Source organism: Thermobia domestica, chromosome 1, assembly GCF_964235325.1.
Source record: "Thermobia domestica chromosome 1, izTheDome1.hap1.1, whole genome shotgun sequence".
NCBI classification, from domain to species: Eukaryota; Metazoa; Arthropoda; class Insecta; order Zygentoma; family Lepismatidae; genus Thermobia; species Thermobia domestica.
In genome coordinates this window covers 102045380-102189558 of record NC_137454.1, presented here as the reverse complement: position 1 = coordinate 102189558, position 144179 = coordinate 102045380, and positions in this window count along the sequence as shown.

Below are 144179 nucleotides of genomic sequence, written 5' to 3'. Positions count from 1 at the left end.
TGAACACCATATATCACTGACATTATAATTAACTGTGTGTGTAATCTATTTGCTTATTATATACTGCATGCAAGAAGAAAGAAAACACTGATCATACATGAATTAGAAACTCCAACCGGAAGTAGGCTCAAATCTTCAAACGGTACGAGTATATGGAAAAAGTAATCGAAAAAATCTCCCCTTTATAGTATCTCTTGCTAGTTTTTATCAAGACGTCTTGCACTTGTGTCTGTAAAGGGACATGTACAGATGTGAGGAATAACAAGGAGATTCATGCTCGTATGTGAATGATGCGCTGTGTGGAGAGCGCAGGTTCAGCTAGTTTAATCTAAAATAGTAAGGTGTGTTTCAGTTTAACTGGAGCCTACTTGTAAACGATAAGATGTTGATAATAGTTGTGTGAAGTAGAAAAAAATATATTTGGATCTCTGCTAAAGAGAAGGCGTAACTTTTTACTGGCTAGGATTAGATAATCTTCATAATAAATAAGAATCTAATTCGATTTTGAATAAATAATAGACGCTAATACGAAAATATTATGCAATCACATAACTCATAGTATCTAAATAATTTTATGGAATTTTTAATAGTTCACTATAACATTATTCTTTTGGATTTTATTTAAAAGTTTATTTTAAGCAAATAAAGACGCCACAAAAGAAACCACGAATTGTGGTGCAGAAAAAGATTAAATTTCAAAATTAATGAGAAGTCATCTCTTATCCACGACGTAAATCCAAAATGAAAAAAGGGAGATGCACAATATAAAAGCTGTTATATTTAGACGGGGAATTTAATTAATGAAAAAAAAAAAAACTTTTCTTTAAAAATAAAACCATCGCCTACGTATATTACATTCATGACTTGTTTTTCATTTCTTGAATGGCGACTCCACTGCACTATCGATCCTTGTGTACATTCTCTCCTGCCATTCTCCGAGGTATTCCTTTTACCAATATAATAGGATTATATCCAAAGCGGCACGAAGCGAACAAGAAAAGATTTATGAAAAGCAAAAGAAAATAGGAAATGCACAAATAAATACAGGGTGTTCAGAAATAAGATCATATTTTTTTGTTCACTGTGAATATGGCGACAAATTTGACGTAGTAAGAGGAACCAGGAGGAAATGAATAAATAACGAAATACATAATATTAACGTTTAAAAGACATGCATATGATTAAAAAATACTATTATTATTGAGTCTTCTATAGGTTAGTTAAAAGTACCAGATACGTCGGCTTAGTGGTAGTGCCTATCTCTGTCGCGAGAGATTCCTAGTTCGACCTCTGACCAGGTGAGCAGTAGTTCTTTCAGAAAAAATGTTCCGAGTGGCACACGTAGTATTCCGGGGGCACTTCTGGTACTATTTTATTTATTATTATATTATAGACGTATTATTTTGGTCTCGTCCGGGGACATTCTCAGAGCTCCCGGGGGGACAGTGCTTCCCCAAAAACATGTCTGAAAGAAACACTGCATGTATGTGGTGGACAACACCGTGTCCATAGGTTCTTTTGTGATCTCCCACATACTCATTCCACCAATTCCACCATAATTATTCATTTTCAATAATCATCCTTTACTTAAGCCAACAAAAAGCATAATCGTGGAACGTTAAAATAGAAATAATCATTTAGTATCATATTCCAGCTTATAGTATACCCTATTTGGCAACAGCATACTGACAGAGAGTTGTAGTATTGATTCTTGTTCTTTTATGGCTTAAAAAAAAAACTTCACGATATTAGTGATTGGTAATATTTGAGTTTCGAATTTTTATGTTGTTTTTCCTGATGCAACACAAAAAGGATTGGAGGTTAGGAGCAACAATTAACGTGGGGTCCGATGCACAAGATTGTATCAGGCGCTACCCAGAAATTTTTGTTTGTGGGGACATGCTTTGGTGGGGTCCAATACTATGCGACACTAAGTCTATTTGGTATTGAACGGTTGTTATTCTGCCCATGAAAAGACGGTAAGTAATTGTAAAATACTTTCACCTATATTTTCAGAAAAAAAAATATAGAACTAGATTGTTTTTACAAGAGAAAGGATACAGATGAAGGGTAAGAAAAAATTTTAATGTAACGTCAATCATTTTCCTGTTAAACAAGTACAGTTTAATTTAAAAAGTGTGCAAATGTATGTTGAGTTACGAAGTTTAGGGGGAGGTCCGGACCCGGTAAACCTTCCCTCCCCCGTGGGTGCTCCTTGTCCGATGACGAATGCATAGACCATCATATGCAAGACCAACCACCACAATACATTTCTTTACACCACAATGTTTCGCCTTCAAGAAACCAGAAAGGCAGAACTTCTCTGTAGGCTCAGGCCTTGTTATCATTTATAATTATACTGCAGGGATGTACACAAGGGGAGGGTTCTGGGGATCCGGACACCTCCGAAATTCCGACTTTTCTCTACATTTAGTATGGTTTTAGGAATAATTTTAGAAATTTTATCATAATTTATCCTCATATTGAATTTGAGGCCCCCAAAACGCTTTGAACTCCCCAAAACAAATTTCTGCGTACGTCTGTTACACTAGGTACTCAGAACCTTACGTACGGTACTAGGTACGCGTACGTCTGTTACACAGCGTACGCAGGTACTTAGAAGTTATGAGTCAAGATTAGTATAACTTTATTACAGCCTCTTCTGACACTATTTAAGATAAATTGATCCTTTGATATAACGGATTGAATTGCTACATTTTGACGTAAAATTGAAGCGTAGTATGTACTGTACAATTCCGAAATTCAAAATAGCAGTCTTTCTCTCTATCCTTCTAAAGCCTAAAACATTTAACTTTACTGTAAAACGTATTTTAATCTGGTAAAGAGAGATTAAAGATCGGTAAACAGGGACCACATTAGGAAAACATTTATCCTCGCTGCACTTTGAAATGCAAAATTAATGGAAATTTAAGCCTACGTACATCCCTCCTCCTCCGTTTGCTCTTTGTAATATGTTCTTTTTTTAAAAGATAAACGAGAGGAATTTATCTACTTTTATCTCCTTTCCTGCGACCAATTTCAATTCCAAAAGTGAACTCTTCTTGTTTTCAATGTGGCTAACTGATAAGTCCACCTTTTAATTGAACATAATATTTCCAATGAGAAAACGAGGTAAATTAGAAAACTTCTACTTTGATCTTCTAGTTCCATCTGGCACTAGTGGTTCCACCCCTTTCTCCTCTTCTTCCTTTTTCTCTCCTCCGAGTAAACTCGCTTTTCAGTTTCTACCAGAATAGAATATTAAACGAAAGGATCCTTATCCTCCGACAAACTAATAGGGTATATCAAGAACTAATGATACTCCCATTCCACCAATTTAAATATTCCTTTTCAATGTATTTTAGTTAGTTAGAATGCGATTATATGAAGCCGAGGTTTGTCGATTGGTCTACCTAATATCTTTAGGAACAATTCTTAACGAAAAAGAATATAGCTAGTAATGAAATATTTAGATAGAGATTTATATGATACTTGTGGTATTTTCATCCCTAAGAGAAGAAATAAATAAGTTGCTTAATGCATACCGGATGAATATTCGTTTCGATTCTCAGTGGAAGAGCCTTGAAAACACCGAACGCATTATGGTGGATTGGATTCCACCTTAAACTGTAGGCCCACATTTCATATGGCCTCAGTACTGAAAATAGACGCTAAACTTCAACAAACATACAAATACTATGGATTCTTCCTTATAAATTTCTTTCAATGTAACCCCTTTGTGGAAATGTGGCTATGACGCGTGGCTTCTGAACATGTGATTTCGTGTTCGATTTTCGGTGAGGGACGTAGGGTTGTCAACCGTACGCATTATGGTGGATTGGATTCCACCTTAAACTGTAGGCCCACATTTCATATGGCCTCAGTACTGAAAATAGACGCTAAACTTCAACAAACATACAAATACTATGGATTCTTCCTTATAAATTTCTTTCAATGTAACCCCTTTGTGGAAATGTGGCTATGACGCGTGGCTTCTGAACATGTGATTTCGTGTTCGATTTTCGGTGAGGGACGTAGGGTTGTCAACCGTTCGGTATTTTACCAAACAGTTGGGTTTTTGACCTCCTTGTCTGGTTCGACCTCAAAGCCGAACATTGAATGCCCAGTAAGTTTTCTTCTTACTAGTCCTACTCTCTGTTCTATTTAAATCATTTTGAAGTGACGAAAGGAATATTTTTGTCGATAAATTAAAGCAGAGCTTATAATTCGCTTTGATATCGATCTGTTGTGCGCGGAATTTGCTGAAGAGTTGAAGGCAGGAAAATTTACTGAACCTACCAAACCAGTTAAAGGTCAACAAAAGTACATTTTCAAGAGCGCACCTAGCATTGCTTTATCGTCAGCTACATATTCCAATTAATTAATACATCCAGATCCAGTAAAAGTGTGTAGACACTATAAGACATTACTGTGTTTTGCAAAAAAATTCTCTTTCATTCATAAGTCATAATGTACAGTAACTGGTGGACAGGCTTCTAATATTACAATAGTGCTAGTGTAATTCCACAATCCTAATAAGTCAACCAAAACGCACAGAAACTGTTTTGTTGCCGTTTTGTGATAAAAAAGGCTAAACTACATGACTTCTGAGAGCGTGATATTCTATTCGAACTATGGTGAGAGTCTAGCCAGAAATATAGGGGGTATGGTGGCTCAGTGGTAGAGTGTTCACATCTGATGCTTGGGGTCAGTGGTTCGATACCAGCTCGCGCCAAATGAACTTTGTAGTGGCAAACACCGTATTCGTGGGTTTTCGCCTAATATTTATTCTTTCTTCTCACTTTATTCATTTCATTCCGTTGCATTCATATCTCATCATCACCACTTCCTTTAGCCTAGTCGGCATAACCGTGGGACTTAAAACTGAAAAATTTCATTTCAATTAAATTTTTAGCCTTAAATAAGAAGGTAAGAAGTAATTTAGAACTCTTGCACATTCGTCGGAGCCAGGCCAGCCAATTCGAGGCAGAGAGAAGCAGAAGATGATGTGCAGACAGAGGCCTGAGTGTAGTGACTATATCTTAATCAATAGGATGGAGATAGGCCGTTGTGTAGTACGTGCTCGAGTGAATATGCGGCACGAAACTTTGTTGCTATTGCTCACTAAGTCGTACCTCACCAATAGATGTATGGCCGGCCTCACCAATAGATCGTGACCAAGAATTTCCCAAGCATTTTCAAGGTGAGAGGCATTGATTGGACTCTGTAGGGGGCATTCCTGGAAGGCACTCTAACGTGTCACCAGAAGTTTATCCTTGTAGCTCTCCCTTATTGTTATTATTGTTATTATTATTTGTAATAGTAGAAGTAGTAGTAATAGTTTTAACAGCCTTCTAAAAAGCAGACGGTTCTCAACTCGATCCAAGGAACTTGAAGATAATAGTAAAAATAAAATCATTCGGGACATGTATAAGGGAATCAACGAATTTATGAAAGGCTATCAACCAAGCTATATACGTATATTAAAGAAAGCTGACGGAACAATTCTCACTGATACAGATAGCATCTTAAATAGACAGAAAGACTTCTTTGACGAATTGCTTAACACGTAGTCAAAAGCTATTGTGCGTGGAGAAAGGTTAAGTACACACCGCAGAAGCGTATATTCCAGAACCTAATCGAATAGAAGTAGAAATCGCTATGAAGAAATTTTAGACACACAAATCTCCGGGTGACATTTCGACAAAGTTAATTTTAGCTGGAGGCGAAAAATTCTAGAACAAGATACACAAACTCATTTTCCTTATCTGGAACAAGGAAGAATTGCCACAAGAGTGGAAAGAATTAATCATTGTTCCAATTCACAAGAAAGGTGACAAAACTGACTAATAATTTCTCTTCTGTCAACATCCTATAAAATCCTTTCAAACATTCTATTAGCAAGATTGATCCCATACGCAGATGAAATTATTGGAGATTATCAGTGCGAATTTAGACGAAATCGATCAATTATCGACCAAATATTTACCCTTCGACAAATACTCGAAAAGAAGTGGGAATACAATACCCCGGTACATCAACTATTTATTGATTTTAGAAAGGCTTACGACTCGGTTAGGAGAGAAACATTATGCTCGGTTAAGTTAGTATATGCAACATTATTACAGAATTTGGAATACCGAAAAAGCTAATTATATTAATTAAGATTTGTTTAAATGAATCCCAAAGTAAAGTCCGAGTAGGAAAATTATTGTCCACGAGGTTTTACGTCGAGATTGGTCTGAAAGAAGGACATGCGTTGTCGCCATTGTTATTCAACTTTGTCCTGGAATACGCTATAAGGAAAATCAAATATAGCAACCAGTACCTAGAATTGAATGGTATTCACCAGGTTATGGCGTATGCTGATGATGTTAACTTAATAGGGGTGATAGGAGAAAAGTAGAAAGAATGCAGAGATCTTATTAAACGCTTGCAGGGACATGGGTTTAGAAACAAAATGCAGAGAAAACCAAATACATGGAAGTTCGTCGAGATCGTAATACGGCAAATTATAGATGCGTTAAAATATCAAATAATACTTTTGATAAAATGGATACTTTCAAAATCTAGGATAAATATTAAAAGACGAAAAAGATATTCATGAAGAAATTAAATGTCGACTAAAAGCAGGGAATTCGTGTTATTATTCAGTTCAAAATCTCTTGTCGTCGCGAATTCTGTCAAGGAATTCGAAGCTTAAAGTATACAAAACTATAATCATGCCTGTTGTTCTATGTGGTTGCGAAACATGGTCACTTACTCTGAGGGAAGAACATAGATTGAAAGTATTTGAGAACAAGATTCTGAGATGAATATTCGGACCAAAGAGGAACGGGAATGGAGAATGGCGGAAACTTCATAACGAAGAAGTACATAATTTATACGGTTTACCAAACATTGTTAGGGTCATCAAGTCTAGGAGGCTCAGCTGGGCAGGTCATATAGCCAGGATGGAAGAAAGTAGAAACGCTTTCAAATTCTTGACTGGAAGACCAATCGGAAAACGACCATTAGGAAGACTAGGCGCAGATGGGAGGACAATATTTAGATGGATCTCGCAGAGGTTGGAATACAAAGTAGAAACTGGATCCAGTTGGCTATAAATGTACCGCATTGACTTGACACCTAGTCTTCCGTTCCGAGCGCTGCTATCGGTTAAAGGAATTCCACTCCCTTTCGCTGAGGCTCTCTCGCTTAGCAACAGCTGAAACCTTATTGGCTCAACGCGTGGGTGTGTCGAGGGTGAGTTTTAATTCGCATTTTTGCCACGGCTCAAGACATTTTGGCAGCACTTTAATAATAGAAGTCAGCGGAGAGCTTTTGTGAATGCGGCGTTGAACCTGTGTGTGTGTGTGTGTGTGTGTGTTCCTGTGTTCAAGCGTAACTTCGGCATAGGTGCACGGATTTTGACGACATCAAAACATATAAAATTAGTTTCGATGATAAGTTTATGAGCTAATTGGCGATAGGATAAGCTAATAATATGTTTGGCTTGGCAACTTCACTTTTTAAAGGTAATAGTTTTTAAACCTTTGAAGAGCTTTATTATTATTATTATTACTATTATTATTATTATTATTATTATTATTATTATTATTATTATTATTATTATTTCCTGCTTTTAGCACTTTGTTGAATTGGGTTTAACAACAAAAGTGCTAAAAGCATAATATAATAATAATAATAATAATAATAATAATAATAATAATAATAATAATAATAATAATAATAGATCTAATAATAATAATAATAAGTGCTAAAGCATAGCCATCGAGACTAGTGGTGCTTGAGGATCTACAAGCCTTGATTTTATTAGAGAAGTAGGAAGATACATTTCTATCGTTACTTGAGATGTTCCTTCAACATCTTTCCTAATTCAACGCATTGCTTTTACTGTCCAACATGGCAACGTGTTGTTGGTTTGTGGCACCTTACCACATGGAAGATCTAGATGAGGTGTTTCTTCTCTTATACAAAGGACAAGACTGAACATTTATACAACTGGACGAAATACTGTACAAATAAGGTCAATATGATAATTGGAAAGTAAATGATTGTAACATAATGAAACACATATGTTTGTGTCGGTGAGGGACTGAAGACGGTTAATTTAATGGAAATGGACTGTTCTATTGTCTGATTGAATATATATATATATATATATATATATATATATATATATATATATATATACAGGGTGGTGCATTTAAAATTTGCCACCTTCTGTATCTTCGAAACGAATGCGGATATGAGAAAACGCAAAAACACGTCTGTCATTATTATTATTATTATTATTATTATTTTTACTGTTTTCCGCAGACGATAACGTCGTCTCTTCGGGAGGGTCTTAAGTTTAATTTTAGTGAGAAGTGGAACACATGTATGGGCTATGAGGTTTTCTTTAAGTTGCTTGAATTTTGAGCTATAAAAGGTTCACTCCACACACCTCCACATAGAGGTACGTGGGATCAACTTGAAAATTTTAAATGACAAAGGGGATCGAGTGATATATCGTTGGAAAGGTCTTGACAAGAAAAATATTTTGCCAAAAGTTTTAAGTCCCTATGTTGACTTCATCCTAAATGACGGGGTTCACATTTCGTGTCCATAACGTCCGTTGTCACCCAGTGTATCTGCGAAACGACTGCGAATATGAGAAAACGAAAAAACTCATTCATCCGGGATACAATACATTAAATCCTCTAGTGGTCGCACGATACTTCCGCCCACATTCTCCGAAAAGTTCAAATATATCTTCAGCAGAACGTGCTCCTTTGATACGTTTCATTATGAATGTCGTAAGAAAATCTTCAGCAAAACTTGAACATTCATACACAAGCTCAACCAAACTATCCTCAATAAAATGTCTTAGAACAACAGAGCGTTCACTACTTTATTTCAGTACTGATTGGAAGACTACACCCCAATTACATTCACTTGTATGAATATTGGATTCGACTCGAAGACAGGCAGAACTACAACAATATTAAAATTTATGAGCACTGTAACACATGATTTACCATTGTATGTGAGAAGTGTAGAAGTTTCTAAACAAAATAACATCCAAATGTCAAAATAAGGTAGGCAATATTGTACTTTTAATTGCTTGCATGAGCCTAATTTCTCTTGGTCTTAAGTCTGTCTCTGTCAAATAGATGCGCGCCTTTTTGCGTGGGATTCTCGGCGGAAGCTCAAGTGGTTCGGATTCCACGTTTATCAGTAGGTCTTGTCTTATGTAGTCACGCTGCTGAAAGGGACGCTAACCTCAAAATCAACTCAACTCAACTCTGTCAAATGGATAACTTTCTTGTCCGAAAACTCAACCGGTGTAGTCAACTGTGCTTCGACTGGTGCGCCTAGAGGCAAACCTCAAGACGAACAAGTGACACAGTAAGATGTGTAGGCAAAGGTTGATTCTCGCCAATGTAACTAATTGCAAGGTAATTTGGGACTGTGTATGCACGTTGTTTAATTTTCAATCAGTGAAACTACGTAGTCTTACACCTGTCGTACGTGTGAAACGTGTCGTACGTGTGTCGTACGTGAAACTACGTAGTCTAAGACCTGTAGTGATTACCACTTCTGTACACTCTGGTTGTACTGATCCCTCTTTCTAATGTCCATATTTTCGCAACTATTTTTATTTCTATTTTTGAAATAACCATTTCTTAAAAAAACTTACTCTAATGACAATACAATATAACACCAACATGCGCCTCTGTTAACAAAACCTGGGACAAGGTAAACAGAAACAAAGTCTCAACCCAATAAATTATCATTTTCTCGTTTTACAAAAAAACACTGCCTAAAAAAAAAAAAAAAAAATAAAGTCAAAACGTAGAAGTACCACATTCACATCCGCCTTTAATCCGAAATTTGATTTCATCGATATTTTAGATTTCGGCAAACCAGCAAGTTCAGAACTTACACCAAAAGGTTCATTTGTCGAGCTTGTTCAAACTACTCAACCCCCCTTTGCCATTTTAAATCTTCAAGTTTACTTCCGTACCACTATTTGGGAGTTCTGGAGTGGACCTTTTGTAGCACATATTTCAATTAATTAAAATAATTACGAATGTGTTTTTTTCGTTTTCTTATATTCGCAGTCGCTTCGCAGACACACGGGGTGGCAACGGACTTTATGGGCACGAAATGTTAACCCTCGTCATTTTAGATAGGGCCAACATTGGGACAAAATATTTCTCTTATCGAGACCATTCCAACGATATATCACTCGATCCCATTTGTCATTTAAAACTTTCAAATTGACCCCACGTACCTCTATATGGGGGTGCCAGTACTGGAACTTTTATAGCTCAAAATTCAAGCCCCTTATAATAATGATGGACGTGTTTTTCCGTTTTGCATTTTAAAAATTATTTTCATTTTCGTTTTTAAGTGTTCGATACGTTTTTATTGTTGACTATTTTTTTCGTGAACTACCTATACAATTAAAGAATTATTGAAGAGGAGAAGAGAGGGAGACACAGTAAATTCTTTTTCTTTTCTTTCGTATTTCTCTTTAATAATGGGTGTCACTTGGAAATTTTTCCTCAGCGACTGCCCGTCAGGAGGGCTATTGTTCCATGAGAACAAAAGGGAGACTAAGTTTATAATCATGAAATTGCGAACCATCTGACAGGATGAAAGAGGTAGAAATAGAGATAGCAATAGCGATAAACAGCAGAGAGAGAAAGCAGACGGATGAAGAGAAACAAAGAGAGAGAGAGAGAGAAATAGAGAGAGAAAGAAGAATGCACGCAATATGATAATAGTGGAATAGCATTAGCCAGTATGCTCTTTTTTCTATCAGTTGTCGAGAATCAACGACCTCACACGCGGGAAGTTGACACAATTCTCCATCTCTGTTTTTTCTGTGTGCGCTTTTGTCTGTGCACATCTATCTATGAATACAGTTTAACACACACGAAAAAAGGAAGGTGCAAACTCATCCAATTACATTTTATGAAAACCATATGTTTCCCCCATACCTATTCCCCCCTTTTTTTAAAAAAAATCTATTTTAATGATGTTGATGTTGATGAGGCGAACACAAAACAAAACATAACAATGTTTTGTATACTTCATTTCTTTTTTTTTTTTTTTTTTTAAAAAGAGAAACTGAATTTTTGGTCATCCTCTGTGACGCATTTTTAATTAGATAGCAAAAACAATTTTTTAATTAAAAGAAAAAGAAGAAATATGACGCAGAATAACAGGGTAAAACAGGTGTTCATTATATATGTGTGTGTATATTTATCATGTTGTGTTTAATAATACATATTCATAATAGGTAACCTTTCATTATACATCGAGGAGTACGTAGAGCTAAATTATTCGGAAAGGAAAGAGTTCAAATATAGTTATTTATTTAATTGTGTTTATAATAAAAGTAATAATGATAATGGTAATAATAACAAGCTAGATTTTTTATATGGAAATAGGGAATCAAATTAACAAAAGCATGAGTTTGCTGGTGTAAACAAAATTATATACACATCTTTCTTGAGATGGAAATATAAATATTGTGAAAACAGTTATTATTTTTTTTGTTCTTGTCTGTAGAAATTAGTCTCGTCTAACGTATTATAACAGAAGTAAAGTATGATTAATGAGCTTTCACATAGAGAAGAAATACACCTGATAATTGCCTTTGTTAATCATAGCAGTTTTTTTTTCAGTAAAATAATGTTCCGGGGGACGCACACTTAGTATTCGGAGAGACAAATATTATTTTCACACGGTACTATTCTATTTATTATTATATTATAGACGTATTATTTTAGTCTCCTCCGGGGGGCAATCTCAGAGTTCAAAGGAGCAGTGCCCCCCCTTAAACATATCTATAAGAAACAATGAGTTGTTGAGTTTGAATTCTAACGTTGTAATTTTCAACAACAAGGCAATATGCAAAGTTGTCACCCTTCAATTTCCATGAGGTAACCAAGAAAGTTCTGTCGCTTTTTCTGCAGGTCTGTTTTCAATTGGCCCTCACACCGTGAGTTGAATGCGAAATGAGATAAGGTGGTCAGTTATTGGTGTAGACATATCCAAGATACTACCTGATTGAGACAGTTCTGTTGCACCGTGAACTTGCGTAAGGACAGAGAGAACTTGTGACCTCCACAGAGCGACATAAGAGCTTGTATGCTGTACTTATTCAAACTGGGGTCAAACGCCGCTGCAGCGGACGGAAAATATGCCAGGACTTTGGTGTGGTTGTCGTGACTACGCGGACAGTGGAGCGGTGGTTTACCAAGTTTAAGGACGGTGACGAAACACTCGAAGACGTACCACCTACCGGAAGACCAACTCATGTACAAAATGAAGATCTTCAGGCAGCAATTGAGGCGAACAGTTGCCAGACATGTGAGGAACTGGGACTACAATTCCGTGTCATTGGAGAAACCATTCGGTAGTACCTCTATCTACTTCTCAAGTACTATAAGTTGGGTCGATGAGTCCTACATGATTTGACTCTGGGCCAGAAGACAACGCGAACAGACACCTGTGTTTTTTTGCTGTCTTCTCTGAGGAAGGAGCCATTTCTGGACAAGGTGTTGAAGTGTGATGAGAAGTGGATCCTGTACGAAGCTCCACGCCGCGTCACCATTGATTAGCATCCTATGTACCGGTTGGAAAACAGCCGAAACCAGCACTGCACCAAAAGAAGGTCCTCTTGTATGTTTGGTGGACTGCTCGCGGCATCGTGCATCGGGAACTGCTATGTGCTGGTCAGAGCACCAATTCAACTGTGTACTGTCAGCAATTGAGCTGTTAATATAAAAGTTCCCATACATCCCGTTTTGATTTGGACAGTCCATGTTTGAAGGCTCTTGTTCTGGTAATCCTCTGGTTCACATTTTGACCTATTTGTAAGTCCTGTCCATCTTTTCACCCTTCTTTGTGTTGTTTTCTTACTTCTTTTTAACCTTCTAATTCTAAACCAATCACAAGCATGACCTAACTTATCTGTATGTATTAGTTATAATAAGGAAAATAATTTAAATCATATGCTAATAATTAGTAATATGTAGTACAATATCTTAATCTTCAAATTTTCTAATTAATATCAAATTCCCGCTCTGCTGAAAGATAGCTTATTTCACAGCTTTCCAGCTGCGCTTGAAGAGTTGATAAATGAATGGCCTTAATACTTTAATTGAGCTGCTAGTTCCTTCCTTTTATGAATGGAACCAGCTGTAAGAAGCCATCCTTCATTTGTCTTTGATTTAGAGATGAAAATATTTTCATACTTAAAATTATTACCCACTAATATTTATGTTTGTTCACTAACTATTCACTTTGATATTTTATTATTTATTCTTGTTGTTTTCTTAATTTGGAAAGAGTATCGTGATGTCCGTGGTATATTTACGGCAAAATCTCGGTACAGTGGTGGAAATTTGGAGTAAAGGTAAATTTATTTATTACAAACACAACAAACTTATTTTTTCAACTCTGCCTCTGTAAAATTTTACAAATAACATATACAAACCAATGAAACATGATATGGAAATGGCCATCCCGTATTTTATGTCATGAATATTCCAAGAAAACAACAAATCAGATAATAAAAAGATTGAAATCAGTATAAAGGAAGGAAATGTTATTTGCCCTTAGGACGTGCAATGTTCCTCTACTGTATTTGCCAGTCACTCTGACAACAATAGGTAACAGAATATTACAATTCACTAGGAAAGACAACGTATGTATGATCTTCACATATGAGTTTTGTGATTATGTCTAGTGGGGCAAAGTCATGGAGAGAAGGAAAAACAAGAATCAGTGGTTAGAGGTAAACGAGCGGGGTATTACTAACAACCCAAATATATGAAAGAACCCTGTGCGGCTCTACCTGCTCTCGAATTCCTTCGTTTATTCACCTAGTTAATTAAAACTGACATGATGTTATTTTCATACCGCTTAATTTGGGCTTTGTAAATTTGGGCCTGTGTTAACCGCAACACCAGAGATTTGTTTTTGTTTAGTTTAACATCCTACAAATATGCACCAAGGCTAAGAAAAACAGTGGTAATGAGATGGATGATGATGGTAGAATGAAGAAAATGGGAGGAAACGGGAGATCTTCGGAAAAATCCACGTGTAAATACTCTTAGAAAATATACACACAACTATTACTGAATTCTATACCTTTATTCTTAATCGGCACCAACCGCAATTCAGTTAATTATCCCCACAATTACACTAATATGGGTATACATCTCAATATTGCTCTAATCAACAAACCATACTATATCTTCAGTGCATAATCTTTTGTGATCAATCTATGTTCAATCATTATCTAGTATTTAATATTCCTAATCTTTATGGCCATCTTGTATAAACAAATCGATTCAATATCTGTTACAAATCGTGATTCCATATATATTTCACATTCATCTAGATTTCACTCAATCCATTTTAATCTATATCCATTTCATGAACAACTGTTTACACAGTGTATCCCCTAGCAACATACTAATATGGGTATGTGTCACTATATCAAAACCTTGCAAGGCCCTAGCCTCATTCCATACCGACCAACCCCACGCATATGGTGTTTGTCCAGCACAAAGTTCACTGGGATGGATCCAGTAACCCCGCACACCAGGAGTGAACGCTATACCATTGAGACACCGCGGAATGCACGAGAAATGAAACGATAAGTGATGGTCATGCTGGGACCATTGGCCTTTGTTAAAATTGAGATGTATTAACATATATATATATATATATATATTTTTTTTTTGCAATGCACATTAACTCCACTAATCTGCCTAACCACTACATAGATCATCACCCCAAAAGTTCACTTAACTTAAATCATCAGCGAATAAGTAATGTCTTTTTCATTATGATTTTCCTTATGTCATATCTTTCATTGTACTTACGGAATAATAACGCCAAAATCTTTACCTTCTGTAAGTGCATCAAGCGAGCAGTAACAACTATCAAATTACTTTCTTATTTGTTTGAAAAGCGACTTCTTTCTTGTTTTTGTAATAAATTCAAATTTTGAAACTGATATTTGAAATATTTACTGCTAGAACTTACTAGTTAGAAATACTGATATTAGAATACAAACTTTTTAAAATTAAATTGTTGGTTACAAATTATTAGATTGATTGTTAGAAAAGCCAGAAATTTTATTTTAATTTCAAATATTTAATCCTAAAGTTAAAACAAATCAGGTTATTAAAGTTTAAAATGATTTATTAACTTTGTCTTAGAAGTACAGAGTGCTCTTACGTGCCATACACTTTGTCTAAGTTACAGGATAATAAATACAAGATAAAATATAACTCTAGAAAAATACAACTTGTATATTGCTTTCATATTGCGATGAGGCTTAATTACTGACCTGCCCCGATACTTCTGTCTACTACATACAAATGTCAAACACAGCACACCTATCGGTGTAAAACAATCGCGATAGATAAAAAAAATGAGTTCAGATTCTTGTTTGTGGGAAGATTCAAGTCTAAATAAATGTGTCAATCATATTTGTTTCTATTTAAAAAAATATTTTGTGATTTCAAATATCCAAAATGGCTGCCGTGATGTTCACACCCTCACTCAATGCACTTGCAACCCTTTCCTTTCCTCCGTTCACGTGTGTCGTTATTAATTGACTATCCAGATATTTTTGTCTACTAGATACATATGTCCAACGTAGCACACTCTTCTCGTAAACCAATAAAGATAGGTAAAAATGAATTCACGTTCTCATTTGTGGGAAGATTCTAGTGTAAATTGATGTGTCAAACATATCCCTTTCCATTAAAAAAAATATAGTTTGATATCCAATATGGCGGAATCCAAGGTATCTACCATGTGGTTCACACCCCATTTAAAGCAGTCATTTTATCAATACGCACTTGTTACTTTTATTTCACTCCATCCATGCGTATCATTATTACAAGACTGTAGTAATATGTTTGATTAACCGTTTATATAGATCCACCTATATGTTCTATCAACACAAATAAATCAGGTACTGTCCACAGAATATTTGTAATCTAATAAGCATTTTTATACATTTCAGGCAATATCTTAGACTTTTATGACGTGGGACCCTTTCACTCGGACTGTTTTTGACGTGGGGTCATTTTGACCCAGAGCTCTTTTGTCACGGGACTCTTTTGATACGGAGCCGTTTTGACTCGTTCCTCTCTGTCCTCACTGTTCTGTTCGGGTCCTTCTGACATGACACCATTGCAAGCATCCGAAGATAATATCGTCAATTACAAACCTCAGAATTTACAAGATAAAAGCATATTTGAGTGATAGATTTTGAACCCAATGTTCAAAAGAATGTAATCGAAAACAGTAAAGAAATCTGCAGCAAATGACAATAAACAATGAGCCATTAACTTCAGCAATTTTGTCCAGTAATTATGAGATCAATAGACCTTATCGGTGGCTTCAGCTAATGCAGATATATTGTGAAAAAAAACTATTCATTGTCTAGCAATGCAAAGCCTCTACACACTCCTGGCAGAGTCCTACTGACACATACTTCCCTGATTCACAATTCTCATCAAACCACATCTTGCATCCCTTATCTTTTGGAACCGCGGTGGCTCAGTGGTAGAGCGTTCACCTCTGGTGCTTGGGGTCCCGGGTTCGATCCCAGCTCCCGCCAAGTGAACTTTCTGGTGGACAAACACCGTGTGCGTGGGTTTTCTCGGGGTTCCCCGTTTCCTCCCACTTTATTCATTCCACCATTTCACTCATCTCTCATCATCACCGTCTCCTTTAGCCTAACCGGCATAACCGTGGGACGTAAAACTCAGAGACTTCATTTCATTTTTTCATCTTTCTGATTTTCTTTTAAGTTCGTGATTTATCTTTGTGAAGAATGAAGATAGAATGAAGTATCGAATAAATGTTTTTTTTTTTTCCTCAGACAACATGGCTAGTTCCACAACTACGTGTTGTGCTTGGACAATCCAGTCTCAACATTCAGAAAATCTCTGACGGTAGTATTATATTAACAAATGGGGGGAACAACCGATTTTTAACACACGAACTCTTCTATAGGTGCGAATTGAAAGTTACATATAAAGTAAAACAAATGCAGGACTGGATTGAGACTCGAACTTGGGATCTTTGGGAAACTAAGCAAAATAAATGAAGATGGAATAAAGTATCAAATGTTAATTCAAATACTTTCTACAACATTTAGGACAATTGCTAGACTTATACAAACATCTTAGGCTTCTAATATTTTGGAAAGGACCTTCAAATTCTACAAATAATTAAGGTTTCAGAATAGCTGCTTTGCTGTTAAATTACTTTCTGAAAACCATTGGACAATTAATATTTGGCGTTAACAAAATCTCAATGACTCTCGCTAGTGAGAAATTACTCTCCGGTGTTTATAATAATCGCTGATGTACATTGATGTATAAGATTCTGGGTTGTGACTAATCTGTTGGAATTGGACGTTTATCTTTCTGTGAAGTGGATCTATGTTCTTTATCAGCTACAGGCTTGTGGACGTCTTCTGATCTCTCGGAAATTTTACTAGAAACAAACACAGTTTCTGGGAACAAAACTGGATCATACGGACTGTGTCCTGTTGGATTAAATCATAAGGTAGTGTTTCGAAGAGCTGGGACCCTGTGTCATGTTTGAGCAGAAGGTCTTGGAAACTGCTGTTTATTTAAAGATTTCTCAGGCTAGATTTGTCAAAATATCTGAACAACTTCATTTCAGGATACTATGAGAGATGCGAAGCAACTCACGTGACGTGACTCCAGTTTATACCTGCAATAAGAGGATAGCGATTTGCTAATGAGCATATATGGAGGTATTGTCTGCATTACACTATCTTAGCTATTCATTACTGTACTCACTACTAATGAAAGGACACTCATTTATTTATCACTTGCAATGACTAAAGTCTTATGTAATGACAACATATATTGGAGAATTGTGTGTATAAAACAAAGAGAACAGGGGAGCTTACCAAAATGTTTCTTCAAAGCACATAGCGTGTTTTCTTCCACGATGCCTCAGAGGAACTGACGGTAAAAAGAAGTTTTCCGAAAATGAGTCAATATACTGGCAGACAACCAACAAATATGTCCACAAAGAAACAGCTGTTAATGTTGGTAGCTTCCCAAATAAATTATACTCGATATTGTGTGGGGATATTGTCGGCATGGCGATATTCGCCTCAATCAAGCATTATGTTATCTAAAAATTTACCATTAATTTAATCTATTTAATTACGAAGTAACTTTAAGCTAATAGGTTATCATTATTTATTTTGTATGTTGCCAAAGAAACAACAATTAAAATTCTATTAAGTATCAGTAAAGAACTAATCACTTCACAAGCATCTACACAGAAAACTGAACTAATTATCATATTATAAAGGACCTTAGATCATAAGTGGAACCAGAAATGTTTTAACTGAAAAGAAAGAATAGAAATGGAATACAAGTCCGTGAACGTGGCCCCACCCACATCGGCATTAATTTTAAAACATATTCCAAAAATTAGTGCCAAATTAGTGCTGACGACCTGTAATGTTAAAAAAATATGTGCCGTTACACAGACGTCAAAACACAAAAAAGATTCTGGGTGGGACTAGCGTGAATGTCTCTTTTTCTTTCTTTGAACATAGCCCCACCCATTTTTTTTTTTTTGTTTCTTTTGACGTTTGGGTAACAGCACTAATTTTGCAAACTATGCTAAAAATTAGTGCTAAATTAGTGCTGACGATACCGCATAGAAAAAAATTTAGTGCTATGTATAGTACCACAAAATTGAGGATCGATTGTTTTCTTTGATGATGCCGCCATATTAGATTTTCGAATATATTCGGCCTTCTGATAATAGCACTAATTTTCTTTTTATGTGGTATCGGCAGTTCTAATTTAACACTAACTTTGTGTATAGATTTTATCTCGATCGATTGAATGGGTGGGACTAGCGTGAAGCAAGCCCCACCCAGTATCTTTTCTGTTTTTCGACGTCTGTGTAACGGTACAATGCTTTTAACCTTACAGGTCGTCAGCACTAATTGGGCACTAATTTTTGGAATGTTTTACAATTAGTGCCGGTGTGGGTGTGGCCAGGTTCACGGACATGAGTACAGCACCAGCAAAGTAACAGATAATAATTTCTATTCGAATGTGACATTTAATAATGTAACAGTTAATAATTTCGTAATTTCACTTACGATGGTGGAACTTTTGAGACATGTTTCCGATTTCAAGCTTAATTTATCCTATTTTTATTCTGACACTTAATATGCTAGGTAATCTTATTGGATGTTTAGTAGTAACATAATAGTCTTGCTCTTCAGGTTCTAAAAAGCGAGAAAAAAAAGAAAAACTTATTTATGTAACTCATACCATCTCGTAACAATATTTTTGAACTGCCGGTTAATCTATCTCAAATCTGTTCGAGCTCTGTCCTATCACAAAACGATAATTTTACGGTAAAAATGAGTGATTGCACATGGAAGAGGATTGTCTAGGATACTAATTTCCACGGGCAGATCATTTCTGCACAACGTAGGAAACCAATATTTTTTATTTACAAATGCAAAGTTAAATAAGTGTCAAACCATTATAAGTGCTATACTATGGTTAAAAGTAGTGAGTGCATACGAAAAACGACTTGTAACATGTGGCGGAGAGTTTTTTGCACAATGTAGGTAACATGCACTTTTATGTTCACAAGTTTAGAGTTACTAGTGAGAAACCACAAGTGCTCTAACCTATGCAAGTGGGCTTTACCGGAAAACGATTAAATCCTTTAGATTTCGGGAGACAGACGATTAATGAAAATGAATGTGTTATATTATTTTTTTTTTTGTCTGAAAATAAATTTTTGTCCTTTCCTACCGTGAATCGAACCCAAGACCACGTGCACAATATGTGTACACGCTATCTTCTAGACCACTTGGAACACTGCTAAATTACATATATTACCTATACTAGGGTGACCAAATCATCAACTGGAAAAAATGGGACACCTTTTATTTTTTATATATGTTGTTCCTCTAAATATATTTTTTACCTTCTCCATTCTCTCTCTGTCTTTGAATCTCTTAAAAAGGGCAAATTTGGATTTTTCGTTTTAACTCTTTGAGGGACAGAAAAAGGAAACTGACATTTTGAGTTGGACATATGAACTATTTTATTTATGATGTTTTTCGAAAGACAAGTATTCTGCTATTTCGAATTAATGCTTATACCATCTATTGAAAAATATAGAAAAACTTAAGTTGTTTGCGTTTCTAACCATCATCACCAAAGCTTACGAGAAAAATGAGGAAAGGTGATTACTGTAAATGACCACCGCCAATGGAATTAATTAAATAACAAATAACTCAGCAGCTAACAAAAAATGAAAATATAAAATAATGAAATATTTGAAAACATTACTAAAATATATGAAACATTTATCACTTATTAAAATGAAAAACATGAAGTATATTCATGAGAATAATGTAATGCAAAACATGAGTTCATTTCATGAGGTAGATTCATGAGGATACTTAGCTCTTATCCCAGCCATCTTTAAAACTTCCTTCTTTTTTAATACAAAGTTATAAAAGTTATAACAGTCCATTTTGAAATTGTATAATGCTCGAAGAATTGCAGAAAGGGTCTCCACTCCCATTCTGTTTGTTTCGTCTGTCCATTGAATGTTCATGAGCGAAAATATTCTTTCAATATTGCCATTATGGACAGGGATCGCAAACTGGCATATCTTTAAAAATTCAGAATGCTGTTAAGACCTATTATGGGTTTTGAAAAACAAATCCACTTCTCGTGGTAGTGGAGTATTTTTTGTCTTCCTCGCTCCACTCCTTTATATTATCAGTAACAAAAGCCTTCAAAAAATTTATCAAAAAGCAAAGAATAATTTATTTCAATATCTTTCTCGTTGAAGTAAACAACAGTATCATCAACCTGTCCCTAACTGGGGATGTCCTTCAACAGCATCCACTTAAATATTGAAAAAGTAGAGAACGATACACTCCATTTCCTTAGATATTCAATACAGGTTTTAGAAAACTCATTAACTTCATTTTTGAAGTTGATTTAGTCTTGTTGCGTAATTTCATTTCTTTTAAAAATGAATTTTGCATTAAATGGTAAAAATTGTCCCTCTTTTCTTTTAGACATAACTTTAAGCATGCGTTCCAATACATCATTGACCTCCGTAACACTTCTTGCACTCCTCTCAATTTTCTTAATTTCGTGGTGGAAAGTGCAAAGCTGGCCATAGGTGTGCTTCACTTAAAGGATTATTAAAAAACGTAAGCAAAATCTTCGGAGTTTTCTCCTTGCTTAACAAGAAATCCTTGTAAACATCAAACAGGAGTCCTTTAAAATTCATTCTACTGCAGGCATCAAAGACAAGCAACGAGTTTTGGAATGTGACAAATTCAATGCCAACCATTTCACAAAATTCTTTTAGTCTGTCTGTTCGTACCGTCTATACAGAGAAATAAGAGAAGAGCCTGACAACAATACTTTCTATGTCACAACTTAATCTATCAGCAGCTGTACTTTCGCAGTTAGCCTAGGTAAGACATGTGCTGGACAACCCAGACCTTTAATATTTCCACGTAAATTAGCTTTAAATTTTGTTAACACATCACAATTTCCCTGTCTGTTCAAACCACCAAAATTTGTCTTTGTATTGTCACCACAAAACTCAACGCAACTTCTTTTGTTTAATATAAGGACAAGGAAGCAATTTTAAGTAACTTTGATTTTACCCTCTCGTTTATGTCAAAAAACTGAATTACAAAAGGTAAGATTTTGATAGCTCTATGATAGCTTGACTCGTATCTGTTGAAAGTGCCATAAAAAGAGGATTTATTTTCTCTTCAATGCTAGGCTTCAAACGAAATGGAGCTAAAACACCAGATAATCAGGGCTGATTGCTTTGTACTGGCAGAACTGAAATTCGATGCGATTGACGAGTCACTAAACATAAAACTGTTTAATTTATTATTACAATAATTTGACCGAAAACTGTGATCATATTCTATTGCATGGTAGGCCTGACAAGTAGACCTCACCACTTCGCCGTTGCGTTAGCAAAAGGAAACAACTACTGTCCTAGAGTAGGGTTGAATATAAGATATTGACAAAAATTTTAGCTGCTAATGAGCACTAGAAATATGGGAAAACGAAATAGAAACATGAATGTGGGAAAGCCATCTACAATATAATTTGATAGTTGCAAGACCGATATTTTTTCGAAATAGATATAGGAACAATAGTTATGACTTTAAAAATGTAAACCGAGTTAGGAGGGATGTTTTTGTGGCATTCCAGACTAGCAGCGTTCACCCCGCTTCGCTGCGGTCACCCCGGAACGCAATAAACTTTGTTACTTAGATAATTTTTACTTTTTCGCTTTCAAGTGATATGATAAAAACCATAGTAGATTGCAGTAAATGTTAACATTATATCGCCTGTCATTTATGTTAACCCGCCCCGCTTCGCTGCGGTCACCCCGGAACGCAATAAACTTTATTACTTAGATAATTTTTACTTTTTCGCTTTCAAGTGATATGATAAAAACCATAGTAGATTGCAGTAAATGTTAACATTATATCGCCTGTCATTTATGTTAACCCGCCGAGTGACACGGTCATGCGGGTTGCATATAAATACGTTTATTTTTACCTATGATGAACTAACAAAGGATTTGTACGTTATGGACACTTGAATGGTCAATTATCTCAAGACACTGGTAATTAAAAATTAAAGTGATATGATAAAAACCATCTAGGGTCCAAATCCTAATAACCCCCCAAAAATGAAAGAAATTGGTTCAGCCGTATTAGCGTGATGAGGGAACAAAGGATTTGTGCGTTCTCTTTTATATATAAGATCATGGCCGCCATCTTAAAATCCGCCATATTGGATCAACGTCAATTTTTTCAAATAAAAGGAGGGCCATGTGAGGTATCAAACAACAATGATTTTTTCCACCCAATCTTATACACTAATTAGTTTGTCAATATCTAGAACGGTTTACAACTTACAGTTCTTTCAATGTTGAAAAATTCGTTGTTTGTAGCAGATAACAGATAACTATAGTGACAATGAATATAGCTCCAGAGATAGCATTCGTACTGGACAAAATTACGGCAATTCAAGAAATGCAAGTCCTCAGCATTCATAAAACGGTCAAAACAGAATTTTGCAGAGTACCATGAGCACCTAATAAAAAATGAAGCGTCACAAATATCACAAAAGTTAATGCCGGAAATATTGAAAGCGTGCTTCTTCGGCACTTCGAACCATTCGATCGGCTCATCAATATATACTGATTTACAAAATGCTTATTGAATCATTCCTATGAAGCGAGGAGACTGAAATTGATTCAAGGGAATGCAGAGTGACAATAGTATCTCTGTCATGCAGTTTTGAATGGAAATGTTCGTCCTTTATTGGATAATCACATATAGTACGCCAATGTTTTGTATTGACTAAAAAAAAAATACATTGAAAGGTTGAAATATGCCGGTGGTACCTTTTAGGAATTTGTCACACTTCCACTGATTTCCCAGGTGGAGCTATTGTACTTTGCACCTCTTCATTATTAAATAATTCTCAGGTATCCAGCATAAGTGAATTCCTGCTCCCTGTATTCGACCAATAGCAATTCACATATCATTCCGCTTCCACACTAGCTTCTTGATTGTTTTTCTCATGATGTGCCTCCTCTAGAATATCCAGAGTGTATTCTATTTCGAATTCCAATTCTTCATCCGCTAGGAATCTAATTATGTCATCTGCGATTACTCTTTCCTGTTCTGATATATTTGTTTCATTGTGCTTGAACCGTAATGTCTGTAACTGCTGCAGGAGGTACATAGCAATGTTTGCCTTATTTAACGCCATGGTGTGTCGTTTCTTAGTCTAGAATTGTTGCCTGCACACACTCTCCCTAACACACACACACCCACACGCACGCACCTCACAGAATTACAGGCTTAATGCAATAAACGAAATAACTATTTCTCAAACACTTCCAAATTCACGGGCAGATTAACTATCCCGTACCTAGCCTGCTTGCCACACGGCATTTGGTTAGGTCGAACTTGGCACGAAACTGTTCTGACGGTCAATACTGACTAAAGTTTGTCTTGGTTTTCGTCAGCCTCCCGGGTGAATGTTGGTATTGTGTTGGTTCACAAGAATTATTAAGTAGTTATGTGTTGATTCACAGATAAAAGATATAAAAGTAGTTATATTTCGACTAAATAATCATAATTTTAATAGTAAATAGTCCCTTCTCTCACGCCAGGGCAGGTTCCTTTTCGAGTCCTAAACTCGCCTAAAGGGCCGATGTGACCTTAGAGTAGAGGCTAAATCTCTCTTTGTGTCATTTCCTTGAGCAAATAAATAGATTTTTTGGCATGTGAGCATCATTATTAATTTACAGATCTCGCCTCGGCTCGTAAACTTGTTGTCTCATCTCATTTCGTTGAATGATTGGCAAGTGTCGTGTATGGGTTTTCGGAACAAGACGAGACACGAGAATGTTCTGTTCTCGTGAGGAATACTATACGTATGTCATTGGAAAGGGATTTTAAAAATGTAGAAGCCAGCTATTTGAGATGTACTTCCGCAGCATTCTTCTCGTGCGTGACAATGGCATATCATCCTTCTTCCTTTAACAAATGAATGACATCAAGAGATGGCAAGATATGCTAGGGATACCAGTGCTCGTCATATACGGTACTTGTTAAATAAATGAAAGAACATAAAAAGGGTTTTGGCTTAAAAATCACTGTTACGCAATTTAATCGGAGGCTGAATTCACCTCAGTGTCACCAGACACGAGAGCGGTTAAAAATGAAAAAAATGTCCTGACTGAGGTTTGAATATCTTGAATGAATAGCCCACATGAATAGCCTGTATCGTAGCTGGACGCTTTACCAACTGAACTACTGCGAACAGCAAGAACTGGGAAATAGTCAAAATGAAATAAATGAAGAAGGGAAAAGTAAAAGCCTGAATTGGGATACAGTAACTGTTCGAGTGTGCGTTATTTGATGGAAAATTCCTTTGAAGGTACAAGGTGCATACTGAAAGTCTTGAGCAACATTTTCCACAGCCGTAGTCTTTATTTGTAAGTGAAACTAAATATATCATTTTAATCTACAGACCTTTTCCCTATCGTCCTGGTGAAAATACTCTTGCTATAGAATTCCGTCCCAGCTGCCCGTAGACACTTACGCACTGCTTGCCGAATATCTTCCAGTGTCGTGTAGGGATAGCCACGCATCTGTTCCTTCACAAAACCGAAAAGATGGTAGTCCGAGCGTGCCATGTCGGGGCTGTAGGGAGGATGTGGAAGTGTTTTCCACCCAAATCTCCTGATCCGCTCCATAGTGACACGTGCAATATGCAAACGCGCATTATTCTGTTGAAGGGTGATTTTCTTTCCACAACGTTTATCATGCAAGGCACGACGGAACTTCAAAAGTGTCTGGATGTAGCGGACAGAATTTATGGTTTGTCCAGGCTCAAGAAAGTCAACCAGAATGCAACCCTGTTCATCCCAGTAGACGCTCCTCATAACTTTCTCTACTTATTGCACTGTCTTCGCTTTCTTCTTCGTTGTCGAATTCAAGTGGTGCCATTCCATACTCTGTCGTTTTGTTTCAGGTTCATAATGATGGAACCAACTTTTATCTCCAGTCACAATACAAGGTCAAAAAGTCATCACCTTCATGTCGAAATCTCTGAAAAAAGGTTTGGGCAATGGTTAGTCGCTGACGTTTATGGTCCTCGGTTAATAAACGTGGGACCAACAGGCACAAACGTTCCGATAACCTAAGCTGTGAATCATTACTTGAACCCCACTATGTCCAGCACCAAGTTTTTCAGCGATTTCATTCACAGTGATAAGTCTATCTTATCTAATCAGCTCATCAATCCTTACCATGTTGCGTTCCGTGGAGGCAGTTCGAGGGCGCCTGCTGCGAGGCTCATCTTCGATAGTCACGTTTCCATCCTTATAAAGTTTCACCCATCTCCTAACACTACTGGCCCCCATGCACACATCTCTATAGGCAACCTGCAGTCTGCGGTGAATTTCAGAAGCCGATTGGTCCTCTTTAGCCAGGAATTCAATCACAGCACTCTGTCGAAACGAAACTCGCTGCCTGCCATTTTGGAAATCCTGCCTGTGGTTACTTGCTATCAACAAACAGCGCCAACTTTTGGAAAGAAAGAAAGAAGGATCAGTAGATTGAGATGATTTACTTGGTTTCACTTACAACTAAAGATTATGGTTATGAAAACACGTTGCTCACGACTTTCAGTATGCCAGTCGTAGACAGAAGCAGGAGGTGAGGAAATACGTCAAATACTGCATAATGCGCCGCTGAGAGATTTTCTTAAATAAACATAGTGACATGATACGCCTATTTTGCCCGAGCGGCATTGTCGCACGTTATCAGGCACGAGCAACACACCACTCATCTTTCACTCCCCGTATAGTTTGGTTTATTCCACTTCTGTTGAATTGTGTGTTGCATTCAAGTAGTGTGTTGAATTGGCGTAAGTATGTTTCCGTGTGTATGAAGAATAGTGACTCTGTATTCACCTGAAAAGAAAGCGAAAATGTCCTTTCCCGCGTCCGTTTTGAGTATACGTGCAGGTGAAGAACAGTTTCACCGTCATCCACAGCTCCCATTTTCATCACATAAAATGGTTGACAAGTTACTGACATGCTTCAAGGATACTAGCAGTGTCCGACCTCGCTCTGGCAGACCGTAATCCATAACCGACAATGGTACAATCCTTGACATTCTGGCTAAAGTTACGTGCAGTCCAACGCGATCGACACGAAAGGTGGTCCAAGAAAGTAATACTAGCCTAATGTCTGTCCAAAGGATTGTGTGCAAGCATCAATTTCATCCCTTCAAGATATATTTCGTACAGGAGTTGCATGGAGATGATGGCGACCGACGGCGTGAATTCTGTGAATGGTTTACATGCACACTATATAAACAACTCAACATTGCGGCTAACATAATATTTTCCAACGAGGCCTCTTTTCATCTTAATGGAACTGTTAATTATATGTGTTGTGCAGACAGCAACCCTCATTTTCCAGATATTTCCCATAATCAAGTTGATTCCCGTATAAATGTGTGGTGCGCAATTCACGGTAATTTTCTGGTGGGTCCCGTGTTCCTAGTGGGGAGTTAACAGGTGAAACCTATCGAAACCTGCTACAATCAATACTGGAACCTTATCTGGAAAACTTGCCTCTCGCATACCGCCAGTACTTTTACTGTCAGCATAATGGTGCACCACCGCACTTCAGTGTCAATGTTTGACTATGGTTGGATGCAGCAGTTCGAGAACATCGGATCGGACGTCGAGATCTGGTGGAATGGCCATCGAGAACACTGCTTGATTTTTTTCTGTGGGGCCACTTAAAATCCGTTGTTTAGAGGGATAGCAAGCGTACAATTGCTGCTCTACAACAGAATATTCTCGAAGCCTTCGCTGATTTACCACTTAGACTCTGCAACGAGTTAGGGCCAGTTTGCGACATTGTATGACAATTTGTGTACAACAAGATGGACGTCACTTCTAATATCTTCTACGCTGAGCACAGTTGCAGCATTGTTTTACCTGTTTCAGAACCTTCGAACAGGTAGGTGAGTGGAAGTGAATGGGTTAGGTTAAGTATGATATCCCTTATGTAAGTTTAACAGTCTTTTCTCCTCATATTATTCATTTCTTAAAGGACTAAGGATGATATGCCATTGTCGCCCATCAACGAATAATGGGATGGTACCTCTCAAAGAGCTGGCTTCTACATTTTTAAATCCCTTTCCAATAACATAATTATTATTCCTCACGAGAACAGAACATTCTCGTGTCTCGTCTCGATTCGAAAACTCATACAACACTAGACAATCATTCAACGAAATGAGATGACGCAAGTTTACGAGCCGCTACGAGATCTGCAAATCAATACTGACGCTCAACAGCCGAGAAAATTTATTTATTTATTTCTTCAAGGAAATAACAAGAGGAGAGATTGGGCCTCCACTCCGAGATCACATCGGCCCTTTATGCGAGTCTAGAACTAGAGAAGAAACCGACCCTGGACTGAGAGAAGGGACCACACTAGCATACACCCGGGGGGACTGGCGAAAACCAGGAGAAACGTTAGTCAGGATGTCCCGTTGAATCAGGGTTCGTGTTCATATTTGACCTACCCAAATGATGTGGCAGGCAGGCACGCTACAACTACCCCAGCGGCAAGGTACAAGATAATTAAACTGTCTCGTTTGAACTTGTCTGAAAACTGGGGCTTCTCTTTTTAGACGAGACAGCAATTGAATAATGAGACAGGATCTAAGTACCGCAATAAATAGAAGTGAATTGTCGTTCAAAGTTTTCTCAGTACCGAGCAGAATACGTTTGTAAGCAGTTTATAGGTTAAAAGTTGTTGCTTCTGTTGTAAAGCATTCACATGTTCAGTACCCGTTTAACTTGTATTGCGATAACTCATGTTTATAGATTATCCTCTGGTTTTTAAGTTTTTGCACTTAGGCCCTTTCTAATTTTATTCATTTGTACTCTTGTCTCATCTCGTTGACATCACTAAGCAAGTTTGCCGTGAATACCAGTTAATACCAGTTTGCTGTGAATAAATCGAATTCAATTTATTTTTCGTACCGGCCCCCTCCCCTTTTGATGGTGACTCCACTGCCTTGGATTGACGTTAGTGTGATCCTTCTTCATATCCTTCATTGTGGCCGTCCATTCCATTCTCCTTGGTCCAGGATATTTCAAACCACACGCACTCACCTTCATTGTTGTCCAACAAACACGTGGCAACGTCGCTTTTTTCTTTATCATTGGGTGCTATACCAGTGTGGAGCCCAAACGGTTGGTCCAATTCCGAAAATTCCAACATTTTAGATTGAAAACACATACTTTCCAACAACTTTGCTCTCTTATCATTTTTTCGTATCTTCAAGAGTTACCGAGATGGCCTATGTAAACGGACTTATGAGACACCCTGTATTTGCGGGACAATCGAAATAAAATCGACCAATGATGGTTACTGACAAAATTTAGCTTCTATTAATTTTTTTTACCTAAGGTTGTACCACATTAAGGGAGTTGAAAACGGGTATTCATTTACTTTTTGGCCGCGCATGTTTTGTTGTAGCGGCCATTTTGGATAGGCGCGTGTGCGAATTTTGCACTTTTCAGAACATTCCGTTAAACGCTGTAACATTTTAGGTTTTAAACATAATGACTTCAAACTAAAACCATATGAAAGATAATGGAATGGACAACTTTCTATGTTCTGTGCATATTGAGACATACTTTAGAACGTCGAAAAAAGAAAAGCTCTGAGCATTGAGGTTAGAAATTACCGTTTTGGAATGTACATTTCGAAACGAATTAGATGAGACACACCTTCAATTTTTTGTATACATAGAGAATAGGTCTCAAACAAGTTTCAGATTTGAGAAGCATATATTTGATCTTTTGGAAATGTTTAAACATTGCGAAGTTTCGAAAATCGAATATTTTCACTATCAAATATCTCAGGAAGGACACAAATGAAAAATCTCAAATTTGTACCAAACAGACAATAGTTGTGCAGTAACAAGTGAGTAAAATTGGATCACTGAGACTTCAGTAGTTTCTAAGTTTCTTTCACTGGGACCTAATATTATGAAGCGCTATGAGGCGTGGATATAAACTTTGTAGCAAAATTAAAAATAACACGACAGTAATGTTAAATGGGTAAAGTGTGCATAATTTACGAATCATATCTTATACAAAAAAGCGTCTGTTATTTCTTTTCTGCCTATAGTGCTGCTGTTAAGACATCAGTGAGGTAAACACTTGACTAATTTGTGTACAGAGTTTGGCACTGATATTGAAAGTACGACCTGTAGGAGTTGTGAACTCTGTGTTTGTGAGTTTCCGGAGAACCTTACCCATGGCACCCACACTTTGTTATTCTGTTTAGCGTTTTATATTTTGCATATAACGATATGGGATATTGTAAGTACATGATTTGAAATTATTGTTTTACACGGTACAAAGTGTCGTTCTTGACAAGTATTTGCTGCATATTTAACTTGGCAACGATGTAAGTTATCAACAACTAGTGTGAGCGTCTAATTAGTCACATGAGGCAATGTTTGAAAGCCGCAACTAGCTCCAGTTAACGTCTCTAATCGTATTCGTGGCATGCTTCAAGCAGTAGTTTGGCAGACTGTTTGTCTTACTGGTGAACCAGAAAAGTTTGAAAGTAATGAGTGTGGACATTATCGCTGTTGTGCATATTGTTTTCATTGCGAAGTGTCAGTAATTCAAGGGAAGTGCAGCAGTGCCCCGCGTTTGTAAAACTTCGGTGGACAGTGTGTGCTACATATGTGCGGACATGATTTGTCGTTCCAGGAAGCGATCATTGACTGCTACAATGCGAAGAGCATATTTACTACACAGCTCACAGATCACGAGAAGAACCCTAGCAGAAGTAGTGGGTAGTAGGTATGGGCTCGCCCTTTTTTCGCACTTGGGTTTCGGCAAGCCGTTTCCTATGCGAGCTCTCATGCTATCTAATTAATATAGCCCATTTCTTGCGCAACGTACAAGTTCTGTATTTAAATATGCATTTTACAAATATACAGATGATGATAAGAAAAATGGAAACACCTGAACGACTTACCAGATTAATATGGTGTCGGGCCACTTTTCGCCTTCAGAACAGCCTTGATGCGACGTGGGATGGAGGCATAGAGGTCGTGAATGGTAGCAAGTGTAATTTTACACCATTCCTCGTGCAGGGCATCGGCCAGTTCTGTGAGAGAGGATGGAGGTGGAAATCGTCGCCGGAGTCGTGTTTTCAAGACGGACCATAGATGTTCAATTATGTTGAGATCTGGGGATTGGGCGGGTCAGGGGAGGTGTTGAACTTCATCCCGATGTTCCTCAAACCACGCTGCAACAACGCCAACTGTGTTAATGGGTGCATTATCATCCTGGAAGATGGCGTCATTGTCCGGGAACTACATCCGGACCATAGGATGCAAGTGGTCTTCTAAAATTGCGACATAATCGTTGGCAGTGATTCGTCCGCTAAGTGTGACCACAGGAACCAATAAAAACCATGATATTGCGGCCCACAGCATCACCGAGCCGCCGCCATGTTTCACAGTTGTGCGGAGACACTGCAGATCATAAGCTTCTTTGGGCGTTCCCCACACATAAACACGGCCCGTGGTTGGGAATAGTGTGAAGGATGACTCATCCGACCTTATTAGACATTTCCAGCCCTCAAGGGTCCAAGTTGCATGGTCGCGGCACCATTTCCGGCGTGCGAAAGCGTTATGGTCCCTTATGAGCGGTTTGGCCCGTGCAATACGACCCCGTAAGTTCATGTCATGTGATTCGCGGCGGACTGTGATTGTCGAAAGAGGGTGGGGGAGGTGCTGATTGAGTTCCTCCGTCACTTGCTCCGCAGTTGCTCGACGGATCTGCGTAACAATGCGCTTTAATACCCGGCGTGACCTGTCACTCATGATTTTCTTCCGCCCACTGTTCCGCTTCCCCGATGTGGTTTTCCCGTGTGTTGTGTAGGCCGTCATCACCTTCGACACTGTCCCACGCGACACACCTAACACAGTAGCCACTGTCGTCACTCTCACTCCACATAACCGCGCACCAACAATTTGCCCTCTTTGAAAATCTGAGAGGTCTCCCATTTTACACTACCTCCGTCTGCTGCAACCACTGGACACTGCTGTTCCACTGCGCCTGACGTAGTATGGAGACCGACCTAACACACCACCACCAGCGGTCCGGCGCTGCGGGCGCCACGATACAACTGCCAACCCATACATCTGACGTGTTGCAAACTACAGGTGTTTCCATTTTCTGATCACCATCTGTAAGTGATTGATATATAGCATATATGTATATATACACATATGGGCGGATCCAAGCGGGACTATAGAGGCTATAGTACGCTCCTCCTTTACCTCAAAATTTGCACTTGCATAAATGAGAGTTGATTTTACCCTTCACTGAACAATTTGAAGACTAGATACAGTCTAGCACCCCCTTGATCATATGATGTATTCGCTGCTGTGTTTTATATATATTGGTTTCGAGCAATTCCAATCAAACTTGGTATAAATATCATTTATATCCTAGGAAGAAATACTGCGAATTCAACACCTCTAGGGCGGGGGAGGGGAGGGAGATATGCGTACAAACAACCGAAAACGACCGATGATACTGTCGACTCCACAGTTTTTTCGAAGTCGCTGAGATGAATAGTGATACCTTCGATTCCATTTAAGTAACGCCCACTAGGGTTCCGCTAGAGACGAGACTCGACAGAATTTTTGTCAAAAAATTCGAGTCGGGACAGAGTGCTTCCAATAGAAACATTTATTTTTTGAGTCGAGATATCACTTTCCTGACATATTTTCGAGTCGAAACAGCCTCAAATCCTGTCTTTTCCGTATCCCTAACGCCCACCTTCATGTTTTACCAAGGAATATCTTTGCAACGCCTGACACTGTAGCTAGTATAACAAAAATTAGAGTCAAAACGAAACGAATAGGGTACTTACCCTTTACTGTGACAATGGTTGTGCCAATTCGTCACTGTCATCATCTGTTTCATCCTCGAAGGCACTCTCCGAATCATCTGACGGTTCACTGTCGATATCTTCTGTTCCTCCAAACGAAATCAAAATTATTTCTACCTCATTTTCCATCAAGCCGTCCCGCTCCCAATACTGTTTTTCATCTTTTCAACATGCTGAGAGAAATTCTTCCAATTTTCTGAAGTGCATGATGATATTGCGATTAAGGTAAGTTCCTGGAGTGCTGTGAATAAAAGTGACCCTGTTCGTGTTATGATCACGTATATATTTTTTCACCTTGGCCCAAGAAATTTCTATCAGATTCAAATCACACGAGTACGGGTAAAGACGAAGCACTGTGTGGCTATGTTCTTCAAGTAATTTGTCCACACGACACGTTTTTTTCACGAGGTTTGTTGGCTTGAATTATAGTGTTTCATTCCACCTTCCTCATAGTTTCATCACAGCTAATTTGTCGAGATTTTAGCCAGGAGAGCATATCGGTTTCCAAGCTATAGCCCGAAGGAAATTTTTCTGCTTCTACTAAATGGTAAGGAGCGTTATCCATTACTGTGACAGACCGAGGAGGAATATTTGGGAAAAGTTTTTATCTAACCTACTTCGGGAAATTCTCACCATTCATTTGTCTGTGATAATCACCTTATATATAAGACACGCGTTCGGCACAAATCCATTAATTCTTCCCGCATGCACAACTATGAGTCGATATGCAGAACTAGCATTCGCATGGACCTCTACGACATCGTCTGATTTCCAACACTTTTTTGTTGTAATGTTGCCGTCGACTCCAGTTTTATCAAGATATATCAGAGTGCGATTTTCTCCCCGATATCTCTTGACAGCTCTTAAATATTTACTCCTCCACGTTACAATATCTGGTCTTTCACTCAACAACTTTCTCCTATTGTTACATCTCGTCCAAATCAAAACAACACTGTCTCAATACCTTGCGCAATGAGTCAATTTTCCAAGGGAGATGTATTTTTTGCCTCACTACAGTTAAAATCTTAGCACACCTTGGTACAATGTGATCTGACACGTATATTTCATTCACAGCATTTCTTACAACACGCAAATCAAAATAGTCTACAATGATATTTTTGTGATCGGGTCTTTTCCTGTGTTTACCAGGTGAAATCAATTTTCGTGTTGGAGAATGCACTTTCCGTGTAAGAGAATCCTTGAGAATTCTTTTTATAGTTCATTTAGACAAACCCATAGCTCTAGAAGCACGTTTTGTGGCTTGACCAAGAGGTACTAAACACTGTTTCTCTCTTGATTCGCGGTCACAGAATTCAACAATGTTGCTTATTATTTCTCGAGAATCACTATGAATAGTCGTGCCTTTCTTCCTAGAGCTCGCCATTACACTATAACAGGCATATTCTAATATTAAAAACGCACTAATTCGAAAAACACAATGAAGCACGAAACACAAAGCACAACACACGTTTCAAATGACACCACGGAATAGCACACAGATCACTTTACCCGGAGTAGCAGACGACATCTAAGTATAGACCACACCTCAAAAACCGAAAATGAACTTGACCGTGTCGTTGACCTTTCCCCGCTTCCCCCGTTTTAAGATTATTCTCGTGATCTGTCAGCTGTACTTTGGGTGTCGTGTTGGAGACCAGGATAAATCATGGGCTCCCCACGTTTGTTGTACGAGTTGTTCATCTACTCTCAATGGCTGGATGCATGGAAAGAACGTTTCCATGCGTTTTGCTGTGCCAGTCATTTGGCGTGAACCAACAAATCATTGCACAGACTGCTACTTTTGCATGCTACCCTGCTCGAAGAAAGGCATAAATAATAAGAAGAGGAAGGTCGAATACCCAGTGATACCATCTGTCATTCGTCCAGTGGCCCATGGAGAAGGATTGCCTGTTCTCGATTCCCCGGCTACCATTCCGACGGAAAGTGATACAGAGAATAAAAGTGAAGGTGAACCTGCTCCACATACCAGTGACATTGATCCTTCATTTGAGCCGAAAACCAACTATCCTGAACCACACCGACTCACACAAGCGGAGCTTCATGGCCTGATTAGAGAGTTGGAACTGTCAAAGAATAAAGCTGCGCTCTTAGCATCTAGGTTACAGCAGTGGAACCTTCTGGAGGATACAGTTAGGGTATCAACTCTACGTGATCTTCAAAAAGATCTTGCAAAATATTTCTGCTGCACAGATGAGTTAATATTTTGCAATCATGTTCCAGGTTAGATGCAGAAACTGAAGATTCCGTACAAAGTAGAAGATTGGATACTGTTTATAGACGCCTCCAAAACACGCTTTAAGGCTGTGCTCCTGTACAACAGTAAGTAAGGAGATATCATCATCAACCCCTGTTGCTTATTCACCCCTAGGCAAAGAAAGTTATCCTATGTTGTAACGCGTTCTGTGTCTTAGAAAATGTCGTGAATACAAGTGGTTAGTTTGTGGTGATTGTAAGGTGATCGCAATTTTGCTTGGTCTACAGGGTGGCTATACAAAGTACAGTTGATACATTTCTGAGTGGGATAGTCTTGCAAAGAATGTCCATTACACTCAAAAGGAATGGCCGCGACGAACAGCTCTGTTGCCAGGCGAAGAAATCATTTCAAATGTACCTCTCGTAAACCCACAAAGTATTTGCTACCACCATTGTGCATCAAACTTGGACTCATGAAGGCATTTGTGAAGGCCATGAACAGGAATGAACATGTATTGGCATATTTATGCTAAAAGTTTCCGCGTCTAGGTACAGAAAAGATTAAGCAGGGAGTCTTTATTGGTCCGCAAATAGGCAAGCTATTGCAAGACGAGGTGTTCGAATCTATTCTCAGTGTTGATGAGCTCCATGCGTGGCATTGTTTCCGCAATGTTTGTACCAGATTCTTGGGCAACCACCTAAACTAAAATAAATAATAGATACGGGGCTGTTGTAAACAATATTTAATTTATTTTCAGCATGTTTACATAGCTTTCCATCGGACTGTTATTTTGAAACAAACTAGGAAAGACTGACTGTTTTGTTTTCTATTATGGCAAACTTGTAAAACATTGTTATGGTAAATTAAATTATGTATTTATTTACTTAGTTTACAACAAAATGTGTGTTACACTGAGTTATGGCTGAATTTTACACCTTGATTGTAGAAAAGTACTTTAAATAAAATCATTAACAAAATAATGTTAGATTTTACGATAGTTTATTTTGTTTATTTGACCATCCATTAAAAAGGTAGTTCAAAGGAATAAGTAGTAGGCCTTTTACATTTGTATATGGGGGGATATTAGTCTATAAAAGATGAAATTCTAAGATATTATTTCACTTTAGTTTTTAGGATTCAAATAGCTCTGAAATCCTAATTTCTAGTGTTCATTTTAAATATATTTGGGGAAATCCTCCGCTTTTGTTTGAGGGGTATTCCATACCCCAGCCACCTTCTGTGAAGTGGCGGCATAATTCAGTCTTGCACACATGTCATTTGGCTCTTAGACTGGCGCTGGCGATCACACCATCCGAGGAAAGGGAAGGAAGAAAGAATTGGGAAAGGAAGGAAGTAGCCTGGCACCTGTATGGTAGGTACCATCCCGGCATTTGCCTAGTTTAACCTCACTCAGAATGACTGGCCTGAAAAAAAAAACTTTTACAGTTTTTCGACCGAATGCCCCCATCTGGACCACTTGCACCAAAGACGAGATGTTGGCAATTACGCTACGCGTGACTACTCTTGATTTTGTCAAATTCCGTTCATGATGATTTACACATACCATATATTTGCTTCAACTCAACGAAATATATTGATTAGTAAATTTGAGTATCTTTGAACATGAATTATTTTAGTTATACCCTATAAATATCGTTGAATTTTAAAAGCTATAAGAATTTACGCTTGCAAAATGATGGAAGAATTACGTCATCATCAGGTATGATGCATTCAGTATATGAATGCCGAAATTGTGACATTTTATAAACGTATTTTGTCTCACTCTATTTCTCTATTAATTATTTCTGCAACAGAACTGAAACTTTTTTTAAAAAAAAGTTGTTAAATAAGTACTTCGAAGCGCTTTAAGGTATAATAATATTTTACCTACAACTTAAAAAAAATATGGATACATTTTGAAAGTGGAAAAAGAAAATACAGAAAAAAAGAAACTTTAATAACAAAAGGAATCCTTTTAAAAAGTTTTTAAGAATTTTTAAAGCAGAAAGCACTTAAACCTTTCTATTTTAAAAAGAAAAAAAAATTTTTCCTGATTGTTTATTTGTTATTCTGTTCCCTTCTAATATGCATTTCCTTATATTTTGTTATTTTTTTTAAAAAGAATTTTTCTATTTCTTCAATTTCGAGACGATCTAACAAACTCAATGCATAATATATTATGTCACCATGTCTCCTTAAGGCTTCAAGAATTAAAATAGAAAAGAGAAAAAAATGAAGGGAAAAAATGAATAAATAAAGCCATATGAATGAACAAAATTAATGTAGTTTCTGCTTTTTTCTCTCTCCTTTTCAACTTCTCTTTTTTTCCTTCGAGTTTCTAATAGCATCCACCGTATAATCATGTTCTAAGCAAATCAACGAATTCTAAGAATTTTTTTTTTGTATTTATTTTACTGTAGCTATGGTGACGCTGCAGGTTAGAAGACTCAAAATAAATTAGAAATAACAAACTTTTGCTGAGATTTATTATTTGTTGGATATCTAATTTATCATCAAACGGATGAATAAGATCAAGTTTAGTCCATGGCTTCTCTTGGACACGTTTTGATTACACAGCATGTTTGTTTATAAACGTTTCATTACGCAGGATGATTATTGGCGGTCTTGTTACAGAATGAGAGCTTATATATTATTTATTATGCGGCATGCGGGATGATAGTTTATTTACGTTTTATTGTATGGCATGCGGGATGATGGCTTATTCATGTTTTTTTATGTGGTCTGCAGTAGGACAACTAATATTCGTTTTATTATGCGACATATGGTATAAATCTGTTAAGTATTTTATATGTGGCATGCAGAATGTGATCATATAACTTACTCGTATTTATTATGCAGCATGTAGGTAGATAGCTGATACATGTTTTATTACAAGAAATGCAGGATTACAGCTTGTTCATGTTTTATTATATGGCATGCGGGATGATACCTTATACATGTTTTATTATGCTGCATGCAGTAAGACAACCTATACATGGTTTATTATGTGACATATTGGATAAATCTGGTAAGTGTTTTATATGCGGTATGCAGAATGAGAGATTATAAGTTATTTATTAGGCAGCATGTGGGAAGACAGCTGATACACGTTTCGTTATCCGGCATGTAGGATGATACCTTATAAGTATTTTATAATGTGGTATGCAGCACGATAACTTATATGTATTTTATTATGTGGCATGCGGGATGATATCTTATACATGTTTTATTATGCGGCATGTAGTAAGAGAATTTATACGCGTTTTATTATGTGATATACAGGAAAAATCTGTAAGTATTTTATATGCGGAATGTGGGGAAATAGCTTATAATGCTCTATTAAGTGACACAGGAAGACAGGTTATACACTCGGTTTTATGGATCAGGATTTAACTATCTTCGAAAGCAATGGAAAAATCTGGAACAGCCAATTCATTCTATAAGCCCTGATTTTAAAAATGTTGAATGTTGAATTTACTAGATTATACTATACATTTACAATATACAATATATTTACATTGTAAGTTGGATAGTGTACTTGATTTAAAGAATACTATAAATTTCCTCTTTCTTTCGTAACGTAATTTTAGATATTAGTGATTGTAGACATAGTGTCGGAAATCATCAACATCGGATGCTATTGCCCCCTTTTAGTCCGTTAACATAATGGATGTGTCCATGACAGTTTACAGGGGACAAGAAGGGATGAAGTTGCCCCCTGCATTTTCAAAGAGTGTTCAGTTTTTAAAAATACATGTCAAAGTATAGTATTACTTTGATTTTTGGTAATAAAATTTTAATATTTAATTTCTGTGTATCGCATTTAGTTAGGACAATGAACTAGGAAACAGGAAAAGCTAGAGAAAATAAACAAAAGGCAAAAAGATAATAAACTTTAAAAGAATACAAATGCAAGCGGATGTAACTTTTGTAACGCGGAAATGTTGAGAAGCAACCGGCGTTGTAATTTTTTGTGTGTTTTCGAGGAATGCTTAGTAGAATCTGCGAGTTGTCAAAATTTCAACTGACACACACACATTGGAAAAGCAATTAAGTTTACCTAGACTAGTTAGGCAAACATTTTTCGTAGAAATGCTAGTTAGGTAGGAAATACGCTAATTTTTTTTAAGCAAACACTAAACTGTGTCCAAGAGAGAGTTTTCAGGACGTACTTATTAATTACGGCTGTTAGTCTTAGGTGACAAACTCTGTGGAGGACGATTATAGAGAAGTGCCCATCAGGGATAAGAAAAGCTTCTGTTTGTTCATCATAAGCATGCATAATTATATCCAAATGAATGCTATGCTTTCTCTCAAAGTAGCTACTATTTATGGAAATACGAGATTAACTATTGATCAATAAAATTATTTTATTTGGGTAAATATTTCTTAAACAATCAAATTAAATTATTTAATAATTTAATATGACGTCAATATTTTCCTAATAGAGAAGATAAATGTTAATTGAGCAGGTACTCACATACTGCAAATAGATACAATCGTCATTTAAGTGACGTACTTACCTGAAAAGAGACAAAATATTTACAAAATGAGACGAAGAATAATAACACAATGTTCGATTATACCTATCTATATCTATATCTATATCTATATCTATATCTATATCTATATCTATATCTATATCTATATCTATATCTATATCTATATCTATATCTATGAAGAATAACTTATTCTATTTGTTTTACAATATTGTTCTTTGATAACTTATTATTTCATGCATATATGCTATAATAATATGATATTATTTTGTAATCCAATGTGTCACAGTGTGAGTAAATAATGATGTTTTGTAATTACATACATAATTCATTAAGGAAAACAATTTTCTTTTTCGAACCATTATTCTTTGATAAGTCATTATGTTGTCTTAGTAAACAAATATATTTTCAAATATATTCCATTAATGGCAAGTGAATTTAGTTCACTATTTTCCTTTTTATTGGCTCTATTCATCTGACCTCCAATAATGAATAGGGCCAATCGTAATACTAGTGATTTTTTCTATTTCCTCTTTAACGTTAGAGGATGTGTAAATGTTTCTGGGTGAAGTGATAGCTAATGGATATGTGGCCTATATTTACTAAATATTTTCAAAAGGTAACAAACTTTGAAGCAAGAACAGGTTATTCGTTAAAAAGTGGAGTTAACACGAATACACTAGACTCTCACTAATTCGGCCATTCCTGGCACATATGGGTTCCGCATTAGCGGAACTGCCGCATTATTGAGTGTCTGGCATACGGTTTATAAAGCATACGTACAGCATACGTAAAGAATACATACAGTATGTAAAACATTGTTTAACTAAGCATTGTTGCGCATGCGCACGATAATTCATTGTGCACGTGTTTCTGGTTGGATGTGCGCCGGATTACTGAGAGCCGGATTAGCGAGAATCTAGTGTACTTATCATAGCGAATATTCTAATCACTTGCACAGATGTTGAAAATTTTCGCTCCGAAAGAGTGAAGTACAGTAATTTAATTATTATTATTATATGCTTCTTCTAAAGCGCTGAGCATAAGGCACAAGGCACAAATTATTGTACGTGTAAGACAAATTTGTCACACACAATATGAACAGCGAATTCGGTTGCACCGTTTTTTTTAAAATTCCAAACGGAAGCTGAGAGGTAAATGATTAGACATTTTGGCCATTTCTATATTATTCTGAACCTTGAACATTAACTTTACGTACACCAAGATGGGTTAAAAATTGTTTACAGTTTTATTAGGACAAGAATTTTTATGGATATTTCTTTAGTAACATGTCATAAATCAGGTTTTGTATTTAAAAATAATATAAATTTTATTTTCTGTCATTCAATATTTTTAATTTCTAGAAAGTAACCCAAACTTTAACAAGAAAAAAAAAGGTTTTCGTAATGGACATAAAGTACCCTCCCTTGGTGTAACGTGTTACCATATTGTGCATGAGGTTATTTGCAGTTAAAGTTGAAGATTCTAACACTAGGCGTCGCTACGGGTACAGCTGACGTAAAGCATCGTGCACGTAAACGGAAAAGATCTGCTGGTTTCACAGTGATGACATTAAAAGTGGAGTCCCTACGTACATCAAGGGGTTACGCGTAACACCACACACACCAAGAGAGGGTTAAAACAATATACACCACATAAATCACTGTTTTCTGTCTCAGAAAATGTAATATTATTCCCTATTCTGTGCCTTCAGTTGTTTTACTTTATACTTAGTATAAAATAGGGAAGAACATTACATTTTCTGGAACAGAAAATAACGATTTATGCACTGGACACTTTTTAACCCTCCCTTGGTGTACGATGTTACGCGTAACCCCTTGGTGTACGTATAGTTAAGGTAAATAAATTGAAATATGGGATCCTTCCTGTTAGACAGAATACGATTATCTAATTCATTTCCACCCAGTTTGAAAATTTCATGAAAAAGATCGAGAAGGGGGGAGGGTGGAAGGCGACAAATTCGAGGCAGACACGTTGTCACAGTGGCATAACGTTTACCTCTAGTGGAAGGAGTCCCTTTTCTGGATCTATAGTTATGTGAATTTGTGTTGAAAGATGGTATCTGAGGATTTTTACCATTCTTTCTTACATTTTTTATCCATTGATTCATTCATAATCATTCACTTTAACGAACCAATTTCTGTCGTCAATATGACATAATCATGGGTCGTAAACATTTTTTACTTCAGAAACAAATTTAATATAGAGCCCCAAAGATGTGTTTTTTCCCTGTAAACTAGTAAATTGAAAGACGACTCTCGGGTGGGAGAGGAGATTCAGAACTATAGGAAATTAGAAATATATATCAAAAAGTTTCGTAATGAAATGCTAGAGCTTTTGTGTGTTTGAAATGTTTTCTATTCCATTTCTCATATATTTCTTTATCTCAAATATATATTCAAAGGTTTAAATAGATTTTAAAGACAACAATAATATAAGAAAAGACCCAACTAAGAGGAGAATTACGTAAATTTGAGGAGAAAACAATTCCTCCTGTTTCTTTTAACATCCATGATGCACCCGCTAAGTTCTCCTAGCATGTGTCCCGTAAAGTGTTGCCACACTTGGTACAATTTACCAAATTCAGCTCTTTTCGTCATTCATCGGCTCATTGGTACGACGTTGACATTTTCAGTCGCTTTTGAGAAAAAGTTGGTACAATTCTACTCAATTCAGCACCATTTAACAAATACTTGTCACATTTTCAAAAGTGCCAGTAAGACTTTTTCTACATCTCACGTTACTCATACCATTGTGACTTAAAATTATTAATAATGTGTTGTGATGTCTTTCAGGGAAGGTTTTAGAACTCTGGACCGGTTTTACAATTTCTACAAATGTCAGTTTACTTACCTTATATTCTTCTTACAGTCTATTATCTTCCTTCGGTCGTGAAATAAGCGAAAATAAGATGCAATAATTATATTTTATTATTTTATATTAACGTACTGTTTTACACTCGGAGATGATTGAATTGTTCCTCGTTTTATATATTTTTTCATATATGGCTAGAATGCCGTTTCGGTTTATTTCACTTTGAAATAAAGGCGCGTTTGAATTCCTTACAATACATACCGAAGATGATAACCGTTTTCACAGTGGCGGATCAAGCCTGGGCCTAGGCCCCCCAGGTTTTTGAGTGACAAAAATAATTTAAGCTATTAATTATATATTTTTAAAAGTTTATAGTAAACTCATGATATAGCTACTTGTCATAGCCTGGGTTCTGCCTGGCCCCCCGTTTTTACCTTGTAGATCCGCCACTGCGTTTTTCGTTTTAATTTGCGGCCTCTGTTTAATTTCCTACAGGTGAGAAAAGTTTCATTTACTTCCATGGTTTTTCGTTGTGAGAAAAGTTTCATTTACTTTCACGGTTTTTTGTGTCCCTCCTTTTTGGATGTTTTTAAAAGGTAATTTTTAAAAAGAATAGTTTCTTGATTTGTACTCTTCGAAGACGGGGGGAAAGTGTTCTAGAACTTTACCTATTTTAGTTTCGTGTTATAGAGCCATGTATTACAATGGTATAAAATAATGAATTCAGCCCTTTTTGTTCCAATTTGATACGTATTTTTCAGCCCACTCCAGAACTAGAGCTGTGGCAACACTAGTTCCTACATCAATTTGTACTTTGAACTTTTTCAATGGGTACAATCTTCTATAACTTTCCTTTCCACACTCATGGTGCTGATTCAGTAAAAGAGGATCTTTTAAAAATTAAGCACTTTTCACACAACTGTTTAGTTGAAGATAAGTAGTTTAATTGACTCATTTTTGTTCATCTAAAATGTTAATTTTTTTCATAACATCTTTTTTTCATAACACAATTTTCTTCATAACATCTCTCTTCCCTTGTGGATACCCCTGCCTACCAAAATCTGAAGAAGTCATTATCTGTACGAATAGCAAAATAAAACCAAAGGAAAATGGCATTTAAAAAAAATAATCAACAAGCATTCATAAATGAACCCAGTGAACAAACAAAATAAAAAGTGCAGACGTATTTAATATCTTTGAGACTGGTTGACTTTATTTAACTGAGTTCTCAAATTACTGTTTGAACGAGTAAAGCAAATGGGACCAACGGTACTGACTGACTACTTTATATATAGAAGACGAACAAGCTGTGAAGATAATTAGTTGTCGAGTTTGAGCTGTTCTTCTCGAGGGTCTGTGGTGTATCGATTCCCTTTAAGTGGTTCGTGGAGTCCCCGTTTTCTCTTCTTACTACCTTTCCACTAGAATGTTCTGTCGGACTTCCTTTAGAGAACACCGACATTCCGACTTCAGCCTAGAGACGAACTCTGGCAAATGCTCAGAGGAGAGACATTCGACAACTAATTACTTTTCTTGATTGCGGCAATTTAATTCTTGTGCTCAGATATTAATAATTCTTCACGAAAACTACGACAGGAAATACAGTCAATGAAATAAATTCTGTAACTAATAGCTGAATTTACGAGTCATTGATTGACATATAATAGGAGCAGAAATGAACATAATAAAGCGAGTAACGTAAATACCGTAAAATATGCTTGAAATTCTCAATAACCTCTACTAAAAACGTAATAGAATCACACGATTATATATATGTGAGATATGGCACATAGATACAGACCGCGTACCACGAGAAAACTCTGTACAGAGTGGTTGACGGAATAAGGAGTGGCAAAAAGGACGACTCTATTTTTAGCATCTGGCAGTGGAAAATGGTTTACACTTGACCTTTCCATGTACGAGGGATGAGGAATCAAGGGTTGCCAACATAGCCCAGTGATTTTGCAGTACATTGAACTTCAAAAATTTGCAAAAGGGAAGTATCAATCGAGAACCGCAATCATATTCTCAAATAATGAGGTACTGTTTTTTGTGTACAGTGTTCTTTATTTACGCAATTCAGAAACTATACATAACTGAAGTAATTGCATATAGTAGTAGAATCCAATTGCTGTTGAAAAATAAGTATTTCGGGACACCAAATATCATTCTACTGATTTGCAACTATGGGAAGCTTGAAAAGAACGGTGAGGCCGTTAGAAAGTTTTCGAGAGGGACACGTTATTAGAAATTTAGTTTACTGTCTCTGTAGGTTGTCAGTTCAACATATTAGTACTTGTACAGTGTACCGATTGCGAAATTGTTATTTTAGTTTCTGTTTTATTTCTTCGTGTAATTACTATTGCTGTTGTTAATTGCTGATTTATTGGTACGGTTGACATTTTATTAGTTTTTTTTATCGTAGAGATTTTGTTGAATAATTTACGTCTGTCACGAATCTTTGCCAGAATGTGGGAGAAAAAGGCAAAACAATGCACAGCAAAGGGAGAGAAATCATTACTAATGTTATCGACTTCTGTGGCCAAGAAGCTAAAACTAAGCAATGCATTCATTGTCTGTATCATTCTTGACAATTAACGTGTAGCATTTGCAACCGGTACTTCTGTGCCTACAATCAACAAGATTCGCAAAGAATCGGATCAATGAAATGACTGTTAACTCCTGAGAAACATAGAAAAAATAATTTCTTTCAAGAGCGTTGGTTGGGAGATATTTAGTACCCCAGATGGTAAACTTTTCTGCTCCCAAAATGTTTTAGACTAGAAATCAACATGTGTAACACATGAGTTTTCCTCGAATATCATTATAAATCCTAGAAGGATTTTTTTTTAACAAAATCTAAAATTAATCACTTTTCAAATTGAATTCCATTCTAAGCTCCGTACCAGTGAAACTCTCGCAAAAATATATGCAATCGTTTTGCTACTGGTATATTTTCTTTTTCCAAATCTTAACAATTGTTCATAACCTGGCAACTCTTAATTTATTTTTGAGCCCAGCATGTTCATCACACGATGTATTGTGTCCGAGTGAAACTGCCTTCCCTATGCCAGTGAAATCGACAGCGTGGACACATGTAATACAACTACGTCACACTTTTTCTCCTGAGCACGGGTAGTAGTCACTTTTCTATATATCATTTTGTATATAGGCAATCCACATTTCTTTGGGTTATCCACATTTGCATTTGAGAACTTGAATGGGATATGGATATGCGTCGTTAAAATCAACGTTATCCGTGAAGATTTTAACGGATTGATTCCATTAACAAACTCAGACTAAATAATCGCTCTAGCTCTCTATTGCAAAAAAAAAAAAAAAAAAAAAAATCAAAAGTTTGGTTTCGTTCAAGAATTATGCCGAGTAACAGACGGTTATGATTTGTCTCTTATTATTATCATTTCTTTAGTTATAACGATCAAATATGTACTTTTTATACGTACGTTAACTTACATTTACGATTTTCTAATGAGTGTAATACAGGGCAAAGTGCATTAACTTCGCCATCTAAAATAAGAGTTATTAAATAATTAAAATAAATAAATACTAAAGGTACAAATCGCATTGTGAACAAATCAAAACATTACGTTATCTTCTGCTTGTTGGTTGGTTTCGTTGCCATACGTAAGAACAAATTATGTACTATCAAATTTATTATCAACTAATATTGATTTAGAGTACGCTCGTGAAATTCTATGACAATGTATGGTGATCTATTTGCCTAAGTAAACTCATACGTCCGAAAGATAAAGAAAACAAAGATTTGAACTCATCGTTATATATCCTGTCCTATCTATCCTGTCCTTTTACCTTACTATCCTGTCCTTTTACCTTAATTTGAATTAGTATATCTTTCAGTACGTTTGGGTTATGTTTGGATTTTGGTGTTGAATCATTGAATCAATCTCATTATCTTTGTTCTCTTATATTGTGGAGTGAGAGAATCATTCTTATTCATAACTGAAGCAAGTGTAGATGCGCTTTGTGTGTCTGATTATTATTTGTTTCTCGATAACCTTCACGAAATCTATCCGATTTAGCATCTGTTTTCCTCCAGACTTTAGAAATAAATTTGATTGTAAATTTTTTAATGTGTCAGAAGCAAAGGACTGAAAAGTGATAAAGGAACCCTAAGATGAAACTTTACACAAAACAATTTAACAAAAATACTTTTCACTCTAACTTCCATACAAAAACTACTCGATTTTCAGATAATATGGAGTAATTATATGGAGTATGTAGTACACATATAATTTCTTTAGGATTTCCTGATCATATTTGTTGGTTAGTCTAGGATAAAGGATAAATGATAAATCTAATAGGATAAAGGAGTAAAAAGAATAAATCCACCCCAATTTAGAAGTATTATACCATGTTTTATGATAAAATAATTTTCCACGTTAACTATCGCAAAAAAAATTGATTTTGAAGCAATGTGGCGCATAATTTAATTTTACATACACTCTGCGTGAACACAAACATCGTGTACGCTACAGAAATGTACTGACTTTAAAGTTTCTAGTTCATCCATCTATATGATTCAAACTTAGGACCTTTACTACTTTTATCTGATGTAATAAAGCTTGAAGAGCTGTTACATGTACACTGATCTCCAAAATTATTGTTGCATGTGTATAAATATGTTGTTGTAGGAATATAATTTGATAACGAATTCTCCCTGTATTTCTTGCAATGTTAGTATGTGTATAATCGGCAAAGACAACTATGTGGAAAATTTCATGTCAAAAGAGCAGTAAATATGAACAATAAAACGAAAATAAAACTTTCTTGTCCATTTACCAACAGATTCTTTTACTCATTCTAATTTTTGTATTCTTTTCCTATGAAATTTACCACAAATATACATTTCCAGATTACGCACATAGCATCAGTTTTAAAACTATCCTGCAAAATCATTATCAAATTATATTCTTACAAGAAGACAGTTATAGATATGCGACAATCATTTTGGACATAATTGTAGATGATTAAAAATTTTACCGTGTGAAACCTTCAGAGTGACTGTATCAGTTTGAAAATGGCATTATTATACTTTGGCGCAAAATAAACAAACTACTGTTAAATACTAAGAAGTGTAGTGCAATGACTCATACAAGAAAGGAAAAAGTAGTTTGAAATTCAATATAAATAGCATACAATTGCAAAGAGTGGATAATATAAGTATATTGGTGTAAACATTGAGAACAAGAGTCTCATTCGATATTAATCTAAATCGGATTGTAAATGAGACTTACATAAATCTCGGCTTTGTAACGAGATTGGGAAGTGAATTTAAAAACATCAATGAGCTCAAATTCTATACAATGCATATGTATCTCTCAAACTAGAATACGCACCGATAATCCTAGGGCACAAAAATATGTACATCATCCAGAGTCAATTCAATCAAAAATGTGTGCGTCATTTAGTATACAAGGATACAGGAATACATCCTCGATACGAAAAATATGTTTCACTTTTAACAAATTATTTATTGCATTCTTTTTAAAAAAATAAGAGCTAATTTTCTTACGTGTTTTTAAACAAACTTGTACACAATGAGATAGATTCACCAAAATTATTATGAGAAATCTCCCATTATGTCGCGGTAACAAACATTTCTTGAAATATCATAGCATACAAATATTGAGTATATCACCTATGTGCTTTTTGTGTAATGGTGTCCAAATAAAATGCTCTACAATTGATATATTATTTGATGTACATATAAAACAATACTTTGAACACATAATTTACTATATAGACGAAAGATTTATGGATTGTAACCATGCATCTACTGTATTCTGCTGAACACTATCAATAGGTGTACACCTAATGAGTTCAATTTACAATAAAATAAAATGAAACAAACGTAATTTCTTTAAGACTTTCCATATTCTTCTCCTTTCCCCATTTTGAAAAATATTTTCTCCGATTTTTATGAAATGAAGTCCATGTTTTATTTGAGAGTTAATATTTTGTTGAGCACCACTTCAACTGACTTTCACTCCAGGTTTGTTCAAGTGCTCTATTGTTTTCACTTATTTTAATTTGAGCCTCATCTAGATTTGGCCATTAATATTTACATAACTGTATGTTAATTTGTTAATTAATCGGTTGAATATATATATATATATATATATATATATATATATATATATATATATATATATATATATATATATATATATATATATATATATGTGTGTGTGTGTGTGTGTGTTTGTAAATGAAACTATGTTTGTGAGGAGGGAAGGATATATCTATATATATAAATGATCGAAAATGATAGATGTTAGTGTCAAATCCATAGTTTTCGGGGTCGCAGAGATGAATAGTGACACTTTGGATGACGGTTAAATCCAAATTCAGCCCTGCAACTAGGAGGAGTTTCAGATTTATAAAAATGATTGAAAATAACCGATATTTATTGTTGAATCCATAGTTTTCGAGGTCACTGATACAAATAGTGACACTTCCGATGAAGTTTAAATCCTAATTCATCCTTTTATGTCCAAAATGGTACATATTTTTCCCATGCGAAGAGGAGGTATTCTGCTAGTATCAAGTAATTGACAATTTTCAAAGTATGTAAACTTCGTGTCATTACACAAACTAACTTCCTTAATGAAAACATTCATGCATGGGCATACAATTATCTCAGCTAAAGAAGTGCCTAACATTTACATATTTTATGCTAATGAGTGAGATATCTGAATACCTGCTGTTAATGTTTTCGTAAAATAAAAAGATTTAAGTTCGTATTTCCTCTATTGTAGAAGTCAGCATTCTGTCTTTTTTTTTTCAAATATATTTTTAACGAGTGCATTTTTTAAATATAGGAATGCAATTGGGGACTACTTTTCTGATTGTTTATGTCTCTCTCTCTCTCTCTGTGTGTGTGTGTGTGTGTGACAGAGAGATAGATAGATAGATAGATAGATAGATAGAGAGAGAGAGAGAGAGAGAGAAAGCGAGAAACCAACTGAACGTTGTCAAATATTAAATACATGCCAAAAATGATTGCTTCTAACGCAAGTGGAGGAATGTATTTGTGGAAGCATATTTCCGTCCTGAACAATTTACTAACCCATGTATGTATTTTTGTTAAAAAAAAATACAGCATAATACCAAATGCAATTTGAAAAGACTACCATTAAAAAAAAGAGAGAGAAAAATAACAGGAAATGAAAAATGCACTACACACTGAATGGAAAATGACGAACGTTGTTAACAATGAAAGGAGTTTTGTAACATGGAATCCTTCATGAAAGCATATACCATTTTTAATGAAAAATGACATTTCCGTAATGACCAATGACTTGGGATTATATTTAATGTGACACAAATAGCATTAGCGAGAGCAAATTGGTAAAAATAAACTTTTAATGTACCTAGTTTGTGAATGAACAAGGACTTGTGCATTAATTTGGTATTATCAATCTATTTATAGATACTTTGGGTATTTGCAAATTGGATAAATCCATTCATATAATCCATTCTTTTGTACCATTATGGTATTAAGTAGTGATTATAATGTACATGTAAAAGCTCTTCAAATTTGATTACTTACATTTTTTCACAATCTGAAGAGGGCAATGTACAATCTTGTTCAAAAATTCTTTCAATCCATCTTCAAATTCTCTATATGTAGGACAATTTAGAGCATTATCATGTAATACTGATCTTGTATAGCCAAAAATATTTATCTATATATTAAAATATATAAATACGTCTGTTGCCAACTCGTTTCAACAATGAGATCTCAAAAACCTCAACCTGTAGAAGCGTGCCACTTTCGCTGGCCAATTTAGATTTGTCACTTCTCATTCAATTTCGAGGGGGGGGAGGGGAAGTAAACAAATAATTAATAAGAAAAATGCTTTTCTATTCTATTCGATGATTTAGAAGTTGTTTTAAGCCCAGAGGTATAACATTGTTGCTGGGACTTTGCTTTGGCGAACAAGTATCGATGAAAAAAATGTTTTCCTCACACAATCGTTTTCCCCTCTAAAAACACCAATTTTGGCCACTCTTAACCCTTTCCGGTACCCGACTTTTCCGGCTATTTTTTAGACTTTCAGTTGAGCAGCTACTGCATCGTCACTATTTATCCTAGGATCATGGTTCATACCTCATTCTCTTCAGAATGGAGCTGGCTTTCAAATGGTATCACTTGCATGCTCATACCATATACCAGGAGCGGGAAAAATGATGTCAAAAGGAAACTTTCGGAGGGAAATTTTTCTCGCACTTTGGGCCCCTCTGGAGCGGCCCCGTGTGAACGTAGCCACCTAAAAAATCTGATAAATAGTACTTGGTATACTGAATGTGTGTGCCAAATTTCAAGTTTCTATCTTGAATACTAAGGGCGGGAGAAATTTTATCAGGAATTCCCACCATGTCCCAAATTACCGTAAAACACCATGATCTCAGGTAAAAAATTTCCTGAGACATCCCTAATTACCCTAGGGTCATGTTTCGCCCATCATTCTCTTCAGCTTAGAACTGCCTTTCAGGCAGTATGACTCACGTGTCTCCATTATGTATCTAAGGCATGAAAATCCCGAAAAAAGGGATTTTTTGGGTCTAAATATACTTTTTTTTTTCAACTTTTAGCCCCTCTGGACCCCCTGTTTTAACCCAGAGATCTGAAAAAAATCTGATAAATACTACTAGGTGGGCTGAATGTTTATGCACAATTCCATTTTTCCAGGTGCAAAAATAAGCCCGCCAAAAAATAATGAACATAGATCGGCCCCGCAATATTAAAAGAAAATATATATTTTAGAATTATGACGTCATCACCTCCTATGTCTCGACGCAGGAAGGTGTGAAACCATACGTAAGGTCTTCTACAATGCTTCACCTCTTCTAAAAAAAAAAGGACGAAAAAGCTTAAATAGGAGAGTTATAGCGCAATGTACCATGAAACACCCCGTATGGTACAAATTGTACCATGGGATCCCCAAAGGGATTTAATATATTTAGTTTTAGAAATGATTGATTCTCCTTTCGATTACAAAACATCGAAATTACTGGAAAACGCACTGTAAAATACGAGAAATTGATGCAGTCTTGGAGCACTAGCATAGTCACTTAATCCAAACTAAGGCGGATTCTTGTTTTTCTGTTTATAAAAAGTGTTAGTGAGGAAGATCTAGCAAGAGTGCTGAACTTTCTATGAGTGAAAACACATTTCCATACTATTTCTATGGCTGAACTTCTTCGTGGCTAAGCAGTTGCGTGCGCGCCTTTGGCATGGGAGATCGGGTTCGAGACCACCGGCGGGAGCTCATGTGGTTTGAATTCCACGTTAATGATCAGGTCCCGTCTCATATAGCCTAGCTATTGAAAGGGACGTTAAACTCGAAATCAACAACTATTTCTTATTTTAGAAGTTAATTTGTTTAGAATCTCAAGTGAACATCGGAAGCGGGAAGGTAAATGTAACTCATGCTATAACCGCTACCAGATTATATTAGTATTTTAGTGGGCGCTCTGTATATTTCGTAAAGGCAGTGATTATTATTTTCGATTTTTACTATATTCTGCGACGCAAATAAGTTCTTTCTTCGGTGGGAATTGCTTCCTTCCCACGCAACTGGACAAAGAAGTCTCTCATTGTTTTTTCATATATATATTTAAAACATTGCTCTTAGGTGAGAGTATTTCAGTGAGTGACGAACCTTTTCAGTGTTTCTCCCTCACTTATTAATATACACAGTATATATTCTGCAGTTATTTGGAACTGAATTAAGTGCTTTCTTTAATCATATATGGAAATACTAACTGACCAGGTGTTCGAGTGACCAGAGTGACGCTAGTCACATCGCTTTCTCAGCTCGTTATCTGCACTTTCTCACGCCCGAGTTATCACAATGTCTCGTGCATCGTGGCCAGTGGACTAAAATTAACATAAATTATTTTCCGTATTTTGTTCGTATGTGCATACAGGTGAGTTAACTGAGTGGTTTTTGGAATGAACTGCCAATACTCTTCAGTCAGACACCGCAGCTCGTATCTAGAACTTTTGCGCTTGAGGAGTTTAACTCCGGAATTGTGTGCAACCACCACGCACGTTGCGTCGGGAATTAAGTCTGACTTTGTGTTAAGGGACACAATCTATTAGCCGGCGAAGGACGTTTTCTTACGGCTAGCCTCCAACTAGTGAAGTTCCAGGTTCACATACCTTGTGCGTACCTGTCAGTTATAAACGCGCCCTCCAACATTAGCATTCTACTTTGGAGATTTTTTTATTTGCTGAAGACTCATCTTAACGCTTCAGGTTTGTTTGGCGCAGCAACTGGATTTCTACGTGGGATTATTCCGGCAACTTTTCCCCCAGTGCTAATCCCTCAAGTGCGTCAATGGTGTGAGAGAAGCATTTACAGTGAAATAAGAAATATAATCTTCTATATAAAGTGATAAAAAGGGCTAAAGTGCATTAAAAAGGCAAAGTGTGATTTTAGTAATGAAGATCATTATACATATTCTGTGTTAAGTGTTGTGTTCATTTCTCTTCGTTATTTTTTTTTATATAATAGTATTCTAATAAATAAGTATAGTGTTATTTAATCCAGCTTGTTTTCGTTGTTTGTGTGATTGATGTTTGTGTGCGTTATGGTCTGGATAACCGTCTGATCGTCCGTGAGGTTTTCGGGACGAGACATCCGAACCTCCCGGCGCCTAATGCTCATCTCATCATTGAGACCGTCGAGCGATTTGGAAACAATTTATAATCCAAGTTTGTGGCCTGGATGTTTGAAACAAGAATGCACATAATAACTTCCCTATTTATAATAACAAGTTCACCATTAGTAGCTTTAGAATGCCTCTTACGCGACTTACCAGTAGATGGTGCTGTATCAATCGCTTTTAATTACTTATAGTACAATGATGTTCCTCTTTTCGTGCCACCTTTTCTACAGTAGAACCAATTATAGTTCAAACCTGTCGTAAAATAGTTTCATAGTTTCCCCACTGAGATACATGTTACGGAAGTGCTTTTTCATTCGTTAGAAACATTATCGCCAGGCTTTCTCGCATAATTTTCAAATTGTTGAGTGAAATTAGTTCTGGAATGGGGACAGACACGTATATAAAGAAATTCATTTCAGGAGAAGTCCAAAGAGTTTTGGAGGTACAAATTCAACATGAGGATAAATTACATTTAAATTTGTACATTCACCCGCAAAATTATTTTAAATTTACAGAAAAAACGGGCTTCCGGGGTTTCGGATCCCTAGGTTCCTGGGGGGCGATATACCATTGTCGTAACTGTAGTCAAAAGAAGTTACGCATGACGTCGCTAGAAATTGAGAGTTTTAATATTATTATTTGAATAATTCCAGAAAGTTGTCTAACAAGATTTTTTTGTTAGATTCCATAGGCAAATTTTCGGCATGGATAGCAATTAAGAATTGCAAAAATGACATTGAAAAATGCTTTGGCTCATCATAGTTTAAAACGTAAATTAGCCAAATAAGCTAAATAACTAATACAATGAATTTCCTGTTAATCACCCTCTCCTTAACTGTCTTTAGGCTTGACCGCCCATCTTAAAAGACGTAAGTCATTTTCGCCATCTACCCTAAGTGTTCCACAGTATTATATTGTACATCAAGCCAAAATGTGTTTTTTCTTCCTTTAGCAAATGAGTTAATATAAAATACAGTCTTTTACTTCATTCAAAATTGCAATTTGAATCGTATCTTTTTTTTCAGTTTTGTGTTTTTCTTCAATCAAATAGATGTGTAGTTTACTTTGTTCAATATACAGTATTTCTTCAATCAAGTGTTAGTGGAGCAATTTGGTTGAAACTTCTCATCTTGGTAAGTTAAATTTATTGGATTATAATACTGTAAGCTATTTCACAACCATTATAGAGATGCTATACAATTCAGGGGCTATGAAATGATTATTTTTGTTTTAACCGACTTTATCCGACCAGGACTAGCGCTGTGGTGATTGGCAACAGTGAGTTTACTGTACTCGGCACAGAGACAGTTACAATACAGGGCCAACCAATATTGGCAGTACAACTAACGTTGATCCTACTGTCTGTGCTGCTAAAAACTAGGGGAATATTCACTCTTATAAATGCACTTTTTTTTTATCTCAATCATGCTTAGTGCTCCGAGGCTTTCAGACAAAAAGATCAGGACATTCTATGAAAACTTACATTATAGTCGTAGGTCTTCACTTGTTTTCTGCTGAAATAGTATAATTCAATTACATAACAGCTGAGCACTTCCCCAAAGTGAATGATATATATTAAAGTTAGTTCCTATTGATTGATTGACTTAAGTTTTAAATATGTCACGAATATGTCAGCCCAAAACCACGAAAAATGCAGTTTGAGGGGGTTCTTTCCTCTATCCCGATAGTTCCCCCCTGTGAGATTTGACACTTTTGTATAACATATCAGTACTAGTAATTGTGTGTAATTTGACGTTGCTGACATTATTAATTACTTATGAGTGACATCTTGAAAATGAGCATTTTGGCGTATGTAGTCGTTCCTGTAAAGTTATCTTGCAGTGTGTCCGGAACTTGGCTGCGTGCCCTGCCACGCACGCTGATCGCGATTCGAAATTGTCGTTATAGCCATCTCTCTGCTTTATTGATTTAACCATTCCACGTATAGTGCTATAAGCACTCGCAGAAAATTGCCTCTCTGTATATGCTAATTTACACAGCATGAAATTATAATACAATGATTCAATAATATCAATCAAATTCAGTTAACGTTTTCAGTCAACAGAAGTACGACACGCACACACACCAGAGTATTAACTAAATATATTCTCTTCCAGTGCATTTCTCTATTCTATTGTCAACTGAAATGACAGGTTATCATTCATTGTAAACATTGGTCATTCATATTCATGACATGTCAAATAGTTAACAGATAACTTATACGAAAAGAAGGGAAAGAGACGGTTTAAGTGCAACCCTAAAATCAAATTAAGTATTCTACCGATAAAAGGACTTCTTCTTTTTCCTATTTTCCAAAACTTCCCAGTACGACGCAACGAAGAAATCTTATAATGAACTTTCTGTTGGAGACAAGTCAATGAGGGGAAAGAGATCAGATAAAGAAAGAAGTTTCTGTCTTCAAAACTTTTCCTTTCCCTTGGTGATAGCGAAGTAAGACTTAAATGGATGGAAGTTGCAGCAGGTGACAGATATTTCCAACTAAACGTGATCACACGTTTTATTGAAGCCAGACCAGAAAACTTTCTACTAAGGTTGAGAAATACTTTAAAACCAAGTGGTAGTGTCACCATGTGAAGGTGTTTTGTTTGGGTTTTTGGTAAAGCCAAACTTCTTAGCAAGCTAAATTTTACCAAGATTAGGCTTAAATATAGCATTTTTACCTTAAATCAGGGGTAAAAGTGAGGAGAAAACGTAGGAGGACGTCGTTGCCAGACTTCCAAAAAATACATATGGCATCCCCTCATTTCCTAAAATGGGCAAAGATAGGCAGGGGGACGGTGTGACGTTATGCGTCCCTTTATCTTTTCAGATCCACTTTCACTTCTCCCTTAAATTAAATTAATCATACTTTAGAGAGAATAATTGACTTTCGACTTGCCGATTAGGAGGTTACTTTAATTAAAATCGTTACATTCCACTGACAGTTTAGTTTTTTTTTAATCCTAAGCAGTATACTAACCCGTTAATCTGAATAGCGCTGCGGATAGTATATTAAAAAAGAAATATATCCAGTATTACTAATATAGGAATACATGGGGGAACCAATTTTTGATTGTACATATCTTGGAAAGAACTGGAGTGGATCACGTCCATTAACGGACTCCATTGCTAACTTTTCACCTCCTACATACATTCTGCCCAAAATTGCTGGTGATCCATAATATAGCACTTCTGATTCATAATATAGTCCGTTAATGGACATGATCCACTCCAGTTGATCCCAAGATATGGACAATCAAAAATTGGTTCCCCCATGTATTCCTATATTAGTAATACTGGATATGTTTCTTTACAGTATATATATATATATATATATATATATATATATATATATATATATATATATATAGTGTATACATATATATACACTTTTCGTAAAATATACTCCTTAATAAAAGGCGTACATTCCACTTCCAATACTTCTAGGTAGAAATTAGTTAGTATATTGTTGAAAATGTGTTAATACTAGATGTGTTTTCTGAGTAAATACCATTTAAAAAACAATGCACAAACGATGCACTTTTCGTAGGGACGAAGAAGCCTGTTGCTGACTGAAAATCTTCCTAGCATCGATTGTTGGTTTCGGAAACACAGTGGATTTAATTAATTTTAATGGTGAAATTTTCAAAATATTTCGGAGCGCCGCTGTAAGCCGATCAAGGTGCACCAGTATGCTGCAACACACAGTTTGGGAACATTTACCTTTAACTTGACTGCTGTATATACGACTAAGGTTTCAGATTTGTATATGTGGTACGACTCAATATCCCATGCTATCTTACACAGCACTATACAGTTTGGTTCAAAAACTGTTGGCCACCTTCCTTACTTTAGAAGGTCATATAGGAACTATACGTAAGAAATTCTAATACCTTGGCTTTAAAGAAAGATATCAATGGGCCGAAAGAAATTCCCAGTTTTTAATTTAATTGTGACTGTGTATAAGAATTCATGGTTTCTAACGAGAGATGATTGCACAGGTTTTTTTTTTTTTTTTTTTTTTTTTTTTTTTTTTTTTTTAGCAAGACTGTACGTATGGGAGATAAGGGGAACTTTGGTGGAGTTCAATTCCAGGCAAGAACAGTTAAACCCATTGCGGATCACTAGAAAGATTACAAATTGGCTATATCCCAATAATTTAGTTATATATATATATATATATATATATATATATATATATATATATATATATATATTGGCTAAGTGTATCGGAAAGTAACTATCAAAATTGGTGGCGCTGTACTGCAAGCGCCAAGCCGTTCAAGGGAAAGTCATACAGCCTTCGGGTAAGCTGACTAGTTCTATGTAGCGGCTGTATGTGTTGATTGCTGTGGTAGAATTCGAATAGGAAGTGGGGGGAATTCCAGAGAAGGTTAAGTGCGATATTGTGCATATGAGGCGTCTAGTAGCAAAAGCCGCTAAATTCACTTTTTACCGAAATTGAGTCATATATCGTTTGTTATATGTTTGATTTAAAGGAATTCCATGGAAACATTATTTTGTTTAAAAGCTTAATATTTCATACTAAAAAACTAGTTTAAATGTGACTTTATACGCGTGTATATGGAGCTTCACTTCACGTTTTGCGAGATTACTTGAAACTAAGCCAAATGGATATAGCGGATTTTGATATTAGGCGCTTCATATGTGGTGTTCCAAGACAGAAATGACCTATAACCAGAGAGCAAAACAAGCAAGAGTTCATCATCTAATAGCAAAATCTATTATTGAGAAAAATTGACGGACATTAAAGTTTTTTCAGATTTGCCGAGATCATGGCGAAAGAAGGGCTCACGTAACCCGAAACTCGACCAAACAGTGATGAAGTCAATCAAACAAAATCGATCATTTTCTGTTCGCGATTTGGCTAAAAAAAAAAAAAAAAAAAAAAAAAAACTACAATCATAAGATTCAACTAATAAAAGCTAGACACAATTTGAAATCCTACAGAAAGCAAAATATAGCCAAACAATCGTCTCTTCAGAGAGTGAAAGCACAATCAAGAGCTTGCAAATTGTATGAACAAATTCTATGAAACAGATGACAATGTGATTTGGTGGACAATAAAACGTACGTAAAAGAGAACTCGAAAATATGTTGTGATCCGCTCGCAATATTATATAAAAGACAAAGATGAAGATATGGATGAATCAAACCAATATGTGTCAGTGGAAAAATTTGGATCAAAAGTGCTCGTGTGGCAAGCAATTTGTTCGTGTGGCCTACGATCAGGTATTTTCTACACAAAGGGAAATATTAACACAGAATGAACAGGAACGAATACATAAAAGATTGCTTATTTTGTATAAAAAAACACAGTGCCCACCTCAGCCTCCCCTCCCCCATTGTTTTTTCCAGATTTGGCAAATGCCTACTACGCTAAATCTACGGTAAACTGGTTCATCAAACACAATATTGACTTTGTGGAAAAACATATGAATTTACCAAACTGCCTAGAGTTTTGACTAATTGAATGATATTGAGCAATTGTGAAGAATATTGTAAAATAGGGTAATAAACCTGTCCGAAACATGGCTGAATTCAAACTGCTGCATCTCGAAAATGTACTGCAGATACTGTGCGGAAGTTTATTGGTGGTGACAGACGAAAGTTTCGTTTATTCATCAGACATGAACTGTAACTGTAAATTTTTCTTAACATTTTCGTAACCTTGTAGTGGTGTCGTAGAGTAATACATAATAACTTCCTTCAGTACTTCTTTCATTTTTATTTATGTTTATGATAAGTTTTGATAGTTATTTTACACTCCTAAGAAAAGTCACATGTTATGCCAACGTGATCTTATATCTCTCCACTCTACTTCGGTTCCATTTTGTTATGTATTGATTACTTTTTATGTTATTTACTAGATAGAGCCACTTAAAATTTCACGGTACTCCTTTTAATGAACACTGGTATAAATTATAAAAAGAGCAAAAGTTGCGAACGCGTCAACCGGGAAGTCATGAGAGGGGGGAAGGTCCACAGTTGATCATTGCTATTGTTCTATGCCTTCAGCGGCCTGGAGTGAACAAATAAGTAGACAGACAATGATTTATTAACAATTACCTCTCAATTCTAATTCGTAATAAAAAGAAACTCATCACGAGGATTAAGAATACATAAGGACAGAAAAGGAAATTCATAAAATTGGAGGGAAAGAAAGGTAATTTACCGTGCACCATACCTAAGCGATGATTAATATATGAAATACATTTTGTTTTTTCATTAGGTACTCCACGGTTCATACTATACACTAAAAAGTTGAAAAATGAAAGAAACACTTAATTAATAAATAAATAAAACTTGGTACGGTGTGAAAATGATTCTTCGTCCTTTGTTCCAAACTGAAAAAAAAATCAGTTATTATCATTAAATCAGATATTAATATAGCCGTAAGTTGGAGGCCTTCGTATCTATACGAGGTAGGGTGTTCTAGTAACAAGATTAAGGTCTCCGACTTTGGATTATTTTAATGCCTAAATTTAATATTGATAAGTCAAAACTTGTTTTATAATTCCCAGTTTGGAACAAATGGGGATGAATTTCTTCACCATAGTCTTTTTCTTCCTCCATGTAGATAGATATTGAAATCGAAAGTTGTAGTAGTAGTAAGAGTAAGGATATAAAGTTGGAGATGAAGAAAACTATTCGTGGAATGCTTGATCGTTTGCAGGAAACCTCTTCGTGCTATCCATTACTATTTTTTGCTTCATAGTGATCAACGTTAAAACAGGAAATAGTTGAAATCAACCATTTCAAGTTTTAATAATACCTACATTAACGAACTGGATTGTTAATTTTTGACTCTCAACATTATGGCTAAAATTAATGTTGATCCATTTAATAGTTCTTCAGATTATTTTATCTCTTGGAACGACGACCACATGAACAGACAGGGTAATTATATAAAGGAGTTTTAGTAAACCAAACTCTCTAAAAACGGAAAGGAAATTACATTTTGGGAGAGTAATTATAAATATCTAAATAAATATGTAAATAAAACTCAGATAGCAAGATAACCGACAGTAATCCTTACATAATGTATATATATATTCCCGTAAATCTAATTAGGTTAAGAGGATCTAAGGCTTTCGTATAAAAGTAACTTTATGTCATATACAGTACTCGTAAGTTCTACCAAAAGCTTCCTTTCCTAGTTACGAATAGCTTTGGAAACTTTTACTCGTATATGGTGGTTAGGTGCACGTAGTCGTAAAAATCAAGAAATTGGCTTTGAAATGTGTCTTCAAAGTTGTTAGTAGTTTTAAACTTTTTAAAAAAAAAAATTAAAATACTTTTCTTATATACTGGTAGTAAAATTTACTCTTCTTAAATCTACAAGTGAAATTTCTGACTCAGTTGCTGAGGTAATGTGTTTTTATATGTTTAGTTTAATTAAATCCGCAGAGCGAACGTATTACTTGCTTCAAAGAGAAAATTTTGAGTTAGTTTCATCGAAATATTCATGTATGTACTTATGGTAATATGGATACAATTTTCTTCCTTATTAAATTAAAAGTATATTTTCAACTTCTTTCCGTTATGTTCTACATCGTAAGAAAGGTGTGTGATATACTATATACAAAGATTGACTATTTAAAAATCAATGGAATTGAGATAAAGAAAGAAAACAAGAAATACATGAGAAAACCAATACTGTTTCGATATAGTGTACCACAAACTGGAAAGATTTAGATCAAACCAAGGACCTTTTTGTACTAGAAGTGAGAGTTTAGTATTGATTTACGGTGTCCCTGTTTTCCTCTGTCCCATTTTTAATGAAATATCTTATGTATATATAAACTGCACATCATATAAGCGCTACTAAATATCAGAGCATAGTTTATACTCAAAGTTTATTGAAAAAGAAAACGTGGAGCTCTATGTCCAGGAGAAAATAACGTTCAGTTGAGCCGACGTTAAGTTACTTTCTTTAACCAAGGCTAAAATATTAAGTTTATTTTTGACTTTTGGATATGTCAAATTTAATTTGACTTTTGGGTAACTCAGAGAATTTGAAGTGAAAGATTACCTAACTCACTGGACTACTTAAACACAAATATTTGCTAAAGTGTCTGGAAGAACTTGGACCCGATGAGCTAATTCCACAGATAGAAAGAAGTTCTTCTATCTGGGGCTAATTGTAGACTAGTGTAATTTTAATCTTTTATAGTTTTTTGTTGGTAAATGTCAGTATACGAAACATACGGAAGAGAGCTCTTCTTACCACCTAGAGTAATTGTCTTATCTCAGTGTTCTACCCGGATAATAGGTTCTGATCATTGGCGCCGAATTCTTTACAATGTTTGCGAGGATTCATTTAGGTTTGTCAAATATCATCTTACAAGGCACCAATGACAATTTTAATGCAAATATATACATAGATCCAAACAAATTTTATGATTGGCGGGCCCTTTCGGTTCCCCCAGGAAACCATTAACCTCTTCAGTCCTAGCGTCCTCTACAGGGGTCATGAAAAGCGTTTTAAAATCTAAGTAAAGAAGTCTAGTGAGCAATGATTGGAGTTTGCAAGATTGACTTCCGTCTCTACATATTGTTGACAGATGTCAGTGCGTGCTACGATGTATTTTTTGCTCCAAAATTTTGTACTTTGCTTCTCAAGTGTGTTGGAAATATGTCGCAGTCAAGAAGAATTTAATTTCAGCAAGCGGATGTAGGTACGTACATTTATTTTTAGTTTAAGCTTTTCCTTGAATACTGAAGGTAAGTTTAATTAATCATAAAAGAATGGTAAGATATGTAAGAGTAATACGTCATCTGCGGATTCCTGTATATGATCAACCCGGATTTACTCTTGTTACTATCCTTTTCTACACAGTAAGACTTTCTATCTCTAACAGGGTTCTCCACGTCTTCATCAGCCTAGAGCAACCCATAGGCAGAAGATAATCTCATTTATCATACTATTTTCCCTTGTGTTTGTCCCGTGTATCGCACCTCATCCAATTATTCACCTTCATTCTCTTTTAATATAACTTCTAGTTGTTAGTAGTTTAATCTATAAGGATTTCTCAATCACCAAACCATATGTATAGTTGTGTTTGGAGTTTAAGATATACATATGTTTTCTACATATTAATTTTCTTATGTGTTTATGATCACTTTCTTTATATTTTCACTCATTATAAGTGTTCTTTCACTTTTCAGTCATTCTATGTGTTTATAAAAATGTCTAACGTCAGTTTATACTTATATAGTTAAGTAGTTTCACCTCTCCTTAAATGTATGATTATGATCGCAAAGGTCATAATGTCCAGATATTCGATAATAAATAAATACATAAAAAAAATCACTTAGCCCATTCGCCCATTATTCCTTTATCCATTAATCTTCTATTACTCTCCTCCCTCAAAGAGGGTGTAGCCCTCTAACAGGGTGCTAGCCTCCGGCTAGCAAAAAAGAAAACAAGTTTTTTCGTGGGTAGTACAGTAAACTTATTACCTGGTCTGAATAAGTCAAAATATATTCTGTGAAAGTTGGGTTTTGTAAGAAGACGAGCAATTTTCGTCTATTTATCAATTTTATATAATAATATATTAATTTTTTATTCTTGTTCAAACGTCTACGTGCTGTAAAGTACTTGGAGAAGTAATTGAAAGAAAAAGTAAGGTTCTAAATATTAAAAATTGTACAAAGATGGATTTTTCCCGATAATTAATAAATTATTTTGAATATGCACATCAACAGCTAAAGATTAAGATCTACTGTAGTTGCTGAAGTTATATGTGTATTTTCAAGAAAGATTACTATACACACACACTGCAAAGATTAATGAAAGAAAACATTAATTTCAACATCGTCTCTATCAGATAATGGTAATAATCAAAGAAGACACTATCTGAAAAAGACGACTAAGTTTCATCCCTTTCCAGCAGCTCCAGAATATGAAGAAATACTACCAGTTTCTGTTAACCTGCTACGAAAATATTTCAGAAAATATATCTCCGAAACTCTATTTTAAACAATTTGCTTATACTAATCAGAGAAACTTATCTGCTGAATTCTACAGTGCCAAAAGTCAAAACGTTTTTGCCGTTAGTATTATTATTTCCTATCTGAAATCAAGGGTTCCTGTTGTAGCTGTCACCATGCAAAGGGATAGGTATTTTATACTTAAAAAACAGTTGAAATTACATGATAACGCAAAAGTTTCATTGGAAGAGAAATCTTCTAACGTTTTTTGGAAGGTACAAAAATTAATTGAGTCAGTGAAGAATGGATGCCGTCTCAATCCCAGGTCACCAAATGTTTCAATCGACGAAGAAATGATTCCTTTTTGGGGTAAAGGAATCGAATTGAGGACACCAATAAGCACATTGAGATCTTCTTGTGCATATACGCATGTGGGTGTGTTCTTGGTTTCTAAGTTGCTAAAGTTTTACACTTAAATGTAATAAATTTGTTCCTGAATCTTCGAAAATATCTATTATATAAAAGAGAACGCACAAATCCTTTGTTAGCTCATCACGCTAATACGGCTGAACCAATTTCTTTCATTTTTGGGGGGTTATTAGGATTTGGACCCTAGATGGTTTTTATCATATCACTTTAATTTTTAATTACCAGTGTCTTGAGATAATTGACCATTCAAGTGTCCATAACGTACAAATCCTTTCTTAGTTCATCATAGGTATAAAAATAAACGTATTTATATGCAACCCGCATGACCGTGTCACTCGGCGGGTTAACATAAATGACAGGCGCTATAATGTTAACATTTACTGCAATTTGAAAGCGAAAAAGTAAAAATTATCTAAGTAACAAAGTTTATTGCGTTCCGGGGTGACCGCAGCGAAGCGGGGGGAACGCTGCTAGTATATTATAAAATTGAAAGTGACTATGTTTGTGACTCTTAATCTCTTGAACCGCCCGACCGATATCGAACAAATTTTCAGCGTAGATGCGATTCTGACCTGGGAGTGTTCCTAGCTATTTACTTTGACGGTACAACTTAGGGGAGGGGGACATAGAAAAAGTAAATAAAACTTAATAACTCTTGAACCACCCGACCGATCTTGATCAAACTTTCAATGTAGATGAGGTTCACTACTGGAATATTTTTTATCATTTCACTTTGACAGACCAACGTAGGGCGGGGGTGAAAGGAAGTGACTATGTTCGTGAATGAATTAGTTTTGAACCACCCGATCGATCTCAATAAAATTTTCAACATATATGAAGTTCAAACTTGGAAAGTTTTTTATCATTTCATTTTTACAGTAGATCTTAGGGGAGGGGCAGGGGAGGAGGGGAAATAAATGAAAATGAATAAAACTTAATAACTCTTGAACCATCCAACCCATCTCGATCAAATTTTCAACATAGATGACGTTCGGGCTTGGGATAATTTTTATCATTTAACAATGACGGTGCAACGTAGGGGAGGGGGAGGCGGAGATATATGTAAAAAAAAATAAAAATGAAAGTGGCTGTCTATGTGACTTCATTCTTCAACACCTGACCGATCTCGATCAAATTTTCAACATAGATGAGGTTCGGAACTGGGATGGTATTTACCTATTCACTTTGACGATAGATCTTAGGGGAGGAGATAGGAGGAGGAGATATATAAAAATAATAAAACATAACTCTTGAACTACCCGGCCCGCCCTGATCAATTTTTACCTAGCTGAAGTTGTATTAAGATGTCATCAGAATTGTCACTGATTCATCTCAGCGGACCTGCATAAACTATAGATCGACACTAATATCGGTCGAAAATGACCGATATTAGTGTCGAATCTATAGTTTTTGAGGTCGCTGAGATGAACAGTGACAATTCTGATGCCATTTAAATACAAATTCAGCTCGGCAAAAATTGTGGGAGGGGACGGGTATATATACAAAATGACCAATATCAAGGAGCGCTTTAGTAATAGTAAAAAGTTACTGTCTAACGAAACATATTACTATTTTTTCTTAATTTAACCCAGCGAATCGGATAATTGATGCTAGTATATAATAAAAACGTAAACAAAGAATTTAACTACTTATCTTCTAAGATACACGTATTCAAACAAAATGAAATCTCAGTGTAACGTCTTACTACTATGCCGTTAAGGGCTAAAGGAGACAAGTGATTATGAAAGTGATGAAAATGGGTGAAATGAGAAAGTGGAAGCAAACAGGAGAACCCAGAAAATCCACGACCTAATGTCGTTCACTACGAACTTGCTTGGTAAGGGATCCAATGAAGAACTCTAAGAACAGTAACTATGAACACCATTATTGAATTATCATACTACAGACAAAATTAAAGTTCTGTACAAAGAACCTCCTTTCAATTAAAAGAATTGAAGTAAACTGGCAAAATTGTAAAAAAAAAAAATCGCAAGATAATTATCGTATTCAATAAGATAAGATGTCCCCTAGAGGGTACTCGTAACCCACTGTAAGCACCAACATCCTGGCGCCAGTTTACAATCATTTAGGACTATATTACATATATGTAAAGGAAAATGAGAAATTTAAGACAAAAACAATTTCCAGGACTGTGGAGATTAAGCCAGGAGAGCAAGGATATTATCACCTACTTCTTAACTCTTTTAGGATTTTTTGTAACTTTTGTTACCATGGCCTAGTATCGTATTTGTCCGCTTATTTAGGTGCTATAACAAATCATTAAGCCGAATTTTATTTTTTTATTATTCAAGTCAAGGATGAACCAAAGAACACCCCAGGTACATTTTGGAACCGGATGATCAACTTAGCGGCGCCAAATGGAGGCGGAAGGGATTGCCTTTTATTTTTCTTAATAAAATTTCAAATTTTTTTTCACAACTTTAGTTTTCACGACACCAGATTTGAACTTTGCATACGAATTGTATGTACCTTTGGGTATTTCTCAAATTTTTCCGAGATTCCTACGTGAAATCGGGTTCGGGCAAGAGGGGCGCAAGTGTTCCGAGGGGGTGATTTTTGTCAGAAAAAATTTCAGTTTTTCCCGATTTTTCAGGTTCAGGTATATGATACGCAAATATGAGTGGTACCGTTGGAAAGAGCTTGTTATACTAAAGAAAACGTTCTAAGCATGACTCTAGGCAAAATAGTAATGACGCACTAAATGTTTATAATATGAATATATATGTGTGTGTGTATATTGAGAGAGCCTAAACTTAGACGTTCGACAATTTTTCCGCCCATTGTTTTCAAGATACAAGATTGAAATTTTGTACACGTATTATGTATATGACAACGTATTTTGTAATAAAAAGAATCAGATCCCTACGCTAATCCAGGCCTGGGCCAGAGGGGCAAAGTGTTTTGGAGAGATTTTCAAAAAACCATCCGGGTTTATCACTAATTTTCCGGTTCAGATAAATGATACGTACATGTGAGTAGTACCTTTGGAAAGGGCTCATTATACTGAAGAAAATGGCGTTTGAACCATGACTATAGGTCAAATATAAATGATGCTGTACATTTTTGAAGAATTTTTATATATACATGTATATACATATATGAAAAAAATGGGCCACCAGTAGGTGGTGGGCACTTGACAACCGGTAGCTGAAAAATCGCCTTTTTTTCCATGGTCTCCTGAGAGCAAGGACTCAATTTTCCACTGTCTCACGATACGCTATGACCCACGCCCCGTCAACCCATGGTCTTTTACGACCTCCATGTTAGGGGTGTATTCATTCCCTTTTATGAGCACTTTTTAGGGGGTGTACTCGTTCCCTTTTATGAGCACTTTTTAGGGGGTGAACTCGTTCCCTTTTATGAGCATATTTTCCACCCCCTACGAACACATAGAAGAGCAGATAACACATAAGAATACGTAACATAACAAGGGTGTACTCGTTCCCTTTTATGAGCATATTTTTCAACCCTCACGAATACATAGAAGAGCAGATAACACATAGCACAGCTAATAAAAGAGCATGGCTTATTTTCCAACCCCTATTTTAACATAGCAGAAATTACACTGAGACTATGAACACACAGCATTTTAGGGGTGTACTCGTTCTCTTTTATGAGCATATTTTCCACCCCTATTTGAACATAAGATTACGAACACATAGAAGAGCACATAAGATACGTAACACATAACAACCTCCATTTTTAGGGGTGGACTCGTTCTCTTTTATGAGCTCTGTTTCACCCCCTATTTTAACACATAAGATTAAGAACACATAGCAAAGCAGATAACACATAAGAGTACGTAACACACAGCAGATCAGATAACACATAAGAGTACGTAACATACAGCAGAGAAGATAACACATAAGAGTACGGAACATAACAAGGGTGTACTCGTTCTCTTTTATGAGCATATTTTTCAACCCCTATTTTAACATAGGAGATAACACATAAGATTACGAACACATAGCAAAGCAGATAACACACAAGACTACGTAACACTCAGCAGAGCAGAGAATACATAAGATTCATTCCCTTTTATGAGTACATTTTAAGGGGTGTACTCGTTCCAACCCCTATTTTACCATAGCAGAAATTACATAAGATTTTTTCAACCCCTATTTTAAGACAATGAATAACTATGTAACATAGCGATTCGATACGCTCTTTGAACCGATTTGGATGAAACTCGGCATATGGGGGTTTTCGACAATCCTGAGTACGAATATCATACTTATTTTTACCTGGGTCCTATAGTTTTTGTGGCATACGCCCTTTCTATGACAATTTTAAGCGATTTGGATGAAACTCGGCATATGGGGGTTTTCGGACATGCTGATTACGAATATTATATTTATTTCTACCTTGATCTTATAGTTTATGTGGGATACGCCCTTTCTATGACAATTTTAAGCGATTTCGATGAAACTCGGCATATGGGGGTTTTCGGACATGCTGATTACGAATATTATATTTATTTCTACCTTGGTCTTATAGTTTATGTGGGATACGCCCTTTCTATGACAATTTTAACCGATTTGGATGAAACTCGGTATATGGGCGTTCTCGCACATGCTGATTACAAATATCATACCTATTTTTATCTAGGTCTGATAGTTTATGTGGGATACGCCCTTTGTATGACACTTAAAGCCCAATCACTCGTAAACGAAGCAACATATTGAGGTGGTGTTTCCACAGTTAGCAATTGGTCATCAACTACTACAAGTTCCAAAAATAATGATCATCGAGGTCAAAGGTCAACATACTTAAAACCTAATAACTCAAAACTAGAGCCACATATTGAGGTGCTGTTTCCAAATCTAGTAATCGGCCACCAACTACTACAAGTTCGAAAATACTGATCATCGAGGTCAAAGGTCAACATACTTAAAACCTAATAACACGAAAACTGAGCCACATATTGAGGTGGTGTTTCCACATTTAGTAATCGGCCACCAACTACTACAAGTTCCAAAATAATGACCATCGAGGTCATAGGTCAACATACTTAGAACCTAATAACTCAAAACTAGAGCCACATATTGAGGTGTTGTTTCCACATTTAGTAATCGGCCACCAACTACTACAAGTTCCAAAATAATGACCATCGAGGTCAAAGGTCAACATACTTAGAACCTAATAACTCAAAACTAGAGCCACATATTGAGGTGCTGTTTCCAAATCTAGTAATTGGTCATCAACTACTATAAGTTCCAAAATAATGATCATCGAGCTCAAAGGTCAAACTCTCAACGGAGCCAAATATTGAGGTGGTGTTTCCACATTTAGTAATAGTTCATCAATCACTGCAAGTTCCAAAATAATGACCATCGAGAGCTAGTAAACGGAGCAACGGATAAATTTTGTACCAAGCAGAAAAAAGTGAAGAATGAATAAATTTGAGTGACTTTTTTGCTATTGTACTAACGAGAAAAAAATCAAAACAACGCCATTTTTAACTAGCTCAGAATTTCTGTACATTTTTGGGTTATTCAAAATAAACGAAAAAATTAATTTGAATGGACTAACGAAAAGAAAGCAAAGATATGCGATTTTAACTAGCTGAGTATTTTATATCATCTTTTAGTATTTAAATATACGATGAAATAAATTTGAGTGACCTATTCAATTTTCTACCAACGAGAAGTGTCATATTTAACTGGCTCAGAATTTTATATCATTTTGTACTACTCAAATAAACAAAGGAATGGAATATTTAGTTTTGTACCAACTAGAAAAAAAGAAGTGAAGAATGAATAAAATTTAGGCGGATTATTTTCTTTTGTACCAACTGGAAAAGAGAAGAAGAGCTACTTTAACTAGCTCATTATGTACTGTTTAAAGAAACGAAAATTGACTATTGTAACTTTTGAACTACTGGAATGTTCTATTTTTGTATCAATCAGAAAAAGCGAAGAATAGCCGTTCATAATTTCTGTAACGAAAGAATAATTTCGATGTTCTACTTTTCATACCAACGAGAAAAAATGAACTAGCTGAATATTTTATATCTTGTACTATTTAAATATACGGAAGAAGAAAATTTAAGTGACCTATTCAATTTTGCAGCAACGAGAAATAACTGCGTATTTTAATCCATTTTGTACTATTTAAATAAACAAACAATTGGATAAATTTAACCGGGTCAGAAGTGTACTATTTAAACAAACGAAGGTCTCTTGAGTGAGTTTTCCAATTTTGTAGCAAGAAGGACTATTTTCTAACTAACTCAGAATTTCATTTCATTTTGGAACACTCAAATTTGGATGGAGTATTTAGTTTTGTACGAACCAGAAAAATTTGATTGGATTATTTCCTTATGTACCAACCGGACAAAGTGAAGGGCCATTAATCAAATAAATGAAAGAATAAATTTGGGTAGAATATTTAGTTTTGTACCTAGCAAAATAAGAAAAAGAAGTGAAGAACGAATAAAATTTGGATGGACTATTTTCTTATGTACCAACAAAAAAATGGAGCACCAACGACAAAAAAGAAACCGAAGGAGGAATAAATTTGGGTGACCTATTCAGTTTTGTACTAAGCAGAATCAGCATTCTATACTTTTCTGTGCCATTTATTGGGGGTGTCCTATTTCCTTTTGTACAATCCGCGGCAAAAAACCTGCAACATGAGCATATAAGTTTATTGTGAAATGACGAAGTCTTTTGCTCCAAAATAAGTGTGCACGGGAGGAGATCGAGGTTTATCCTGGCGTGATTCGTTTCACTTAGACGTTATGTTCATTCCCTGTGCTGTTAGGCGTAGTTTCACAATAAACTTACATCTTCATGTTGCAGGTTTTTTGCCGCGGATTGTACCAACGAGGCCATTTTTAATTGACTTAGAATTTGTACCAAACTAAAAAAAAGCTACACAAATAAACAAAGCAATCAATTTTAACTAGCTCAGAACTTCTAGACCATGTTGTACTATTTAAACAAACGAAGAGATAAATTTGTGTGACCTATTCAGTTTTGTACCAAGCAAAATAAGAAAAAGAGGTGAAGAACGAATAAAATTTGGATGGACTATTTTCTTATGTACCATCAAAATGGAGCACCAACGACAAAAAAGAAACCGAAGGAGTACCTATTCACTTTTGTACTAAGCGGAAAAAATTTGCACTAAAAAAGCGAAGAAGTTAAAATTTAAATAGCTCAGTATTTATGTACATTTTTGTACTACTAAAATAAACGAAGGAATAAATTTGGGTGTTCTACAGAAGAAAACGGAGAAGGGCCATTTTATGAATTTTGGACACTCAAAATATACAAAAATATAAATTTGTGTGTCCCATTCGGTTTTGTACTAAGCAGAAAATTAGTTGGCTTTTTTTAGAAAGACCATTTTATCTTTTGTATTCATATTTTCCGGCTACTTTTTGTGCTCTACAAATAAACGGAGGAAAAGCAAAGAGAGACCATTTTATGTGCCTTTTGTAACGAAGGAACAAATTTGAAGGAGGTTCATTTTAACTAATCCTGCTGCGAGTAGATCAATTAGTACATAGATTAAAAAATAAAACAATATGGCATTATTGCGACATTCATTTTTGAATACATACGGATTAAACCACTATGGCAAAAAATACTACTCTCTCCTTATGCTTATTTGGAGCAGACTTAAGAGGACCAAGCATTAAAAACCCGCTAGTAGGGCGTCGATTCAGTAAACTCGTTATGCTTTAGAAAACAAAATCCATATTGGAGTATACCTTTTATACAACAAACAAGCTTCTTAGCCCCACTCCAGAAATTAGAAAACAAATTCTTTCTTCTACGGTCTTCGGCATGCATTTTAGACCAAGGGCAGCAAGATTAATATTAAATAACACTTCTGCTGAATAGAAATTCGATTATCTCGATCTTCTATTTTATCCGGCAACCCTAATAAGCATCTGTAAAATATTATTTGATGAGTAAAATTAGCTCTAAACAGTCTTGTATTGGATCCACTCATCAGTATAGTAGTTAAAGATAATTGCTTCCCATCTCGTAATACCCTGTAAACGCTTGTCTGAACAATGAACAAAATCAATTAGATAGTTGTAAATTTTAATGGAAGAATTACCTGAATTCTATCTAAGACAATCTACACCCACGGAATCATCATTGTTACAAACAGTGTTAATAGGCTTGTCCTTCCATCCCAATATTAAAATAGAAGTTCTGAAATTTTTGTATTTGCACATCCTAGTACTTCTTAGTTATATCTCCCAAATACTGTACACCTCTTCCCCATTTAATTTAGCCTTAAATCTGAGAAATTGGATCGTATAAATGTGTTCGCAGAATGGCGGTGTAATCGGTTCGCCACTATCAGAGATCATTATTGCTGGTAGACTAGAAAATGTACACTACATTACACCTTTAAAACCTACTCTCATTCGAAAAATAAACTGCACTATACCGCTATAAACTGGAAATTCTTACACAATTTATCGTTCTTGTTATCGAAGTCTACTCCAAATAAGCATAAGGAGAGAGTAGTATTTTTTGCCATAATGGATTATTCTGTATGTATAGCTTTATTGTGAGAAAAAACATTTGTTATTCTTTTTCACCAAGTATCCAAATACTGCGAGGTCCGACAGATAGGTATCAGGAGATACCGCAAAAAGGACAGTTTTACCACATCGTGTAAAGCAACCAAGTAAATCTGCAATCTGGATACTTGACCTGAACTCGCACTCATGATTCCAAAGTGTCCCATGATTTGTAGTAGCTCATCCAAAGTGTCTTGTGCTCCCCCCATAGCGAAAGAAAGCTGTCACAGTATAACTATTACCCTTAGTTTTCATGGCAAAAAAAAAGGTAGCTGATTGGAAAACAGAACTGTGCGCAGTTAAACCTTAAGTCTTAATATCTACCTGCGATAAATGCTTAACAAATTCTACCATATACAATTTGTTATACCGACTATTAAACAAATATCTATCCATCAAATAATTGTCTACCACATCGTTATAGTGGGCATTGTGCTCAACAAAACATGGCTGTATACCATTATCCAGCCGAAAATATCTAACTGTACCTAGAATAAGCGGGGCGACCATTACGTTGTACCACAGGGAAGTGAAAACTTCGGCCATTGTAATGCACACAACCAAGTATGTGTTAAAGTTTTTAGTCGTTAATACAAAAGTAAAGAAGCCAACAAATTTCTGCTTGGTACATAACTAGATATTCTATACCTTCTCGGTGGTACTAAATAGCACAAAATACTTAGTTTGATACAATGGTACAAAACTAAATTCCTTCACTTTTCTCAGCTGGTACAAAAGAAAATATTCCGTTCAAATTTTATTAATTCTTCACTCCCTTTTGCCCTGTACAAAACTAAATTCCGTACATATGCCACTAAAATTCATTTATTCTTCCCTTTGACCTCTAAAATAATAATAATAATGTTTTCAAATTTAATTTTCCATTTTTTCACACACTCTCTTTCTATCTCTACTTAATTAAAAAACTATCGTTACTACTAATACTGTATTTACCCGTAGGGAACTGTCTCAAAATTATCTATTCGTTTTCTTTTACTAGATGGGGGTAATTTCCAAGTAAAGTTGCCGAATAAAGCAGAAGATCGAAAGAATCGAATTTCTATCCAGCAGAAGTGTTATTTAATATTAATCTTGCTGACCTTGGTCTAAAATGCATGCCGAAGACCGTAGAAGAAAGAATTTGTTTTCTAATTTCTGGAGTGGGGCTAAGAAGCTTGTTTGTTGTATAAAAGGTATACTCCAATATGGATTTTGTTTTCTAAAGCATAACGAGTTTACTGAATCAACGCCCTACTAGCGGGTTTTTAATGCTTGGTCCTCTTAAGTCTGCTCCAAATAAGCATAAGGAGAGAGTAGTATTTTTTGCCATAGTGGTTTAATCCGTATGTATTCGAAAATGAAAGTCGCAATAATGCCATATTGTTTTATTTTTCAATCTATGTACTAATTGATCTACTCGCAGCAGGATTAGTTAAAATGAACCTCCTTCAAATTTGTTCCTTCGTTACAAAAGGCACATAAAATGGTCTCTCTTTGCTTTTCCTCCGTTTATTTGTAGATCACAAAAAGTAGCCGGAAAATATGAATACAAAAGATAAAATGGTCTTTCTAAAAAAAGCCAACTAATTTTCTGCTTAGTACAAAACCGAATGGGACACACAAATTTATATTTTTGTATATTTTGAGTGTCCAAAATTCATAAAATGGCCCTTCTCCGTTTTCTTCTGTAGAACACCCAAATTTATTCCTTCGTTAATTTTAGTAGTACAAAAATGTACATAAATACTGAGCTATTTAAATTTTAACTTCTTCGCTTTTTTAGTGCAAATTTTTTCCGCTTAGTACAAAAGTGAATAGGTACTCCTTAGGTTTCTTTTTTGTCGTTGGTGCTCCATTTTTGATGGTACATAAGAAAATAGTCCATCCAAATTTTATTCGTTCTTCACCTCTTTTTCTTATTTTGCTTGGTACAAAACTGAATAGGTCACACAAATTTATCTCTTCGTTTGTTTAAATAGTACAACATGGTCTAGAAGTTCTGAGCTAGTTAAAATTGATTGCTTTGTTTATTTGTGTAGCTTTTTTAGTTTGGTACAAATTCTAAGTCAATTAAAAATGGCCTCGTTGGTACAAAAGGAAATAGGACACTCCCAATAAATGGCACAGAAAAGTATAGAATGCTGATTCTGCTTAGTACAAAACTGAATAGGTCACCCAAATTTATTCCTCCTTCGGTTTCTTTTTTGTCGTTGGTGCTCCATTTTTTTGTTGGTACATAAGAAAATAGTCCATCCAAATTTTATTCGTTCTTCACTTCTTTTTCTTCTTTTGCTAGGTACAAAACTAAATATTCTACCCAAATTTATTCCTCCATTTATTTGATTAATGGCCCTTCACTTTGTCCGGTTGGTACATAAGGAAATAATCCAATCAAATTTTTCTGGTTCGTACAAAACTAAATACTCCATCCAAATTTGAGTGTTGCAAAATGAAATGAAATTCTGAGTTAGTTAGAAAATAGTCCTTCTTGCTACAAAATTGGAAAACTCACTCAAGAGACCTTCGTTTGTTTAAATAGCACACTTCTGATCCGGTTAAATTTATCCAATTGTTTGTTTATTTAAATAGTACAAAATGGATTAAAATACGCAGTTATTTCTCGTTGCTGCAAAATTGAATAGGTCACTTAAATTTTCTTCTTCCGTATATTTAAATAGTACAAGATATAAAATATTCAGCTAGTTCATTTTTTCTCGTTGGTATGAAAAGTAGAACATCGAAATTATTCTTTCGTCACAGAAATTATGAACGGCTATTCTTCGTTTTTTCTGATTGATACAAAAATAGAACATTCCAGTAGTTCAAAAGTTACAATAGTCAATTTTCGTTTCTTTAAACAGTACATAATGAGCTAGTTAAAGTAGCTCTTCTTCTCTTTTCCAGTTGGTACAAAAGAAAATAATCCGCCTAAATTTTATTCATTCTTCACTTCTTTTTTTCTAGTTGGTACAAAACTAAATATTCCATTCCTTTGTTTATTTGAGTAGTACAAAATGATATAAAATTCTGAGCCAGTTAAATATGACACTTCTCGTTGGTAGAAAATTGAATAGGTCACTCAAATTTATTTCATCGTATATTTAAATACTAAAAGATGATATAAAATACTCAGCTAGTTAAAATCGCATATCTTTGCTTTCTTTTCGTTAGTCCATTCAAATTAATTTTTTCGTTTATTTTGAATAACCCAAAAATGTACAGAAATTCTGAGCTAGTTAAAAATGGCGTTGTTTTGATTTTTTCTCGTTAGTACAATAGCAAAAAAGTCACTCAAATTTATTCATTCTTCACTTTTTTCTGCTTGGTACAAAATTTATCCGTTGCTCCGTTTACTAGCTTTTGATGGTCATTATTTTGGAACTTGCAGTGATTGATGAACTATTACTAAATGTGGAAACACCACCTCAATATTTGGCTCCGTTGAGAGTTTGACCTTTGAGCTCGGTGATGATTATTTTGGAACTTGTAGTAGTTGATAATCAATTACTAGATTTGGAAACAGCACCTCAATATGTGGCTCTAGTTTTGAGTTATTAGGTTCTAAGTATGTTGACCTTTGACCTCGATGGTCATTATTTTGGAACTTGTAGTAGTTGGTGGCCGATTACTAAATGTGGAAACAACACCTCAATATGTGGCTCTAGTTTTGAGTTATTAGGTTCTAAGTATGTTGACCTATGACCTCGATGGTCATTATTTTGGAACTTGTAGTAGTTGGTGGCCGATTACTAAATGTGGAAACACCACCTCAATATGTGGCTCAGTTTTCGTGTTATTAGGTTTTAAGTATGTTGACCTTTGACCTCGATGATCAGTATTTTGGAACTTGTAGTAGTTGGTGGCCGATTACTAAATGTGGAAACAGCACCTCAATATGCGGCTCTGGTTTTGAGTTATTAGGTTTTAAGTATGTTGACCTTTGACCTCGATGGTCATTATTTTGGAGCTTGTAGTAGTTGATGACCAATTACTAGATTTGAAAACAGCACCTCAATATGAGGATCCCTTTTGGAGTTATTAGGTTATAAGTATTTTGACCTTTGACCTCGATGGTAATTATTTTGGAACTTGTAGTAGTTAATGACCAATTGCTAAATGTGGAAACACCACCTCAATATGTTGCTTCGTTTATGAGTGATTGGGTTTTAAGTGTCATACAAAGGGCGTATCCCACATAAACTATAAGACCAAGGTAGAAATAGATATGATATTCGTAACCAGCATGATCGAAAACGCCCATATACAGAGTTTCTTCCAAATTGGATAAAATTGTCATAGAAAGGGCGTATCCCACATAAACTATAAGACCAAGGTAAAAATAGATATGCTATTCGTAATCAGCATGTCCGAAAACCCCCATATACCGAGTTTCATCCAAATCGGTTAAAATTGTCATAGAAAGGGTGTATCCCACAAACTATAAGACCAAGGTAGAAATAAATATAATATTCGTAATCAGCATGTGCGAAAACCCCCATATGCCGAGTTTCATCCAAATCGCTTAAAATTGTCATAGAAAGGGCGTATCCCACATAAACTATAAAACCAAGGTAGAAATAAATATAATATTCGTAATCAGCATGTCCGAAAACCCCCATATACCGAGTTTCATCCAAATCGGTTAAAATTGTCATAGAAAGGGCGTATCCCACATAAACTATAAGACCAAGGTAGAAATAAATATAATATTCGTGATCAGCATGTCCAAAAACCCCCATATACCGAGTTTCATCGAAATCGCTTAAAATTGTCATAGAAAGGGCGTATCCCACATAAACTATAGGACCAAGGTAGAAATAAATTTAATATTCGTAATCAGCATGTCCGAAAACCCCCATATGCCGAGTTTCATCCAAATCGGTTAAAATTGTCATAGAAGGGGCGTATGCCACAAAAACTATAGGACCCAGGTAAAAATAAGTATGATATTCGTACTCAGCATGGTCGAAAACCCCCATATGCCGAGTTTCATCCAAATCGGTTCAAAGAGCGTATCGAATCGCTATGTTACATAGGTATTCATTGTCTTAAAATAGGGGTTGAAAAAATCTTATGTAATTTCTGCTATGGTAAAATAGGGGTTAGAAAAGTAATTATAAAAGAGAACGAGTACACCCCTTAAAATTTATTCTCTGGTGTGCTGTGTGTTCGTAGTGTCAGTGTAATTTCTGCTATGTTCAATTAGGGGTTGGAAAATAAGCCGTGTTAGATCTGCTATGTAATTTGTGCTATGTTATAATAGGGGGTTGGAAAATATGCTCATGAAAGGGAATGAATACACCCTTGTTATGTTAGGTACTCTTATGTGTTATCTGCTCTGCTATGTGTTCGTATGTTTTCAATCTTATGCTAAAGGGTTGAAAACGAATACACCTCTGCTATGTGTTCGTAGTCTTATGCTATGTTAAAATAAGGGTTGGAAAATATGCTCATAAAAGAGAACGAGTCCACCCCTAAAATGGAGGTTGTTGTGTGTTACGTATCTTATGCTCTGCTATGTATTCATAGTCTCAGTGTAATTTCTGCTATGTTAAAATAGGGGTTGGAAAATAAGCCATACTCTTGTATTAGCTCTGCTATGTTAAAATAAGGGTTGGAAAATATGCTCATAAAAGAGAACGAATACACCCTTGCTATATTACGTACTCTTATGTGCTCTTCTATGTGTTCGTAATCCTATGTTAAAATAGGGGTTGAAAAATATGCTCATAAAAGAGAACGAGTATACCCTTGTTATGTTATGTGTTATCTGATCTGCTGTGTGTTACGTAGTCTTGTGTGTTATCTGCTTTGCTATGTGTTCGTAATCTTATGTGTTATCTCCTATGTTAAAATAGGGGTTGAAAAATATGCTCATTAAAGAGAATGAGTACACCCCTTAAAATGTGCTCATAAAAGAGAACGCGTCTTATGTGTTATCTCTGCTATTCTATGTGTTATCTGCTATGTTCAAATAGGAAACGAGTCTTATGTGTTATCTGCTCTTCGATGTGTTCGTAGGGGGTGGAAAATATGCTCATAAAAGGGAACGAGTACACCCCCTAAAAAGTGCTCATAAAAGGGAATGAATACACCCCTAACATAGAGGTCGTAAAAGACCATGGGTGGACGGTGCGTGGGTCATAGCGTATCGTGAGACAGTGGAAAATTGAGTCCTTGCTCTCAGGAGACCATGGAAAAAAAGGCAATTTTTCAGCTACCGGTTTTCAAGTGCCCACCACCTACTGCCACCTTTCAAACATTTTTCCTGACAGTTTTCAAGATACAAAAATGAAATTTTGCACACATATTATGTACATAACAACGTATGTAAAAAAATCATATTCCTACGTGAACCCAGGTCTGAAGCAGAAGGGTACAAATATTGCGAAAAAAATCGAAAAATCTCTGTCTGTTTTTTTTTTTTTTTTCGATTTTCCCGTTTCTGGTGTATAATACGAACAAGCAAGTAATGCCATTGAAACCTATGATCTACCCTGAAAAAAAGCTAGGTAGGAATCATGATCCTACGATAAATAGTAAGGAAGCAGTAGCTGTTTGAGTAAAAGACTAAAATTTACCTCAGAATCTGGAAATCCTAAAAGTGTTAACCCTGACAATGGAAAGGCCAATGATGATAGCAGTTGCAAGATTAAAGGCATGTAGTCACAATCATGTTACCTTTCTAGTCCCGAATGTTACTTCAATATTTGAGAAATGTAGTTATGAAAATATCTTCTCCTCTTTATTTATTTTTTTATTGATTTAAGTTCACGTTCTCTTATTATTCATTTTTAAATGTGCTGAACAACCACTGCTTGTTGTAAGTTTCAAAAATAATTCTATACCAAAGCTTCTAGGTCCATCAATTAAATGCTTGTTAAATGAAATATAGCATATACCATATGTTTTTATTATTACCATTTCCATATCATTTATGGAATTAAGTGACCCCACAACTTCACATTAGCAAGGAAATAAGATTACAACGAAAGATACTTTAACTTTTTATAGGAAGAATAAAAACAGACTCGGAGTATTTTAAACAATACTCTTTGTTCGATTGTGAAAATAAATTCAACTATGAGCAGCACCACCAAAGCATGTTTGAGTTTGTTCTTCCAGAAGCATGTTTAAATGTTGTTCTTCCAAAGCATGTTTATGTTTTGTTAACTATTTGTTCTCGTGTAGGCGAGTTCAACACTGCTAAAGTAGAGATGTTCGTAACTATCAGAGTTATGGAGTAGCCCGGCAGTTGTCAAGTGACTCCAAATGCTTGTCGGCAATATAGAAGATAGGAACGTTTCAGATACAGATAAATCTAATATGTATTGTGTATGGTTAAGGATATAGCAATTACGCTTCTGCAATATCATTTATCCTTCGCTCATCTGTTTCGCTGCATAGCAAAGGTGGGATTTGGGTTGTATAGTCACCCGGCGTAAATGCAAGTTACAGCATTCAATTGTTTTCTTTTTCTCAATGTTCTGAGAAAGAGCAAGAGCAAGTACCTAATACAGACATGCCAGATCACTTGACCAGTAGAGCAGGAGTAGTGTGGCCAGGAATATACATATATAGGGTAGAATGGGGTACCATATATTCCTACTCTAATTCAAGTATATCATAAACAAGAAAAAAAATCAGAAACTGAAGAGAGGAGAGAGGTTCAGCAGGAAGTTAGGATCTGGAGTATTATATTAATATTAGAACTGTATAATTACGATTTTACAACATTCACGACATTCGCTTGCATTCTAAGCTAATATTCCTTCATTATAAGATACTCTGATTTATATAATATCAATAAGCGCATTTATGGTTGACCAAAATTTAAAAATAGAAAAATATTATTAAAGAATGATCATCCTGAATGTTCTACGTATCTTTGATTCGACTACTGTATATTAGCTTATCCGTTTTTTTACTCATTGATGTCCTAATGAATAGAAGTTTTATAGTAATTTACTGATTTAATTAAAAATTGTCTGTACACAACAATACAGGATACCTGCCATACAAGCAACCTTACTTACTACAGACAACAAATTCTGAATTAAGATTATGATCTACTCTAATTCCCTAAGATACATAGCTTTTCTTTTTTAATACAAAAACATCTTTATAAGGTTCATGGTTGTAAAGAATTGAACAAAATAATAATAATACAACTAAAAAGAGTGTAATTTTATCTTTGAAATATTGATTTTTCTAGCCGGCAGATATATTCCAAAAATAACGTGTACATTAAATATTACAAAGATCAGTACAGCCAACGTACTATAAATCACATGTTTTTTTTAATTATAAATACGTATTTTCACGATCTGTAATCAAACAGTGCCAGCCGACAGAAGGTAACTACACTTTTAGAAAGAGACAAAGAAGGCACGAAGAACCACGAAGAAATCCGACAACCCTCCCACAGGTGCTTTCTCCAAAGGACGACTATAGAAGATTTCGTCAAGACCAAGAAATCATCAGCGCCTTTACTGGTCATCCTCCTACATTATCTACTTCTGAGGCCGCTATGGACTAGTCTCGTCTGAGGCCGCTTTGGGTTAGGACACGTTCCTATCAACCCGAGGCAACATTATATGCCAATGGGGACCTTTATATCCAACAGTGAAAACACATATTTAAAATGATGAGACTTAGGGAGATTTTATTGATTTTTTTTGTGATAATTACATGCGAAAAATTATAATAAAAAGGTTAAGGCCATGCACATTATTGACTTCACTTACAGAATATTATAATATACATTATTATTGCTACCAATTTTAATAATAGTTGGCAAGTAATTCTTAGTGAAAACAAACAAAGTTAACATTAGAAATTAAAGAAAAAAACATGAATAAAAACAATCAGTAGAAATTGTAAAATTTACGGAGGTGTTTTCACATAATCGGTCTAACGATGACAAATATATAACACATCAAGCAGTCTCACTGAGAAAAAAAGGACTAGGATTTCCGTGTGGATACATCGTATTTACGCGGGTGCGATCCTTAAGTAATGCAATTTCATGTATAAAAGTACAGCAGGTGGGAACACCATGTCAAGTCTGAAGTCCGGCGTCGAACTAGACTCGCTGTGATTGGATAATTTTATTCACATGATTGATTTCGTGTTAAAAACTATTACTCTTGTAAGATGGGGAGTCACAGATTTAGAAAGAACCAAGAGGGGACACTCGTAGGAAGGTAGTAACAACATTATATACCTAAGTTACCACCGTCCGAATGGGTATGGCGTTAATTCTAGATTTGAAATGGTGGTCTCACAATACAAAATTTTCGCTGGACGGTGGTGTAGATCGTACTACTGATGAAACAACATTACTTAATGTGGTGACGCGCGTAACCTGGTAAAAACAGCATTTACATGCCGACTGGATTATGCATTTTTCTCCATACTGAAAAACTGAAATTGATTTTTACTAGATCAGAAATAATGCCATTTCAAGAAAGAAACATTCAAATAACTTATGTTTCCTAAATTTATTTATAATTTAGAATATGTTCATTTTATAATATTGAAATATTCGTTTTGTTAACAATAAACGTTTTGGGATTACATGTCCAGGCAACGGTTAGTTTATACCTAGCCGTTTATATTCTCATCATGCCAGAAATGATCTATAAAAAGAAAAGCGCCAATCTTTTGTGCATTCAGGATTCGCAGGTTCTAAAATTCCTCTCTTTTAAATGGAAGTTTATTAGGGTCACGTTAGTGAGTCTTATAAGATTGTAACGTATTTGTCCGTTACTCAACACGCTGTTACAATCTAACAAGTAACGGTGACATTACTGTGGCACACATGAAATGTGAATGTAAATGTTTGTTGTTTACGTATTTGGATTAAATTTGCTTGTATATATATAAGCTGAATATTTAATCTGAATATTTAATTAAGACTCTGTGAATACTATGAATGTCTGATTTTTGTTTTTACAATAAATATTAGTGACCACTTCAACTATCGGCACGTATTAACTCGTAATCTCACGTTAATGTTAATGATCAAATTTTGCAGTGGCAATACAATCGGGGATGTCGAGTTTATGGAGCTGTTCTTAGACCGTTTTTGGAAGAAACTAGGGTCAATTACCCGCTTCGCTGTGTTAAATAACAAAACTTAATAATATGTTCATGAAAAATCAGAAAATGATAAATAATCTATACAAATAAAAACTAAATATTACTATTATGGACTGAATTTCGATTTAAACGGCATCTTAAGTGTCACTGTTCATCGCAGCAGCCTCGTAAGTTATGGATTCGGCACTAATATCGAACATTTTCGATCATTTTTAAACACAAAGGGAAATGATACAAACCATTCCAGATCCGAATCTCATCTATGTTAAAAATTTGACCGAGATCGGTTGGTTGGTTCAAGAGTTATATAGTCACAAACAGTCTTTTTCATTTTTATTTATACAGATTGTTCTATATAATAATCGAGGCTTGCAGTTATTTGTACAGCATTGTCTCTAAGTAATTCCCAATATTTTGTGAACTGTAATACCAAGGTCTCTGTACATTATTCCTCTTCTTTGACACTGTCTTGACACAAGTTTTGTATATCGTATTCACCTTGGATACCATTGGTCTCAATACACTTAACATATAGACAATCTTGGATATATTTCCTCCAACTTATCGTATACCTACAGTTAATCCTCTTTAAAAATAGGTAGAATGAAAAAATTTCCTCTTATACACACGAATCTGTACTATATTGTCACGCGTACTACGCACTTGATCCAAGGAAACACTAACTCAAGGCAGCAGAAATGAGAAGTGTTATTAACTCACAAAAATAGCGTGCTGCAGTACATGGGTGATCTCAGTGTTTCCATTGCTAGTTTTGTGTTATAAGCTTCCTTACATAAAATTGCCCTTACAAACAGAACAGCAACAATCTGCAAGGGCGCCGATCCCGGGGATACCGAAGGGGGCTCGGGCACCCCCAAAGCTCATGTGGGCCCCCTTACGGTATTTGTAAAATTATAATATTTGGCATAATTTGAATCCAATTCGTTTTAAAATCTTCATATATGCTTTCTTCATCTGAATGCGCCCCCCCCCCCAAAAAAAAAATTTGCAGAGAAATCGGCGACCTTGATAATTTGTCAATATTAACTAAGCATTTCCAATGTAAAACTGTACCAATTGATATGCATCTTGAAATATTGTTTCTATAGGACTCAATCATCTCAGGGATGCTAATTGTGGACATCAGAATAGAAAAGTAAAATGAAGAGAACAAGAGATTAAAAACTTTCAAAGAAAAGGTGTTAATAAATCTCTCAAGACTTTCCATTCCTTTGCGGTTAAAAAAAGAATTGAAAAATAAAACAAGAGCCAAAATGATATTTTGAATGTTTTTTGTTCCTTGAACAAGAATAGCAGACTCATATTTTTCATGCAAATAACCATTCGAACTTGATAAGGTCATTTTTTTCACGTGTGGTGCCATTACGTATCATTTTAGTGGCTACCGTAATAGCCATTTAAACGTCAAACATAAATCACTCCTTCAGTTTGACCATTACTAAAAAAGAAAAAGAAATCTATTCGATATTTTCAAAAGGTTCTCATTTATTACTGTCTAATACTTTACCTTGATGTTTATCCTAAAATCTCGTTTACCAAATATGAAGGCTGACTGTCTTTTTTTCTTTAAATGGCGCAGACAAATGCGAATCTTTCCGTTTTCATGGATACGTAAAGAAGGATTCTATTGATTTTTCCCCCAAATTTCATCATGATTATCATCTTCTGCTATGATCGTCAAATATTATGGATGAAGGTCATGCTATCTTACTTAAATTTCGTGCTGGGTTCAGTTTTGGCGCACCACATTGTGGAAGATTTACAGATAAAATTAAATATTTTGCATGAAAAGAAACATATTCATAAGAAACAAATCTCTGGAGGTGAAAGAATTAAATACAAAATAATGTAGCTGTATTTTAGGTTTACAAGCGTTGGGTTACTAGTGTAAAATCATTACAAGTGCTTTACGACGGGTAAAATAAGTGAGTGCATACAAAATATAGATCTATTAGATGCTATTTACCGGTATATTTCTGCACAGTGTACAGAACCTGTATTTTTATGTCTACAAGTGGAGCGTTACTAGTATGAAAACATGACAAGTTCTATTTAAGGTCGTATTATTGTCAAAACCCACTTCCTGTCAGTATCCTTGCTTACGCGCATACCCATAATCAATAACGCGCCTTCTCCCTTCGGATGCACCCCTACGCTACAGTGCGGGCCGGCCAGCTTCGCCCTGCGCTGACAGAGCTAGATAACATTCGTGCTTTTAGTGGCCACCTAGCAAAGGTTGTCTTGTATTTTTTTGAACTGTAGTTTTTATGCCACATATCCGGAAGCCGTATTTAAACGCAAATAGTAAAAGAATTGTAACTTTTCAACAATTACTTCTGATGACACCCTTGAATTTTATCTATGCCAAGTGAGATTTTCATGTCGCCCAGCGGAAACCTTTCAGTAAACTATAAGAAGGAAATCACTATAGTGAGTGAAAGAACTATAATTTTTCAACAACTCTTTCTAGTGGTGCACCCAAGGTAAACCCGTACGTTAAATTAAAATCCAAGTTATCGATAATCAAATATTACCTATGGAAATGATATTTTCCTCCTTAAAATCCAGATTATCGACAATCAGATATTATGTTGAACGCTATGATATCTTATTTTAATTAAACCTTATAAGTCATTCGTGTAAATTACACTGAAAACCTAGAATGTCTACCGTATAGTAAATCTTAGTTATAATATACAGTACGCATCTTATGTTTATGCTCGGAACCTTCTGTTATATCTAGTCTTCTGCATCTATTTAAAACTTATAGCCAACTGGACCTGTGCATTGATATTGCGTGATATTGAACTTATGCGACATTAGACGTAAGTTTTCTGAAATGTTTAAACAGTTGAAGAAATATTTAATTAGTTCAATGCTTGTGAAACTTTTGCTTAGACGAATATTTCGTGAAACATTTAACTTGTTCAATATTTTGGAAAACAATTAACTGAACATTTTGTGTATATTTTCTTTGGAAATTTTTAGTATTTTTTTTTTGTTAATAATCGTTTATGCATTTAGTGAAATCGCTTAAATACTAAGTAGAAACGTTTACTTGAAAATTTAGTATTTTTAATTTTCGAAAATGGATGTTTAATCTTAAAATTCTTCATCGGAGAAGAACATCTCTCACACCATCCCAGGTAAACATAATTTACGTAACTGTGAAAGGTGTAAAATGGCCTTACAATATTAATAGAAAACCATTATTGTATCCAAAGCAAATTGAGTTTACTAGTCAGCACCAACATATTCCGCTGGATCAGGCCCGTAGCCAGCCCAAAAACTTAGGGGGGGGGGGCGATCCAACCATATGATAGTTCATCACCATATTATAGTTCTTTTGCAAGCCTACTGTAAAACGTTTAGGGGAACAGCAAAAATTTAGGGAGCCCGGCCCCCCTAGACCACCCTGGATACGGGCCTGCGCTGGACGTTCCTCTTCATTATTTTAGAAATACAGTAAATAAAAATAATAGATAATTTCTTGCAGTTTCATTGTATGGTTTCAATCTAAATCTTGAATCCGTTGACACCCTACAAATTTTCTTGTAGTGAAGGTTGAGTCCCCATCTAAGAAGTGCTATTTGCACTTTATAAGTATGAACTCCTTGATCTATGTTCACTAAAAAGGAAGTAGTCTCCCTCATAACCATATGGTTAACGTACTTATCCTTAGCGCAAAAAACTTTGGTTCGATTTAGAGTGGGAGCTCATACAGTTCGGATCCAACGTGAATCTCTAGATTCACGTCTTATATAGCCTCGCTGCAGAGAGAGACGATAAATTCCAAATCAATCATCCTAAAAGGGATGTCATTGTTTATGCATCCTTCAGTAATAATAGTGATGTGTAATCCTTCAAATTCAGAAGATGCTTTTCCTTTAGTGTATTTGATGTTTTAACTCTACAATAGCTCTACACTAACACAACGCAACAAGGAATAAAGTTAATCCGAGATGGTGGCTAGTATTCCAAGAGAAATTTACGATCAAAGTAGTCATTGACAAAGAAAATTGGTTATTATATAAAATATACAATTTTTGTATACTTCAATTGAATTTATAAGGATGCAAAGTGTTTTATATTAATTTACTATGCGTAATTTTTTATTCAGACAAACATAATATTTATTTTAATATAAAGTAGCAAGATTCAACATTTTCATTTATTGTTTAGTTTGATTGTTGTTATCTATTGCATATTATCTAACCTTAGTTCGAAAAGACTTAATTGTTAGAGCTACAACACGATTTTGTTTTAACACATATATACATACAATCTGACATTCCTAAATGCCCTAATATACACAATAGATACTTCAAATTTCAAAAGGTACCAAAAACAATGGAAAAATTTTATATAAAGGTGAAAATTACCTTAATGCGTTAATAATAATGTTTTCTTTGGTAAGATTGTACCTTGGAGTATTAGAATGAATGAGCGCTTTTTTAAGTACAATTTCATTCCCACCTGAAGATGGGAGGGCCGCAGAAGGTAACGCCTTCTCTTGAGCCATGGGTATTCATTTATTAATAGTTTCATTTGGAGATGGGTGACAGGATTTATTCATTTATTGATGTGTTTGGCTGTTTACAGTACAAATTTACAAAATACAGAGCAATACAAAATGGAACAAGAAAACAAGTAATGAAGCGCTGAAGAATTGATGTGCTGAAAAGGCTTCTTGACTCTACGGTGTAGGTCAGAGAAGAAATCCGTGAGGGTGGTTAATTTGCTGAGCAGACCTGGAGCGGCTTTCAGCTTTGGTTTGAAGGTGCGTAGCGTGTGTATTATGTAAAGTTTAAATCCTTCAGAATTTCAAGTTTTTTAATAGTCTGGATGATATATTTAGATGTTAAATATCGGTGTTGAATGAGCGCACAGGCTTTTATTCTATATTCTTATATTTGTCGTTCTTATGATATGTAGGTATACTTATATAAATTGCTACAGAAAGGTAAACACTTACAAAATAACATTATTCTGTTATTAAGTATACCAATACCAGTAATTAACGTAATATTTTTTCTCGCAAAAACAATCCTTCCTAAAGATTTCCACTATAGATTTTACTTTTCTCTTTTCCTTGTGTAATAGATTGTCATCTATTTAGAATTAAAATAATATACTGATTCCATTCTCTAAGAAAAATGCAAAAGTGGTTGAGAAACAGTGGAATTACTAGACTCATACGATAAGGGGTGTATATGGCGTATATCCACCTATTACTTTTTAATGCTTAACATAGACTTACTTTAAATCAGGAATGTATTGCAAGGCAAAGGGGTTGATACAGCCAGAGCCGTGCCTAGAGATCTCTGCACCCGGGGCGAAATAGAATTCAGCACCCTCCTACACTCACCACACCGAGCTTTTCTTTTCTTTTTTCTTTTTTCTTTTTCTTTTTTCTTTTTTTTACTTATAAGAAAAGCAGCAGCTATTGTTATACTACACCGAATTTTTATTACGGTAAGCTGCTTGGCCAGACTATTGCAACAGCCAAAAGCGCTCATTATGTATTATTTTACAAATAAAAACTGTTTTCAAGATGCGTATTTTGGACTTTTTTGTAAAAACTTGACAAAACTGCCTTTGGTTGTACACAAATCCACTTGAAGAACCGTTACGGAAATTTGCAATACTACTATTTATAACGTTTAGTACTATCAATAAGAAAGGAAATTTCAATACATTAGAAAAATCTCTCAGGATGAGCCCTCAGAGCTGCTGTTTTTGTTTCTACTTTACAAGTAATATCACAATCTGTTAGTATATGTATTGCAAGAATGACATCACATAATTTGCCACATGAAATCATCAGGGTATGGATGGGAATAATATCCGTTTTTGACTTACGGAATCACAACTCGGACAAGCCATATTCTTGGAACATTCGATGGATATGAAGCAGTAGAACAAGGACATTAGCATTGTTTGACCTTACTACAGGTATGATGCGATGTATGCCAGTTCTCAAAATGTGTAGTAGGTGTGGGATTATTTGTAAATCAGCCCTTCGATGGGGTTTGTCAAGTCTTCGATTGAAGTCTGTAGTGTAGTAGTAGTGAATGTGACATATTAATGTTAAGCCATTCCATTAGTGCATTTTTAACATTACAGACGCTCTTCTTTTCCACTCTACATTTTTTTATGGAATGAGCTAGGTAGGTATCAAATATATAATCTTTACGTCCATGTAGACAGACATTTCTTTTCCAATTTATGAGAGATGCAAACATGTCTGAAAATGACCGTGAAATTATGTTTGCGTTCGTCGTATTTCACACATAATATCTATCACAACAGCAGTTGAAGTAAATGAAGGAAGTACTTGACGTGTCTCAATCTCCGGAAGCATCTTTCGTAATTCGATCATCAGAGCCGATTTTACAGGCTTAGTAGTCACACCGTTTCTGTTGATGAGGGAACTGTAGAGTGTCAAGTCATATGAAAGAATATCTCTCTCTTTAGCGATGGAAATATCTCTTTCTAGACGAGTTACCTCCCTAACAATGTTCTTTGGTTCCTGAGCTATCATTGTAGACACTACCCACATTGTTGAAAAAAGCTGGAAGCTTCTGCTTATATATCACTAGAAGGAGCGCCTTCCTTCTAGTAATGAATCTTTCTTCCCTGAATTATAAGTACTATGCATTTCCTTCAGTGGTAATAATTGAGTAGCTGCTGTGCGCATTCCCCAGGTAAGCGTTATTTAGTCAAGATATTGTACAGCATTGTTTCTAAACTATCACTGTATGGATTTTCCCTAATATTAATGAGGTGATATATGTGTTCAACATTTTCCCAAACTCCCCTTGCATGGTAACCACGTAAATCGTGATGTACTTGAAACTCAATCTTCATTCGATACTCTTAGCATTTCCTAGAACGTTGATAATAGCAAGAACTTCATGATAAATGATTTCCCATTCAGCTATCTAATACCTTCTGCCTTGTTTGTTCAACTATGCTTCCTGGAAAGTTCTGGGATCTGTTTACTGTTTGTTCAAGTGCCATGTCTGCACCAACAGTATTGAATTTCCCCTTCATGCGTCAAATAGCAAAGTAACCTTGAAGAAATTTTTCGTTTATTATTGGATGTTTATTTTCAAATTCTTCATTTGTTCAAATAGAATGAAGTCCATCGGAAATAGTTAAGTCTGTCAAAAATCAAGAAAATTGGTAGTAACATTTGAACTGTCCACAGATGAAGTAACCAGTTTCCTTCTCTGTCTGCACGGAAAAGATGCTTCAATAAGAATCATTGAAATCCTTCAAAGAAGCGACACTACTCAGAATGTTTACACTTCATATCTCTGAACTTCTGTAAATCATCCCTTACGGCTTCTTCACGGTCCACTGTTTCTAGAAATAGTCCTTTCGCTGTGTGAACATTTCCTGTTTTGATTGCATTTCTGATGTCATGAACAGAATTACGGAAGTGAGTTGTCTCTTCAGAATTGCGATACGCTGTCCACTTAAGCATATGAATTGCCTGAGACAACAAAAACATCACTGTTGTTAATCGCACCTAGTTCGTTCCTTGGAGTACATTATCTTATGTTCGGGGACCAAACACAGACATCTCAATTAATACACTTTCAAATCCAGTCCCAGCAATATAATTACCACGCAGACAAGAAATGCCTTTCCCATGCGAAATGAACCCATCATCAAAATGATGTCTGAAAATTCATTTGTGGCTAACTGAATTTCTACAGCAATGTGATATTCCTCTTCGTCACAGATTACAGGTAACAGATTGATGCACGTGTTTAGTTATACTTTGTAAGTGTTTAATCGCGGAGTAAACACAGTCATACTTGGTAACCGCATATGTAGTATGGGTAAAAACCCGACTTGCTTCAATGGAAGATCGAGACTGGACAAGACAGTATGTGACGTCACCAGTTGATTGCAACATTCTTGTCCTTCAATACATTTACTGTTTGCGGGTTATCGATAACGAATTCTGGCAAAGATGAGAGTTGGCAACTCGGCCAACAAACCGTCCGTTTCCCAAATGTTTATTCAGGGTTTTCTCATTAGTTTTGAAGCATAAACTTCAATTCAGAAAAGAACAGTCAGGTACATAACAAGAAAAATTCTGTTGGCAGTATCTGATGAGTAAAAACCGTGTTATAAGAAATGGCAAATCTGCAAACAAAATAACCGTTTTCTCAAAATATTTATCCATGGTTATCTCATTAGTTTTAAAATATGCATTCTAGATCAGAAAAGAGAGTATCAATGTGCAAAGCAAGGAAATTTTATTCTACAGGATCCGATACACATTTACAAAACAAGGAATATTCTCTCGGCAGCATCTGATGAGTAAAAACGTGGTATGAAAGATGATAACACTGCAAACAAACTAACTCCTTTCTCAAAATGTTTACGCATGATTATTTTGTTGGTTTTGAAGCACGAATTCAAGATCAGAAGAGAGCATTCATGCACATAGCAAGGAAATTTCATTCTGTAATATCCAACAATTCGAGGACGAAAAATGCGAGATAAGAGATGGCAACACTGCAACCAAAACGCCGGTTTCCAAAATGTATACTCACGATTTTTGATTAGTGTTTTAAGCATAAACTGCATATCAGAAGAGAACAGCCGTGAGACATGGCGTTCCTATGGACCTTAAGGGTAGAACTTTTATTAGTATTTAGAAAGGACGCTGAAAAACGACGCCAACAAAAAATTTCAAATATACATTGCATAAAACATTATTCTTAGTTTCAAGTTTTTTTAAAGAATAATAAATTTATCTTCTGTTCTTTTAGTTCGGCCTTGATAGTTCCAGGTAAATTGGATATTTTACAAGCTATAGTAGATACACGACTATTGCATAATCAATATTTACGTACGCGTTATAAAATAACCTAATATAATCTATATCGAGAAATGAAGACGAATTGTAACCACTAACTGCGGTAAACACATTCAGAATTTTTAGGATACGGAATGCAGCTGTTATCAGATGAACTAACCCTTATTGAATGTGACTATGCTTAAATGGTATTACTACAGAAAAACATTACATACAGCGATACAGGTAATGTTTTTACGGAAACTTTCAAACTCTGTAAGTTCATATTGAGTATCTCAGCAACTAGTCCAAAATAATGAACGCTGAATGTTAAAGAGAAATAAAAATGTTTTTGTTTATATATTTCATTAGAGCATGCTGGGTGAGATTTAGTTTGCTGTTAGACTTCTTTTAAAGTTTTTTATTTCAGTGCGGTTTCTTATAGGTAACTCTCATACTTCTTTTGTTGTGGCTTTCATTCCTAGATAACATTTGTCTTCTAGCTTTGCAGTTTACTACGATTCTGTGATATTATATTTTCTATATTCAGGCCAAGGTACGTAGCCAAGGGGTGGGTCTGGGGGTCCCCCTTCGAAACTAGAAATGGAAAAAATTAAGGAAGGGTGAAATAAAAAAAATGCGAAAAAGAAAGAAGAATCAACGTTAAAAATATAAAGGCACAACAAGCGTTTGGTTACTTTTTCTTATGAGGAGCTCAGTGGTAGAGCTCAGCGGTGGCTCAGTGGTAGAGCGTTCACCTCCGGTGCTTGGGGTCACTGGTTCGATCCCAGCTCGCGCTGTGTGGACTTTGTGGTGGACAAACACCGTGCTCGTGGGTTTTCTCGGGGTTCTCCCGTTTCCTCCCACTTTCTTCATTCCACCATTTCACTCATCTCTCATTATCACCGTCTCCTTTAGCCTAACCGGCATAACCGTGGGACGTTAAACTTAAAGATTTCATTATATTTTTCAAATTACATCCAAACTAAGTTCAATTGATGACTGCGTGAAAGTTCGATAGGATCTACAAAGAGTTCAAATATCGTGTGATAAAGTCATATTGAAACTTAGCTTTAATTTATAGGACAGGGCAGGATTTCTACAAAGAACCAACATCTATAAGGTTATATTTTTCATATGTGAAGTCAACATTAGAATACTGTCGTACTGTTTGGACAACAAATGTCACAAAATACTCTGATTCAATAGAAAATATACAGTTTAAGTTCTTAAAAATGTACAAATTAAACGTAACTTTCTTATAAGGCTGTCTATATACTTTATTATAAATTAACGAGAAATGTTACACTTTCGGAAATATATCACTTCCTTCTTCAGACTACTACTCCAACTGAAATCATAGATAACAACATCATTTGTTATCCCTACCAATTAGGAATCACTTTTCATAAAAATTCAAAATATATGTCCTTTGTTGCGACAAAACTGTAATATTTCTCGTTAATTTATAATAAAGTATATAGACAGCCTTGTAAGAAAGTTATGTTTAATTTGTGTTTAAGATGGATTAGACGCTTTTTATCAAAATATCTGTTTCTTAAAAATGCTAGCACACAAGAAAACCGGTTTCTACCCAAAGTATGTTCCCTACGATGGTAACGAATTTTAATTTTCAAACATTAGAAAAAAGGAGATGGGTGCTTGATCTGTTGTTCATATATATATTATTAAACGGTAAAATTGGTTGTCCAGAGTTAGTTTCAGAAGTATTATTACGTGTCCCAATAGGTAAGACTAGAATAGCAAACACTGGGAAATTCTATTGTAGAAAAGCAAGAACTACCTCGTAACATATTACATAAGTCTCCTGTGTGTGCTTCATATAACGAAATAATTAGATTTCATGTAGTAGATGAATTTAGTATGTCCGAAAATAAGTTCAAAACAATTATCAGGCACAGGCCGGTAGCCAGCCCAAAAATGTAGGGGGGGGCGGTAGAAGTTAGGGGAGCCCGACCCAACCATATTACAGTTCATCACCATAGTTCATTTGCAAGGCTACCGCCAAAATTTTAGGGAAGGGCAGTGAAAATTTAAGGGAGTTCCGGCCCACCCTAGACCCCTGTGGATAAGGACCTGATAAGGCAATAACTTCTGCATACTTAAATGACATATATTTGTGATTGTACAATAGTGTATGTTAGATAATTATCTACACACTATAACTGGGCATTAAAACTCTAGGAACACCAAGATATTTTGACTTACATTAAAGACTAATGGGTGTGGGCCTCAGAGGCCCTCCTTGGTTTTTTTTCTAGGGTTAAGCGTGTTGTGTTGTCCTTATGAAATAAATAAATAAATTTTACTTAGCCGTGGCCTGATCATTAATAAAATATCTGATTTAACATTATTTTTTTAAACAAGAAATTCGTTTACCTACATAATCTGAATTCCTTGGATTTTGTTGATTTCGCGTCCCGGTCACCCCACTCACGCGACGGCCCTGACAGTAACACATATACTCCGAACAGTGACACATATAATTTTATGAGTGACAAATGCACTCCCAGTAATGACATATATACTGCTAACAGTGATTCAAAAAGTCCTAACAGTTATGTACATAATCAAATCATTGACACTCGTACTCGTAACAGTGACGCACAGATGACTTAGTAACAAATAAAATGTTATACAACCGTTTTTTTTTTTTTTTTTTTTTTTTTTTTTTGCTGTAGCTAAGAAAAATTTAACTACTCGATTTTGGGGAAATTTATTAATGGATGCCTTGCGAGAAAAGAAGGACTTCTCGAAATCCAGTAAATTCGAGCTAATGTTAACGAATTTGATAAGCAGTTTTATTTATTGTGTTTTCTGCAAATCATGTCTGGACAAAAAACTGCAAACTAGCCTAGGGAGGGAAAAAAAGTACACTTGCCGTTGTAGAGATTTTTACTAGAACATCTTACATCGTAAATAGTTGTAAAATTAAATTGTAATAGTAGTAAAAAGACACACACTGAAAACATTTTACGTAATGGTTTGATAGGTTTACATTTAAAATACATTTGGTTTAATTCTTGTAAATGAAATGCAAGGTAATATATATATGCATGAACTTATCACTGAACATACACAAAACGATTTTTATTATATATGTTTATTAATATTTTTGGTTTTTCGTTCTAAATTAAAATTAAGCAAATATTACTGCATCATTACACCAGTATTAATTTTACTTTAATTGAAGCAATATGAATGATTGCGAAATCTGACGTTAACATGACACAACAGAATTCTGGAGAACAATATTAATTGATATGACGTAATGTGTTTAAATGTCAGGGAAAATTATGAATGAAAGCATGGTTGGGACAACCGGTTATGTATACATAAAAAACTCATCTAATTGACTATTAAACAATGTTATGAACGTATATTTTGTTGGAATTATTTGTATTTACATATGCTTATGTACATGCAATTAGAGTCGAAAGGTAGAGAGAATAGAGAGAAAAAAAATGGAAAAAAATTACAGTATTATTTTTAATCAGTGGCAGATCCAGGGGGATCGGGGCGATCGCCTCCTCCAGAAGAGAATTTTTTATTTTATATATAAATAAAACCCATCCCAGAGTTTGGAGCTCTTAAAAAAAGCTCTAATTAGCAGTATTACAACCTACCGCCCCCCCAGAAGTCCGTCCTGGATCCGCCCCTGTTTTTAATCTTGTTCATGACGGTACTAAATTATTGTCAGGGATTAATGGGACATGTACGGAAGTATACAGTATATACTCACTTAACAGGCCTGTTTTCATAGTTCAGCACATACCCACTTGATATACCTACCGCGAAAGAACTAACGTAAGGCACTCACTGGAAATCCACTGGGTCCTGATCCACACCCCCAGAAAAACTTCCTATCTCAATATACATTTGTACACTTTCTCAATGGGAGATGCGTCGAGAGGAAACACCCTCGCACCATCTGACTTTCACCTAGTAATGCGACCGTGTTGCTGCCAACGAGGAAGAAATATGCCAAGGTGTTTCCTCTCGACATTTCTCCCATTGTGCGCTTGTTTCAATGGAGGCACAACCAACCCCTGTTTCCATGTCAAATTTTGCAGATGACCCCCGTTGGAGATATTCACGATACGCCACTGGTGTCGCTACTATTTTTATTGCATTCTACACATTCGATTTGGTATTTCAATTGTTTGTTTAACGGCTCTATGTGCATTATTAGCTGAGATAAAGGCTTGCTAACGTCTGTGAAGTTGTCCCGCCCACCTAATGAATTTTTCTTTTTCTTATCTACATCGTTAGTTTATCGAGAAATAACGATTTTACTCGAGAAATAAATGAGCAGGCCAACTTCACGGTTCCCCACCCACAAACGAATTCCATAAGTTTTTCATATCACATCGTTAGTTTATCGTTAGTTTACGTTAGTTTTGCTAAAACTATCGTTAGTTTTGCAAAAATAACGATTTTATTCGAGAAATAAATGGGCAGGCCAACTTCACGGTTAGCCCGCCCATATTGAATTCTCATAAAATTTCAACCCATATCGTTAGTTTTGCTAAAATTATCGTTAGTTTCGCAAAAATAACGATTTTATTCAAGAAATAAAGTTTCCCGCCAACTGAGAATTAGCCCGCCCATATTAAATTCTCATAAAATTCCAACTCATATCATTAGTTTATCGTTAGTTTACGTTAGTTTTGCTAAAACTATCGTTAGTTTCGCAAAAATAACGATTTTATTCAAGAAATAAAGTTTCCCGCCAACTGTCAATTAGCCCGCCCATATTGAATTCTCATAAACTTCCAACTCACATCGTTAGTTTACGTTAGTTTTACTAAAACTATCGTTAGTTTTGCAAAAATAACGATTTTATTCGAGAAATAAATGGGCAGGCCAACTTCACGGTTCCCCACCCGCAAATGAATTTCAGAACTTTTTTCTATCACATCGTAAGTTTATCGTTAGTTTACGTTAGTTTTGCTAAAACTATCGTTAGTTTCGCAAAAATAACGATTTTATTCAAGAAATAGTTTCCCGCCAACTGTGAATTAGACCGCCCTTATTTCTCCAATAAAATCGTTATTTCTGCAAAACAAACGTTAATTTTAGCAAAATTAACGTAAACTAACGATAAACTACCGATGTGAGTTGGAAGTTTTTGAGAATTCAGTATGGGCGGGCTAATTCACAGTTGGAGGAAACTTTATTTCTTGAATAACATAGTTGTTTTTGCGAAACTAACGTTAATTTTAGCAAAACGAACGTAAACTAACGATAAACTAACAATATAAGTTGGAATTTTATGAGAATTCAATATTGGCGGGCTTATTCACAGTTGCGGGAAACTTTATTTCTTGAATAAAATCGTTATTTTTGCGAAGCTAACGATAATTTTAGCAAAACTAACGATATGAGTTGAAATTTTATTAGAATTCAATATGGGCGGGCTAATTCACAGTTGGCGGGAAACTTTATTTCTTGAATAAAATCGTTATTTTGGCGAAACTAACCATAGTTTTAGCAAAACTAACGTAAACTAACGATAAACTAACAATGTGAGTTGGAATTTTATGAGAATTCAATGTGGGCGGGCTAATTCACAGTTAGCAGTAAACTTTATTTCTCGAATAAAATCGTTATGTTTGCGAAACTAACGATAGTTTTAGCAAAACTAACGTAAACTAACGATAAACTAATGATATGAGTTGGAATTTTATGAGAATTCAATATGGGCGGGCTAATTCACAGTTAGCGGGAAACTTTATTTCTTGAATAAAATCGTTATTTTTCCAAAACTAACGATAGTTTTAGCAAAACTAACGTAAACTAACGATAAACTAACGATGTGATATGAAAAACTTTTGAAATTCGTTTGTGGGTGGGGAACCGTGAAGTTGGCCTGCCCATTTATTTGTTAAATAAAAATTTTATTTTTTCGAAACTAACGTTAATTTTAGCAAAACTAACGTAAACTAACGATAAACTAACGATTTAGATAAGAAAAAGAAAAATTCATTAGGTGGGCGGGACAACTTCACAGACGTGGCTTGCTACGGGTAGTCAGATACAAGTCTGCAACAACGTCTCTAGCTGCTAAATGGGAAACGATACGACAAAGTTTGTCCTCTAAAAGTTGCATGACATTTAATGTCCTTTCGAACGATTCCAACAGTCATACCGCTTTCCATTTCAAATTTTGAAGTTGTCCCCCGTTGGAAGTATTCACGAGACGCCACTGGTCTCGCTACTATTTTTATTGCATTTTACACATACGATTTGGTAATGCAGTTTTTTATTTGAAGGCTCTACCTGCAGTACTAGCTGCGATATAGGCCTTGTACGTTCTTATTGAATTACCCGATATATCTTATTATTACTTAAAAATTGTCAAATCGGTATAGTGTTAACTTATATGATAAAAAAATCACATTGCTCATCCTATATATTATAAAATTGAAATTGACTATGTTTCTGACTTTTAATCTCTTAAACCACCCAACTGATCTCGATCGAATTTTTAATGTACGAGGGAGGTTCAATAATTATTGTCCCCGGCATATTTAAAATACTTGAGCTGGGATGACTGATGAGGGATATTGTAGCCTAATGTCTTAGATGCTTATATGCTAAATCTCAGAACCATAGCTGCTATATTAATATTATTTTTTGTCGTTTCAAGTGTGAGAGGTGACACCTAGCTTGAAAAATGGAGAAAACCGAACAACGAGCTGTCATCAAGTACCTCCAGAAAAAGAGGTTAAGCCCAAGGGAGATCCATGAGGACATGATCAGTGTGTTGGGTGATGGGGCTCCTTCCTACCAGGTGGTAAAGAACTGGTGCCGCGAGATCCGTTGCGGCAGGGAAAGCTGTCAAAAGCCCCTGGTGCTGGTCCTCCAACAACAGGATACACCCGAAAAAACACTGATGTTGTGCATGACATGATTATAGCAGACAGACGAATCACGGTCCAAGAGTTAGCAGGCATCATGCACATCTCTGTAGGCTCAGTGGAAACCATTGTGCATGAACACTTGGGATTCAGAAAAGTGTCAGCACGATGGGTACCTAAAATGTTATCTCGTGAAAATCAGAAAGATAGAGTTTTATGTTCAAGGGCTGGTTTGGAGGTTATGGGGGCAGACCTGAAACAGTTCTATGATAGATTTGTGACAGTGGATGAGACGTGGCTCCACCACTATGATCCCGGGTCCAAACGACAAAGCATGGAGTGGCGGCACAGCAGTTCGCCTCCCCCACGCAAGTTCAAGGTGCAAGCATCAGCACGCAAGGTTATGGCCACAAATTTTTGTGATGCGAATGGTGTTGCACCTTATTGACTACCTGGAGGTTGGACACACTATCACGAGGGCCATTTATGCAGCCATAATCTCTAAGTTACGGGAAGCAATCAGGGAAAAAACGGCTTGGAATGTTGCAGCGAACAGTGCTGTTCCACCAAGATAATGCTTCGGCCCACAAAACCCATCTTGCTGGTGCCGCAATCCACGCTGCTGGTTTTGATGTGTTGGAACATCCTTCCTACTAACCCGAACTCGCCCCTAGTGACTTTAATTTGTTCCAAAAGTTGAAGGAGCACCTCAAGAGGAAGAAGTTTCACTAAAATGCAGCTGTTATTGAAGCTGTGGAAGAATGGTTCACGGCTCAGGCAGAGACTTTCTTCGAAGCTGGCAAAGTGGCTTTACAGCATAGGTGGAAGAAGTGCATTACTATGAAAGGAGACTTTTTGGAAAAATAATACTCCTTATAAGTCAGGGACAATAATTATTGAACCACCCTCTTAAATGGGGTTCTGGCCTAGGAGTGCTTTTATCTCTTCAATGACGGTAGAATTTGGGTACTATGGAGGAGGCAGAGAGATAAAAAAAAATTAAAACGCTTAATAACTCTTGAACCAAACAACCAAACTCAATCAAATTTTCAACATAGATGAGGTTTGGATCTGGAACGATTTTTATCATTTTACTTTGACGGTGGAACTTAGAGGAAGGGGAGGGTAAGATATATAAAAATAAAAAAATGAAAGTAACAGTTTTTGTGACTTCATCAGTCTTGAATCTTCAGACCGATCTTGATCAAATTTTCAACATAGATCAGGTTCGGACCTGGCATGGTTTTTATCATATCACTCTAACGGCTCAACGTAGGGGTGAGGGAGCAGGAGAGACATTTAAAAATGATCGAAAATGAGCGATATTAGTGTCGAATCTATAGTTTTCGGGGTCGCTGAGATGAACAGTCACACTTCCGATGCTGTTTAAATTCAAATTCAGCACCGCAGTTTGGGGAAATGGAGGGGAGGTATAAAAATAATCGAAAATTTCGAATATTAGTGTCAAATCCATAATTATCGGGGTCGCTGAGATGAACAATGTCACTACTGATGCCGTTTAAATCCAAATTCAGCCCCGCAACTTGGGGAAGGGGAAGATATATAAAAGTGATCGAAAATGGCCAATATCAATGTCGAGTTCATAGTTTTTGGGTTGCTGAGATGAACAATGGCACTTCCAAAGCCGTGCTCCGCAACATGACGGAGGGGACGGGGGCGTTATACAAAAATCATCTAAAATGACCGATATTAGTGCCGAATCCATAGTTTTCAGGGTCGCTGTAATGAACGTTGACACTTCCAATGCTATTTAAATCTAAATTCAGCCACGCAACATGGGGAGGAAGAGATGATATATATATAATCGAAAATGACTGATATCAGAGAGCGCGTTAGTAATAGTAAAAAGTGACTGACTAACGGAACATATTACTATTTGTTCTTAATTTAATCCAGCAAAGCGAGTAATTGATGCTAGTCCTAAATAAATGAGAATACACTGTTTGTATAACCTGTGTGTATATTATAGCAAATACAGTTTTCAAAACATGTTCTGATTTACGATTCAGTGTGCTAAGTGTTATTACGGTAGCTATCGAAAATTCATTCATTTAATTTTTGGATATGGAAATGGAAATGGAATAGCATCTTATGGATATGTCCTTTAGTCTAATGGAACCAGATGGTTAATTAAAGTGAATGATTATGAAAGAATTGTTGCAATAGAAATGCAGGACGGAACGAAAGAACCTAGTGACATGATATTGACCATTAAAAAATTATATGGCCTGAGCTCAAAGCAAAGACACCTTGCACCACAGGGAAGCATTCTACTGCTAAACTAACACATCTCCCTTGTTTATTAGATAACTGAAGAGAACATTGTACGTTTGGTAATTGGAAATAAAATGTATTTTATTGCAAAAATGCCACCGATCAGTTCATGAAACTTACTGGAGCTCCGGAATCCTATTCTTTCTCCGAACTCACTTCTTAATATATTGTTTTTTCAAAATCACAGGCATACAGAAATCTTTTTTATCATGTTTCAAAACAACAGTTAAAATTATTTCATTGTAGTCGTAAGGTAGAATTGATGGATCCACATGTAAATGATTTTCAGATGGGTGTCGGTAAATTATATTTTTTTTCAAGGTAAGTCTGGAAATGTTAGATTCACCATACCTGAAGAAAATTAGGAAACATAATTAGATTCAATTTATCCTTATTTCAAACCAACTTTTCCCGTACTCACTTCTACACTGGTGTGCAAAATTAAGGAAGAAAGTAAGTTGCGCATGCCTTGTCGCTCCCAAATGATATAGATTAGTCACGCTTGGATCATACATAGAAAGTAGTGTTACAGTATGATATAGGGAAAAAAGCAGTGATTAGAATAAATAAAATTGGACTTTTATAGAGAGGTAATAACTTACATTGAAAGCATTGTGACTCATGATGCCCTCCCTGACATTACAGAAATAGTGAAATGGTCCTTAAAAAGGGTTTGTGATCACGACGTACAGGGATGTATGTTATGTATCATCCTCCTATGCAGCTCACAGTGTTAATAATGAATTGTTATAGTATGGAGTTCCATTACACCACCAACACTATTAATAAATGCTGGAGGATCCCTGGTGCATCTAAGCGTCCTGCCAAATGTGCTTGATGGGACTAAAGTCAGAGGAAGATACAAATGGTCTATTCTCCGAAACAACACTTGTTCTAAGAGCTCCGATGTCTGCTCTGTTCGATGTGTCCGCGCATTATCGTAAAAACACGTATTCGGTGTAGATTGCATCTCTGAAAGACGCATTTGGAGATGGAGCGCACACTACCATAGCGTTGACCAGAAAGTGTACCGTGTTCTAAAATTGCGAGGTAGGTATGCCCTGGAACATTATGGCTTCCCAAACAAGAACGCCAAACTAGCAAGTTCGACAATATTCCTGGGTTCATTGCGTTTTCCCACCTCTCGCCAGATGGGTATACGTCCAGAATCACTAGTCAGACTGATTCTGGTAACATTGTGGAAAAGAATGCGACCCAGTCGCACTCAGGTTAGTCCCGATGTGTTTGACACCACTGCAAACGAGTGCAGGTGTCAACGTAGCACAACGTAATGGCCGCCGGCCAATACCAAACTATTGGGCCACACTTGTCCTTCTTCAAAATTACTGACGATTCTTACTCTATGTGAAGTCACCCTGATATTTTCCGGTGCTACCATCACGCTGACGCCACGTTGTGGAAATGTTTACTTACGGTGCTCATGTGGAGACTTCTGGCAACATATAGCCCGGCGTTTATTCATCATTGATAGATATTACTTTATCAGGATTAACCTATACATTTGAAGCGAATTGTTCCTTTAAATCATAAACCACAATGTTCTCGTAAACTTCTTACACATTTCTTAAATTACCAACTGCCAATTTTAGATAAACACATACTGTGAAAATGTACTTTAATTATACAAACAATCTGCCTCGCAACCCTCTTTAGTTTCTTTTTCAGTATGTGCACTAACTTTTAACACTTTCTGCCTATTTCCTCTCAACTCACCATTTCCACAAAACGTATATAACAAAAATGCGTATAAATGTTATTATTCAGTCGTGCTTTTGTCTCTAAGTACTCAAGATTTTCTTATACGCTCAGGTCCACCCCACGGTCTGAATTTCTGGCATGAGTAAACTATGGCTCAAGTGAGTGTTCTTGAACGTCGTGAATTGGTGGAGTTGAAGTCAAGAAACTTTACTGACGCAGCTTTTGTAGCATTAGAATTAATGGTTTGACGCTTTGTTAGGTAACATGCGTGGGGAAGTGGTATATAACGAACATTGTATTTGGCAAGATGAACACCGATAAAGAGCAAGGTATTTTCCTCATTATCAATAATTGAGGCGATTGGATACCAAAAGTAGAGATCGAGGCTGGAGGAAGGGTCAATTTGTTATCTAAGTACGAGTACAAATTTAGCGAAGTAGAGAAAATCCTCGAACAAATAAAGCTGTTTGAAATAACTACATTATTCCGAATTGTTTACATTAGCCCGACAGCATAGTTCTGTAAGCTCACAAATATGCACAAAACAAACGTGTATACTTACCAAAATATTAGCTTTGAACCTGAAAAGATTATACAATTAAGATGGGACAAATAACGTGATATAGAATATCTGAAGTAACGTTGGGGTGGTATACCTAATACAGTTGAAGAAATTTTGTCTTGCTTTGGTAGCTGAATTAAACGACCGAGGGAATTTGGTTAAGGCAGTGTTCACTGTAGCGGATGAGAATAATTGACAACCCAGGGAAAGGATGCAGAACAGTGGATTTTCCAGTTATTTCTCCTTTCTCTTCTTTCTACACACACACACACACACACACACAGACACAGACACACACAAACACACACACACACATAAGTCACCTGGACACAGACATTATTGGAGAGTTTATCTACTACGCCTCCCAAACTCTCTCAATCAGTTCTAATAACATCTTGAAGTGACTGGTGAAGAAAGCGTAATATCTTCAAGATATTCCCTATCTATTATTTTTCTCTGCTCCTTTTTAGTAATTTCAAGCAAAGAAAGCAAGAAAAAAAGAATAATGTCATTATTGTCCTGGAAATTTCCACTTTCTATCGATTACAATAAAGAAAAGGGATTTTGCAGAAGGAACCGGTCTTTCATTCAAATAATAATGGAGTTATAACAGAAGTGAACTGTTTAAATATCTATAGATGAAACTCGTCAGGCTTTAAATAAGAATGTCATTGTGTTTCCTAATGAGTTTCAAACTAACTAATTCTTAATTACCTAATAGATTAGGTATTGCATAAATATTATATATTTACTTATTATTATTATTATTATTATTATTATTATTATTATTATTATTATTATTATTATTATTATTATTATTATTATTATTATTATTATTATTATTATTATTATTATTACGTTTGAACAAAGTTGGTGTTCCACAAGGGTCAGTACTGGCACCAATGTAGTTTTCGATAACCTAGTTGAAAACTCAAATGATGCAGAAACTCTTGTATACGCCAATAAAAGTATTGAAGGAAATTGTGAAAAGAGAAATCAGTGAGGGAGCTACGGTGTTTAAAAACACAGAAACATATACTTTTTCTTCCTTGCAATAAATTATAATACTTACGTTTTCAAGGGTTCCCTCTTCTCTTCTTCAGTACAACTTTATCGCTGCGTTGCTAAGCTTATGGTATGTTAAAGGGATTTTTTAATTCTTTAAAAGCCCGTAACTCGAATAAAATTAAGTTCATTCCACACTCAAATGTTACGATCGACAATTTTAACAATTAAAATGTAATCCTATTCCACAACATGATGTGGAATAGGTTTACATATTAAAAGGAATTTTTAATTCGAGTTAAGGGATTTTCCATAATGAAAAATCCCTTCAATATGTCCTCAATTTGCCAGCACTGCTGTAAAAAGTTACACTGAAGAATTGTTGAAACTGTAAGTGTTATAATTTATTACAAGGATAATAAATTAAGATGTTTTGCCTCTTCCGTTATTGGTTTTCATCCTATAACATCCATCAGTAAATATGTATATAATCAATACTTCTTCAAAAGATATCAGGCACCAGGCAATACAATCTACTTGGGCTTTAGCACGAACATGAATGAGAAAGACGCAATACTTGGTTACTTACAACAGAATAAATAATAATAATAGAGTTCACAATAATTCAAAGTCTAGTATAATGGAAAGTACAACATTTAATAACACTGTATACATTGAATATGTATTTTTGATTTGACACTGAATGTATACTTGAAAGATTTAGACTTAAAGGAAGTTGGATATGAGTGAAAAAATGTTAGATCGTGGCAGGTACAAAACCTATAATTTGATGCTTTTAAGTGATTTTGCGGGAAACTTGCTAGTGAAAGAATATTTAATATGAAATACACATTGACTTTTTTATAAAGTAATAAGTGAAGGTGCTTTGCTTGTTTGTTAATGTCTTTGGAAAATCAACGTGCATGGCAGTGTATGGCAGGCAAGTTCACCGAAGAAAATTCGTTGGCAAAGGAAAACTCGCCTGAGGTTTAGAATTTAAGCAGATATTTGAGAGATGTACTCATATGCCAAATTTCACATTCCTAGCTTCAATCATATTCGAGTAGTGGACCCATAAAATATTAAGTTTTCAGGCTCACTGATTCACTGGCTCTCTCATCATATTGATTAAGTACTTCCCCATACGATAGAAATGTGAGACATTGCATGAAGAAACCTTATAATGATGAGTATAGAAAAAGTCTGAAATGTGAGGAAGTGTTATGTTTTTTATGGGTGAAAAAGTGACCTTAGCCAAGCAGAAATGGTTTCGTTCACTGACTGATCCACTCATCACATTCATTAGGTATTTCCCATTGGGATATAGACATGAAACTCTGCATAAAGGTACCTTTAAAAAGATTTAGTATGAAAATGTCCGAAATTTGAGGAATGTGTTATAGGAATTTTTTATGGGCAAAAATATATCTGTATCAATTAGGTACTATACAATGAGATACAGAAGTAAAACTCTGTGTAAGAGTACCTTATAATAGTTTGAGTGTGGAAAAAAACTAAAATTTGAGGAATACGCTATGGGATACTTTTGAATATATATATATGGCCAATACCTTTGTAGATATCTGTGAGTACCTGTGCATTCCCGTAGATGGAGTAGATCTTAGGTAAACGGGCGTAATTTTTATGTCTGAAACAGTAAGTCGTTGGATAACACTAAGTGATTCACTGTGACCTATCACTCACTCGGTCTGACTCCACTTTGGCTCACCATTCATCATGACCAACTTGAATTGGTTACTGAAAAAGACAGACCCTAGAAACGTGTACGCTCATTTATCAAGTTTCTTACGTGTACAGTTAAAAAAACAGCAAAAACCAATGCACTCCTTGGTTTGTTAGAACAGTAATCTTTCTCTCTCTCTCTCTCTCTTGCAAACGAGTTTTGTATTTTAACTTACTGCTAAGCAGGACTGCAACTAAGAGAAGAAAACAGATTACATGTTTCGCGTTCCAAGTTGTATAGCTAAGACAAAGAGTGCAACAATAAAAAGAAATAAACTTTAAAAAGTTCATGTAACACAACATCTTGTAAAGGAATTGGCAGCTTGACACTATAAAAATTCAGAGTACTATATAAACTGGCGTCGATAGTTTTTTTAAATCAGGGAGCGTCGGATGAATCAAAATCAAAATCCTCTTTCCAACAAAAGATATATATACAAAGTAGTATAGTTTCGTTAAAAATATTTGACTAAAATCTGGGTTGACGCGTCCCCGATCCCTTCTCCCCCGCTAACGACGCCCGTGCTATTTATCAAGAAATATTCGTTGTGGTGTGGAATTTATTCTTTGTGTAGTGATTCCATACAGGTCTGTCGCGTGGGTTGTAAGCGCCCGGGGCAAGAATTTCCAGGTTCCTCCCCCTCCCCTCGCCAGTGTGCTATGAAAAACAACCAGAGTTTATTCTGTACTCCTACATTTAAATATGGAACGTAAGATCATAATGTAAGATAAAAGAATGTAGTATTATGTCAATTTCTTTTTTAAGTGAATAGCTTTTGCAGATAAAAACATAAAAGTTAATAAAAACATGGTTGTGAATTATCGAAATCGAGTGCTATTCTTGTTTATTTTGAACTTGATACACATCAGCATAGTAATAGCATAGAATATACAAATAACGATACAAATATTAAATTCCAAGATTAAAAAAAGCTCTTTTTACAGAGGGCTGGAGACAGTTCCAGTAGAATAATCCTAGATGATGTTTGATATTACCGGTAATTTATAAGTTCATCAGGAGTCCCTCAAGAATCTAATCTAGGTTCCCTGTTGTTTGTTCTTGTTATTAATGATATTTGTCTGTGTATTAAAACTTCTCAAGTTCTTTTTTGCCGTCAATGTGAAATTATACTCCAAAGTAAGTTCAATTAATGATTGCATGAAACTTGAACAGGTTCTACAGAGAGTTCAAATACGGTGTGATAAGAATAAATTAGTCCAGAATGTATCCAAATGTAAATTGTATCTTTCACGAGGGAAGAAAATACAATTAACTTTATATATTATACAATAACTGGCACTTCCTTGTCTACCCCAAATACTGTTAAAGATCTAGGAGTTATATTTGATAGCAAATTAACCTTTGCCCAACACGTTGACGCAATAACAAGTAGTGCATATTAAAACCTAGGTTTAATTTATAGGATAGGATAGGATTTCTAGAAAGAATCAACATTTATAAGGTAATATTTTTCGTATGTGAGGCCAAAATTGTAATACTGTTGTACTGTTTGGACACCAAATGTCATTAAATAGTCGGATGCAATAGAAAATATACAGTTTAAATTCTTAAAAATGCTTGTATACAAGAAAACCGGTTTCTACCCAAAGTATGTGACCTATGAAGACAGTAACGAATTTTAGTTTTCAAACATAAGAAAAAAGGATATGGATATTTGATCTGCTGTTCTTACATAAATTATTAAACGGTAAAATTGACTATTCAGAATTAGTTTCAGAAGTATTATTACGTGTCTCAATAGGTAAGATTAGAGCAACAAGCTCTAGGATATTATATCATAGAAAAGCAAGAACTAACATATTACCTAAGTCTCCTCTGTGGAGAATTTGTGCTTCATACAACGAAATGATTAGATTTCGTGTAATAGACGTATTTAGTATGTCCGAAAACAAGTTCAAAACAATTGTCAGGCAATAACTTCTGCATAATAAAAGGTACATCAGGAGCGTTTTTTTTTTTCAAAAGTCGATAAATGAAAAAAAAATCAAAAATGGGTTATGGTGTTAACGGCATCACTTATATCTTTTTCTTCATCCTGCGTTTTGTTTTTTATAGCAAAATGAGAAATGTACGTGCGTAGAAATAGCCGAAACCACAACGTTTTAGCAGAAGTCGACATATGCGATCGAAGAGTTACAACAAAAGTCGATAAATGCAGTAATTTAAAACAAAAATCCAGACAAGTGTAGTTATACAATCTCTCGGTCATGATTGATTCTAATCAGCAGAGCAAGGAAAACGTAGTTTTCCATACCTGGCTCACGACTCCATGAGGTCCAAAAAGAAAGCCCATTTAAATAACATGGGGAAATTTTTCATTCCCACTTTAGACCCCCTAAAAATTAAAAATATTCACTTTTCGCATTTTTTGTGGGTCTTTCCCGAAAAGATACAAAGCTACAATCATGCTAAATTTAATCATTGTAGCCCTACAGGAAGTACTCAATAATTTATGTCAGCTCATGTAGTTTTATATATAGTTAGGATATATCGTCTGGAGTGTGTTTCAGATCTAACTGTCGTAAAGTTTTATGCATTGAATCTGTAGTTCTCAATATAGAGTTAACGTGTGTGTGTGTGTGTGTGTGTGTGTGTGTGTGTGTGTGTGTGTGTGTGTGTGTGACAATTTTAAGAATTGAACAATTTTTCTGGTTCTTAGATTTCTAGCAAAAGCTTTACGTTCAGCCTTATGCATGGTTGGATTGATTTAAGATGACGGTGGACGCTCAGGACAATGGTATTCTTCCAATGGAACACTAGGTACGAAAAGATTATGATCAATTGTATCAGGTAATATTACCTCAGACATGGCGGTAAGGTTCTTGTCGGAAAATTATAGGTCCACAGTAGATGTTCACTCAAATAAGAGGTCCACAGTAGTACAAAAGTTTTGAGAGGTACTGAATGAAAAAATATTTTTTAAAAGCAAAAATAAACTAGTAAACACTAGCAAGTAGATGAGTTGAAGACATTACCTCATTTAACTCAATTATGACAAAACATTTGTCATGGTTTCGTTTTAATTTTACTTAACGTCATACATATTACAACACGGTAATACAGATTTGTAACCAAAGAAAACAAGTGGTCGCTGAGTGGAGCTGAATTAGGTGACTAAGTTCAAAATTTCACTCTATATTTGGTTTTTGTTTCTAAGGTGACACTGCTTCTTTTTCTTAGTGTAATGGAGTAATAGTTAAGTTTATACTCTTTCGTTAAATCTAGCTTTCTACTATTTATCATTCGCTCGATAAAATATGTAGGAGAAATAAAGATGGAGAGAAAATAAAAACAATAGACCAGTTAGTTGAGCTAGCACGCACGTAACGTTTGCACACGCTAACCTTTTCCACATAAACAATGGAGTTAACACTTTCCTAATGTTTTCCTGACATAACGATTTCCACTAGATTTTGCATGATGTCTATCTACGCATCTAACAGTCTTTACTATCGACTTTAAAAAGGCATACATCAGCGTTACCAAATTACTTTTCAGTGAAATATGTTAATGGTGGTGAATAACTGATCCATTTTTTTAGACCATGTATTTATGTGGAAAAGCCATTCATCTCTCTTTGTTTAAAAACAAAAACACAAATTTTGGTGGTTTGATTTCAGTGAATTCTGTTTCAGGTTTAGTTAAATGTCCTTGTTTTGTTAGAATATATTTGCGGTCTATATACGCGACAACGAGTGAAGCTGATCTTCAATGAAGGAGAAACCATTGGTTTGGAGATTGAAAGAGGAGTGAGACAAATATATAATATATCGCTCCAATTATTCAACCTTTATAGTGAATATTTAAAGAAGAAAGCATTAACTGGACTGGATATTTCAAGATTGGAGGGTAGATCATTAGCAAGATCAGGTATGCAGATAATATGGCTGTTATAGCTAGAATCGAAGAAAGACTACAGGAGATGATTAAGAAAGTAGTTGACATTGGGAAACTATATGGAATAGAAATCTACATCGAAAAATCGAAAGTCATGAGAATATCCCATAGAAACACGCCTTTATGGGTCAAAGTAAAGCAAAGAGAACTTGAAGAGGTCGATCATTTAAAATATATGGGAAGTATTTTTACGAGATACACTTATTGCACCAGAGAGATCAGGACAGGGGTTACCATAATCAAAGAAGCATTCAACAAGAAAACATCGCTGTTAACTAGCAAGCTTACTATTGGACTAAGGAAGAAGTTGGTCAAGTGCTATACATGGAGCATTGGAATGTATAGTTCAGAGACCTGGACATTACGTAAGTTAGGGAAGAAATATTTAGAGAGCTTCGAAATGTGATGTTGGAGGAATGAAGATAAAATGGATGGAGAGAATAACAGACGAAGATGTTTTAAATCGGAGAGGAGAGAAGATATAATTGCTTTTAAGTTGGATTAATAAATATTACAATTAGACACTACACAATTTAATTTACACAAAGTATGATACATTTAAATAGATTTGAAAAACAAACCAATAAAATTAAACCTTTAAATCCCAGTAATTGTCAATTAATGAAAGAGAACAATTATTACCTGTATAAATGAATTAGCTAAAAAGATAGCACAGGTACTCAACATAGTTAAGGTATATAACTAACAGCAGTAGTGTTGCCGACACGTCAGAAAAATTTTCCATCAGATCAGAGCTCAAAAATCACAAAAATTAAATTAAATAAATATTAAACCCGCTTACAGTATTTCATTAACTATTCCATTACCCATAGCATTACCTATGATATATTTACTTTTTCTGTAGCCTATACAATTTATATAGGATACTAACCTTCGGCTTGATGGAGATTTCTCCCCTAGATCCCCGTATTTGCTCGGTCTAAGGCCCCGCAGCTCATGTATCAGACTTTGCTTGCGTGCTCCGCAAAGCAAGAAGACGTGTATGGTATTACTTTTTGCTAGAAAGTTAAGCCTCTTACTTTCTTAAAATCAGGCCCGTATCCACAGGGAAGCATGGGGGCCGGGCCCCCTAATTTCTTACTGGGTTCCTTAAAATTTTGACGGTAGGTTTGCAAATGAACTATAATATGGTGATGACCTATAATATGGTGATGAACTATAATATGTTTTATCGGGTCCCATAACTTCTGCCGGCTCCCTTCCTTTACATTTTTGAGCTGGCTACGGGCCTGCTTAGAATCCGCATTTTGATCAAAGTGAAATAATAAAACTCATCTCGGCTCAAGTGCTAACCGTTTTCAAAAATTCATTTCAAATGGTTCACCCTTTTCTCTCCTATTTATGAGACACAACCTCTGTCATTGTTATATATTGAAAAAGAAAACAGATTCCTCCTTCTCTCGTTAACATAGGAATTTCCGGAAATGATGTAACATACTCCAACTTGTTTTGAAGAAGTAGTTTATATACCAAGTTTCATATCCCTAACGTCTCTAATCTTAATTGATTCTGGATATGGCCATCTTATTATAAAAATTAGTACCCCAACCTTTATTTCCTCCCGCCCTTTTTCTTTCCTTCTGAGAGAAACATCAGAAAACTCTGGAACACGTCTTTGATATTATTTTAAATGAAAAGTATAAATAACAAATTTCATGTCTTGCACCTTAAGAGATTTCCAGATATTTTAACGATTGCAAATCCTACGCCTTTTGGGATTGCAAAACCTTTCCTTGTAAGGGAAATATTTAAAAGCACTGAAACATGTCTTTAATTATTTAAAATGAAAAGTCTAAATTTAAATTTTATGAGTATAACCTTACTGGATTTTAAGAAATGGTCATCCTATTATAACTATTGTAACCGTGCCCATTTTTCTTCCCTTCCAGGGGAAATTTTAAAAATAAAACTCTGAAATATGTATCTAATTATTTTTAATGAGATATTCATATAGCAAACGTCATGTCTTTAACGTTCATGTGCTACACCTATTTAACCCTCCTCATGGAATTTCTAATAATCCTGCCTTAGGGGCACCTTACGTCACAAATAGCTACTATGATGCCCGGTCAAAATTTCAAGTTCCTCGCTTAAGCGGTTGGCCTAAGCATTGATTAGTCACTCACTCACTCAGGACTTCTTTTACATAGATATATTTTTTTCCTTGAAATAAATAGGATTTTTAACGATATGATTTTGCTGTTTTTATCTTGATATCTAAGCTAAGTTCAGGCTACTTGATTTTTCAAAATGATTTTTTTAAAGCTTCCATTACATAAATGTAGTCCGTCGGTTATCTCGAGGTACTTTAGTTTTCTTCCGCATTCTCATTCCACCAATTCTTCCATCATCATTCATTTGCCTTAATTATCCGTTTCTCTTAGCCTAACAGGCATAATCGTAGTACGTTAAACTGAAAGATTTCATTTTTACATAAATGTAATATTACTTAAAAATAAATTCGATTATTAAATATTAAAATTACTATATAAATAGTTGCTTCCGACAAATTAAGAAACATTTAAAGAAAATTGAGAGAAAAAATAACAAAATCAAACTATAATAATTCATAATCATTTCAAGTAGACAGGAAAAAAATAATTTCCCATCGTATATCAATTGGCTTAAAGCTACAGAAATGACTCTCGTATTCTCTAACATTGTCACAATTGTGTGTTAATTTTCATCTTAATTGTGTTTGACTTTTTGCAAGTTCATTTTAAAGAAATATTTGAAAAAATAGAAGTTAAAGTCAGTAAGTGGTAACGAAACTTGAACTACTAGATAACAGCAGCGCAAACCTGTCTCCAACATTGAGGGCGGGGACGGGTAAGATCATTCCCATAATACTTTTTCTTCTTTTAAGCGAGGCTCAAAATATTTATGAAATTGAAAAACAATGCTGTGGATGATCACGGGAGCAGAATTGTCTTCAACATTGAGAGATGGGCAGATTTAAGGTTTATTCTGAGGACGGGGGAGGTGAGACTCATGTTACGGTAGATCAAACTGATTTCTGAGATGAACCTTTTGTATATTATACAGCGAAGAACATCAATTTTATCTCACTTTTCTTTGTGGCAGTCGGACACAAATCACCACATTTCTCCCTCCAAAATACATTTCAAATCGGATTATTGAGGGACAGTTCCCCCAGTTCCAACATTGGAGGGGACATGTACCCTCGACCCCGCGGGATTTGCGCCAGTATTAAAGCCTGTCTATTTCACCAGTGCCCACGGAAAATATGCGAACTATACTTCTGCCCCACCCACGGCACTCTCTGGTGGGTGAAACCCTCCCTTTACTTAGGAAAAAAAAGAAGTGAATGACCTCAGCTGTGTTGCCAACTTTTCATTCAGTCGTTTGGCCTTGACAAATGAAGATCGTAGACTGCTTAAAGTGGCTAACAAGACAGAGGACAGCGAAGTCCGTGAAATAATTCATTGTGGCAACGTTTCCGCATCCAACAATTGAACTATCTCAGCCCTAGCAACATGTCCCTCCTCTTTCGAGGGGAGGGGGGTACGGGAATATCAACAGCAGCGTCAGCAATAGCACAGTTGAACTAGAAAGGCTCTAGATAAATACATTTTATTCTTAATGCTGTGTACTCTACTTACATAATCGTAATGACGTGCTTCAGTCATTTTAAACAAATGTGTTATTATTACTGTTGCCTTGTTCTTGACATAAGAGTGCGTATTATATCAAGTTTCCCTATTAGTTTAATTGACACAAGCGTTTGTACTTTAGGTGTAATATGGAAAAGTAAACATTAAATTAAATAAATGTTAACACTGTAGAAGGGAAGAAACAAGAAAAGAACTTTCGTATATGGAACACAATAAATCAACATTAAAAGCAAAGTTCCCACAAGCCTGGAAGTTGTTTATTCAACCGTGAAATCTGTTCATTTCTATATTATATGAACTTATGCATTGCAACGTTATATACACATGTTTATATTATGCAAACATTTGTAGTTTATAAAGAAAAACACCAACTAATAGCAAGGCATCTTTTCTCTTAAATGCTGCACAAGCTTTATATTAATTAAGTTTTTTTCCATATCTATCATTGTGAAGAAATAAATATTTTTGTAAATATTTATAAAAGCATATATAAGTTGTAAGTTGTTACCATGTGTATACATAGTAAGCGACAATTTCAACTTCAAAATTGTCGATGTTATAATGTTTATATAGACTCACATTTCTTAAAAAGAAATAATTGTGCTTGTTCTTCTTCCCCTAATTTAATCACACTAGTTCTTGAGCCCAAGTTTTTGACCTACTTTATACTATAGGTTAAAACCGTACTTTATACTATAGGTTAAGGTAGATCACTAGGTGTTCTCGGTGCTATGCTAAACGCTGCTTGAATAGTGCGGCTTTGCAAGATAGTGTCGAGTGTTTACTGATGCCAGATAATAAAAGGAGTAATCATGGAATTACGCTTGGATACTTACTGGAAAAATTAGTTTTCGACCTCACTTCAATTCCTCTTCTCGAACTGCAACGCTAGAATCCAGGAATTTTCTTACTGTGACTACTACAGTAAACGTATAAATTTGGCAACAACTCATTATGGCGTTCTGCGCAAGTTTCGTCTCAAAACCTATTTCCTTAAATATAAATTAATATTTAAATAAAATATGAAACATAACACGAAAAACGGTCAAACAATATATCTATTTCGTGATAAGATTGTTACTTTAAAATACTTTACACATACAAATAAACATTTCATAAAAGGGAGCACTTCTAGTAAGATCTAACAGCAAGCGCCATCTTGTGTGCTCATTGTAAAACAAATCAAATATTTTCTTTTTATTTTGTTACATTTTTCGATATCAGGAGACACAACCAAATGAATCAGTATCTTGTGTTGTAGCTGAAACATTACTCTATCTTATAGTACAATATTAATAATATGTAACGTTTCCTTGCGCAGTAGTTAAGGGAATGAGCTAAAATATGTACTGACTTCCGGGTGGTGATCCACCTTAAAATCGTAGTTTATACTAGAGATTAAAACGGTACTTTATGCTATAGGTTAAAATCGTAGTTTATACTAGAGATTAAAACGGTACTTTATGCTATAGGTTAAAATCGTAGTTTATACTAGAGATTAAAACGGTACTTTATGCTATAGGTTAAAATCGTAGTTTATACTAGAGATTAAAACGGTACTTTATGCTATAGGTTAAAATCGTAGTTTATACTAGAGATTAAAACGGTACTTTATGCTATAGGTTAAAATCATACTTAATTGAAAGATTTATTTGTTTACGTTTAACAAATGTATTATATTTATTTATTTATTTCTGTGTTTACCCTTCAGCCATCGCAAACTCTATATCATATTCCTTATACAACTATTCAGGAACTTCGTTATATACAACAATCTTGCAGGTAGCGATATCCATTAGCATATGTATTCAGGCAAATGTTAACGCACGCAGAAGACATTGTGGCTCAGTGAGAGTGCTCACTTCTGGTGGAGAGAGGTCTCTGGTTCGATCACCGAACAACATCGATCAAGTTCGTGGTGGATAGCACAGTGCCCATGGGATTTCTAATTGCCTTCTACTTTCCCCCACATTGTCATTCTATCAATTATTTCATTAGTTTTCGTTTTCATTAACTACCTATGTCCTTTAGCAAAAGGGTATAATCACGGGACATTTAACTAGAAGTTTCATTTTATTTTAGCTATAGCACACGTAGTGACATATATTAGCGGAACTGTTTGCTATTAGAAATTAGCGTGAAGCACTGAGACGTTTGTTGTTTATTATATTCGGTTCTCATTGTATCCCTTGTCCTTCTACAACATTAGAAATATCTTAACGCTAGAAATGAAGAGCTAATTTTATGTATAAAGAATTACGTCAAGGTGAACTTCTGAGGCTTACATATGTTTTAATTCAAATATACACTGCTGCCTGCAGATGGATGTTCATATTTTGTTTTAAATGTGTGCACATACTTGCCTGTTCGGTAGTGTTAAAAGATGTTTACGCATATGTTTGACAAAATATTCTTTTAATTGTGAAGAAAAATGTTTTAACAACAAACACTGTATAAAACAAGAATTTTAAGAAAACCAAAAATGGATCAAAAGATTGCGACCTTGGCTGTTAATTAGTTTTTGGATCAGGGACCACAAAATTTTTGAACGACCCTAAATCGAGTTTTCATATTTTCTATTAAATAAACACATCATACTGAGTTAAATGATAGTTTGGGTTTGGGTACACTATATGCATTTCTCCAGATTTAAATTCTACAAGAAACTTTTTGACTGAAATATATTGGATCCTTTGGGCCAATGGTTAGTTTTTGGATCAACGGCCATGACATTTTTGAACAGACCCTAAATCGAGTTTTCGTATTTTCTAGAGAATAAGCACATTATACAGAGTTCACGGATAATTTGGGTTTGGCTACACTATATGTAGTTCTCCAGATAAGGCCTTCAAGAAACTTTTCGTGGGCCAATAATTAGTTTTTGAATCGGGGGTCACAAAATTTGAACGGCCACTAAATCGAGTTTTCGTATTTTCTATGGAATAAGCACATCATCTGAGTTAAGTGATAGTTTGAATTTGACTACACGATATGTAGTTCTCTAGATATAAGGCCTAAATATATTGGATCTCTTGAGACAATAATATATATTATACCTATACTAATATTTTTTTTATGAACTACATGTTTTTGTAATTATATGGTTTAGAAATACGTAAAACAGATAATTCACTGAAAATTCTTTTTTATTGTTCTGCTCGTAAAGTACACAAAGGGAGTTGCCGCGTAAGACGTTGATAAGTGCCCTTACACGGATTGCTGTGATATTTATACCAAAGGTACCTCATATCCAAAGATAACTTTGCGCAGAAAATCAACTTCAAATTCCTTCGAATTTCGAAGTTATTGTTGAAAATTCCAAAATCAAAAATTGTTCATATCTTAGAAAAGACTGAAGTTACAAGGATGAAACCAAATATGAGTATGCTTTGCTTAAAGGGTCTTACCAGGAACAAGAAACAATGTATTTCGCGCTTCTAGCGAAAAGTGTGTCGGAAGTATTCGAATTTGGTTTATGTTTGGGCGACCACCTTCTATTTTCCACCATAGAAGTAGCACCAACCCACCTATAATATATTTTGACCGTGGTTTGATACTCACGGTGCAATTTACTGGAAAACCAAAGTTGAATACGCCTGGAAGATATGCAACCTGTGTTACGTCATTAATGTTTTGGCCGCCATGAATACAGACAGAAGTCAAAGATTGTGGAGTTTGAGCTGCTGACTCGTCATGAAAGGTTCTATATGACAATATAACACTCATAATCTTACTTCTTCCAGAAACAAGCTGAGAGTACTAGTGACATTGATTTTCTGTCTGCCTTAAACAGTACGATACCAATATTTTAAATCGTGATTTACAGAAAACAACGTTTTGATTATACCTATATATAACATATATCCATATGTATTGTACAAAATACTATAATACACAAGACGATGATAATACAAAAATATTCAAAATGTTTTTGCAAAGTATTTCCTGTATTAGAAAACATAACATGAAAAATGAAGGACACGGTATGTGGAATAACCAATCTTCATTATTGTGCGTTTATTAATGGAGTGACAAGACCGGTAACACACAAATTTGTTTAAAATTTATGTAGGTCGAACAATCTTAGCAAAGTATCAAGCACGTGAAACGCAATAAATGTTTGCAGCGACATATGCATAACATCAAACTATTCAATTTCCATATGCACATTCACAATAATACGGCTTTAGGCCCGAATACCCTATTGTATTTGGAACAAAATCAATATAACACCTATATGTCTTCCTACTAATGTATCGAGATCGTACATCGAATTTAACGGTGTGGGTATTTTCTTTCAGGAAATGGAGATTGATGCCGTCATCTTCATTCATCATTGCATGAGTTGATTTTGAGTTTAACGTCCCTTTCAAGAGCGAGGCTATATGAGACGTGGACCTATTGATTAACGTGAAATCTGAACCACATGAGCTCCGGCCGAGAATCGAACCTGGGTTCCTCACGCCAAAGGCACGTACCCTAACTACTTGCCACGAAGGGAGCTTTTGTTCATTTCAGCCGAGTAGGAAACTGCCCAAAGCAACTCATAGGAAGCTGCAAATATAATTTTTTAGGTCTCTTTCAGTCAACTCCAGGAAGTCCAGTATATTCGCAGGTGTGAATTTTAGGAAAGAGTGCACATCTGTCGCAACCTGCTCTTCTACTTCTAATCCTAATGTGTTCTCTGCGATTTGCTGTCTTTCTATTTGCTGATCTTTCTCGTCGAGGCCATCGTCAGAATTAGGATGATTAGCAGAAGTATTGTGTACAAAAGAAGCTATCCGACATAACAATCCAACTTAAAGAAGCAACTTCTTGTCCAGTTGGTGACGTAGAAGACAATACTGGTCCAAGAATACCTTGAACGGCCTCCACAACCCAGCGAATTTTTGTGACAATAAATATCGACTTGTGCCATGAGAATCGCTAACCCGTTTGGGTCTTCAAATATACCTTAGTATTGCTGCCTTATTTGTAATTGCAGTATATTTCTTCAGTATATCTACAATATAACCAGGCGTAGTATAAATAGTAAAGGGCTAACATAGAGGTAACTTTTTTTTTTTTGTCCAGGGTACGATTTTTGTTCATACTCATTATTCGACCTCTTGCCGTATCGAATATATCTTCTAACAAAGATTAGTACCAAGTGGTCAACAGTATTGTGAAGTTTCGTTGCCACATCAGTTCATACTAGTAGTATAAATGATTTTTGTTCGAAGGACGTCATGACAGATGCATACGTGTCCAAAACTTGCTGTTCTCTTTCCAGCCCTAGAATATCAGCACTAACACTATTCGAAATCTCAGTGTGCAGTTTAAACAAAAATGTAACAGTTGTTAAATGACAGTTCGATTATCAGTGGCACTAGCTCTCTCACGCGGTTTCTCGAAGAGGTACTATTATGAAGGTGATACTGTCATATAGAGCCATTCTTGGCAAGTCAGAAATTCGAACTCAATCATCTTTGACTTCTGACAATATTCGTGCCGACCAAAACATTAATGGTGTAACGAGAGTTACATATCTTCCAGGCGTGTCCGACTTAGGTTTTCCTTATTTTTCACCAAGTTGCACTGCGAGTATCAAACCATGGTCAAAATATATTTTTGGTGGGTTGGTGCTGCTTCTATTGTAGAAAATAGGTGGTCACTCAACATAAACATAAAGTAAAAATATTTGAATTCGAATATTTCCGACACGCTTTTCGTTAGAAATTTGAAGAGCGAAATACATTTTCTTGTTTCCGGTAATACCTTTTAAGCAAAGTATATTTATATTTTGTTTCATCCTCGTATATTAAGTAGTTTTCGAGATATGAATAATTTCTGATTTTCGAAATTTCAAGATATGAACAATTTTCAACAATAACTTCGAAATTGGAAGGAATCTGAAGTTGAATATCTGGTTGAAGTTATCTTTGGATATGAGGTACCTTTGATATACATATCACAACAATCTGAGTAAGGGCACGTTTCCCCGCCTTACCCGGCTATATCCTTTGAACTGTACTGAGTGATAACTTCGTTCCTCTAGAGGTAGAAGCATTTTTCGCACATCTTAGTTTTGGAAACTTCTATTACCTTTCTTTTTTCAAAACAATCGTCAAATATCTATCATAAAAATGTTCTGTTCAGTTTTCATGAAGTGTATTTTATTTAGAGAAACCTATTGAGAATAACTCAGAGAAATCTTGTCTGCTGTTGATAATGCACTCAACTTCTACTCATCTTACTGTGTTCTCTGCAAACATTTCTTTCCTGTAAGGTATCAAACTTTTGTTGTCGCGTTATCGGCTTTCTCGAATCACACATGGGACTCCTTCTATTTTTTAACCTAAGGTTGGCCGATACATCTTGGCTTTCCGTGAGTTACAGCAGCGTTATATAAGTAATTTTGTATCTTTATGCAGGTCAATAACGCTAGGTAGATTATTGTGAGGTTTTGATTACTGAGAAACAAGTGTCTATGGTCGGTGGAAGGGGAATTCCAATTAGTCCAAATATCATACGCTACTGCACCAGAAACATCAAGAAAGTTCATGAAAGAAGAGAAAGATCTTTAATTTGTATTTCTCTTGCATGTGATGTTGTGAATCACTTCATGTAAGGAATCATCTCCCAGCGTTGTTTCGGTTTATATCAGGCTTATTATTCTTATCAGGATGATTCTTTTGTCTTTTCATATACTGGATAAGAGTAGTTTCTCTTCGGGATTTAAGACACAATAGTGATTTTAAATTGTCATTATATCCAAATAATGACGTGTGAGATTCTCTGTTTCTGATAGGAACAAATTCAACTGGTACATTTTTTTTACTGTCTCGACAATTTTTAGTGCATTCTTCAATAGTGCTTTACTAAGTTCCAAGTCTACAAAATATTTATCTCACATACCTGCATGTTTTGAAATACTGTTCTGCAAGAGAAAGCATAGTAACAAATAACTTGAATTTTAAATAAATAAATAGCACTAAAGTAAAAATACAATTGCTGCAATAACTACATTTGCCCGAACTGTCTTCTACTAACAATCTAATACAACAATGACTATAAACTTGAAGAAGAAGTGTTGGTTGTTCATTCGAGCCTCTCGAGTTAAACTGGTCACTATTGGGAACAAAAAAAAAAAGTAACTTAAAAAATCACTCAAATTAGAAGCACAACCTAAAGGAACGTGCAAACTACTGTGAAAATTCACAAGAATTTAAAACTTTTTAACTTCAATCAAGACAGCTATGTAAGAACGTATTGCAGTCATAAGTCTCAAACTCTCGCATTTTAATTTTTAGGGTTAAGCCAGGTTGTATAACATTCCAGGATAGTGTGACGCACAAACTAAAGTATTTTGGCTTTTATAACTAAGATTTCAAGGTATTTTCGTCTTCTCTTAAGTTCCCTTCTTGCTAATTCTTCTTTTTCTTCTTCCTTTTGTTGTTCTTCTCGTTCTTGTTTTTCTGTTTGTTATTATTATTATTACTATTTAAAACTTTATTATTATTTAAAACTTTCTTTCGACAGCAACATTTGAATACTATAAAAATAATAACTTTTAAAAATTAGTGATAAGAAAATAACGCTTACGTGTACACAAACGAAACTCAATATTGTATTTGTAAATGTGAGATCAATACTTTACAGGTAAAAAAATATATACAATATTAAGATTCTGGGAATTACGTTTGAAGTTTTATTATTACTTATTTATGCAAGCTAATTTTAAGATCAAAAACTAGAATTCCGATCTGTAATTTAAAATAGCTTTTCTATAACATTGACAAACAGATTAGTATTTGTTTAAGAAGAAAGTTTTATAATAATTTTACGTCTTAAGATGAAAATAAACCATTATTTAACTAGTTACGGGTATTGAAGTAATATTTAGGGTTTGTGGAGCCTTAGTTATCAGATGGAAAGTTTTTGATAATGTTTGCATGTAAAAATACTTGATAACGTATATTAATGGAAATTGTTTACGTAACATTGATTTGAAAGTCCCCAATCACCAGTTCGAGACTAGTTTCTCTAGCATTAGCTACATTCTGCTAACAAAATCTTTTAAGACTGATGTAACTATTTCATTCTTTGCTTTATTTAGATTGAAGGCTTGTGGCAGCAAATTAACAGCAAAGTGGGTTCCTGTCTCTTGACACCTATTTAGAACAGCAACGTATGCGATGTGCGCAAAGGATTTGGAGCCCATATACCACAAGGGCGAGGATGTTTTTTGCAAACATATTAGTGAATATGGATGATTAGTGAGTGCATCTATTTGACCTTGAAACCAAAGAAATGAGTAAAACATGGAAGCACATTTCGCCCCTAACACCCTCAAAGGACAATATGCAACATTCATCCAGTAAGGTCACATTCTTCATGTTTTGGGATCATAAAGAAGTGATCTTGACTGATTGTTTACCACAAGGGGCTAAAAACACAGAAACATATTCCAGGCACCTGCTGCAAAAATTATTGTACACTATCAAAACAAAGAAACGAGATTTGCTTTCGAAAGATGTATTGCTGCTAGCGGATAGTGTATCAGCACATTAAGCAACACAAACACTCACTTTTGTGAGCTACCAAACTTTGTCCCACCTGCAATATTCACCCGATCTAGCTCCGTCCAATTACTTCTTTTTCTCAAACATGGAGACACATTTCCGAGGTATGTGTTTTCGGATGAAAAGTAAGACATTAATACGGTGAAAATGGTTTGTCTATAACTCCGCAGACTTTTATTTAGATGGTATTAACATATCGATGCATTGATTCAGAAATATAAGACAATATGACGTGAATATACAAAGAATCTCAAATTGCATATCTTTAGTTCACCTCTATCATAATGTTGGTAAGAATTTTCTGGCTTATCCTTGTAGTATTCCTGTAGGTAATATGACCTGAGTCTCCCATACCATAACTGAGAAAGTTAACCTTTTTTGGTTGATTTAGCAGTTCTCGGTAATGTGCTTTTTTGAGGATTGCGTGTAGATCAACGTTTTTACGAGACAGTTTCGAATTTAATCTAGCGAAATACAATTAGAGTAACATTAGTTTACGCATCCCGATTATGCTGAAGAGAACGGATAATTAATTGAGGTGAGTGATTTTGAAAGTACTGGTCAAATTATAACATCAGAAGAAACGAAAGAACTCTTGAGAAAAACTCACAAACATGTATTGAACCGAAACCTCATATAATCTGCGATTGAACTATGAATTCGCTGCACCAGAGGTGGGTGTTCTACCAATGAACCAGCATGTCACTTTTTTTTATTTAATCTAACCGAATGCAATAGTTAATTTCATAAATAACATTATTTTCTGCCGACTAATATAACTTTCTGAGATTACAACCGAAGTTTCTTGAAGTTGTTAGTAATTGAAATTTCTTAAACTCATAGAAATTGACTTGACAGTATTTATTTGTGGACATTTTTCCGGAGGGGAAGTGGATATCACAAGAGGTGCATTTAGCTGTGAAATGATACCAATACGCGTTTCTCATTCCTAGCTGGAGGGGCAACTGGACGTCTCTACTAGTAGCGGAGAAATATAATGATAATATTGATGTTCATAGGTTACATGGCCTCCGGAGCTACGAAATTTCACCAGAGTCATGTCCCGTGTCGTCCTCATGGATTCTCAGTATGTATGTAGTGCTACTTTGCTCTCCTGGTGTCTTAAAATTTCTCCTTGGGTGAAATCTGAAATCATCACTATTTGGAGGAATTGCCGAAGAGTGCAGATTGAGTTTAATTAACCATAAATAGATAATTCTAGAAAAAGAAGGCAGATTTGTACTTATAATTAGGTTCCATTATTTAAAAAAAATTGTGATTTCAATATTATTTCAATTATTTTGACTCAGCGATGTCTAGTTTATAAGGCATGATGCAATGAAAAGTTTATCAATCAAACGTATGGAGGGCAATTGATCCGTTTGATCTGTTTAGCAACTGTACATGTATATGTCACCTTAGTACATATATAAAAGAGCAAATACACTGAATCGCCCATGATCAGACCTCTGAAACTATTACAAGTAGAAAATTGTAAGTTTGTAGAAATAATTACCCAAAACGTTCCAAATGTGACCCAGAAAAAGGTAAAGCTGGGAAATTTTGTATACCATTCTTCAAATCTCCGATACTACTAGACATAGAAACTTGAAATTTTGTATGAATATTTCCTATGTCCACTAGGCCGATGATAAAGAATTTTATGAAATATGACCATGGTGGGGAGAAATAGGAGTGAGCTTTCACACAAGTCCAGTAAAATCGATATTGCAAATCAAGAATTTTGAAACCAGATTTTTTTTAAAAATAGTATTTTTCAATCATTTTTCATAAACCTTGTTCTTCCCATGCGAAGAAAGGGGTATTCTATTAGTAAAAGTGCAAGATTGACAAACACACACAATATTCAATCAAGACTGTGTCATGAAAGGCAGAAGGCGGTAGTGGAGATGAGAATAGTTGCGAAAGTTTAATGTGACATTGGTTTTATCGGGACATAATGTATGTTATGAGAACTTAGTGGAAGGGAGGTGCATCAACAATCTTAAGGGAAAGAGAAACTCTGGTTTTCAGTTAAATTTGACAACGATATCACCGGACATGAATATTTAGTAAAAATCACCTATAAATTTTGTGGAAGTGTGTTCGGCATTTTGTTAATAATTAATATTTGTGTAAAAAAAAATAGTTGTTAGTACGAATTGGTAGCTTAACACTTTAAGATGTACGAATTTTGTAATAATTTTTTCCATAGAATACGAAAACGTAATGCGTTTATAGAAGCTTTCAGAGAATGTGTTGAAAAATTTACTGACAAAATTTTTGGCGATTCCGATCGCTTGAAATTTCATCGTAAACTTTCTAATTCTTTTAAAGTGTTCAGTTGCATGTGGGAAAATACTCTGAAAAAATTACAGTGAAATATTCGTGAATTGAAAACACCAAATTTTCAAGTAAAATATCTTACTTTTTCTTCATTTACAGCATTCGTTCAATGATTCTAGTTAGATTTTAACATCTAATTTACATTCATTTGTATCTTGAAAAGTTATTGTTTTTTTTAATATCCATACTTATCATCTAATGTGGTAATATAGTTTCACATATTGTGTCTACTGAAACCCTCCCCACTTGCCTACTGGCTACTGTGTGTCTCTGTGATACATGAGTCCCAGAGTTCGATTCCGCTAGATCAATAAACACACTTAAACTGATTGTGATTCCATAATAAATCGTGAATCTCGTCCTATACAACCTCGCTGCTAAGCAAAGACACAAATATGCAAATCACTCCAAATCATTTTCTAAAATATATATCAATGTATGCATTGAATTAATTTAATTTTTCCTTGAATTTTTCAGTGTTTCTTTGAAGTTTTTTTGTCCTTTTTTAAAAGTATTTTGTATCACAAGGTGTATTTCGGGAAACAAGTAAATTCTGCCGGCTATGAGAACAATAAATAAATAACTTTTATAATATTATTTACGTATGACGAAAAAGGATGCCTAAAAATAACATATATACGAAATGATGATTTATTTCATTTAGCTGAAATCTTTCAGTGTAACGTCATACGATTGTTCTTTCTGGCCAAGGGAGACGATGATTAAGGCAAGTGAATGGTGATGGAAGAAATTGGTGGAATGAGAATGCGGGAGGAAACGGGAGTATCCCGAGAAAGCTCACGGACACGATGCTATCCACCACACACTTACTTGGACGGGGATCGAACCAAGGACACCACGCACCTGAGGTAAGCTCTGTATTCATTGAGGTGAAGACCTCATTGAAATGACACATGCTTTATTGTGAAATGTAATATGTTTTTTTTAAAGGAATATCAACAAAATATATCTGTTCATCATCATTCTAAAAATTGATTCTATAGTGACATGGAACTGATATTGGAATATACACAAATGAAAAAATTAAATGAAATCTTTCAGTTTTACGTCCCACGCTTATGCCGGTTAGGCTAAAGGAGACGGTAATGATGAGAAATGAATGAAGGGGTGGTATGAAGAAAGTGGGAGGAAACGTGAGACTCCCACGAACGCGGTGTTTGTCCACCACAAAGTCCATACGGCGCTAGCTGGGATCGAACCAAAGACCCCAAGCACCGGAGGTGAACGCTCTACCACTGAGCCACCGCACCCCCAGTATACACTAATGAGACGCTATAATATGACACTAAATTTCTTAAAAAAAAAAAAACAGTAGATAGTATGATTAAGAAGATATAGTACAAAATTAATATTATTATATTTTAAGCTTTAGTTTCTTTTTAACTCAAATATGTCCAAAAATGAGACACAACATCTATCAGGTGATAGACACATCGTGCGGAACAAAATGATATACATTAAGGGAAAATTCTCATATCCATCAGAGTAAGAAAATCGAAAAAGAAAAGTATCTTTTATGACACTAGGAATTATGTTATTTGTTACCAATAGTAATTTGAAAGCTTGAGCTTCGTCGTGGCTAAATGGTTAGCACAAAACACGCCTTTAGCGTGGGAGATTCTTGGTTCGTTTCCCGGCAGGAGCTCATGTGATTCGATTTCGAGGTTAATCTGTAAGTCTACGCCTCATACAGTCTCGCAGCTGAAAAGGACGCTAAACTCAAAAACAAAGCAAAACAAATCAAATCAAATAAAAAAAAAATGTAGTCTCTAGTATGCTGGAAGAGAATTGTTTATTTATTTCTGAACTGTAAGTGTAAAAAAAAAAAAACACTATTAAGTAAAAGATTATACTCTGTCTTCTAACTGTGAAGCACATACTCCTAAAACTTACGCACTGTACTATTTGTAAACACTTTTATCACTGTTATATATCATATGGCAAATTAAATTTCTTCGCTATACCATTAACGAAGAAGAGACAGCTCACGTTCAACTGAATAATTCAAGGTCAACGTATTATCTTCCAACGTCTTATAATAAACATTAAAAAAAATAAAATCTGAAGCAACAAGAAACTGCATCTCTTGAAGTATGCAACCCGGATCACTCGCCTTACTATCAGGTTGTATAACTTATTTTTACTGCAATTTATCTGTCAGACATTGACGATAAAAGTATGACCTCGTCACACACCAATTGTTTTTCTTCTTAAGTTCTCCTACTTTAGGGCAACTAAATTATTGTATTATTATTTGTGAGCGTACTTACCTATTGTGTATGTTGCACCGTCAATCTGAAATGTGGCGCTTTTACATTTTTTGAAGAATTTTCCTGTGGCAGCTTGACGACTGGCACTTGCACTGCTACCGGCAGCTTCTTGTTGGGGTGGCACTTGATGGGGCTTCGGTGGTAAAGGTGGAGGAGAACGATTCTTATTTTCCATTGTTTAAAAATTAACAATCAAACAATACACTGGTTATTACAGCACCACATTATTTTTCTCTTTCTTTCACTTAACAATACATTCATAGACAGTGAAGCTAGAATAACCGGGGAAAATATTCTGATTACGAAAGGGAATCAGATTTTACACCTTCCACAGGAACACCTTAAAAGCTTATTTTGATCAAAACAACTCCATATGTTTCACCACAACACAACAACCAAAACACAGAACTAGACAGTACAGAACCATATGCTTGAGCTCTACGACAATCGCAATGGAAGATGTGGTTTCTAAAACCTTACCACGTGTTCTGTTCTTCTAACACCGTTCTCACTCACTATCTTTCTTTTACGTTACATATACGTCCCTCCCTCTTTTCCTGATAGATTGGGGCCAGGGGAAGCAGGGGGCAAAGGGGGGAAAGGGGTTAGAAGTTGGAAAACCTGCGCCGAGACGTATGCGTGTCGGTCAGCTCCCGTCGTTTCGTACCGTACCTTGTGTTATACGGACCGGCGTCACGGTCGGTGGCAGTACGTCACAGGATGCCTGCCCGTGTGGCTAGAGACCGACCAGTAAGCGAGAGAGACAGCGAAAAAGAGCATATCCCAGTTCGTGAATAGTTGTTACGGGTACGGAAGACGAATTTGTGAAGGCTGCTGCGAGCTCTCTGGCTGTGATGGTTATTGTGGAGATAGGAACGGCAAGGGGAAAAGGGGGGAAAGAACTTCTCAAAGCTAGACATAGAACAACACATATATATCCTGGGTGGTGGTGGAACTCAAGAGCATTTCTCCCTCTGTCTCTTTCTGCCGTGACGACAAACAGGGCCGGATTTAACCGAGTACAAGTTATCGATCATGGGAGAATGACAACAAGAGTTGTGCGATAAGTGGCGAATAGGATATTTTTCAAAAGGTGTAAATGCACTCCATCGCGTAAACCACAAATAGCAGCAGTACACTGGTTAATTTTGTCATTAATTTGAATACTTGCTTCAATTTGTAATGTCATAAAGAAAAGAAATGAAATTTTAAGTTGAACATCCGACGGTTATGCCCTTTAGGCTAAAGGAGACGGGAAAGTAAAAGATTTGATTTGAGTCTAGCATCCCTTTCAGCAGCGAGGCTATATGAGATATGGACTTACAGCTTAACGTGGGATACGAAACACATAAGCTGCCATCGGGAATCAAACCTGAGTTTTCCATGCCAAAAGCGCGTGTGCTAACTGCTTAGCTACGAGGGAGTTCAGAGGAAAATAAAATAATACGTATATACTGTAGTATCATATTTCTGGACATTCAAGTAGAGTACATGATCAAAGCGAAAGAACTTACAATAGCTGACATGTTTTAGAAAGAAATACATTTTCTAGACCGGGAAACAACCTGCTTGCCCTATCGTATTCTTAAACTATCGTAATATGAAGACTTAAGTACTCACATGAAGTATGGTTAGTATTTTTGCCTAGTGCGAAATACTTGTATGTTGTAACTTCTACATTGAATTCTATATCAATCTTTCACACACCTAGCCTTGATGCTGAAAATATAAGTTTAACAGATGTGTAGCGCTAATTGAGCTGTGAAATTGCGTCACTTTCTCTGAGTAACGATGATAATCCATTAATATAAATAATGGAATAATCATTTAAGAATAATGCAGAATATTAAAAAGAATGCACTAAATATTTCGAATAACGCATTAATTTTTTGAGTTTAACGTCCCACGTTTACACCCCAAAGTTAAGGGAGACGGTATAGATGGTAATGAACGAAAATGGTGGGATGAAGAAACTGAGAGGAAACGGGAGAACGGTAGAAAAATCTACGTACATGGTGTTTGTCAATCAGAAATCACACTTCGCGCGAGCTAAGGTCAAATCAAGGACCCCAGAATCCAAGGGTAAGCGCTCTAATACATTTTTTTGCTTATTTACTTCTTTCATTGACTACTAAATAATGAAAGTATATAGGTCAGCAATACAACAAAATTTTCAGTAGTAAAAAACACCCCAAATTATGAGTGGAAAGCAAAAACCTCATCCGCAGAAGAGCTATATCAATAATAAAGAACATTTTGAAACGCCACATGTTTATAATACAAAAGCAATTTCTAGGGATATGTTTTGAATGAACTATGATATATATTTCAGGACATAATACACCGTATAAGAACACAATCAAAGCTCCGTATTATTCTTAGGCCTCGGCATGTGACAAAAACCAGGAATTCCTAAGAAAGAATCTGGAAATGCTTGAATTGCACAATATCATATATATATATATTCTAACATGGTTTGTAATAATGCCAAATCGGTAAAACCTTGGACCACGTTCTAAGACGATGTTAAGAATCATCCTCTTGTCCTAAGAGATAGATGATCGGTGTGCAAGAGGTCTGATACGTGCTAACCGACAAGAAGATCATGTACAACTTTCTACCGCGTACATTGAGCCAAGGTTCCTGAATAATGCGTTAAAAGTAACAGCTTACAATTAAGCAAATACATAAAAAAAATAATAAAAACACTATACCGCCGATGTTTTACTTTAAATCAAACTATTATCTCGAAACACCGGAAAACGATATGAGATATTTTTGGAAGAAGGGGGAAATACAAATTTTAATGAGATTCCTACTAAATGAATGACTAGCATGTATAGTCGGAAGTTGAATCTCTGATGACACCACACAAGGCACAAAACTCCATATTGAATCATATGTCCTATGACATATTCTCGATGTAGAAAAGAAGACGGTAAATTGCAAGCAACCAAAAAGTTTTATTGAACGGCCACAATAACGGTAACAAAATTTTCAGTAATTCAATCATTCCTTTATGAGCACGTGATATTTATAATGCCTATGGTTAGGAATTCCAGTAGCGCAGTTTTTTTTAAAGCGAAAAAGAGCTCTCTAAACATACATGATGAGTAAAATCTTAATTCTATTCGCAAAAGGAGATAATTTCTGAGCACCTTTTCCTTCCTTTTCTGGCTGTTATTATTTCCTTAATTTGCCCTGAATTACTTTTCTCACTCATTTATTTTCTTTTATATCACTTCAATAAAAAAAAAATCAGTGTTTGAAAATGTTTCAAAAGAGATATTTGTTCATTGTTTAATAGAATCTCCAAAGATAACCTGAAGCACTTTATCAGCGAACAAAAATGTTTAGAACGTATCCTAATAGTGGTCAATACAGACTTCCCTAAGAGTATTCAAAGTGTAACTGAACTTCTGATGTGTGGACAGAAAAGACTTGTAAATGTGTAAATAGTAATGTGTAAACTGTCCTAACACTACTTAAAGGTCGTTTCTGCGCTCGTATACTCGTTGGATATATCAAATGTTCAGGCGTATTTTGAACACTCAAGACAGTTCCTATTAACCACTGTTATGATATACTCTATACTTTTTGTTCAGTGACAAAACACTTTAGAATATTTTCAGACATTAAACATTGATCGTTTTTTGTACCAAAAGATTCAATAAATTTCAGGAAAAAAATTCTTGTAGGTCTTATGTCTGGAGAATTACATATAGTGTAGCCGAACCGAAACTATCACTTAACTCAGTATGATGTGCTTCTTCCGAAAAAAAAAAAAAAAAAAAAAAAAAACAATAACTGAAAACTCGAATTACGAGCCATTCAAACATTTTGTCGCCCCTGATCCAAAAACTAATTAGATCTTTTGATGAATTTTTTTTGATCATTCCTAAAATTCTTGACCAAGATTGCAGTCTTTTGGTCCATTTTTGATAATTCCAAAACTTCTTGTTTTTATTTTAAAAACGTTCAAATTACTAAATATTGACTTATTATTTTGCACTAAAGTACATTTTAAAGTTTCCTTGCAATCGTGGATTCAGTGTGTTGTTTCTTGTGGACTAATTTTGGCAAGATCAGAGAGCTTATGCTTTGCCTCGACAGAAACAATGCAGACCCCACTAGCAAGGGGCATCATAAACTGTTTTATATCCGTAATTAGATGTATCCTATGTGTCGGCTGCCATTAAAAAATAAAAAGTTAGAACAACTACGTTTAGAAAGAGAATAGTAGCGTATTTACTACCGTCGGCCTATATTTAAAAGCTTTTCCAAAGAAAAGCTTGAGATTATTCTTCAGAAGAATCCAAATTTGTCGAATTTTGCAACAGCTCCAGATTAGTCAATCCAAGAGAATACAAAGTTCGGCCTATTCATCTCTGTGGATGTGAAAAAAAGCTTTAACATGAACAAAAATGTTTTATCTCAAAATTGAAACACAGTTACATTTAACCAATGGCTGATATGTAGGGAATTTCGGGATTTAAACAAGATATATAAAAAAATAATCATTTACTTAAACATAATGTTTACTTAAAAATAAACATTTGTATACACCACTGCATTTAACAATGTTTAAAAATGTTTAAAGTTGTTAAGTATATAATATACAGATGTCCGTAGTTTATACGTATTGTTTTCAAATAAGTGAAAGAGAAGGTATTAAAATAGCTGTGAGAAATATCACCTCTTTTGTTTTATTTTAGGACCCTTCCCTTCCATTTTTCCTGTGCAAACTGCATCTAAAAGTCATAATTTTGTAAATAACGACGAAGGCCTTATATAGTGGTTGATTGGTTAAAACTCCCTTTTCATTAATGACTCTGTATGAGATACTATCTACTTCTTAACCTAGTATTCGAACCACTACTTGCTTTCGCACTCGGAATAGGTCACTTTGACAAGACGCACATCTGTCACTTAGTCATGAAGAGCCACTATATATAGGGTGTTGAGCTCTGTGTCATAAATTTAGGAGAAGATTCCATATATCACATAAAAGACAAAGATTCTAATAAACATGAGTCGGAGAACGACACTTAGAATGCGAAACATCACAGTATGTAACAACTTAGGTTGAAAATTAATGAGACTTCTCGCAACCAGTTCAAGGAATTATGTAGAAACTAGTATGCATTCTTCATAAATATCCATGTTTCACAATCCCTGGTACCAGTGTAACCAGGGATTGAGAGATGGCATAAATCAATGAAAACTTGACCCACTACCTACCGTGACCCACTCCGACCCACCGTTCACCATGTATCACTCTGAATATCTGCGATCCAACACCCACCATGAGCTACTCTGATCCACTAAAACGCATCATCATCAATTCTCATCAATGATCCACGCCTACCTCTCAACTGAATAAAGGGAGGTAGGCACATTTGTAATAAAATAAGGTTGTGAAATTAGTGAAGTTTGAATTTCTACGGTCAATCAATCAAGCACCACTCTGTTATAATACCTGTGGATCTGACTTTTATGATATAAAATAGTAAAGTGTTTGCCATTGGCCATATTACGTTGAATTTTAATTTAATTATCATATATAATTTCCTTGTGGAATTACAGATAATTTTCAGTGGAAAATAGGATGAAATTTTGAAGTCAAGGTAAAGTAGGACAACGTAAAAAAAAAGTGTAAAATTTGACTGTCTCAAAAGCCAAGTAGTTAAGTCTATTGCTGTTATTATAATACAACTACAAATACCAATATCCAAAATTGTCTGAAGTTCTTTTTCCACTTAGATGTCTTGACAATTTTGTAAATGTAGTCTAATTTTAGCGTTGATTTTACATATTTTAATATAATTTATCCACATATTGAATTTGAACCCAACCCTAAATAAATTCTACGTGCATGCTAAGGTGTAACAACTTGTATAAAGTAAGTTCGACGGGAGATTGTGACATAAACACATTTAGATATGGGCTATACTGATATGAACCGCTTACGATAGCCATTCCCATAGTGTTCGAGAAAGGACGTTTTAAACAGAATTCTAACTGCTTATAACTCTGAAAGGGACGACCTGTATTTACTACATTTCTCTTTCATTTTATATAAGAAATCACTTCCTAAATTTATAACACAGCGTTCATTAGTACTCTGCGTACATATAATATAGAGAATTTCAAGGTAACATCTCTACGTTTCTTTCTGCTTCTACTTATTTTAAATAAAGTATATGAACCCTGACATTTTTTTTTTCAGGCTGAGTGTTGTTTACGTATGGAATGGGAGAAGAAATAATTGAGAAGCATCTGTTACCATCATCTCTATAATATGTAACCCATTAACGTCGCTCTTTGACATTTTGCTTAAAAGGGAAAAAAGGGAGATAGAGAGGGAAAGAAAAAAATATGTAAGATGAAAAATGACAGGCAAACATAGTTAGTTAGTTAGTTAGTGTCCTATCTTTGGTCCTTTGCGATTCAAGATTACAGGATAAGCTCTCAGCTTTCCTAACATTTATCCTTTTACATAATGGCAGTTCGTATAACAATAATAATATTATAAGGTATTCCCATATACCATAGGACAGTGTTTCTCAAATTATTGTCCTCAAGGTCTATACTTATGATACTCTTAAACTGAACATATTACTCCTCAAGACACAGGAAAAAGGACAATCCAACTGAATTTCCTATCAAGCACAATAGTTGAAAATCTTAAACGAAGTTTGGAAATTATGTGTGCAAATGTTCTTTCGCAGGCTTCTGTTATTAAAGAAAAGATATTATGTATGTTTTCCTATTAAAGTCAAATCCGTGGCTTTACCTGGTTTTACGGGTGCTTAATTTTAAAAGAATTTTCAAAGAAAGCTGTGTCGTCAATGTGAGTTTCTTGGGATTTTTCTCATAGGTAGATCGGTGGCGAAAGTCCAGAAATATACCATAATTCGAAATACCAAATTAAAATTAAGGTAATTTTAATTAATGCTTTACAAATTATATTTGTTTGGCAAATTGTATGCATGCTACCGACCTCTCTTGGAATCAGCTAGCAGGCAGTGCAGCTAGCGATTCCCAGCCATGTAAGCTTGTGGTGGACAACTTAGTGCCCATGAGTTTTCTCGGGGTACTCCCGTTTTCTCCCACATTTACATTCCACCGATTCTTCCATTATCATTCACATGCCTTAATCATCCATCTCCCTTGGCCTAAAGAGTACAAATGTGGGACGCTAAACTGAAAGATAAGTATTATGCTGACTGCAAACTATTGGGAAATAGCGCGACTACCAGAAGTGTGAGGAGTTTTGGGTTTATAATAAGTATTAGTATACTAATATTGACATATGCTTAAAATATTATATGTGCTTTTGAAGAGAACAAGAGGAGGTGCTCCGCACAACATTCTGGGTAATAAAAGGCGATATGAGAAATGATCCCATAGCAGTTAATGTGCTAACTTTCTTTGTAGAGTAGTTCAGATCTCAAATGGCGTTGATACAGAAAAAGGACGCTTAACTCTAAGCAGGCAAGTAAATAATAATAATAATAATAATAATAATAATAATAATATGTTTGTTCATAGTCTTTATTAAAGTGATGGTCTGTGACACCATAATTATGCTTATCCTGTATTGAGGAATTGAGACAAAGGAAGATAACGTTCACACCAAGAAATCTGAAGTTGGTGGATGCACTGGTGAGAGATCCATTGATGGTGAAGTAGTTGGTTTTGACAGTACACTGTTCGTGAATCCATGAATACTCGTACACTGCCAATACTCCCCTACGTTGTTCTCTCGTCTCGACCTCTTCACTCTTGTACAATGTAATCGAAAAAGTTCTTCCTGTTCTAGAGTAGTGATAAACAAAGAGCAATAGAGTGGACGGTAAATAGCCTTTAGGTTTCGGAGTACTCTCCATCAGCAACCAAGATCCTTTGTCAATGTTCCTTCAGCTGCACAATACCCTGGTGATAAAACTCGGCGGTCGTGGATGCAAAGAAGTCCATGAGTGCGTTCCGCAGGTCTCCTTCATTTGTAAAGGATCTCCCATGGATGTGCTTGTCGAGGGAATGAAATATGTGGTAACCTGTTTGCGTAAGATCCGGTGAATATGATGAATGACCAGTGTATCCCAGTGAAGTTGCTGAAGGGTCTCTCGGGTCCTCTTTGCCACATGTGGCTTGGATTGTCGTGTAGGAAAGGCACACACTTGCGATTCATAAATGCCGCAATACACAAATGCCGCTCTTTCTGGCGCAATACACGATGTACTCTTTGCAGCTACTGAGAGTAGAGGTCAGCTGTGATGGCATAAGGAGAGTAAAAGAAGCTCATAATGTACCACTTTCAGACAGTTCCACCATACAGAGATCATAACCTTTCGTGGGTGCAGAGGTGATCTTGAGGTGTGAGGAACAGAGCCACGTGGTACGCTTGGAATTGTCATAGAAGACACATTTGTCGTCCGTCAGAAGGGAACAAGCGATCAAACATGGATGTATTCAGGTGCCGAGTAAGCAAGAACAAACAAGCTGTCACTTGTTGCTTTTTGTTGGCTGCAGACAATTTGTTGTGTACCCACGTGCTTTAGATCCACGTGCTCGTATGACTACCCTATCCCACGCAAGTGCAGTCTGTTTCAGCGGAAACATGGAACCTTTCTGCAAGTTCATCACACGTTAGACTATTGTTTTCCTCAACGGCTGCTTTCAGGGCATCGTCATTCAACGCATGTGGTCGTCCACTGCGAGGTTCATCCGAAAGGCTCATGGACTGACATGAGCATCTCCCGATTGGAATTTTTGGAACCAATGGTGTACGGGAGGATGCGGTGTATTCGTTCATGGCATTCTCTCCAAATGCCTGGTATTTGCGGCAACTCAGGGGCCGACTATCAAGGCATACGCCAAGCACACGCAAAAAGCTGCTTTGGTACCTCAACTTCTCTTCGACACTGGACAAGCTACGACTCCTGTGCGTGCGCAACGTGCCTGTATTACTGAAGGGCAGTGATCAGGATAACTCTTTATCGCTTGGCAGACACGTGCATCATTTGATTTCCTCTCTGTGAGCGCATGATTAAATAGAACATCAAACATGGCAATAAATTTTTTGGCTACCTTGTATTTATCTGTGTTGATGCTGTAAGCATAGTGACGTGAATTGATATACACTGACCTCCGCCCCATAGATGTCAACCGCTGTACGATGTCTGCTACCATCTAACGATGTGATGTGTAACTTCTACTATTCTACAATTATATACTTTTTCAATAGTGGAAAATGAAATATACATAGTTACCGTTACCAATGAAGATGTTAATGGACTGAATCCATTAACAAACAGAAAGTCGTTCAAGCTCTATCTATTGCCAAAAAATCATTGTTGGTAGGTAGTGATGTGAGGTGGAAAATTTTCCCCTATATTATTCCGGAAAATTTTCTATTCTAAATAAATATCAGTGATCAAATAACAATTCCTCGTTAATCATAAAATTAATTGAATTCATGTATAGAAATGTTAAAAAGTGGAAGATCATTTAAAAGAATCGGAAAATTTTTATGGCTCAGAAGATTTCCGTTACTATGTAGGAACAAGAGAAAAGAATTTTCATGGATCGGATTTTTTTTTGTTATGTCGAAACTAGTGGAGAAACTTTCCATAACCCGGAAAATTTTGAATATTATATATAGTGATGGTAAGTGGAAAATTTTCCACTATATTTCACTGCACATTGAGCTATAAAATTGAATTCCTGTAGAGGAAAGTCAGACAGCAACAAATTATAATTTTCCAATTAGTTTTCGGGAACCGGAAAATTTTCTACTTCAAGTTGGCAAATAAAAACTTACATAGTGTTTTCTCCCTCCCTTTCTCTTGCTCTCTTTTTCTTTTTGTGTGTGTAAAGTGCAGAGAACATAAATCGAGTTCGTAGAATACAATTATCCCATCCTATTGTTTAAAATGTAAGGAGAAAGCGAAAAGAAACCATTGCGAATTTATCAGTTATTTCAAAAGAAGAAAGTTCTACTATTTCTTCACATAAACGTCTGCCTACGTAATGAAATAACTACACAAAAGTTCCAGTTTCTCATGAAGATTATTTTTGTAACAGAAAATTAAGAAGAAATGTTTGATTTTATTGTGTTTAAAGCTATGTGAAAACATTGTCTTACGCGTATTAAATTCACAAAATAAAATATGATTTTGTGAGACCAAAGGTGAATTTTGAGATGAAAATACATTGAAGTTTTTGAAACATTTGTGAAGAAATGAAAAATCGTTAGATATTCATTTCATGAAACTTTTTTCAGACAATGTTTATTACAAATAAATCTTACGACTAAACAACGATGTAGGAATAAGTGGAGTATGTTTTTATGAATCGGAAAATTTTCCAAAAGATCTTCTGGAAAATTTTCCGTTTCAAAATTTTCCGGAAAATTTACATCACTGTTTGTAAGTAAATGTCATTCTGACTGAATAGTTTTCCGCGTGGCTCTGTTGTTGGTAATGGTTACTGCTATAACGGCGAACGTGTGTGACGTAGAGTGAACCCAATTGCTGAAAACCAATATATCTTAATAGCAGTCAAACACTTTGCAGTTACAATACCTCCAAGATATTCCGTGCGTGTATCTCGCGTCATCATTCACCAGGACAATTCGTCCAATCATACGGCGAAGACAACAGAAACGTACAGGGAGTGGAGGACACGTGAAACGAGAATTCATGCAACCTCTTTTATGGACGTTTCTGTGAAATCGTACTATATTATGCATGAACCATGGGTTTTTGTGTGGGTTCCGGTTGTTGAAACGAGTGTTATGATGTCAACAACCACGTATATGTTTGGCTGTCCTTTAAAGCTTGTCACAAGAAATGGATCAGATTTAATCAAACTGTATTTCAACGTAGTCAAGTTCAGCTGAAACTAAGATGCAGGGTGATAGTTAATAGAAGGCTTGCACATCAAGTCTAACCGCTGGTCGCAAATCGCTATATTTCCTAAGTTTAATAACGATGCCAAATTCGTTACCATAAACCTTATGTGGCTTTCTTTAAGTTTTTTCATCATCATCTTTAAACTAGAACGGTGGTAGAACATGGCAGGAATACTGTGAATGTTAACATTATACCATAGATACCAAAAATCCATAATACATCATGTTCGTGTATTATCACCATTAACTATGAATATATGTATTATAAGAATTTCTCACGTCTAGTTTGCTATTGTGCACTGTATTTTGTAGTCTCGAAAACGAATGAAATCCATATCAAGAAGAAATATTACTTATCGATCATTCTTCGTGTTTCAAATTAAGAAAAAAAATCTTTTCAAATCTTTCTTTATCAGCTCCAATGCTCATATACTTCCATCTAGCCGTATCACCCAATCACTCTGAACGGATTTTTTCCACGCGACGAAACAAAAAGGGGAAAAAGTCTGAGACTAAGAAAGGGGACTTCGTTCTTAACCTCAGACTTCTCGTATATAATTCTTTACTCCAGTCACGAATCGACTGTTATTCCCTCTTTCTTTCTTCAGCACTTCAGCCAATTTCAACCAAACTACTTGAAGAAAGATAAGGAAGAAAGAAAGAATAGCTCTAAATTCGATTAGAAAAATTGAACGAAAAATGAAAATGGCCTTTCTAATATTACTCCAAATATGACTGAAGACTTTTGTATAATATTATTATATTAATAAAAATAATTATAATCCTTGCATTTATTGTAAACATTTATTGTCTATGTTATAGTAGCCAATAATACTATACTACTACCAGTACTTGTCTTCGTCGCGGGAGATCAGAGAGTTCAATTCTTTGTGGGAACTCATATGGTTCGATCCTACGTTAATTTGTTGATTCATTTATCTTATAGTCTCGGTGCTTAAAATGAACGAATCCAGCGGACCAACTATTACTATTACTGCTGTTTAGAGATGGCGTTGTTCAATGAAAACTTGATCCACCATCCATTGTGACCCACAACCCACTGACCTAAGATTTACTATGACCCTTCACTCATCGTGACCCACTCTGGCCCATCACCCATCTTGAACCACTCTAACCCACTGTGACCCACTCCGACCCATCGAAACCTATCATCATCAAATTTGACCTACAATCCACGCCCTCCTCACCACTGACCAAAGAGTTTACTCTTGTAATAAAAGAAGTCTATGAGACACTCAATGTTTTGCAAAAATTCGGACTCCCACGCTCTCCTTAGAATATGTATTACAATGAAAGCGAAACGATAACCTCTCAATTGGGATTGGGGTCTAACTATATACCAAGTCATTTCATTTAACTTTGCAATTTCGCCGTAACGATTACCCTCACATAGTTATATTCAATTTTTTATGTAATAATTCATATATTACAGGTGATTCAAAAACATGTTTTTCGTGTAGTTAGCTCCTCTAAAAACTCACAGGCTGTGTTTCGAAAGCCAAGTAGTAAGTTCTATTGCTACTATTGTAATTAGAAATATCAATATACAAAAGCTCCTGAAGTTCTTTTTTCACTTAGATATACTCATCTCAGGTAAGTAAATAGAAACCAATGAAAAAAGAAGAAAAATGGTGGCCTTAAAAATAAAACGTATAGAAATTCACCAGTGTTCAAAAGATGCTGTCTACAATGCGCTGAGCAGGCTGGGTCGGTATGTCAGAGTAGATCACTGTGGGTGGTGTGTCGCGTCGCTGGTAAATAAATGCTATAGGTAACTATCAGAAACCACATCAAATGGACGTTCTGCTTGCCTCACAAATCCCCGTATTATGGAACCCTGGAGAATTTACCCGAAAATTTTAAATGAGAACGTATGTTGTAGGTGTAAAGCACAATTTAATAAGACCGGAATATGATTGAAGTACTGTTAAAAGAACGGCCATTCCCTTAGCAGTGCTCCATACTGGAAATATTTTTCCTACAAAAAGTGTTCGTTTCTTCAGGATCGATACAAAGATGTATCACATATATTGCCGGTTATATTTTCTACTTATTTTCCCAGGGTCCCATTATATATATTCCAAACACACGTCCTACTTTACGGACGTTTCTGTGAAATCATATATAATGCATTTCGCATGGATTTTTGTGTGAGTTTCTGTTGTTAAAATATGTATTGTGCCGTCGACAACTGCGCATATTCGACGACTTTTCTAAAGTTTGTGAAAAGGAATGGAACCGACTTAATAAAACTGTACTTCAACGATGTCAAATTCAACGAAAACTAAGATATCCTCTGATATATTCCAATCTCACATTTTGTTTCGTCCTTTTCCTTATAACGAGATACTTTGTATCGGCTCATAATTACATATATCTCGGGCAGAAAGTGCTTTTACACAAGCACTATACCTGTTATAATGTTAATTAAAAATAATAAAAGAAGAATGTTTTAATATATAAAAAATATACATTATTGTCTAGTTGGTTGCTATGTCGTTGTTTATAGATACTCAGTTAACATGTTTGATTGCAAGTCAGTTTGTGTGAATATACGTTAAAAGGGAATCAAAGAATAAATTATTTAATATTCATTATGGACTTGTAATTTCAGTAGAAAAGGTGAGCATCCTAGTGAATATAACTTCAGAATATATTTTAAGGTGAAAACGATTATTGCCACTAAAGATATAACTGAACCAGGGTTAACGACTACCTTTGGTGAGTCGTTGTAAAATTTTTGGTTTACCTCACCCGGGATTCTTGTAAATTCATATCCCGAAGTCTAAAGTAAGGGTGAATTTACCTTAGTAAGAAGGTTCATGAATACGAACTCAACTATTCTTAGAAGTGGCAGAGTAATCACAAGAAAAATCATGATTGGTGAGACAGTAGAGAATGAAACTGTTGACAGTGCTAACAACGAGCAGAATATAGCTCCTATTGCACCCGGAATGTTGACATTAGAAGACAGAATTCTACTAGCATTGCAGCGACTGGAACAACGACAGGAACAAAGCCGAAAAGATGATTTAGAAATTATGAAACAAAATTTAGCCCAGATGTCCGACGAAGTAAAGCAAACAGTACAGCAAAAATCTGAAGAATTGAGTAGACGGTATGAAGAAGTGAATGGACGATTAGAAAGACAGTATGAAGAATTGAATGGACGATTAGAGAGACAGCATGAAGAATTGGCTAGGCAGTTAGAACAAATAGATCAAAAGTCCGAAGAAGCGAAACAATCTGTAATACAAGCTGTGACAGACATCACGTTACAATTCGACGAGAAGTTAAAAAGATTATCTGAAGATTGCAAGGATAATTACAATCATGTAATCCAAGAAGTTAATATTGTAAAAAAATATTTTGAAGTAATCGAATCTTCTGTTCGTCAGCAAAAGATTCAGGTGACAGATAATTCTAACCAAATACGTGCAAATACACAATTGATATCTACCTTACAGGAGGAAATTAGGACATTACAGATTAAAGACAACGCATACAACAACAACATGGTTAATGATCGTTTGGAGTTCCCTCATTCACAAGAGATGACCTCGCATTCACCCGCAGTAGATCGACGTGGACCTTGCGTTATCTCTTCTTCAAGTAACCCATCCGATGAGGATATTATTTTGGAAAGAATTCAACCAAGGAATACAGATGGGCGGAAAAGAGATGGTGGAACCACACATAACGCAGTAGGTAGAAATTTTCACTCAACACGAACACGAAATGGTGAAAGAAATGTAAAGTTAAGTGTAAAAATGAGCGAAATACGTGCTATGAGTAAGTTTAGTGGTAGATGTAATGAAAATGCTACTTCTTTCCTAGAAAAATTTCAGGACGAATGCAGTATAATGTGTATAGATAAATCTCAATATATGAAACTAATCCCTCATTTATTACTTCCACCGTGTTCTTTATGGTTTAAAGCGGTACGGGAACACGTCAACACATATGAGGAATTCAAGGCAGCGCTGATTGCAAATTATGAGAATGACTTTCTACTTGCAAACAGAGACGCTACGATTAGAAATCAACCTTTTAATCCTCGCTTGCACAAATCTGTTGTTGATTTTGTTGTGAATACGTATAATGAATTAAAAATCGTAAATCCATTGCAATCTGAATCTAGAGTGATCGCATCTATTCGAAATCTACTACCGTTTAAATTACAACAAATCCTGTTTTCTACGCAATGCATGAGTTTTAATCATCTATTAATGCTTGTTCAATGTTATGAAACTCAATACCAGGCACATAATCATCAAGCGGGAATAGGCAAAATTAAAAACAATTCAGATAACTTTAGATCAGTACCAGTCCGGAATCTAAATATCCGTAATGTAGACGATACGGAACATAACCTAAATCGAGTAAATTTAAACAATCAGAACAATCAGAATAGGCAAAGATATGATGGGAACACACCTAACTTAACTAATCGTGACAATAATTGTCAGACCATTTAACCAAAGTAGATTCAAAAACAGACGAAATACATGGCGAAATTCTAGAAATACTGTAAACTACATTGATAGACGTAACCATAGTTCAAGAGATGGCACTTCGTATCAAAATCAAAATAATGACACAATTCCTGTACAGAATAATAATGCGGGACATAATCATGATTGTGCGGTACAATGTACTTTATTAGAACCATATAAGAGTATGAATTTAAACTGACTGCAGTTGATGTGGTAGGGGTTAAACCCATATCAGCTATTGATTCTTATGAATATTTATGTGTGAAAATAAATTTAAGTTCTTCTTTTCGTTCACTTGAACATAGATTATTATATCTACCATACGGGAAGATGTTAATGTTGTTACTGATTAAAAACAAAGATTATTTATATTATATTGATTTATGTTGAAACTTTATTGTCAAAGATTATATTCAGTAGAAGGTTCATTCTATTAAGCTAATTATCCGACGACTGTACTCATGTGTCACCTTATATGATACTTGGATAAGATTCTTTTGTATCATGACGCCTTGTTGATATGATGTATACTTTAAAATACCATCTTACGTAATTGTTATATAATGCGCCCTGGAAAGAGCAAACTTTTTTTAACATGACCGTTTTTAATGATGAATGAAATCGTTGATTATTGTAATTTGTGTTTTAAAATGTAATTATCTCTTACGCTTTTGATTTCGCATCCTTCGTTGATTGTATTAGTAAGCGACGACATTTTTAATGATAAAAGATAAATAATAATGGAATAAAAGTTTTATTATAAATGTATTTATATGAAGGAAACTTAATGAAGTTATATATGAAGGGCGATCAAAATGTAGAGAACACAATTATTATCATGTCCTTATTATAAACGGATCAGTGGTTCTTAAATATAAAAGTCAAGCTCCCTTGTAACTTTTATATTTAGTCCCTTTATCGGGCGACATTTTATATAACGAGATACTTTGTATCGGCTCATAATTACATACATCTCGGGCAGAAAGTGCTTTTACACAAGCACTATACCTGTTATAATGTTAATTAAAAATAATAAAAGAAGAATGTTTTAATATATAAAAAATATACATTATTGTCTAGTTGGTTGCTATGTCGTTGTTTATAGATACTCAGTTAACATGTTTGATTGCAAGTCAGTTTGTGTGAATATACGTTAAAAGGGAATCAAAGAATAAATTATTTAATATTCATTATGGACTTGTAATTTCAGTAGAAAAGGTGAGCATCCTAGTGAATATAACTTCAGAATATATTTTAAGGTGAAAACGATTATTGCCACTAAAGATATAACTGAACCAGGGTTAACGACTACCTTTGGTGAGTCGTTGTATCCTCCAGTTATTTGTGGTCAATAAGCATTATTTTAATTTTAATTTCACAACCAGTTATCCTACCTTGTCGTGGTCTTGATTTTAACAGCCACTGTTCCCACTTTGTTTCAAGATATTGTGGGTCAAACGGTAAACTTGTCGATATTTTGACATTATCCTTTTTTTTAGAAGATGATTGTCTAATTGTACCCAAGACATTGTCATTGACAATGAAGAACCGTGTGAAAATAAGTCGGTTATCTATTGAACAAATTTTTAGATCACAAAAAAGTCCTGAAAATATAATTTTTTAGTTGGTGTGATTTTTCCCACCGAGTTTCTCGAAAACTACTCATTAGATTTTCTTGGAATTTTATAAAGTTTTTAAGGACTACTGTAACACAACACGGACCATTTTTCTTGAAAAAAGTTCAGAAGTGCTAGTTTATTAATGGATGTGAAAAGTAACTTTTTTCAGTTGAATTCCTCAGAAACAAATCAATCGATTTTGTTCATATTTGACAGATAAGTATTCTACTAATGACTCTACAAGATGACATTAACAATAGAAAAATAATTAATTAACAACTCTATAATATTTTAACAACACTATAAAATTCGTGTAATTCCATATTCAAATCAGTAGCGTTATTTCAGGTTTTGTAGGGGGCGGAGAGGGGGGCAAGATTGCCTATCGACATGAGAGTTACGTGTTTTTTAGTAGTATATTAGTATACAATTTATTAAAAAATATGTTTCTCAAATTCAAAGGGACAATTGCTCCCCTGTCCTTCACAAATGACGCCCCTGGTTCGAATACCGGTACTTAAAAAAAAAGATGTTAGTATAAGATAGTTATTTGAATATCCGTAGCTGAACAAACAATGAAACCTTAGGCGCCGACTACGTGGGTGCTCCAGGGCCCAAGTACCCATTGGAGATATTTGATGGGTGCTGAGAACCAATTTAATTTTTCAATTGGAATTAACTTAGAAACTACACTTTTATGCGGTGAATAATAAAAAGAAAGTATAGTGCATGTGATGCCTGGTTGATTTTAAATAGGAGTGTATATGTGTTGAAGAACTATTTTATACTCTTAAGGCTTATGGCATAACGAGGATCGAGAGATATAACATTACATGGGTTATAATAATCCATGGGTAGTTTTGTAAAATTATTTCTGTAAAGAAATTGGTGTTTGATGTTGTTAATTTATGTTTTTAAAATGCAAAATGCTTTACCTAAATTACAAGCCAGTTGAAACATTTTCTATTTTCACTGAAATTATATCCTAAAATGTTTTAAAGGTTTGACTGCGATCATTATTATTTTAATAATTCTCTATCCCCTTATTTTGGACAATATTGCTAAACTCGTTTGAAATTCAGAAACAAAATTTTAATGTTTAGGAATTTTGTTCAATATAAAGTTTAGGAAAACGTGCTTTTTCTTTAGATTTTGCAAGTTAAAAATAATTTCATAGGTTCATTTTATTTCAGCAACTCTTCACAGTCTTTCTAGTCTCTCAGGAAGGATTTGCGAACCACTGCTCCGTTGGATATACTAAATAATTAAAAGATAAAAGAATATTTGAAGTTAGTGCCGACG